We start from the raw sequence: 144,179 nt of genomic DNA on the forward strand, positions 1-144,179 counted from the left end.
CGAGAGAAACAGATAAGAGCTACTGCATGTTGCTTTCAACGTCCTTCCAATGGCAACAAGATCCGTCTTTCAGGAAGCGTGGAAATCTGCCAGAAACAATGGTGATCTGGTCAGGGCAACCAAAACTATTGTTGCAGTGATAGGACTTGCCAACCCAGACCAACTGATCTGGTTTCCCAACTTATCCCCAAGAGAACGTGACAGACCTCTTAGGAAACTAGAATCACTTTGCCAGGACCTGGATTCACAGTGTTCATGTCTAGAACGAAAATGCTCAGCTGATCAGAAGGTCAGCTGAATATTTTCCGATATAGTAAAGAAAGGAAATACAGTCATGTAACGATAATTCCAATACTAACCAGTTCATCTAGTGGTTCATGTTCCCTGCTGCACACTGGGAGCTCTCCTTCATCTCTACATCAAAGAAGAAACATATCTATGCAACCACATTAGAGGAGGGGACGTTTAAAAGACAAGGAGAACATATTTGATTGTCTTTTATTGGGGCTTCAGACTGGTCACCAGGATGTGTTGTGGATCCGTAAATTTCCCCATGAAGTGAAAACAGCTGGAGAGGAAAATACCCGGGCGCTGTGGATGCTACTAGTAAAGCCACACTGTGTATCGGGTTTCTTTTGATATTTCGCTTTTGCATTTGCTGTTGATAGTGTGATACATTTTCAAGTGCGTCAAAACATTTTCTCACCACAACCAAACTAGATAGCCTACACACTGAAATGGACCCCAGTTCACTACAGATGCCACCGTTAAACCAGCCTGATATGTACTAGCTTCCTCTTTTGGGCAATGGCAGATAGAAGTACTTTCAATTTGCATGCATATTATAAAATGACACTTAAAATGTTTTAATTTAAGAACAGTTTACTTTCTATCAAGACCAAGACATGCAGTCTACTACAGCACTCCAATTCAGTGGCATTAAAACTAACCTACCGGTTCACCAAAAAAGTGTTGTTAATGATAATGATTGCATTTATTATAGATTATAGGTGGATATAAATAAGGAGAGATCAATTGTGGTTGTTTAAAGCTATCCCTTGGAACAGAAATTAATATGTTTGAAGCTTTGGTTGCCAAGTGCGCGCCAAGAGCTATTTCAGTGTGTGCACGTTATTGATATTTCAAGTTTCAGAACACAAGCCCCTCAACAGAACAGCTTCCTGAATCGCTAGAAAGATTTTTTATTTTATTTTTTTACCACAGGGAAATATGTGAGAAAAGAACATAAGCTCTTTATCTTTTCATAAGCTCAGCTCATCCTGCACAAAATGCTGCAACTGCAACAAAAAGCTGCTGAAAGAAAAAAAGAACAGACTGTCAAGAATAAAAGCACAGTAAATACTTAATATAATATCTATTGATGTTCAGAAAATTTAGAAAAATAACTTTGGGCTGTTCTAGGCTTTTTAAATGTTTTGGTCTTATGTATGACAAGTTCACATTTGTGGGATGATTGGAATGACCAGAACCAGAAATCTTTGCTCTGTAATCAGGATTTTACCCGCTGCCATTTCTGAACACCCTGCTAATTAGACAACCTGCAATAGAGCCGCAAACATGTTCAACAAACGGCTTTGTTTCCTGACAATGGCAGCGAAACCAGGCTTAAGCAGTTGGGATTTGTTTTCATTGCTAAAGCGAAGGCAGGCTACCATGTTCATGGTGACAAAATCAATATATTAATACATTCAGTCAAGTTTATGAACATACAAGAGTAGATAATTCTTAAAATCAAAAAAAACATTTTGAACTTACACACATTCTCCTTTGAATGAATTATGCCATTATTGGAAATACGTATCAGCTAATTGAACAATATTTGTGCACTACAGAGATGTACTTAACTGCTGCAATTCAGAATATGTTGGTCACATTTCACATTGGATGAAAACAAAGGAGTAATATTACTTTTATTGGAAGTGGGGGACAAGCATCAATGGTTTTGACTAGCTTTGACCCTTAATGCCTGATTTTTAAGGCAAAGGTAATGCAGTGCAAACATATGACCACTAGAGGGACTAGTCTCTCTGCTGAATGGGTTCAGCATCTGTAAGTGAATTTTACATGTCATAGTTAAAGATTTTTAAACACTTCAGATGGTGCGCCGGATACTTAATGTTTATAATTTAAGTCTGTGTCTGAGATGCAATATTTTAATTAACTACGCACTTTGTTTCTCTTTAGGTTTAGAATTGCTTGGAAGACGACGCATAACTGAATATTTCTTGTCAGTCTTCTATAACAACTGAATGAAAATGGTGAGATTTCACGGTTATAATAAAATTAATCGGATGTTTATGTGCTGTGAGAATAGGTTCTCTTACATCTCATACACAACCACAATGCATCCACTACAAGTGTATAGTAATTAAACAAATTAATTGCAATGGAAAAATAACTTCCAACAAGTGAAAATATTTTTAAAAATCTAACACCAAAACGATATCAATATCAAAACTATTCATACTTCTATAACACCATGATAAACTCAAACAGAACTCAATATTAAACTAACTCTGAACACCTACAGGTGAACAGTGTACACATTCAAATAATGGAGCAGTGAAATTGTGTGGGGAAAAAATATATGTAGTTATGTTTGTATATGTGTGTGTGTGTGTGTGTGTGTGTGTGTGTGTGTGTGTGTGTGTGTGTGTGTGTGTGTGTGCGCGCGTGTTACAAACTGCACATGAAACTAACATGGTTTCAGTGTTTATATTTAAGCATAACAAAAATACATTATTTTTCAAGGCAACAGGTTAACAGGAATCAATGCTGTTACAGTACTACCAACAGAAGAACAAAAGAAAATTATGCATTGGTTACAACTTAATACATTCATTCAGAATAATAAACATTTTAATACACTTAAAACCTTGTCTCTCTTGTCTTTGTTAAAATAAATACCAGGATACATGTGGTATAAATCATAGCAATACCTACCATATGCAGATAGTGGCGTTTGCAGTAGCGGTTTTATTAGCATGATATGAGTTTAAATGCATGTAGTTACTGTTCTTTTATACAATCATACTACTGTCAAGCATTTTAATCCCAGTGATAATTAAAAGGATTATGTTGTAACCTGTCAATAAATGTTATTATAATACAGTATTAGCGGGGAAAGCCATCACAATCGGCCACAATGTCTTTGCAATGGGATGTACCGGATGAAGTGAAAAGTGAGCCCGGCGTTAGGATTTGTTAAAAGTATGTATTATGATGTAAATGAACCACAAAAGCAATAATAAATAGTAACACAATGTGCTATTTAAGATACAACTTATAACAAAGATGAAACGTACCTACCAGTATCATCCTGAAATAACAAATTCATGTAGAACCGTGCTTGTTGTGGTTTGTAAAACATTAAAACGAGTTCAATTACTGAATAAGCATGATGAACTGTGGCTGAGAGAAATGCAAACACAAACTAAGTGGCAATGATAAAACAATGCACTCTCTTGGTTCCCCTTGATTGTCAGGACTTCATTTTGTGCCTAAGAATGTCTACAAACATAAAATGTACGTAAAGGAAATGTAGTGGTGCTGAAAATTACACAAACGGAAAAGAAGAGAACAAAGTTAAGCAAATAAAAATCATACATGATTTATTTTTCTTTTTTTAATGTTTTGCTATTTTGAATAACTGGACATCAGTAAACAGATTTAACTTCTGTATTGCTCAGTATTTATAGGATTACATTTCTTAGAACCAGACATTATGTGACTAATTTGCAGTTAGACCCATGTATAGTTTCAATTTAAATCAGAAAACAAAAACAGGAGTGTGGCACTCTGAGAGTGCATATAATACATCATATAGCCAATAATAAATGTGCAAATCACAGAGAATATTAAACTGTAAATAAGGGATATGGTTGCTATAGCTGTATTAAGGTTTCTTGGAGCCTTTTAAAAATGTAATATTATTCAATTTCAAAAGTAAACATTTTCAGGAAAATGATAAAAGCAAACAGAATACAATATCTAACATGAAATGCTGCGTTTTGCAAGAGGTCTGAATGAAAGTTATTTTCTTTTCCACTCAGAACAGATACAAACCCTTGATATAAATACATAGAATACAATCAAAATGTTGTTTGTCATTAACTCTGACAAGACATTTGTCTGTTTGTTAAAGACTTGCCTTTCAAAACGGTTTCAATATCCAACAGAAAATGAAATCACACAAATATAAATCTGTGGCAGACCAGACGCTCTGGGTAATGATTTTCTAGATTATGAGTTTATGTTAAGGAGGTAGAACTTACACAATTTAAGAGGATTCGTGGTGAAATACGATAGCTAACTCGTATTGAAGGGGACATTATTATATTGATTTAAATTTGTAGAAAGTCACTTTACTGTTGCTGGTAATTTAATGAGCTGTGAGAATGTTCCTTCAGATGTTCCCAAAATCCCCAAGTGTACAACAATTTAAGGGTCTCTGCAGCACGAGGAAAACAGGAACTATGGCCAGTATTTCTTGGCTTAAAGCAGAGCATCACTTTTTATTGCAGGCTTGTTGTGCATTCAGAAAGAAAGGGGGAATAACTATCCACACATCAAAAAGAATCATACGACTACAAACACAATTGTAAATGAGTGCACGCAGAATCTTAATTTTGGCCGAATGCACCTAGGGCTAATGTGTTGAACAGGGCCAAACGTGCACTTCTGTAAGGAACAGAATACTGAGCAGGGAAAGGCTTTACAGATCGCTTGTTTTATCAGGGTTATAACCCATGGGATCGGAAACCTGTAGCAATAACAATTTTCTTTTATTTAATAACTTAAGGTGAAAATGTTAAAGCCTGTCTATTCAAACACTACATTTCAGTTGGTTGGTCTCACTGCAGAAATGACAGCATATCTCACCAAAACAACTAATTATTTGCAATTAAACACCTGCGATCAGATAATTAAAAAAATAAACATAAAAACATCTAAATCAGACCCTTATAACTCCAAAAATACAATATGCTTCTGATCTCAATTAAGTCAGGCTGATGTGTCCATTGTTTAATTCCATATATTTGTTTTAATTCTCACATTTTCTGAATTATACCTACCTAACTAACATACATGCCTTCAGAAAAGGGCAAAGGTAAAATGACCAACACAACAGCAATATCGGGGAAAACGGTCTATTTATTTAGTCATGACTTGTATTTCACTCATGGCATTTGCTTTAAGGATTTAATTCATACCTGTAACAATGCCATTATCAGCCAAATTTGGGACTTGTTGCAATCTTTTGAAATTGTACATTGTACATGATTGAATTCCCGACATTTTCAGGTTGTCAAACATTAAGTACAAAATAACCCTTCAAATTAACAACAACAAAAATACTGTCTTTCAAAATTACATTGAATGCCACTAGTGGCTCCATGCAGTACCAAATAAAAGCATCTTCAAGCCATAGTAGATGCAAATTTCAAGGCTTCTTCAGAAATGTAGACAGTGTAAAACTAAATCACAGCCGTTGTTGGTTTATTTATCAAATATATACGTTTGCATTTTTCTTTTTGGGTATGTTTGTAAAACAATGTGTCAAACTAAAACCTAAACCTTAACAATAAATAGAAAAAAAAAAAAAAAAAAAAAAAAGCTTTTCAATACCAGCACAGGAAGTTAAGATTCTTTACACGAGCAAGGCAGTACAACAATGATGGACTGCATGGAAATCTGGCTCCTAAAATTAAAAGTACGGCTTTCAAACTCCGATAAAAGTATAGTTTCAGTAAAATTGCAATTCATTGAACTAATGTCAGAATGGTTCATGTGAAAAACTGTCTCAGAGCAACAGCAGCAGTTTACCCTGTACAGCCTTCATTAAAGTAACTTGGTGCTCAACGCAAGCGAGATAAAATATGCTCGAAGGACTCGGTAGGTCTCCATCAGTTCTTGGTTTTGGGGAGCGAACAATATACAGGAAAAAGGAAAAAAAAACTACACACTTCTCTGCTTGATTTTCTTCATTCTCCATGAATGACTTAGCTGCCGAGTGTAATCGCCTGCATCCGTTTTGCTATGTTGTACACGTAGGTTATGTCCGGTCGCTTCTCTGGATCGGGGTTGATGCACATATCTACTAACTTTCGCAGCTGAAAGAGAGAACCAAAGACAACATTTAATGAGTTTCCGGTGCTGCAAAATAAAAGAAACCAAAGACGAGCACATTCTCCAGCCTGATTTCGATTCACTTTTTTGCAATCGTATATACTGAGATTTGTTCTATATCATAATGACTACCCCACTGACCAAACTGATCTGCACCCCCTCTCCCCATTCTGCCTCACCACTCTCCCCCCCCACCCCCAAAAAAACATTCACACTTAAATTCAGCAAGAGGCTGAGCGGAGCAACCCTGCAGGCAGCCCGACTTCAACGCACTACCAGTGGCACCATCATTAAAACCCCGCGCGAGGGTCCCCATGGCAACCGCCTACCGAGGCCCCTCCGCCAGCGCCAGGCAGCCCCTAATCAGCCGGCATGTGAAATGCAAATTCAGACAGTCTGAAAATTAGTCAAGAAGAAGAGGGGATGCAGATATGTGAAATATTCATGCACTCCGTGGAAGGGTGGGGGGGGGGGACGGTGTAAATGACACAACAAAGAGCGGCGTCTGACATTTTTTGCCATCTCTCTGAATCATTGTTTACACCCCGGCAGAGCGAGCGCAGGCCTCTCGCACGGATGCGCAGACAATCCCCGGCACGGGAGAGGAGCCGCGGCACACAATGGACGGGACGCCCGGGCACCTTTAATTAGCCGCCCAACTGCACTGCTCACTCTCAGGTGTCCACAAGCCGGGTCTCCCTTTTTTTGATTTCCAGTTTTGTGTTCATAGGGCTGGGTTTTGTTTATTTAGGTATTCCTCATGCTTTTAAATAAATAAAAGTATTACATTTAGGAATACACTACAGGCAGAGGAACGTCTTCATATCGGTTTATACATGTAGAGTCTTTTCTAGTATTCATCTATAATTTATTACACAATAACTGCAGCCGAGTGAGACATGAAAGCCACATAAAGCAAACTTTAAAAATGTCTGATCGGGTTATTTTTAGTAAATAGTGAGTAGCACGGAGCAGGATGCGAGCCAGGTCCCTTTAAGCTGTCCTCAATAGGGTTAAAATAGACGGAAATCCCAAGAAAGATGCTGATTTTAACCTTTGCCTTGTGTGTGGATATATCTAACCATGTATGGAAGACAGACTGTACAATTTAGTATTCATATTCATCTGGTAAAAAGTTTAATGTAAGCTTGAGAATGTTTTTTTTTTGACAAACTGGCACATTAACATTACCTCTGATGTGTGAGAGCGTATGTGCAGTTGGGGTAAAGACTAAGATATTAAGGGACAAAACTGACCCAGATATCAGTCCCCACAGTCCAAAGGTAAAGTAAAACATGCATTTGAACTCAGATGGAAGCAAAACATATACTAGACTATGTAGGTTAAAATAAAAACAAACTCTTGTCCTGCAATATGACGCATTTATGTTTCCGGACTGATTTCCCGCCAATTTGCCATGCAAGTATGTGAAATGGGGAAAATGGCAGACTGGGGAGAGAAAAGGCGCAAGATTGAGAAGAAGAGAGTTGGGGTCAAGGTTACAGTTTGTGCTGTTTGGATAGAGAACACGAACAGGTAACCTTGTTCCAGGAATCTATGTGGTCATCAATTCAATCGAAAAAAAAAAAACTAAAAACAAATTTGTATTGATTATTTTAAATCACCCATGACACCACTAGTCTAAACGACGGCTGGTGCATAGACCCAACTCTAAATCGAAAGGAAGACATCATAATTTTGTGTTTTTAAGACGATTGTGACCACCGTGTTCGATTAAGGGGGATTTCAAGAGCAGAAGGGAGGAGAACAGGCTGTGCGAGGGGTACCTCTTCTGAGTAGTGATCGGAGGGAAGAGGAGGATAGTCACACTGTTCAATCTTCTTACACAGGGAGTACAGATTCATCTTGTCTCCATAAAAAGGGCTCTGTAGAGCAGCCATCTGGAACAAAAAAACAACAAAAAACAGATATGAAGAGGGGGAATAAAAAGGAAACAGAGCATTCCAAGCAACAATTAACAGGATGAAGTACCAAAATCATTACCCAGACCTAATCGTAGGAAAACACAGAAAGATAGATAAATACAAACAAATATCGAAATCTTACAAAGATTTAGTCACCAGTGGCTGTCCTGTCAGAATTATGTGGGAGAAAAGGGAATAAGATCTTATCCGTGCTGCAGCACAACAGAAGATAGATGCACGCTCTACTGTTTGTCAATTAATTTGTTATTCCTCTAGCAAGCAGCTCTCTTCCTGATCCATGGCTTAGCTTACTGGCAGCCTATGCTGAATAACAAGTTACTTAATCGCTAGTTTCAAGCAGTCACATTAAATTGTGTGTTCATACAGCAGCTTGGGAAAGGATACTTTTCTGTGAATACATCTACTCAGGCAATATTTTAAACAGACCACAATACTAATTGGGAAAAGATCCAGTGACATATGACAAACAAAACAAAGTAACATTCATCAGGTAGCTACAACATTAAACCCCCCACCCAGGTCTTTACTAAGTGTGAGAACAATCATTTAAAAATACATTTGAAGAGTAAAATCTCACAGATTCATCTCATCTGTAATTTTTCTATAATGCAAAACAAGTTAATCAAGAATAATCACTGCACAATTGTATCCATCAATGTTAATTTTGAACCAGGAATTATAAGAACTTAGGCAGGTAATGAAAAACTCATCCAAACCAACACAGGACTAAATCTTTTTAAGGTGTATTCCAAGCCTGGAATTAAGTAAATAAATAATCACACCCCTCCGATATAAGCGTTAAGGTCTTTTCACACCAAATGCGTTGCGCAAAAGTGTGGACGTTTCATGTTTGTTCATGCATCAAGTTCCTTTCACACTCGATGCGTCAAAGCACTGGAATGCAAAGGGAAGCTCAGCCACTCTCATGAACCAATTAAGTATAAGCTACTGAAACATATTTACAGAGGTAGGAATTAACCTCTGTGTCTATTTCGTTCCAGATGTTCTCCTTCCTCACAGCATCTTTGCAAACTTGTTCGTTTTTTAATCAAGCATCTGAAGCTTTTCTGGCAACCTGATCAATTGGAAAATCCAAATTTATATACAAAGCCATCTAATTAGGGATATCGGTTGACAAGGGAAGAGCTCAGAAAAGAGAAAAAGTGACTAATAATGACTGGTCACAAAGATGCACTGGGTTGAATGAACAGAAGGCAAGCCAGTGTGAGAAACATATCAAACCAAATAGCTGTATTTTGCTGAATATAGATCACTGTTTTTCTTAATAAATAAAATGTCATGACGTTTAAATAAGCACCAGCACTATATCCAAGCACACTTGTAATTACTTGTGGGATATTTGATCTTTATTATAACCAAAGTAACTAGGCTGTGGTGCTGGTCTCGGTATACATTATCACCGGCTCGGTCTGCATAATGTCTGCTGCAGAAAACCAGCATATGATTTCTAGTTGTAAATATATATAATAAAGGCAATACGAGCAACACAGGCAACAGTAATGATATAAATTGACTCTGAAAATTGAAGCCTTTAACTGTTAAAATTGTGGAAACATTATTGGTAGTTTTCCAAAGTTTATTAAATGTCTATATTTCAGGATTCTAAATGATGCAAGAATAAAATGTCTGCTATAAAGTGTATGTTTGAAACAACAAATATTATGATACAGATACTAATGATTTATTATTACAAAATATTGTTTTTTAGATTCAAATACCAGAAGGTCTGAACAAACGTATTATTCTGACAACACACCAGATGTGTTAGTTTCAGATATTCACAGCTTCAAGGCACTTTAACAGTTCAAAGTATTTGCTGCAATACAAAATGCAAGAAAAAGACTCTACTACAGCTTCTTGGATTAACCCCTAAGTGCCTGTCCCAACCTTTTAAAATGAAATGTAAACTTAGTCTTTTCTGTATGACTGCTCTCCGATTAACAATCGAAAAGTTCACCGGTTTTAGAACAAATCTGGTATTGAAAAGAACAACGGATGTCTAAATATAATTCAAACATATTTATTATCTTCTATTATCTAAGTAGCTCTTTGGATTTATTGTCCATTTTCACTTTCAGAGTTGGAGCAGAAACCAACATTGTATTGTTTAATACAAACAATTATAACATTGAAAGTGTGTTAAAATATTTTTCCCCACCGTTAAACACAAGTTTTCTTTACATTTCACCTTGATGTTATTACAGCCACACAAATGAAAAATGAGACAAGATTGTTTAATGAAATTCAAAATTTTCTCAACAAAGCAAAAAGTAAGACATATATAGCGAGTATATTTTGACTTCAGCATCTTCAGGGACATCTAAAATACGATCAGGAATTCTTCTTTCTAGGCAAATGTATATTTACACAAGACTAAACCAAATGTAACAGTAACTAACAATAGTCAATTGTATTTATTTCTATTGCACATTTGAAAGTACGATGATGCATAAAAGTCAAAGAATTGCAAACTTGAACTGTAGGCCTATATATCCAAATGTTTTTCATTATGAGGTTCTGAATAAAAGGCAGGCAACACGGCACACGCGTGACAGACAGAGAAGAAAGTTTAAAAAGGAAAACATCAAATGCATTGTAGGAGGTAGGACGCATGTGACGTAACTGTTAAGAAATGTACACACAAACATGGACTTATCCCCTCAATTACAATCTTTACATTTAATTATCATTAAAACCCAATACACAGAAGTATATAAGGTGTCTCTTGATATTATATATATATTATTTTTATAGTTTATGTTTGTGCTGTTATGCTTATTATGAAAAACACACCAAGTCAAATTCCTTGTCTGTGCAACATACTTGGCCAATAAATGAGATTCTGTTTCTGATTCTATATACTGTGCTTCTGGTGGGGGTCCCCTGTGCAGTCCGAGCTTCCATTACTAGAGCTGTCAATGACCCATTTACCTTCACCAAACCCACTGTTATTAAATACCAAGCCTGGAACGATTTCAAATATCATCATTCTCTATGACCAAAGAGAAAGGGTGACTGGTGTCAGGATGCCAAGTTGAGCTGTCATGCATCTCTATACATTTTTAGAATGTACATTTTAAATTATATTGTGAGGAAAAAGCAATCAAGTTCCAATTGTGCATTTCTTGGTGAAAGGATCAACTTTGCAAAACGATTACAATGCTTGCCGATCTAAACGGCACATATTTTCCAAATCATGACTCTTAAGAGGTTTTTCAACCCTATTCTTAAAGATTTAACTATCTATTAATGGTACCTCCTTGCCAGCATAAGGTCTGATCACAATTTTGAGAAACTAAAAGATTACCCAATTATGACTCCCTGGTTATTAAAAGAAAAATGTGTTTCTCTTTGAGGTTGTTAAGTCTAAAATACAACCATTTATTCATCAATGTTTGGGGATAGGGCCATCAACAGCTAAAAACTGATGCACTGGAACATACAGGTGGAATTTGATACAGTGATCAGCAACATCATTAAAATGTGTAGATCCTGCTCGACGTCAACTTGATGAAGCTGAAGCAAACAAGGCACCCATTTAATTGCAGCTTACAATGCGCTTCTTGGGGACAATAGTATGTGGAACCCAATTAGCTGTGTGCATCTGGCCTAAGACGCTTATTAGAAGTGTACAGTCTTGTGCTGATGATACAGAAAGACAACGTTATAGATGTCACCCATCCGGGCTGCACAGAATCCAACCTTTCAAGTATTAAAAAAGAAAAAAGAAAAAGAAAGCCGCAAACAAACAAAATCAAATGACTGTTACTTAGGAAGGCAACACTTAGGAAACAATAAATAAACAATTATAATAAATTAATTAATTCAAGTTCTCTTATGCCTTTTTGTCCGTGCATTATTATAAACCTGTCAAAGACAAAAGGAGAACAAGAAAGGGGAATGACAGATCCTGGAGACGTAAGAGTTCAGAAGGTGTATCGTGATGCTCTGGAAGAGACAACATTCATAACGTTGACGTAACCTACTCATATTAAGGACATTAATTAATGCACTAAAATCTAAAAGCAGAACTTGGAATAAGATCATATAAAGTTATATTGATCTAATATTTATTTTTATTTAAGAATAGAAATCTACATACAATACAAAATATATTGGTCTACAAATTGTAGCGTTTCATATTAAGGGAGAATGAAATTGAGTTTTATTTAGTCATGTGTCTGTCTTGTGTTTGGCTTCTCTCTTCTCAGATCTCCTGCAGACTGCGTCACTTTCAAACCCATGAACCCAATCTGAAACCTTCCTCACAGGATGCACCCTAATCTTCGTAAAGAGTAGTGAGTAGTGAGTAGTGAGTATCTCCTAACTTTGAAGAAGACGTGTAGATGTGCGTCTGAGTAACAGCCCGACGGTAGGAATCCTGTCCAAGAGCTGCGAAAGCCCTCAGGCACATCAGTGTGAACACTGCACGGCGGGCACTGCTGCCCCAGAGTCACTCACCCTTTTCCACATGTGCTAATAATTCGGATTTTGAAAGGACAATGTGTACAATCCCCAGACAGGCAGAGCGTGTGTGAAACACGCAAGCCCATCCTGCGCTACTCGCCGAGCATCAACAGGGACAGGACAGGCTGAAAATGGCTCTCATCTGTCTGGTGCCGAGGCACTGTTAACTCTTACCTCCCCGACACGAGCCATGCCTCTGAAACAACCTGCCCCCCTCCACCTCCACCGCCCAGTGTGTGTCCAATTTCTTACTTGTGAGCTATATATACACACAAACCTCACATTTATAACCTACATCAACAAAAAATGTTTGTTTTTTGTCATTTATATTTAAGTACAAATACACTGGATTGTCTGTAATGTCTGATCTGAAACATAATTCTCCATGTAAAGAACACAATGTCCTCCTCAGCCCTCTATCCCTGGCTTTTTACATGCAAGTGCAAGGCAAGTGTAATTTAAGTAAACAAAATAGAATATTTGAACACTCTTTCGCATTCGCATTACCAACTTTTCTGAAGACGATGATGATGCGTTGTAGACAATGTCATTCTACAGGAAAAAACAGTTATGCTATATCTGGAATGTAACTCTCTTCATGGACATTTTAGAAATGATCAAAATGAAATTTCAGAACTGTAAAACGTGTCTGATAACGTCAGTAACCACACATGAAACGATAAATTAAAGGTGTTGTACCTGACGGTATTCACCAGAAAAACACATTCACTCTCACACCAACAGCAGGCTTATAAAGCACATTGGCATAAATGATCATCATCAGCAGCTTTGTGAATCAAGTTAAACACACACCGATTTCATTCTTGGTATTTCACATCTGGAGAGATACTCGCTCTTCAGGATTGTGTTGTACACACTGTCCTAAAATCACAAGCTGTTTACTTTGCATCGGTGTGTGTTCACAGACGGAGGCGGGGGTTTGCAAATATTTAAATGTCGAGCGTAGCCAGCAAAGGGTTAAAAAAAAAGGACTATTGTATTTTCATGCATCTTCTGCTTTGACAGATGAAAAATGTCAACTGTCCTGTTTTTATTTTCGAGTTTTTGCACTATTCATCTGGTTCATTAGTGCATCTCGCTTCTGCCCCTGACAGCTGCTCGCCCTCAACTCCCAGCAGCTGAATTTTTCAGGCTAATTTGATCCTCCACAGTGAGACGATCGCTGAAATGATTGACTTGCTCCCTGACCTCCGGGGTCTGACTCTTCCTGATTAGTATTCCTGGGCCGTCCGAGGTACAAGGAGCCTGCCGTCTGTCTGTAGGGCGGGTGGTGGCACTCTTTCTTCTCAACCGTACGCCACCAACCTACAACCGCGTGAGGAGGTAACCGCTGCTCCGAACAATAAAGCCAATGTGTAAAATCTTCCTTCCCTATGTAAAGGTCCCGTGTAGGAGAAAAGATGCAGCCATTAGCTTAATTAATCCTGATCCTCTGTGTTTCTTTCTTTGCATGCCAATTAAAGCTTTTATTTTTTTTTCCCCCACCGCTCTCAAGTTAGTGAAGGTCAGAAGCAAATGGAAAGAAATTGAAATACTTGTAATGTTAAAAAAAAAGAAAGCCTTCATTATTTTATCCTACATGCCTTCTTGTGATGCTTTCATGATATATTTATCAAGGGGTTTCACGGCAGGATTGTAATTAAAAATGCATTCACGTTTGCTGCAACTTATGGATTCTTGTTTGAGGATGTCCTCCGACAAAAAGGGACCAACTTCTGGAAAAGAAAAGAAACTATGTACTTTTCCATTTTTTCCTTTAAAGATAATGAGACGGATGGCATTGCTGGTATTGAGGGAAATGGCAAGGTTTTCACCATTGACAAGACAATTGCTTCGCAGGATACAATGCAATAGATTCACCTTTATTCTTTATTTGAATTGCATCCCAAGGACCATTTACTAAAACACAGAATCACTTTACATTCATAAAATAAACCACACCACAGCTGGAGTATATTGTGCCTACTGGCTTTAACTGAATCATGTATCCTTTTTCAGCACACTCTCATAAATGTACGTTCCCTCTCCTTCCTCACAGATGTAAGTAAAGCTTTATCCTTGAGGTAGATTACTGAACTATATAAATGAACGGCAGAATGTTTTACAAAGTGATGGAAGGGGGAAATGCAGGTATGAAGCTGGAGTTTCAGAAAATACATAAGAAATTACAAACACATGCCGGGATTCTCAAACGCAATAGATTTGACTATTCATAATAAACAATGATGGGATGACAAGAGCCAGGATATACATATACATAAATATATACTTGATACATTTTTAATGTAAATACCTTTTGAGATAAGATTCTTATGGTTAAAAACCTGTTTTGTTGGACCCCAAGCAACCATTATGGATAGAAAAACCTGCAATATTTTTTCACTTTTATTCCTCTATAAGGGTTACTGTAATACTGTACCACTATTTAGATACCGGTTTTCAATTAAAACCGATTATTTAATTGCAGCTAAAACTTGTAGCCAGACTCATGTTTGAGTTCAAGAAAGTCTTTATGAGCCCAAGCAGGATTCCCTGATTTATGCAGATCTAAACCTAAAACTGCCTGGAAGACAGATGCGTGTTGCATGAGGATACACCCCACAAGCGTTTTCAACAAGTACTATTACGAGAATTAAAAGTGACTTCAAAGAACATGTTATCCACATGAATGTGAATATATCGATTTGCCCACTGCCTGTCTTTAATATACATTACAGACAGTACGCTATGAAAGCAGCGCTTGTGAATTGCGCATCACGCTGACTGACATCTGTTTGGCTTACTGGGACCTTTCATTTTGGGATTATAAAACCAACACCAAAACTTCAGATATAGAAATTCCTCTTTGCATGAGTTGAGAGTCCTATCTATCTACTTAACAGCCTTAATACATTCCACAGTACCCTTGTTAAATTGTAAGGGTTTGCACTGTAACATAATAGCAAATCACTGAGAGAACTTTTTAAATTCTAAATATGATAAAGCTGCAGGATTGTGCATTTATTTTTGCCATTCTGCTCCTGTTTCTTTATTCTAATGAGCTTTCAACATCTACACTGAGATTACATGAGGTTATTTTAAATTACAACACAAAATAAACTACTTTCCCATAAAGGAGAGTATAATGCACTACAATTAATGGAAGCTTTCAAGAACACACTATTGTTAAACACAATGAAATGGGGAGCAATCTAATCATAATAATTGAACACATTACAAGAGAGGCAATGTAATAGAATAGATACCTTGCTAAGTAGACATATAGAACCCAATGCTTCTGAACACAAATTGTATATTTAAATGGCAAATGTAATTGTAACAGCCTTATTCCATGCATTACTATCTCCATAACAGCTAAAGCCTCAGGCAGAACATCATGTGATCCTACTCAAACTTTTTTTTTCCCTTTCATAATCCCCACTTCACTAATCACGCATCCTATTAGCAGCACATATCTGGGGGAAAGGAAAGTGAAACCATTAGTGCCTGGGAAATCAGTGGCTTGGAATAAGTAACCTACTGCCCTAGAGACTTTAAGAGTGCAAGAAAATACTTTATTTTACTAGAGCACTTTATTATTTTGATTATGAAGCTGTTCCACCAAGGATACTTAAAGCTGATCGATTATCCTAGAATAAACTCCAACCACACTGTTTTGACCCTACCTGCAGCACTAAGTCTAAAATATAGACAATGGAAATATATATACAGCCGTTTCAGCGAGCACGACACTCCATATTAAAGCATGCCTCCATTTTTAGATGTGATGCAGTCAATAATGCAAACAAAAAGCATGGTGCACGAATCTGGTGCAGTGAAACATATTAACCCTCCATAGTTCGAAGCAGTGCTGACTGGGGTTTTGCACTGTAGAAGGCACTGTCTGAACACCGCACCGGCTGTGGGGAATACCTCAACACATGTAGCCTCCTGTTATCGTATGCCAAAAGCCTTTGGGGTCAGATGAAGTAATTAAGCGTTCCTGAAAGACCTCAATCAAACAGAATACACGATACATATCCACGCATTCAGTGGTAAATTATCAATACCTATTCAAGGCATATGACCTGAGTATCCCCTCGTGGGTTTGTTGAAGTATTTACACAATGCTCAGGCCTCTCTCATTGCACACACCATTTAAAACATGGCTGAATCTATGTACATATTTGTTGATATACACAAAGGAGTACAGATTGTCTCCTGGGAGTACTGGGAGCATTTAAGACTTCTAAATGTTTTCCATACTTGACAGGATGTGACTATAATTGACTATAATTTCCAGGTCTGAGCTACGGCACACAAAAAATAAACCTAAAAACTCCCAAAATTACAGGACATACTGAGACAAGTAGGGTTCCGAAAGTAACAGTATTTCATATTTCTACTAGAAACGTATATGCTCCTTTATGTTTACACATCAAAAGTAAGAACTAATATAAACAGTGAGGGAAAAAAGTATTTGATCCCCTGCTGATTTTGTATGTTTGCCCACTGACTAAGAAATGATCAGTCTATAATTGTAATGGTAGATGTATTTTAACAGTGAGAGACAGAACAACAACAAAAAAATCCAGAAAAACGCATTTCAAAAAAGTTATAAATTGATTTGCATGTTAATGAGGGAAATAAGTATTTGACCCCTTCGACTTAGTACTTGGTGGCAAAACCCTTGTTGGCAATCACAGAGGTCAGACGTTTCTTGTAGTTGGCCACCAGGTTTGCACACATCTCAGGAGGGATTTTGTCCCACTCCTCTTTGCAGATCCTCTCCAAGTCATTAAGGTTTCGAGGCTGACGTTTGGCAACTCGAACCTTCAGCTCCCTCCACAGATTTTCTATGGGATTAAGGTCTGGAGACTGGCTAGGCCACTCCAGGACCTTAATGTGCTTCTTCTTGAGCCACTCCTTTGTTGCCCTGGCTGTGTGTTTTGGGTCATTGTCAAGCTGGAATACCCATCCACAACCCATTTTCAATGCCCTGGATGAGGGAAGGAGGTTCTCACACAAGATTTGATGGTACATGGCCCCGTCCATCGTCCATTTGATGCGGTGCAGTTGTCCTGTCCCCTTAGCAGAAAAACACCCCCAAAGCATAATGTTTCCACCTCCATGTTTGACGGTGGGGATGGTGTTCTTGGGGTCATTCCTCCTCCTCCAAACACGGCGAGTTGAGTTGATGCCAAAGAGCTCGATTTTGGTCTCATCTGACCACAACACTTTCACCCAGTTCTCCTCTGAATCATTCAGATGTTCACTGGCAAACTTCAGACGGGCCTGTACATGTGCTTTCTTGAGCAGGGGGACCTTGCGGGCGCTGCAGGATTTCAGTCCTTCACGGCGTAGTGTGTTACCAGTTGTTTTCTTGGTGACTATGGTCCCAGCTGCCTTGAGATCATTAACAAGATCCTCCCGTGTAGTTCTGGGCTGATTCCTCACCGTTCTCATGATCATTGAAACTCCACGAGGTGAGATCTTGCATGGAGCCCCAGATCGAGGGAGACTGACAGTTATTTTTTGTTTCTTCCATTTGCGAATAATCGCACCAACTGTTGCCACCTTCTCACCAAGCTTCTTGGCGATGGTCTTGTAGCCCATTCCAGCCTTGTGTAGGTCTACAATCTTGTCCCTGACTTACTTGGACAGCTCTTTGGTCTTGGCCATGGTGGAGAGTTTGGAATCTGATTGATTGCTTCTGTGGACAGGTGTCTTTTATACAGGTAATGAGCTGAGATTAGGAGCAGTCCCTTTAAGAGAGTGCTCCCAATCTCAGCTCGTTACCTGTATAAAAGACACCTGGGAGTCAGAAATCTTGCTGATTGATAGGGGATCAAATACTTATTTCCCTCATTAACATGCAAATCAATTTATAACTTTTTTGAAATGTGTTTTTCTGGATTTTTTTGTTGTTATTCTGTCTCTCACTGTTAAAATACACCTACCATTAAAATTATAGACTGATCATTTCTTTGTCAGTGGGCAAACGTACAAAATCAGCAGGGGATCAAATACTTTTTTCCCTCACTGTATATACAGTTAAGTCCATAAATATTTGGACAGTGACACAATTGTCATCATTTTGGCTCTTGAAAGGAAACAATCAATGTGCTTTAAGTGTAGACTTTCATCTTTAACTTGAGGGTAGTTTCATCTTTATTGAATGAATGGTGTAGGAATTACACCCATTTTTATATCTGGTCCCCCCAATTTTAGGGGCTCAAAAGTAATTGGACAAAATAACATAAATCATGAATTAAATTGTGAGTTTCAATACTTGGTTGCAAATCCTTTGCAGTCAATGACTGCCTGAAGTCTGGAAGCCATAGACATCACCAGATGCTGGGTTTCTTCCCTGGTGATGCTCTGCCAGGCCTGCACTGCAGCTGTCTTTAGTTCCTGCTTGCTCTTGGGGCGTTTTGCCTTCAGTTTGCTCATGAGCCAAAGCATACAACCTCATCTGTGAAGCATGTTATGACATGGGCATGTATGGCTGCCAATGGAACTGGTTCTCTTGTATTTATAGATGATGTGACTGCTGACCAAAGCAACAGGATGAATTCTGAAGTGTTTAGGGCTATATCATCTGCTCAGATTCAGCCGAATGCTTCAAAACTCATTGGAAAGCACTTCACAGTGCAGATGGACAATGACCTGAAGCATACTGCGAAAGCAACCCAAGACTATTTTAAGGCGAAGAAGTGGAATGTTCTGAATCCAATTGAGCAGCATTTCACTTGTTGAAGGCAAAACAGAAGGCAAAACACCCCAAGAACAAGCAGGAACTAAAGACAGCTGCAGTGCAGGCCTGGCAGAGCATCACCAGGGAAGAAACCGAGCATCTGGTGGTGTACAGACCCAAATTTATGACAATTGTGTCACTGTTCAAATATTTATGGACCTAACTGTTTATATGTGTCTGTGTATAGAGAGACGGGGGGGTCTGGGGGAGGCCTTCATCCAGCAGTGGATCGATACAGACTGATGGTATATAAACACAAATACACACATACATGAAGTGTTACACAACCTGAGTACAACACAAAGCAGCATGGAAAGATGTCTGCTTGGCATAATAACAAGAGAGAGAAACATAAGAAAAATAAGAATGAAAATGATACAATGGTAGTGGACCAGACACATTTCAAAAATAACAGATGAAAGATGGACAAAGGAAGTTATCCAATACATCCTAAGAGATGAAAATATATTTGAAAATCGGTACACGTTATTCTAAAATAACTTAAATGACTTTAATGGTCTTTTGTGACCTGAAGGACTGAAACTCAGGAACGCATGGCTGTTGGTACAACTATCAGCAGTGGCTGTGTAACTCTATCCCAGATAAGTGCAGAGGTTTTGTTTCAAGTCATGTGATGTGAGAAGAGTGGTGATTCCTGGGATAACAGCAGATCCACCCCCACAGCTCAACGGTGCAGCTGACAGTCCCGTTCAGCCAAGGAGTCCCATGCATGTTGAGAACAACACACACTCGCAACTTCTCAATCTACCCCCTGGCAGGTATTTAAATGACCTGTGTTAACTGACATTCAGGCCTATGTGGAAGTGCTGTATTGTGGGCGACTAATTGATAATGAGAACTACTCACTGTACCGCAGTGGACTTGAAACTGTGTTCAGCTGGAGGCACTCGGGGAGTTGAAGTCACACAAGAGGATTCAAGCGGAACACTGGGAGTATCTTTTTGAGATTCCATATGTTGTCATTCTTTACATTTATTATTTGACAAGAATACTTAGTTTTCAATTGATTTCCCAATCTTTCCACAAGCTTTTATCCTCATTGCTGTGACAAATCAGTATTATAAATATTAAATAATATATATAATATATAGTAATAGTAATATATTATAGCTGCCTTCCATCATCTAACCAGAGAGTTGATGCACTATGAAAATATTCACACCTCAAGTGTATTTTACTAAAAAATAGCAAAATGTGAATTTGCAGCTCTGGCACACAAGCAATACCCATATTAGTTTAGTGAAGGAATTAGAAATGTACTTGTGAAATACAGGTCCAATACTTTTCTGAACCAATGCACAGGTACAAAGCAAAGTATTTGCCAAAACCAAGACAGGGACATTTTTAAGAGCCATTTAACCTTTGACATGTGCAAATCTAGATACACAGGAAACACAGAGGCGGGGAGAAGAGAAAAAAAAAAATCTTCCCTTCCTCAACCTCTAGTTTTATATCTCAGTGGACGTTTTTAAGGAAATGACAGGGGTTGTAGAATGTAATTTCTCCGCAAAACCATATTTGTTATCTGAAACATATGTAAATGTCATTTTAATTTACCTGCAAATCTTAAAATATACTGCAGACGTCCGCTTTATACAGCTTACCTCATAAAAAGAAAACCAAAATCGAAAAACTGTAATTTCATGATAAATACCACAGCTTTGTAAGGGTAGTATTGCATCTCATAAAGTAAGGAAACATCGGTATATCAGGTTGGTAGTGTTTATAGTTTACCTCATACAGCAAGCAGCCTAGTGACCAGATGTCAGATTTGAAGTTATATCCATTTTCATGTATCCTCTCTGGAGACATGTAATAAGGGGTTCCCACTGAAACACAAAGAGAAACAGAAGTCAGTTTGTTAAACTCATAGCAAATGCAGGCTTGTAAAGAAGTTCAGAATACATTATAAACTGAGGTATGAAGAGAAAAATATATCAGGAAACAAAACAATATATATATACCTTTACCTATTTTTAATGGGTTTTTCAGGCGGCAGACTTAATATTGATAATATTTATTGATTGAGTTGAGCATTGACACAGTTCAGCCAAAGGAATTGTGATGTTCTACATTAGCTCCTTTATAAATGTGGTCTGTTGGAGAGAACCTGGACAAGTCGCTCCACACGCTTACAATTAACGGAGAGGTGGAATCAGTTATCATCATCTTTTGCAATCTAAACAGTTGTTGGGTTATGAATGAGGTTCTGGAGATGACATTCAAGAGGCAACCAAGTCATTTCCCCAACAAAAAAAAAAACATTAAGTGCAATTTGTTACACCTCTTACACCCTGTTACAATGGTTTTGCAACACTTTAATCTTCTCTAGAGAAAATCACAAAAGGCCAAGTAGAAGACATTACTTTAAATGTCTGTTTTAACAGTCATACAAATAAGACTATATATTTAATTAGCTAGTTTCCTAATTCTTCCTGCAGTATCCCCTTCCTGCCACAAGAAGGTGCAATGGACTTCCGTGAGTGAACAATTTTACACAACTGTACTGCTGAAATGGTAAGGTGATGGCAACGGGGGAAAATGTATTTAAGTAGCATTTGTATTAACTTTTTCTGAATGAATACCTGCAACATTTCTTTAGTACAGTACATGCAAGTATGTTAGACTTAAAATGTGTTTTCAGCTAATGTATTTTTATGACCTATACTCCTTGATTACTAATTTATTGTTCTACAAAATAAAGAGCATAAACAAGACATGTATTGCATTAAATATTTGTCTCTAAGTCTTTATAGTTTCAATAGTTAGAAGAACAACAACATTTGTTCATTTCTTACAACCAGAGACAGAGAAATCTGTCCAATTATGCGCTCTGTTAATTATGAATGCGGTTTATTTCCGTTTGTTTGTTTTGATGTTCTTAATAACACCCTTGATAATGAAATACAAGACTAATGTCTCTTCCCGGAAGGCAGGAACCATGAGGATAATTCAAATCCATTCGAAACATAACAGACAAAGAAGTAGATGAGTATTTGCTCGTATTATACCTCTTCCAAGGATGGTACATGACACACACAAATGAATTAATATAAACAAGAGAATAATCAACGAAGGAGAGTATTGAGATACAAGCCTCTCCCTAATGTGGTTAATGCACTGGGTTTAAAAGATGATATTCTGGATGAGACACGAGTTAAAGATCCACCCATTTCATTGCCAAAAGATTGAGAGCAAGTAATTGGCAGTGAGTAATGTGCAGGCAGGCAGCTGAGGAAGATCCACAGGGGGCAGGTAAAACACTGAAGTTTGAAGGCTCCTAGTTTACCGAAAGCAAAAGTAATTCCTATCAGCAGCCGAAGGAAGCCTTCAGATACATTGGGGGGTAGGTAAGAGTGTGAAAGATTGATGATAGGAAAAATACAGACAAATGCTCGCAGTTTACAAAGTTTAGCCCTGGTACAACACCTTAAATTCAATACTGACTAAAATCTCCTGTGGCCAGCCAAGTGAAAGAAATTCAAAGGCAAACAGCGCCAGGATATAAAGCACAGCGCAGAACAACAGATATTTCGAAAAATGTAAGTATCCTACGTGTGGTCTGCACATCCAGATCTGTATTTATTTTGATTAAATACCCATTCAATGAGCAGATCTTAAATTAAGGCTATGATTTAAAAAAATATATGAATGAGTCAGCGGATAAGGTAAATTAACTTAATTAGGTGGTTTACAAATGATACATTAAAAATTGTCAGATTCGTGGGCTTAGCTTCAGAAAACAATGGTAAATTGGCTTCTAAGTTATGACTATGATGCATCTGAAGATAAGAAAATGACTGTGGTTCCCTTATCAGTATAATTATTATTTTTGAACATATATATAAAAAACTGTTCCAAGTGGAGAAAAAAAGATATATATATATGTAGTGTGACCTACAATCACAGAAAAAAAACTATAAAATAGCTTATCAACTCTATATTAAACTAATGAGCATTATTTTAATTGGTCATCATGCATAGTTTCTGCAAACAGAAGGGTCTCTTGGTAATGTTTGAAAAAAGTCCCTTAACATCCATTATTGGATGATTAAAAAGAATACTCTTCCCTTATGCAAATAATTGTATAAAAAGCTGAAGCTGAGGCTAAAATATTCTGTATGCGTACCAAATTAAGGCTACATTATTTATTCATGCCAATAAATTGAAAAACATGTTGGGATTGATTTTACTTATTACTAATAACGACAATGATGCATTTTTTTTTTTAGAAAGAAAAACACCAGTCACAGCCCTGTCTCTGTGGGGCGTTGAGATTTAACGACATCATGTGATACAATTAATAGTGTATGATCAATTTATTTATATTGTGTTTTACTACTTGGGAGTATTTTTAGAAAAAGTTACACTTCCACATTTGGAATCGGTAAATCTGTATAGCATCGTTAATATACATATAAGGACAGGAAAGAGATACGATCAATTTCATTCATAGATGACCATCAAACAATAGCACTGCCACCCCAGAATTGTGTATGCAGTGATAGCAGTTGAAAGTAATTAGTACTTTCTTCAAATTTTTGGTGTTAAATGCAAATACATGGGCATGGGATTACTAATGCTTTTTAACTGTGTTTTTTAATCACCATTTCTTCACTGGTATTATTCCAGCTGGCTTTCTTTGTTCTCCCCCCCCCCAACCCCCTCACCCCCCCTAATTTAAAGGGGAAGCAGCCCCTGGCTCAAAATGCTAAGATAAGTAAGATTTTTCTGTTTGTATCTGCAGGCAGCTGAGATACTGAAAGAGAGAGTTAAAAGGGTAAGACTCGGCTTCTAAAGCACAGAATTGACAGGCACATAGCACAGCTTCCTGGACCCCCATACGCCGCACACCCCAGTGTTCGACAGTGGAGGTTTGCCTCATTACAGCTAAAACTGTCAACCCCCCTGCAGAGAGAGGCTTTAGTCTACGCGCCCGAAGGGAAAGGCAGATACAGGGTCTCTATGCCCCTGGGTGAATTTAACCTGCCATGTAGAAACTCATGAATTTCATACCCCTGCACTGCAAAGCTGAGCAGTAACAGAAATAGTGTAGGCTCTCTAGCAAGACAGGCCATCAACATACACTTAATTGTAAGATTTTGGCTAATTCGGTGTGTGCATGCCCATGTTTATCCAAGTTTACCACTTATTTCCATGGATTTAGTCATCGGCACGCATGTTTTATATTGGTAATTCAAAGTCACTTTCATGTTTTCTTCTCTTGTTTCTCAATTCTCATAAAACTGTTGTTGAAGCATTAAGGACAGAGTTTACACAAAATAATTGTTTTTTGTTATAAGTAACATTTTCGTTTAAATTCATAATATACTTTATAGTGATATAAAAAATAAACCGTAGCATAATGCCTGCTTGCTCAAATTGGCAAAACTATGATACACAATTTAAACAGGTTACAAAAATGTTTGGGGAAGCAGGGGTGACCACATTTTAGTGAAATTATAAGCTCATCCTATCTGTCGTGGAACAATTCAGAGTTTATTCAATTTTATTTATTCAAATAAACAGTTTCACGGTTATACGAGTATACGAGTGCGTATAATTAATAAACGTGAAAACTACATTCTACAGATGTATTTTGGCAGCTAAAGAAATACGTTCACAAAGATTGCCTGTAGAGGGCGCTGTATTCTCTACTTTTAATTTAGCATCAATTATTCTAGTCATTAATTTTACCACTAGTTGCAGTGGTGTAAAACAAAACAAGACAAAAAAAAAAAAAAAACAGAATGTTAACACTGTGCCTGAACATAATTAAAAACATTTTACATGTCCATAAACTTGAGATTGAAACAATTAAATATTACTCACAAACACATGATTACTACATTTGCTACCGTTTTTTTTTATTTCTTCATTTGTTGTGTTTGTTTGTCCCCCCTCCCCCAACCACCACACTTACATGCTACCTGGGACACCAAAAGTGAAATAGAGAATAGGATGAGCAAACAGATTTATCATGTAATCTAATGACAAAACAATGCCTGACCCACAACTTCAAGTTTACAATAGTCATAAAAGAAAAAAAATAGCTTTCTAACAAATTGTATTTTTTTTTTAAACAGGTAATTTCAAATGTAAATGATATCAGAATTCCATACACAGATTGCAATACTCTTTACAATGCAATTATCTATATCACCGAAAGTTTATAAACCACAATTTGGAAATATCATGAAATATCGCGAATGTAAAATCCTGAATAACTTAATGTCAAAATAGTTTCCTATTCGTTGAAGGATCAACAGGTCAGCCCAGCATGGGCCTGGATGCGGCAATTCATCATCGTCTGCTGGGTGTTTTATTGCGCTCTGGTGCAATCAGAATTGTACAGCAGTAGCAAGGCCAGACTTGTTACATCCAGACGTCATCTGTGAAAAGGTCGGGGGTCAAGGCAACAGGAAAGCCCTAACTGCTCAATGAAATGGATATAGCCAACGCCGGTTTGGAAGGTTTGCCTAGGGCTACAGGAGGTTTTTATAACGGACACATGGTTCTAGTCTGAGTGATATAATGAAACGCATCCAGCTTGTATAATTAAAATCGGCCTTCTACGCGGCCGTAAGTGAAGGTTTTCTTACCCAAAGAATGTGCTGCTGTCGTTTTGGAACTGAAGAACCTGCCCAGCCCCAGGTCTCCTAATTTTACTACCCCAGTGGCAGTAATGAACACATTAGCTGGTTTTATATCTGCAAAGAAGAAAGAAAAGAAAACACGGTTAGGTGTACAAATTACACATATCAGGTTTCATCCTACAAAGCTAGCCAGGAACAGACAACATACACAGCCAACAGAGAAATTATGCATTTCAAAAATTAAAAACCGTTAGACAATTCGACTGGCATATTGGTGAATAAATAAATGTAAATTTTGACTGTTCTTGTTTTTATTTCTCAAATGAATGACAGGTCTTCTCCACAAGAGGGTTTGACACCAAGTGAACCAATAACTTACTCAATCCCAGACACCCACCTATTGCTATTTCAGTTTAGCCTCCCCGGATTTAAACAGACCTCGTAGCACAGTTGCTTTAATACAATCTGATTAGGACTTGGATGATTCAAGATATAGTACATTGAAAAATTATCTAATACTGTTAGTGGACATTCTCATGCAACCTAGTCTGGCAATGCGACCTGACATTCAGAAATGTAGCTTCTGGGCTGATATTTCACGCCTTGTTAAAGCAATTTTTATATTTAGGTTATATATATATATATATATATATATATATATATATATAAAACACACACACACACACAGAGATGTTACATACATTGGGACTCTACTCAGAAATGGTCCCCACACATTGTCCACAATTTATAATATGTAGGTACCACCCTGTTGATAAAGAATTAAAGGGCAAGAATGGGACTTCATAACGGTTTTGATACAGCTGGAGTTAAAGGAGATTCTCTGAGATCCTGCACATGTCACAGGGGATTTCTGTTTGACAACATCAGCCAGTGCCCCAGTCCATACCTGGTGGAGTGGTGAAGCTCATGTCAAATGGTGAAAAAAGCAGCACAGGCTCTGCAGTCACGACAGATCTCCCAGCCTAGTTTATTAACGGGAGGAGCGCTCTGCACATTGTATGTAAATGCGAGACCAAAGGAGGGATTTTCACTTTTTATTTCACACAATTCATAGGAAAAAAGCACCCTGTGTGTGCGGTATTAAATGGAAAATAAAATGCAGAAAGGTTGCATTTTGCTGCCATTTTATATAAAGTGTTTCTCATCCAAATATGGACTGCTCTACATTGGTAAAACAGTGGCAATCTGTCATCCACTTTGCTTTTTAGTTTAAACCTTCCGTTTACAGGATAGCTGACAATGGTACAGAACACTATTGACACATGTACCAATGCACATGTAATGCTCTTTTAAGTGATATCTATGGTTTACTGTCCATCATAGGTGGTTTTCGTAGTTCATCTCAACAAAGGCTGACAGTTTGTAACAGACAGACATCTTTGCCGCTCCCTTTGATATGAAGATATTTAACATGGAACTGAAATCAGCATAGAGTGTTAATTGGAAATAATTAGCCTTGGACTTCCTATCTTCCCTTTGGGTTGTTTTCCTCTTTTAGCTTCAGACATCTGTTTGCATAGCAGTTATTCCTTCATCAGCTGACTGTGGCCAGTTCATAAAATCATCGCATCAATCATTGACTTGCCCTGCAACATCTCTGAAGGTATACCTTTCTTTGTGAAAGGTAACTATGGATACACAAGCATTATATTTTACCTCCTTTGTTCAACCCATGGAAACGCACCATACAATCCATTAAGAAATCGCAATTTCATAGGAGTAAAATGCCATTTAAACATACAGAAGGTTATATTATTCTCTGAAATTAATAATACACTTTTTGCATTGCTAATGCTTTCAGTAATATTTCCAGGTGACCCAATCACTTCTACTCCCAGCATGTTCATATATATATATATATATATATACATATACATATACATATACTTTGACATTTCTGAAATAGAACACAGCAGTTTTAAACTTCATGAATATATATGCACCCCTCTTAATATGCAAGTGTCAGACTTACATAAATCTAACAAATAAGCAGGGGAAAAAATATACCGTGGACGTACTTTCTTGTTCTCCGTTTTTGTTTGACAGTTAAAATTTTGTTTGTTTAAATGTAAAAAAATTGGATTTGTGAAATATTATTTGTATACAACTTGTCTGTAGTTAATTTGCAATTCTGTGCAACAAGTGTTCTTCCAGTTGCTCAGGAGCATATTAATTTTCAATTTCTACTCAATGTGAAAATATCGGACTGCTTTCAGAAGTGTAAAGTGACTGGCCCAAGGACTAAGAATTTAAAGGTTTCTACCTCTGTGGCAAAGGAAATATTTAAATCAATTTCTGGCGCAAGTAGTTAAGGAGAAATTATTGGACTAAAAGGAAAAGGTCTATCTTTACAGGTCCCACAGTGTATGTAAAATTGATATAATCATGCCCCACATGACAAGTCGAAAACAACCACAGGCAAATGCAGTTGGCTAACAATTATAGGAAAAACAGATTTGAAAATGTAAAAATGCGGTCAGTAATGTCAGCTTGAAGTCGGGGGGAGAGATGTGCTGTGTGTATACAGTGCTCCCCACTATTAAATTACAAATATAATTATTTTTTGTAAAGTTTGTATTGCATTTTGCAGATACACATCCAATACAACCAAAAGCTTCAGAAACCACTTGAGTTGTTGAACCTGACAAGATTTTAAAGTCCAGCTTTTGGCATTTCCCCATGAAACTTAATATTATAGAGCTGCCGTCATAACACTGTACTGTCTTTTACACTGGGGGGAAAAATCACATAATCACATTCATACATTTATTTTCGTTTCGATGTATAAGCAAATTAACTTGAGTTCTTCCTAGGTAGATTAAGAAACTGTTCATCACTTTAGGTCCAGACATTAACATAAATATTAATATTCCTATCATAATGTGAAATGGTCCACTAACAGTGGCTCCCCGTGGTGTTATAATAGGGAGAACACAGTGTACGAAAGTCATCCACATATCACAAGGTCCAGGACACCTCCAGCATATTTCATGGAGAGGAATACCTCTGTGCATGACACGCCGAGAATGCATGTGTTCCAAGGCACTGCACAGCTGAACAAAGTATTTCCACACAGTCCTCTCTGGAATCAGACGCTTCTGTTTCTTGAAATGCTGAAAAGAAAGAAAACGGTCATTGACTGCAGCTTGCTCAGATTCCAAATAAGAGAATAATAAAAAATATTTGTTTTAAAAAAAGTGTTATAATGACAGCATTTTTTTGTTAATTAGTTTAACAGCACCAAGTAATGTTGTGCTGAACATTATACTGCTACTGTGTTAGGCTGCAGGCACAAAGGATTTAAGCTGCAAGACAGCATGTCAACTACAGTGCTAGCATTGCTATAATGAAAATAGAAAAAAAAGAGAGAAAAGAATAGAAAAAAACTAAAGGAAATGTGGAAAACCTGACAGAACAATTTCAAACAATTATGCAATGCTCTTATAAAAAAGCATGCTTGGTATTTATGATCAGGAAGTCTACGCAACATTTCAATGATTTCACACAATAACGGTTTAATTCCAGCTGCTGAAATGTTTCAATTATACTTGATGTAGTGCTGCCAAGGTCTGCTAATGTTTGTGTACTAAATAAACATCTCTAATTTGAGTCCTCCAACACCAGAATGTCTCTCTCCTTTAATTTAACGCAGAACTTTCGCTCTGTGACCTTTATTAAATCCCTACTCGTTTTGAAAACGCTGCAATGGAAAGCACATGAATTCTCAGAAAATCCATTTTGTGGTTATTTTCAAATGCTCACATCTGGTGTATAGCTCTTCAATGCATAAAATAGCCCACACTCTCAAACTTTTCCACTAGATTTTGCTGTAACGAAAATATTCTTTTGGTTCTGGCTTATTTTCCTGCATCTTCAAAGTAGAAAGGAGGCCACTTAAGCTTTACTAAAACAGATCTTACTCAGCAGGATGCTAGAATATAACATCATGTGAAAAGAATGCAAAATAACAGAGTTTATAGAAAAATGATCTCACTGTATTATTTCAATTATCCACAATACAGATGGGTTATCTATTGTACCCTTCCCCCGAAAAAAAGAAATGCAAAAATCTGCAGTGTATAAAATATGCTCTAAATAAGGTAATTGAGATGGAGGCAATTGAATGGATTCCCTATATATGAAAGGTGTGTGTGTGAGGTGTTTTATTTGTCTTTAAAATTCAAGTCAAATATTTTATGGAATCAAACTGGGTTGGTGTTTTAGTCAAATGTGGAAACCAAGATTATAACTTAATAAACCAAGTTAAATCTATAGTGTGTGTGTATGTGTGTATAAATAAATATATTTAACAGACTAATCAAATTTGCATTACAAAGTACTTATCTACCAAATGACTTTTTAAAGATTATTATACATAACGTATCTATAGAAAATGAAAGCACTTAAACTTATTTACATTTTCTAAACAGACACGATTGTATGCCACACAACACATATGCTCAGGTAAATAAGGAAATCAATCTGCTAGTATTTCACTCAGCTTGATTATTTCATTGCGTCTCTTTTTACTTTCTTCATTTGAACCAGTTTTAAGGGATATAATTCAACCGATCCCGAATGCAATATTCAGCATGAGAGCCTTGGCCCGCATCCAAACAAAGCCTGTGGATCTATTCTTCCCAACGCCGCATTTGCATATCAGAGGGTTGTTTGATGTCAACGGGGTGCATATCGGCCCTCTATGCATTTAAAAACAAACACGGCACATGCAATATTCTGTAAGTGCATGCAAATGAAGGACCATTTGATTTAATTTGAATTCTGAAATGGTCAGAAATCAAAAAGAATAAAAATGTTAAATTCATGCATTTACACTGCTGCTTTACATACGGTTCACTCTACCCTCCGTATGAATTTCATATTGTAAAGCTTAATCCCAATTTGTACCTTTACGAGTGTGAGATTTATCCGGAAAAAATAAATAAATAAACCAGGCTGACTCTTTCACCTAAACTCCTTAGTGTAATTGGCTCACCCAGACAGCCAGATTAATACTTGACACAGGTTGAAAATTCATTTGGTCCACAGTGGTTTAGTTTACATATCACATATCTTTATCATTCCTCCTAAAAGGTGGACTTCTATTCATGCTTATTTTCTAATCACGACACGGGTGCCTCTCTGTAATTGTGGTGTAGGAATTATGTTTACAACGCCTAGGCCAGGAGGTCCTTTTTTATGTTTTGTTTATTATTTATTATTTAAAACCTTTTCAATCCTTCAGTAGTCAACTCAGACCTTGAACCTGAGGTGAACCACTGCAGCTAGAAATATGCATATTTATTGTTATGGCCCACTGGTAATAAGAGTTATTTCTCATGGCCTTCTATTGATTATAAATATATAAATACATTAAGAAACGTGAATTCCAAAGAGAATGTGAAAGCACCATTAAAGGGCATACTAGAAAAATAATCAAAGGAATCCAGACTAATTTAGGTGACTAATTTAAAACAAATTCACCAGACATATTGTTTTAACTAGTCATACTAATTTACAATACTGTGGGCCTTCTTTGTAATGTTTCTTGAAGGAGTATTCAATTATTTGTCCACATGTCATTATTATTATTATTATTATTATTATTATTATTATTATTATTATCATTATTATTATTATTAAAACTCAAATGTTATACATTCTGGAAGCAAAATAGATGCATACATGATACATTTACAAAATTAAACTTATTTGGCTTCAATGCAAAACAACTAAGTGAAGGTATAAAATACTGAAGTGGTCTCAAATGAAATTGATTAAAACAGTTTATTGATCTCAACATAAGCATTCATCCAATTATAACCAGAAGATGATTTTAAATAAACTTTAAATAATAGAAACATATAATTTTAAACCTGTACTCCGAGGTGCCTTACTAGTACAGATGAAGTGTAAGCTGCCTACCTTTATCATCCGTGAAAGGTCTCCAGCATCTGCAAGTTCCAGGACTATATTTAGCTCATTCTCTTCAATGAATGACGCATAATATTTAATTACATTTGGGTGGTTCAATTGCTGAAAATGACAATAGAGGAAGTATCACTGTTTAAATATTTAACATGACCGACTTGCTTGGTCTACAGTTTTCAAAATGCGACAGTAAAGATACTCGCAAGCTGCTTATTTATTTATACAAATTGCCATTAGTTTTAGCTTTTTAGAATTGAAAACATAATAATATAATAAAATAAAACTTAACAGCATATTGTTCTGGTTTGTGCGCATTTGATTTATATTCTCCAAAATGAAAATGCTCTCTTTAACCATAATGTAATGGGCTATAAAGTTCTTTGTGGCTACAGCACACATGGATTTTAATGCCCTTTGCATGTTAAAGAATACGATGAAAAGGTCAAATGCTTCTCAAAAATAAACCTCTAATAAGAAAGCTTTGTTTTTCATATGACAGTTGTGTGTGACATTTCAAAGAATAACAAAGGCCTAATGAAAACAGGACAGTCGTATTCGTTGGCTTAGTTTTTTCCTGTTGGCTGGTCAATGATTTGCAACATCCAGTATGAACAAACATATCAATAGAAAACAAACCAGAGAGAAAACTCAGTGTCAGATGTCATAAGCCAAGAAGTAGAAGCCAAGACTTCACATCAGGCATGACATGTCGGAAACATTATTAAAGAAATGTTCATGCTCAAAACTGATGTGAAAAGGAATGCATATATTATACGCCAATTAATGTATTAACTATATTCTTGTATTATAATTGTATTGTGACAATACAGTTTCCTTGTATTTTCGATCCGAAAGATTCATAATTAGGCAAATTAGAAAGAGAGGAAGCCTCTTAAATTAGATCACTTTAATTAAAGCCCCCTTATACGAGATCTGACCCCATTTTCGGACGCATCTCTAGTTTGAGCCACTGGTTTCAATGCAGTTCGGGGGTATTTGTAATACCACAGTGGAAGAAAGTCACTGTGACAAATGTGCTTGTGAATAACAACCCCCCCTTACATATTACTAGCTACTGCAAGGAGGACAAAAATCTGTAACTTCTAGTACAGAAAGATTGTGCGTTTTTTGTGGCATCTACTTTTCACTAAAGGATTAGTCCGTAGTGTTTCAAATGAACAAGATACGCATTAAACTGTGCCGTACCTATCCCAAAACTAGGCAGTGATCAAGAAAAGAAACCGTGAGAACACTTCAAAAAGGAGGCTTAATTAAGGTAACACTGCAGTGCTTTTAATGATACACAGCCTTTAACGCACCATAACTTCAACCTGCCCCTGAGAAATACGCCTATTGATTGAACATGCCACAGACCAAAACAGTAGGAACAATTAAAACAGGCTATTGAAAGACTAGCCACCACATTGTGAAGGCTGAGGGGGAGAAAAAAAACAGCGTCTCATGGACTATAATATAAAGTTATCTTCCCCCTTGCATTTATTATTTTGATTGCAGTTTTAGACCCTGCCCACTGAGGTAGAATGCGCTGCTCAGTGTTTCACACGGCAGCTTGTTAGTTGTGTGAGGTGGGCTGGTACAATGAACAAATTAATTACCAGTCAACTAGAAGTCATTGCAGGAAGAAGGCATCGAGGTGACGGCTGCCTTCTCCTCTCACCCTGGTGAAGGATGCGGCGTGGTTAGGGCCAGCTGACTAAGTGTTGCTTAGCACTGTGACATTGCACCCACCCACTCCCTGACCGGCGCGAAGATGGATATATCAAGTGCCTGCAACTCCTCACCTTCAATCACGTTGGCACACAAAGCCAACCACCCATGCACAATGCCAAGTAAGAACCAAGAGGAACCAATTATGTTCTCCCAGACAAGATACCTTCGTGAGACTCTGCTAAGGGCTAATTTTAATCTGGTCCAGGCATTGGCAGGGATAATCAAGAGCCTAGAAACGAACGGATAGTGATTTGGGTCAGCATAATTAACATGACAGTCAAACACTTTTTTTTTTTTTTCTTTAATAACATCTGATGAAGATGGTACAAAGGAAACCTCTGATCAAGGCACCACCCTGATTTATTGAACTTGTCATTAATTTGTTAGTTAGTCTGTGTACGTGTGTGTAGCGGTTTAAAGAGGGTTTGATAAATGAAAATGCTTGATTTAAAAAACAAAAGGAAAAAAGAAACATCAAAAGATACATAAGGGAGTCTACTAAATTTCCATTACAATGCACCATGCCCCCCTTCTAAATATTACTGAGACAGATAAAAACTATAGTTTTTGGCATTAAAAAAAGAGTCAATCTCAGCCTCAAGGAATGACACATAGAAGCTAGTGATCTGCTCTCGCCTCACAAGAAACTGTACGTCTGGTACAGATCAATTGTTTTTCTCTAGTATTAGGTCTCTGCTGAGGCACCTTTAGAAAACATAATACAACACATGATGCCGCTTTTTCTCTCCTCTAGTTTTTTACCTTAAGGAGATCTATTTCTTTGATGCAATCTTGCCGAGCTTTGGCATCCATCAAGTCGAATATCTATCAAAAGATCAAAGGAAAGGCGGTGTTATGGCATTTCTGAATACACGTTGCACAGGAATCATCACCATACAAAGACACAGCAGTAACTCTGCACACCTGGATCGGGCTTTGCCGACACAGGGTAACACACATCTGCTCCTTGTCAATTTGCTTCAGAGTATGATTTTCAGAATTAACTGAATTCAATCAGAACTTGCCTGTGTATTTATAACAATGTTGTTGTTTTTTTTCTCTTCACAGAACCCCCCCCCATAAAGTCTGACACACTGACAGACAGCACAATATACCCCCTTCTTCCCAGCATGCCATTTGACCACTCTAAGGGAGAATATACATTTTAAATGCATAACGTAGACATTCATACTATGTAATCAAAACAATATACACTGAAATAATGTTGTTAATGAAGCAGAGTTAATCTTTTATTTTATTTTTACTTCTTCTAAGTTTAGATGTTTTTGTTTCAAGACCGACAGAGATAATGGCATTTTATGACAGGCCCCCAGGAACTAAGCGGGGGGGAGTGCTTACAAAACCAGCACCGAATGAAGAAGTCACAGTCACAGTCACATTAAACAGCCTGTAAGATACAGGTGACAGGGTTTGGACACATTCCAGCTCCTACGTTCTTTCACAAATGTGTTTAGTATTTCAATGTTTAGGGCTTAAACTGCTCTGGAAATGGTAAATTAGAAAACAAATCTGCATGTTTTACTCCATTCATTATTACTGTAATCACTATGTTTTGGCAGTAAGTGGTCCATAATCAAAACTAGGTTCATATCAAAGTCACGTTGTTTTGTAATCAAATTATATAACTTGAAAGTCAACCAGAGTGAGAACAATTAATTATACAAGAAATAATTATTATTATTTTGTGTTGAGCACCTTTTGGTGGAAAAAAACATTTTACAACAGTTTAAAATGAGTTCCGTGACAACAGGGCACAATAAATGTAAAAAAGGTATTTACCTCTGAACAAAGTTCATAGAACAGTTGGTAATTATGATTAATAATAATTAGGATGTTTGGTCTAAAAAGTACATGAATTACTAGTTTAATTTTACACATTTTAATAGTTCCATCCAATTATGTAACACATATCATAATACATGCAAATTTGTAGTTTTAATTAAAGTTTGTCAGCTGTAAAAACTCAAAAAAGGATAATTTAAAACTATAGTCTGAAATTATATAATACAGTTTATAATATTTGCTGTCTTTATCTACTAGTTGAAACATGAATACTTGGATACTATGATATGAGAAAAATGATATGATATGACAAAAAAAAATTAATGTCATCAGGAGAAAAGCACACTGGTCTGGGCCAGTCACCAGCATAACTTTGAGTAGGATTATGCAGCCGTCAATAGATACTGGCAGCAATGCACACTTAATTGGGACAAAATCACATGATAATGCATCTTTATTTCATTTTCCTGTCACAACAGCTCATCAATAAAAAAGGAAAAACACACGGACCAAAACAAAATCATGGTGATTTTTTCTAAAGCACAAAGAAATGAATGAGAAACTATACATATTTGTAGTTAGACATATAGGCAGAGATAAACTGTATACGTGTTGATGTGATTTGTTTTGGATTTAGGTGGTTTAAACAAACGCAACTATGTTTGTATTTCGATGTCATTTGTTTACCAGAAGAGGGGAAAAAAAGCCTTTTGCAGACAGCATAATGAAACCCATACTGTGACTTGCAGTCAAAAAAACAGAAACCCTTCAAAATGAGGTATGCATTGTCGGAAACCTCCTAGCATAGTTAAATGCTTGTTATCTGCATGTCATTAGTGGCGTATACCTGGAAACAGTTTCTTCCTGTCAGGGCCATCATTAACAGTAATGAACCCCCAGCGATGACAGCATCAGCCCCTGAGAGCACTGAATAAAGGATTATGTTGCAAACAGCACAAACGCTGCGTGGCTGAAGGAAGCAGCAGTAACTAAGCATTTTTAATCTTTTGGTTGCCAATTATTTTTTATATATCTCTCGTTTACAAATCCATGGGAAACTGCATTGTTTATTTTTTCCAGGAATCCCAATATCTTTCAAACAGAAAGGAATTTGCTGCTAGGGAAAATAATTCTGGTATCTAAGATGCAACAAAAATGAATACAAAAAATTCAGTCTGGGGACAGCAATGGCTTTTGCACTTCTATAGAGCAGAATGATACAGGAAGCACGTTACGGCTTACTTGTAGTACAAAGAAATCAATGTGTACTTGGATACACATTGTGTTTGGGCCAGTCACTTAATTATCCACATAGATGCCTAGTTAATTTAATAAAGCATTTGTAATCCATGGAACATAAAACAAAAGTCCTAGTACAGCACTGTAAAGTATAACTCCCCCCTCCAAACTAATTTTTTTGCAGAGTAATTAACAAGTCTTACATTGATCTTTCTGCATTAACGTAAATTAAAGCAAGGAGTAAATCGAAAACAGCAATAGTTCACGATGTACAATGATACACTGACTATATAGGCTAATTAAATATTGTTGCAGTTGTTTTGCCCATTGCTTATAGATAATGTCCTCAATTGTCATCATGAAGCTAAGCTAACTTTTGTTAAAATGTTATATTTATATGAAGTAAGTCTAAGTTAACATATATATGGCCATTATAGCAGTTTCAATATGTTGAGATTTGTGAAAATCCTTTCGTCATTTTCTGTTTCTATTTCTGTTTTAGGAAAGAGCAGCTGAGAACTGCCTTGTATTCAGCCAGCAAAAACATTGAAAATCAGACCTTGCAATTTAATGCTTTCGATTTTCATAGTAACTATACGCCGACAGTGAAATAAGTGTGACTATATCAAAAAGAGGAAAAAGTTTAAACAAGATATTAAGGATAATGCATAGGACACTAATAATGAGTACAATAATTTAATCTGCCTTTGTTTCTTTTTGTATTTTGTTAAATGCATTGTTTTAGCCCCGATTGCAGAGGCCAATATCAACAATCTGAGCAGCAGGAGACTGAAAAGGAAAAATAATTAATTATTGATGACTAATTTGCACTCGGAGCACCAGGGACTTGTTAACATTACATTAAGTACTGAACACAGAAGCACCATATTTAATAACATTAAATTAACACAAAAATATATAATTAAATCACCTCCTCTTACCTGCACTTTTTTCAAAGCTACTGAGGTATTGTCTAGCAAGTATCTGGCCCGATAGACCTCACTAAATTGTCCTCGTCCGATCTTCTTTTCAATCTGAAAATTAGCTAATGAATTGTGACCCATATCTGGCTGCAAAGGTTTCTGCAATTAAAAAGAAAAACAAGGAAATAAAAGGGGGGGGGACAACATAAGTATTCCACAAAGCCAGGCATAATACAGGTTCCACACAGATCAAAAATACCCCATCATCACTTTTTAATTAGCGATCTCCATAATAAATAAAACATTAGAATGACAGATAATTTGCAGGAATACTTTATTAATATGTGAATGAAGGGTGTAATCTAGTGAAGTCTTGGAAAATGACGTGATGAGCAGCAGATAAATATAATAAAATTAGTATCATTTTCATTTCCATTGTATTCAGCTGCATATCAAAACAGCATGACATCTCTATCTTTGAAGTGACTTATGTTAGACCAGTTAGCAACAAACCCCCCAGAGTGCTTTCAAAAGGGATTGTGTGGCTCTCTGGCACTTGAGATCTAAAATTAAAAGCTAAGCAAAATTCAAAATTAGCCCTTTGGATATATATATATTTTTAAATGACCTTTAGAGGGTTTTTTTTTTTTTTTGTAAACTTTAATTGTATAAAACCTTGAAAACAAAAGGTGACAGATATCAGAAAGTTGCATGTCATGTGTGACAGTGGAGAGAAAGCCACAGGATAGCCTTGAAGGCAACAAACTTTTAGAAAGGTCCACAAAAAACACATTCAGATCCATTCAGTTCTACTATATTCATGGTTAAACAAAGCCAGCATGAAATCAGACCTGGGGGAATACACAGTGTCTGCCATTACACAATCAGTCTTTATCCCATACACGTCTTCTTCCAAAATAGGAACAAAACATCTTTCTGAACTGCATCGGATAATTCAGCGACTGTTTCAGGAAATCAGTTCACTTGTAGGATACAAATCGCTTCATCTGCAGTATTTTCTCCCCCCCCTCAGATGATACAGACCCAGAAATCAGAAAGATTGCACAGAGAGAGGCACAGCGCATCAGTAAGAGACACTGACAGTGAGCTGTATGCAAATTAAATCCTGCAGTGTGCTGTACAACCGCCGGGTTACCATTGGCAGTGGCCAATAAATATGATTTAGGTTTTCGGGGAGGGGGGCCAATTTATGCATTTCATGGTTTTTAAGTTGACAGCTGATAAAAATGATAAACCCCAGAATTGCGTCGTCTAATTAGTACAGTGGAGTTAGTGGCGAACACGGAGGGAGCACATGTATGTGGAGCAGTAATGCGGTGAAAAACACTTTCCGGGATGAAGACCGGGAATTACTTTCACTCACTGCATGGTAAGTTGACAAATGTTAGCATGAGCTTCTAAAGCGCTGTGACAACCGCATGCTGAGAGCAAAGTCTCACTAATGTGTTCTGGCATGCAGGTTTGTAATCACACATTTACATATGCAATGACCTACATTTGCATGTCAGATCGCACACTGTCTTGCTTTATTAACGCCGGGCACCTCCCTGCGCTTGGCGGCCTCAGTGGCGAGAGAAGGCCAGAGGGTGGTGGTTTTTTTGGCAGCCGAGGGACGAGCTGCCAGCGAGGATTAGGCTGATGTGGCCTGAGCATTAGACACTTCATTAGAGGTAATCTGTTTAACAGTGGGCAGTGTATGTAAACTTCACAGCCCATTTGCGGCACCTTTTCGCCCCATGGCCTCCCTTCAAAGGGCAGCACGGCTGAGTGACAGCTTGTCTCATCCGCTGCTTTGTCTTGTCATACAATTTAGAGTGGAGAGCTGACATGAGGAACAGCATAGCTGCACATCCCTAACTACCGCTGGGTCACTCTCTCCGACAACACAATTTGTACAGATTGCAGCTTGTGGAAAACACTAAGCTTGTTTTGCTCTGCAGGACACGGAAACAACATTAACTATCAAGAAAGAAGACAGGTGTGGGACAGGAAGGTAACCATGACCCCGTGGTAGGTTTCAAACAGGGAAACGTCTCTAAGTAGACGTTGCTGTCCAGGCTGTTCACTATTCAGATTGCACACAAACAAAACCATTAGATCAGCGGAAATTAAGCAGAGTTATTGAATCATTTTATTCCTGGTTCCCAAGTGTATCCGCTTCTTCTTTGGGTAATGCTGCACTATATATATTATGCAAAGCTTGCTGGGAATAACTTGAAGGGACAGCACGTCAGGCAGAGATGCACAGAAAGACTGGCGAACCACCGGTGACAGGCCTGTAAATGGAAACGCATGTACCATGGGCAAGAAGACAGAGACGAGGCTGAACGGAGGACACAGAGGATTAGGTGTGATGTGATCATACAACACAGCCAGTGGCAGGAGAGAAGAGGGGGATTTGGGCGATAGGCATAGGTGTATGCATATACTGAACGCTGAAGCAGAACCGAAGAACATCATAGCTAGTGGTACACACAGCATCCAACGATCACAGGGTCAGTTGTCGGCAGCCACAATCCATCAGGTTTAGAGGTCACCCTTTAAAAGACTAGGAACGGTTTCAGTTTTGAGCAATTAAAGATCTGGAACAAAACACAAACTGAAACCCTGCATTCATAAAGTACCTCCAATGAGAACATTCAACATTACATTACATATTACAGCATAGAAATATGACGTAAATAACTAAATAAATATAGTATCAATCATACAGAAGAAAGACTTGTTTTATAATTTTGTCATACAGGTACATGGTGTTCAATTCTGCCTCCATTGGCAGGACTGAATATATACTTTATAAAAGGATGATTATGAAGAATCCCTAATTTCATTAATCAGAATTTCTTTATCAATCACCATTAAACCAATATACGTGATATGGCATATGGATACATACGAACCTAGGATACTGAATGTATGCTTTTGCTGTATTTTAGATTTTAAATTTAATTGTGTATTAAAAAGTAATAATTCAAGGAAATTGTTGAAATTTCAAAAGAAAGCACAATGGATACAATGTACCAATATAGAATATATCAGTCTAACAGGCAGTCTTGTCATATTCCCATATTCCTCCTGTTCTCAAGAATCCTAATGTTTATAAATTAATATCATGTCTGCCATGAAAGGTTGTAAACGACACTGAGGTTAATGACAGGGATTTAACAATTCAATCTTCAGTTCTCTAATATGTTTAACAAGCCACGGTTATTAAAAGAGGAATTACAATCATTCTGTTGAACTGCAATTTCCTCAATGATTCAGTCAGATTACATTTCTGCTGTACACTCATCTGTTTAAAAGCCAGCTGTCTTGATACCTTATACTCCAACATGAATTACCGTGTAATAATTGTTTTGGTGCTCTCTGACATCTGAATTATTTAACTGTACGATGCACGATTCGCGCAGAATCCTGTTTTCATACTTACCCATTAAATACTAAATGAGTATCAAAAGTCAAGATTAACTTGAAATTACAAATATTGTTTATAAACATATAGTAAATAAATGTAAAGTTCTGATCCAGGAAAAAAAAAGATATGCTACATAATGTAGAATTCAAAGTTGATCATTACTATTATAAAAAATGTTTGTTTTTCACCTGTGTGCAGATTTAATTATACTTATTAATTTAGTCTTTCAAAGCTACGGATTCATTTTTGTTCATGGCCTTCTTCCTCCTTTCTGTATGGATCAGTGTTGTCCTGTCCTGCAGGAAATCCATAGCTGGGTGTTGCTGTCTGCTATTAAAATGCTGCAGCGACATGATACGCACATAACAGAGTGAATTTTATTGAACCACATAAACACAGCAGGGAGTCAAGCTGCAAAAGTCTCAATCAACAGAAATAATTATATATTGATGGAAGATTTCATAAATGTACCACTGTTCAGGCAGATACAAAACAGTACGTTAACACTGAGGATATATTCAATGTATTTGTCAATCTTCCATTAAAATCTGCATCAGTTGTCTTTTCAAATTATGGTATTTTTTGTTTTAAAACATAAAGGTAAGTCTTTTTTTTAACATCTGAATGAAATATTCCAGTATCATATTTTGACTTACTAATATGTAGGACAACTTTTTATATATAGATACTGAGCTGAATAATTACTTTCTTCATTCATGTGATCAAATTATTCTGTGGATTTACAATAAAAACACTTCCCTTCTTTCTGAGATATGCTGGATTATTGTGAAATACTTCAAATTCCTCCTTCAGCTGCAGGTTTCCCCAAATCCCTGTAATATAGTGCTAAACTGTCAACTACCATAGATGATTGTGTATAAGCCCATTTGCGCATAAGACGATCACCCAAATTCATGGCCAAAAGCTTTAAAAACATCATCCCCTGCACATTGATATGCACAATTGATAGTACATTATTACACATTTATTCTTCAACACCATAGACCTATTAAAATCTTCAAGATGGCGGAAATGACTGCACAGCTTCCGTGACATCATCAGCATACACCAAAGCTGTATAGGGTGAATGAAATTGGCGCTTCCTCCGTGCAGAACCCCGAATTGTGCATTTTGGGGAACCAATTTCTCTGCAATTTCATAATTATATATGGTAATATACATGAAGTTGCCTAAAGGAGGTTTTAAATTACTGTCCTCCACTTTTAAATTGGTCAACCCAATTGTACTATTGTTATATACCATGACGTAACACAATAAATAAATAAATAAAATAAAAGTTGTTCCGTATTTTCCAGTCAATATGTTTTAGTCTGGCATGTTTACATCCCCTGCTGTTAAATCTTCTAAAACAGAACCATCTATCAGGATAATCTGCTACTGTGTGAAGAACAAAGCTCAAAGAATAAACTATGAATACATTAATTGGAGAAACTATATATACTGAGAATCAGTAATTCATCTGACAGTGGTTTCACTGCATTGTTGTTGTTGTTGTTGTTTGTTTTAGTTTTTATCCACCTTAAGGTTCTACAGGTGAATACAAACCATACAGAAAACTTCAAATCACCACAACATTAAGAACAGCAATGCTGTCAGGTGTATCCAATTATCACCTCTTGCTCCACACATGGAAAATAATGTGGGGGGGGGGAATAGAGTATATATAAAACATAGCATAAGCTTCTCACTAGATTTTCCATTGTGAATCCACCTGCCAACATGTATAATGAGTTGGTAGTGTATAGTGCATGCATCTTTCAATACAAGTGCTGAAGAGTTAAGTTGATCCTGCAGACACAGTCCCAGAGGCAGAGAGACTAACTAAGAAATGTCAAAGCATGAGTAGATAAGCCAGGTGAAACCTGCACAATTGTGGAAAGTGGTGAGAAACTGAAAGAGGGTAGGAGTGCAAATAAAGGAAAGTTTACAATCTGCCAAGATACAGTCAATCCAAACTCAACGCCATTTGTGATTTCAGTTACCAACTCATAACATGTCTTCTTACTAAACCAAGTCAGCCTTGGCATTTAAATAGTCCTAGACTGCTGTAGTGTTTTCTCAGCTTGTCACAATACCTGTGGCTGAAATAGAGGAACCGCAGCCTGCTGGCCTTGAGGTTGAGCATCCATGGTGACAGGTGTCAAGTCCCTTTCACCTCTGTTAAAATGGAAAAAGGATCTTAAGTGAGCGGACAGTGTGTGCAAGCAAATGTTGCAGAGCTGCAAAAATATATAAGCATTTATGTGACTCAAATATTGCAAAAATATCATAAAATCAAATTTGTTTAACCTTCTACAATGCTACAGCAATGAGCAAAAGCAGTACGTAGAATTCCCTGTCGAGTTGCACAGATTAATCAGCTGTAGGATCACTAGACTGCAAAGGTTATGGCAACGTCGTTTTGGGTTACTGTAGTCCTCTTCCTTCAAACTTAATGCTTTTCATTGTGTTAATGGGACAATGGCTGACAAAGCTGCACCGATCTGTTGTGTTGCGTAATAGACCTTCATATTCAAGGTATAGTGAAAAACCAATGGGGATACACTGGTGATAGTGACACTAGAATGCTAGAATGCAAAAACAAAAAAAATGTTACCACGCCAAATTTAGATCCACTTTAAAAAATAACGGAATATTTTATGGTTAATTACCCCATGAACCCATCGAGTTTGACTAGTAGGCTATGACAGTGTAACAAACAAAATGCATGATGCATTTTCTACATCTAGCATCAGTTATACAGGCATCAGAATTTTAATGATTCTGTCAGCTGCTTATACTGGGGCTCTCACAGTGGAACTGCACAAAGTAGTAAACTGCACAGCACTAAACACTGAACTGCAGGCAAGAGGAATTCCCATTTGTAAGGGATACTTACTGTGTAGTTTTCTAAATTATTAAGTGTCCACCTCAGCAGCATTGCCCATTGAGAATGTATGTCTAATTAAAATCCTTAGAGCAGAAATGCGTCCGACACATAGAACCAGTCACCAAGGCAAAATAATTAAATGCATTATTAATTTCCTAAAGGTTAATATCACTAATTAAACTGGATATTTCGACTGAAACCAGGCTTTTGAGTGATAGGTTTCAGTCCTTTTCTGGATTTCTCCTCAGAATGCACTCGAATGAGAAGACAAATACTAAAAAAATAAATAAAAAGCACACTCTCTCTAGGGATCTTGTGTATTGGGAGTTTTTATAAAATGAAATCACACAAAAATCTCTTTCAATGCAGTTTAACATGTTTAAAAAAAAAGAACACTTGCAAAGAAGGCAAATAACAAATATAATGTACTTACTGCTTTAGGGGAATGAAGTGTAAAAGACTGTGTTAGTCCTAAAGCCCTATTTGAAACGGTAAGAGGCTCTCTCTGCAGTATATTATATCTGGATAGGTTTACATACATGCATTTATGACCACATATTGTGTTCTTTATATTGATAGCATGAAATATTTCTGCAATGCGTCTCAGAATAACCCAGCAAGATACTTTATCAGATCCCAACATAACGGGTGCTAATATTGAGATTCTGAGAAAAAATTATCTTGACATGGCCAATATAATTGTCTTTGAATGTTTTTTTTTGTTTTTTACAATGATGGGCTGTAGGAGCCAGTGTAAATATTGATGGATTTCAGTCACATTAGAGTATTTGATAACCAGTCATCAACAGAGCAAAAATACAGCAGCTTTAACAACAGCAGAAGTGAAAACAAAATTAAAGAGCTAAAAATAAATCCTCAAATTTGACGAAAACGAAAACGGTTTCCAAGAACACTGGTAATCTATCAGGGAAAGATTGGTTGTTAATCATAATGTACGACCCATTCAACCTCACAACATCAATGAGCCTGAATATGGCATTTCATTACAGCTTCATGGGGTGAAAGCCCTCACTAACAGTTATCTACACTTCACTTTCAACCATTTTATATTAGTGCTGGCATTATCAGCTCTCTTCTTGACCTATCTGTGTGTCAAAAGAACTGCAGGGCATTGGATTTACATCTACAACTCATCAAGTTTCTTTACACCCTCATTAACAGAATCAATTAAGGATGCCAGGATGCATCAATGGCAGTGTGGGAATGAAGTCTGTGCCACAGTAATGGAGACAAAAGTTTGTAAAAGTCAAAAAGGACTCATTTTTAGATTTGGATTGCAGATTTACCCACAAATATATAATCTGAAGAAGCTGGTGCATTTGAATGTTGACATAAAATGCAAATTAGCACAGGGTGGAATAAACAGGAACTTACTGTTGTATGTGAGACACACAAGCAAATGTTTGAAGGATGTTTTAAGTTTACAAATATTTTGGACTTGACAAACTGCCTTTCTTTTACTTAGAAGTGAAATTCTGGCACAGAGGAGAAGATTTTCAGATATGGAAGCACATTTAAACTAAAATTGTATTTAGGGTTTCAGATTTTTCCACATTGATAACTTTAGGCCTTTTTTTAATACATGTAACTTTTGAGAAGTGATTGCAGTCTTGAAAACAGTAGTTTGAAGCTGCTTGGGCCTTAAATTAACCAGCTCTTACGATGGCGTGCCCATGAAAAATGTCACTATTCATACAGATTAGGCAGTGATGGCTGGCAAAATTCCGCTGCATGCATGTCACCAATGCCTTTATATTACTTATTGCTACATACAACTTAAGTGTTTGATCAGAATGTCAAAGTGAAGTGGTTCCAATAATTCCAAGACCGACTCATCCCATCAGTGGTGCTGGCTTCGGTTCAGACAGCAGGAAATATAAAATGAATAATTTTCTTACATATACAGGTGAGATTACCATACAGTATCAACAGCTATATTTAATACAATAAGGATCATTACAGGAAAACAAATTATGGTAGTTTTGAAATCTGGTGTGAGCCTTCTTAATTAATAAGGGATTGGGTTTTTTTTTTTTTATAATTTTCGTATTGTTTCTCATCAAATGTCAAAATTATTCATTTAATTTCAAATGCAGGAGAAAGTGACCAGATCTGTACTTGAGAATAAAATGATCTGTACTGATCTGTACTGGAGAATAAAATGCCTATTACCATATTCTCTACAATAAAAAAAAAGGTCATAGGTCTGGAGGAGAAACAAAGACAAGATCTGAAGATTTTCCAACCACTCAGTGTAAACAGACTAATATGCTACAGATCCCATCCTGGGACACTGCCAAGACGTACTTTCCCTGTTACACACAATCACAATAGTGGTTTTCTGTAAATAAGGTAAAGCTGTCAGTACATTTTAATTTTAGAGGGAGATTGTGTCTACAGAGTGCATGTAACTACAACAAACGGCAGCAGCGGCCAAGTCCCAAATTCACAGCAGCAACCAACGTAGAACAGGGCTTCACCCTCAAACTCCCACCTATGGCAAAATTCATTATCAATCTCCTACTAACTAATTCATGGACCATATCTCGGCACTAGTCTCTAAGATTGAAGGCCAACTGACAGAGGTGCTTTATGCTAACTTGACTCAAATTCTTCCATGTTATATACATCATTTTTTTTAAACATCAGGAGAAAAAGTTAATCAAGACTTAAAACCTAAAAGTGCTTTTGCATCACTGTCAGAGCGGTAAACTGTAAACCAGTGCTTTGACACTGGCATTTGGGAACAATAAATATCATCCCAGTGAAATAAGCTGCAGCGCATGCCAGCGCAGGGCTACAGCAGCAGGGCCTTTTAAAGCCGTTGTGAGAATAAGACTTTGTTTAAGTTGTGGTATAAGACTCCACAAATCAAAAGCACCTTTGAGCTTCAATATACAGCATAGCAGTGTGTCCATGATTACAAGAACGGGATAAACCTTTGAGTTTTAATGAAAGACAGAGAGCCATCTGATCATTTCATCTCACTCATCTTTGAATAGCAAAAATCCTAATGAGGGCAGGGAATGCACACGCTGAAATTAGGATAAATACATTGAAAGGACTGCATTCACCAATTTATTTTAATTATTATTAAAATCATTAGACTAGTCTTCTGCATTTGCCTTGATCTGCCCCAGAAATCACAGAGGAATGCCAATTACACTCAGGAGAAAAAAAACTATTTTATGATACAATGATTTAGAAATTCAAGGATTTCTGCCCGTCTGGATGTTGAATGCCAGCGTCTCTGTTTGCTCATCACCAATAGCCCAAGCGTCAATGAATGTGACCAAATTCCTCTTCGAATTTCATTAAGGATTTACATTTACTTACAAATGATATAGGTAAATAGAATAATTCCACCCCATTCCTACTACCCGACTAGTTATATACCTTGGAAAAACATAACCCTGCTGGAGTCTAAATGTCAGGTAGCTTACTAATTACATGATTTACTCTATTATGCAAAACCTACACCCAATCAACAATGAAGTGAACAAAACAGTCCTGATATAGGTTACAGCCTTGCTATCATTTTTAAAATGAAATGCAAATTAATGGACAATAAGATAGGACACCGAATGGTTTTGATCCACATAACAAATGGCTGGAAAACTATTCCCACAACTGAGTCTAACTGCTGGAGTGAAGGATTTATTGTTATTTTTAATAGCAATTGCACCCCACAAAATGGGATTCCACCATCGTGTTCTAAACTACTCTAAACAGAATTTGATTTTCTTGAAAGATTTTACATTTAGTACTGTATCAGCTTTCTATGCGTCTAATTGCATCAACAATAACAACAACCAAAACGGTTCAATGAAATGTTTCTATGCATAACCCATATAAGGTTTCAGCCACTGCATATTTTTATTACAGATTTACCTTTTTCTAGTGCTTTAAAAAAAAAAAAGACGAACATACTGGGAGCCTGAACGGTGGATCTTTACTCCCGATTAGGCAACTTTATTCACCAATTGGTTTTGTTGGTTGGAGTCCTATCTATTTGTATAAAGAAAAGTATACAGCACAGATCACTGGCTACATTCAAAGACAACATGCATAAAGTAGCTTTTTAAGATTGGATATAGCACAATTTGTAAAACAATATCGTTGCATCTGTTCCCACTGTTCCAGATCCAGACTTGAAATCAACGGACCACTTAGCTGAGCACACTATAAAACTAGCCTTGGGTATCCCTCATACAGTCTGCTTATCTTAATGTGAAAGGCTGGTTGGTAGTGGAGGAGGGTGTAAACGTACCCCCCGTTTCTGTTTTCTGCTCTTATTCCGCAGTCCCTATTTCCTTCTCACTGAAGCATCCCACACAAATGTCTTCTGTTTAGCAAATACTCAAGTGCATGCAGCTGTCACTTTATTTCTCGTATCTACTCTTTTGAGAAGAGTCTGCTTAGAAGACTTGGCATTCTGCTAAAGGGCCATCAAATTATCTGTAGTGCGCAACATTTAAAGAGCTTCGGTGTTTGTGTTTTGTTTTTTTAATATAATTCATTGTATTCCAGTTGGGATCTTTTGTTTTATTGTTGTTAATTCTACAGGTGCTTTACAGTAAAAGCTTGAACAAAACCAGTTGATTAATCTTGAATTAGTCCCATCATGCATAATGCTATTTAATATACAGGAGGCCTATTTCAATCAAGTAGCTATCTAAGTGAGACACAAACATCCTGTGAATTGTCTCATACCAAGAGCTACCACTTGCCATTGTCGAGATAATGTCTAATTTAATTAATATAATATAGAATTCATATACAATTCAGAAGGAGCATACCTGTGCTAGCATCCAAGCTCAACCATTGTTAATGTCCCTATTTTACCTCTGTAGATTCATTTTAATCAGGTCATAACCATATGTTCTTTTCCAACATTGTAAAAGCATTAGGCCTATCTTTCAGTGAATAAATCACTTCATATTGAGGAGAAATCTCACCAGAATTATATCCCAGAGATCAGACGAAATCTAATTTGTTATAGTGTGACACAAGAAACATTATTTAATGTTAAAAAAAAACAGGATTCAAAAGCGCTTTGAAATTAAATTCAGGGATTTGAGGCCTAATCCATATATTTTGCTAGCATTAACAGGAAAGATGTAAGGCAACAATGGAAGTACATGTTTTTAGAAGATCTAATATTAGCATTTAAGTCCCTTTTAACATCAGTGTGGGATATTAGACTATTTTGCAACTGTAAAATCAAGTTTTACATTAACATTTTAAAATATACATAAGCACTCCTGGATATATTTACACATGACGATATCAGATGTTTTCATGATTATTCTACCATGTATTTAAGGGGGAAAAAAATGGATATCAATGTTTTGAAGGAATGAAGTCTGCTGTAGCACATACCTATAAATCAATTTAGTGTTGTGGTTGGGTGCGGGCTTGAGTGCTCTGCCGTAAGAAAGGACTTTAACTGTGCTGACGGATTACTGCATTTGCTATCCATTGCAGACATCAAGTGGCAGAATAAATTGTGCACACTGGGTGCACAGCAAGACTGTTGCACAGTGCTGTCATGATATCCTCCAAGCATGGAAAGCCGCTCCATTTCTCTGAAAGAAGTGTCTAGCTACAGTTCAGATGAAGCCCAAAACAGTTTGGGTTGGGGGGAGGGGTATTTCAATAGTTAACCAAAATGAAAAGGGGACACGGATTCTACTGTATATTCAAACCGTTACTACTGCCTAGCTGCTGAAGAGTTTAATAGTAAACCGCAATCAGAAACATTATTAACCTGCAGCAAAATCTGGATTCAGAATGAGAAAATGGTCAAGGGCTTAAATGATTAAACATGAAAGTGACAGACTTTCGACAGCATGTTGTGATACAGCGTGTAGGCGCTCCTTTACACAAGATCCTCAAATTCGGGAACCTGTCACCTTATACAGGTAGGCAAACCAGACATAATTAATGCATCAATGAGGGGAAGCTTGAAACACAACCTATTCAACAAAGTAACTGAAAAGCATTGAAAATAAACCTGAGTAAGTTTCAATGAGCTTCCAAATTAGTGAGTTTTTTCCAAAGGAGAGTATAAAGTTTCTGTACCCATCTCAAACAATACAACTGCCTAAAATATGGCAGTCAGTTGTTCTTTAATTCCCTCGTCAACTGTAGTTTACTGTACGCCACAATTTCAGCCATCTCCCCTTTTCAACAGAAGCATCCCTCTTCAAGTCCCCTTCGTGCCGCAGAGCTGCTGCAGGCAGTTGTCTTTAGTGGTACACGCTGAATTCAGCCCGGCCACGGAGGATGTTTGCCATCACACTCATTTACATGCCTCCTAATGAAGACTGTTTGTTAGTAACGTCAGTGACCGCCAGTTTGCTTTATGGCCTACAACCACAATGGACTCTGACAATACACACAATGTGGCTGAGTTAATTTATTCTCATCTTGCTTGAAGAACAAGCCAAGGGCAGCTCTCTCAGCTATAAGACAATGCAGAAGAAGTGCAGGTTTCCGAGAGAGCTGCAACAAACATCTCCATAACTGTCAATCACTGAGAAATCAATCGCCAGGCAAGATACTAACTGTACACATCGGTTATCTATTTTTGAATCATTTATTAAAAGAGCAGGGAGTTCAGTTGTTTTACCACATTATTTAAATAATCCAAAAGATAAAGAATATAAAGGATTGTTGTTTTCTTAACCAGCAGCTATCTTATGGTTTCCAGGGGTTGTTTTATTTCAGTCAGCAATATGCTTTTATTTTTGTATTGTATATATTACAGTTCTTCTTATATTTAGAGATCCTATGACACTGAGAAGATCACATTTTCATCCTACTTGTCTGGATCACAGTGCCCCTGAAGGGAAACATCTATCCCTCGAATGCCTTCAGGGAGTTCACTTTTAACTCCGCAGAAAATAAATGTTGGTATCACATCACAAAAATGAGGATTCGGTTTAATGATTAGCTCACACCTACCACAGTTTATAATGTTGTCTTTTCAGCTTCTACTTCCCTTTCCCACTGTCACAGTTTAATGCCAGAAAGGCTTCATTTCTTTCTTCGTAAAATCCAAACTACATCTGAATATTAAATACATGTATTCATTTTCTAAGATTTAAGAACATCATTGTTGGTTGTTCTATATATTATTGCAATACCCATAACAACAATGTAATTTCTATTAAGTGTGTCATTCAATACAACTGTGCGTTAAAAATAAAATACTTTTGTCTTCAATGCATGTAACATGACAAATTGTATTTTCCCTATTCCCTTCACTGGATAAAACACATATTTAATAAATTAAACCATATGATCAAAACCCCGAAGAGAGCATGTACACACACACACACACAGCAGGCCAGACATTTTCATCCCACACTACAAACCAAAAGAGCCACTGAAACACTTTTTAAACTGTCTATAAAAAAGAAAACCTAGTATCTATTGAAAGGTTACAGTTAGATTAAAAAAGTAGATAAAGATGAGTTGAAACATTCATAATCATGCTATTATTACACATTTTCCCCCAGTAACTAGGACGAATACTGCCGAGCCGACACTAATACTGGACACTGCAGCAGAAGTGGGCGTGTCTTCAAGGTCAGGCCGGGCTCTGAAGCTCAGGCATGAGTCATATCTCCAACAATCCCCGGCACCGGCTCTGAAACTCGGAGAGCCCCCTCTGCTGCATTAGGGTCACATCTCCTCTCTACTGTGGGCAAGAAAGCCTTCCAAACACAGTCAACCTTCATAAATTCAAGTTCAACAAATTGAACAAACCCTCACCCTTAAACTGAACCAGCTTTTCTTTCAATGTAAAACGTCATCTCTACCTACAACAAATAGGCCCAACTGAAGTGCGATTTTATTTATTTATTTATTTATTTAAGTCTACTGCAGCTCTGGTTCATGTCCTTAATTCATTATTTGTGCTTCAAAAAGACAGTCACAATCTTCCAATGAACAGGAATGGAAATGCCATAGACAAAGTTTTTCATTACTTTCTTTTTAATTAAGAGTGCTGACAGGGAAACTGATCATCTAAAGTGCCTTCTGAACAATAAAGTGTCCATAATAAAACGTTGGGCGACATCGGAACCAAAATATTTTAAATTCAAATTATAGTAATGCAATCTGAAGAATTAACGTTCGTGTCTGTTGTCTGATGTTGTTCTTAATGCAAAAACATGTAAATAGTTCGATTTCAAGACGACACGAAGACAAACCTTGATAATCCGCAATGGGCTTTACGTGATTTAAAATCCACGTACAAGGAGACGTACCCCCTTTCATCTGCGTTTTTATAGAGATATCAGACTCGTGTATTCTGCCATTTCCTAACGTGCAGCTTTCAGATGCAGTTTTTACAAGCTTCGCAAATGCAGTAAATAGGGTTTATGGTACTCACCCTGTTTACAATGTGCAGCATTCCAGGATAGCACATGCTGTAAAATATTCACTGTTAAACTGTCAATGAGGCTGGCTCCTACCCAGCGTGCATGCCAGCATGGTCGGCACCGGCACGTTACACTGCACTCGCTTGCCGAAAACCTAAATCAATCCTCCTCAAGACCTTAAAGAACAGCAGAATATCCTGCTGGCTTCCCAGTCCAGCTTTCGACATCTGTAAAATATTTTTATACACTGCCCACAACCACACTGGTAAAAGTCTTTGAGTCCAACTTGGCATGACTTCTGAAACAACATGGTGCTTCCTGCAGCTTCCAACAGCCCGTTTGTTTCCCAGTGATTAAGGATACCAAGGGCCTCCAACTGGGCCATCCATGCCAGTGGATTCTTGCGGTTCACTCCAGGCTCAGCCAGGCCACTGGCCAAATGGACTAAAATTCAATACTATAGCACGGGGATTCAAAATTGTACAAACCTTGGCTCTTGAAAGTAAAACTAAGGATTAAAACGAAGAGTTAAAAAACAACAGGCTCTTTTTTATTTTCCGTTTAGGTCCTGTAAAACTCAGACATTCACACGAGGCACTGCAGTAACAATTAAACACCAACAGCATTCAGTTTCAGACTTCCCGTTTATTGGGTGGAAATGAATTTTGCTTTGGTTGAATTTACTGGCAGACACATGTGGTTGTTTTTAATCGCAAATGCATATTGTACTTATTTCAGGAAAGTGAACTTTTATCTTACTTGAAATACGCCTTGCATTTATTATCAAAATATATTATAGATTAGCTAACGGGAAGCAACTCTTCATACAAAAAGGATTGTGTGAAATGTATGCATTTTTATTCTGAAAAGCTTGGCTTAAGAGACTAGATCAATTGGTTTGTTTTGATAACTAGATTACCAGATAACTACTAGGTGAAGATGGTTCCTAATCCTTCTCTGGGGCGTTTTTCTGTATCAGGGGATTGTGTTTAAAAGCTGTCATTCACTTATTTCTCGGAAGCTGACAATGTAATACCACAAACATGAAAATTTCACTCTTGACGTTTGATATTTAAAGCCACCCTCTTTCCCTGGCCTTTTTACGATGATAAATGTCAAGCTTTTTTCTAATCACGTTTTCTTGAAAGAATAATGAGGGGTTAATTAAGAGTCATATTTGAACACTACTGGTACTGCAAAACATATTGTGATGTTGCATAAATAGTTTATTTTAGCATGCCAATAAAACTGCCACTAAAGCCCGATCACAGCATCCACACGGGAACAATGAAACGCAACAATACTGCACACTTCCAAACCTTCAAACAGGTACACGTCCTCATCCATCTCAAATGTTTAGCTGTGTATGGTTAGAAAATACAAAACATTTTGAGGTCAACAAGCATCACACGTTGAAAGATCTGTGCAAAAACAGAGAGCCTATGGTGCTTTTAAGAGTCGAAAATCTGACATGTTGCCAAGGGCTGTCTGCAAAACCATTCATGACATATATCCTCCGATTCCTTCAACTATCTACAATATCATTTTAGGTGACAGATGATTTTTGAGACTCGTAACAGGCCATTCGAATATGCTAGGAATTAACTTTTGGCTGCTACTCGTTGAATATCAAATTCCCGTCACGTTAGTATAATTCCAAAGAGAGAGAATTGAAAATGAGAATTGAATGGGCTCTTATGCAATATCCTGTGCTACTGTACGGCATTTACAAGTTTAGACTTGTCCTGGGAAGATATCTTTACATTGACACGGTTTAACAATGCTTAACGAATCTTCAGCTAAATAGCACGCCGTGTCACATTTTAACATACAATTATACAGCAGTATTCATAACAATTAGGCCTATTTATTGCATTAACACATTGAATAAAATAAATATGGGTTAAATTAAAGGGTGATTAAAGAAACAGAAGGATAAATAATTGAGGTAAGACTTTAATTGCTCTGTGTTTGAGCTGACTGGCTGTCAAAAAACACACTGAACTGGAGCTCCAGGCCGGCCTGTGAAACTGATCTATATTTCTGGCAAGAAGAGACTGCTAAGGGTTCCACCGATTTGACTCTCGCCAAGGCCTTCTGTTCAGGTTCACTAGCAAAGCAATTATTGAAGAGGTTATGGTATGAAAACAGACACTTGTATTTTTCTCCCATAAATTTGCAGCAGTATAATCATAATATATATGTGTGTGTGTGTATATATACATACCAGGGTTTCCCGCAACTAAATTAAGGCTAAAAGTCGGTGCTGCCTGGCCAAACAAATGCGTTAATGCCAAAAAATATATATATATTTTTAAAGTGCAAATTTTATTTAAAAAAAATAAAATAATACTATTTAAAAATAAAATGAAAACTCACTTGCAGTACGAAGAGTACAGGTAAAGCAACAATAAAATATAAACAAATGTATGACAATTTATACCTATGGTGAGTTTGATAATCAAAGAATGATCAACAGAGCTGTATAAATAAATTCCAGTGCTGTCTGTGCTTTACTTGTATTTTGTTGCCCTTGTAAAGAAGCTTAAAACACAATATAATGTACATAATTAAATTTACAATGACTGAAACACTAGGAAAAGTGTGTCTGAAAATGTGCAAGAAAAAACATAGCTACAGGTAATCAAGAAGAATTGATGGGTTAGTTGCTTTAACCACTTATACATCTTGATTCTTTGTAGAACTTTCTCAAAAAACAGCTGTGTAAATATTTTTCAAACATCATCGCTTTCTTTATTGCACGGCACCACTGGGGAAAACAAAATACTTGGTTTTTGTAAACAAGACAAAAATTGTGGGAAGATTTTTTTAATGGATCCCACTTCCTACATCCTACATGTTGCATCCCACTTGCATAGTAATAAGGTCGTTTTAAGCTATGAACAGTTATATTTAAATGAATAGTATGTGTTATTTTTTACCCAAACGCTAAGTTGTTAAAAGTACACAGTGAAACAGAAAATCATCAGACTGTGGTTTCAAAACCAGACTAAAATTCTCAAGGGTAGCAAATAATTAGCAACCAGGTTTGGGTTTTGCAGAGGCTGGGACAGTTTCTTAACTGATATACATGTGGCCAGACTACCTCAAAGTGTGGGACCACATAGCACTGCGTCATATTACAGTTTACACTAAACAGTCAGCTGCTTGCATTGTGTTCCTGTTCTACAAAAGAAGTGAACAGTTTACAAATTGATCTCTCGCAGATCTTCATGGTGTTGCCCTGATGTCTCCCATGCCAAGGTGGCAGACTTACTTTGTGAATAGTGAGAAATGTGCTATCCCAAATTGAACGGCAAGAACGGGTGGGGGAGGGAAATCTGATGACTGTAAATGAAAAATAAAACACATTTTGGCTACGTTGCACAGAGACAGATCTTACGGAAAACATACAGCGGTCTATTATCTACCATTGTCATCAGTCCAATCCTGCAACCCACACACCAATTTGCTAATCAACAACTCGTGACACTGTGACATCGTGACATTCGTTCTCATTGTGAAGAAGTGTGGTCTTTACGAGGAAAGACAGTAAAAAAAAACAGGAAATACCCAATTAGATGCCACAATGGTGTTTGCTTTAAACTGCACTACTATTGTGTTTCTACAGAAACATCGGTGCACTCACTTTGTCAGCATCACAATAGCACTGTCCTGAAGACAACACCAGCCCCTACAGGCTTCTTGTACAGCATTTTATATGATCAACTGTATTACATTTTTCAAAACAAAGACTGCTTCTACTAACACACACTTCCATGTATGACCTCAGGCAGTGAAGCCTTAAATCAAAGGTTCAAAGGCCGAATGTCAAGAAGGTAGAGTGAAGTGTGGAGGGGGGACTTTCCTACTATTTCCTCTTCCATAGTGTCACACATGACCCGTTTCAATGAATCCCATGCTGCTTATCTTATGCTTCTGCCAACAAGGCCACCACATCAATTTATGTCAATTTAAAAACTACAGTGAAGTGTAATGTAATATATTCCACAGAGACCTTTACAGCAATAACAGGCACAAAATGCTTTTTGTTCACTTTGGTGAAAGACTGACATTTGAAATCACAGGATTAAATGGAAAATTATAGAACTCCCCACAATCTATACCAAACCCAGATGTCATGTTTGTGTTATTTACTGAACTCTAGATTTATAGAAGCTTTAAGACACTGCAACCTTGTATTATCTACAAGAAAAGGGGAAACACTACTCATCTGCTCTGCAGGTGCCAATACAAATGCGGCACTGGTGTCTAATTCTGTGCACTCGGTGTGTATCACTTATCCAAAAGCAGGCAGGAGCACTTTCAATAAGATTTAACCCAAAAGAAAACTGTAATGCAAATCTCACTTACACAAGATCATTTACTGGAAAATCATAGTAAACCGCTGAAATAAGCAAATGTGTGCATGAGTCATGGCCCTGCATTGAACCTGTTCCAACACAGGTCTGTTAGATCTGGAATCATAATAATCACAACCATAAAGTAACTTTAAACATATATATCAGAAATACTAATTACACACACTATATAGATATATGGGGGGGGGGGGGGGGGTGAGTGTACACACACACACGTGTTTATCATTATGACATGTTATTAGTATGACAGATAGAGATACACAGACTGACAGATCATATAAGTACAAGTTAATTATGTGATTGCATGGAAATCAACAATATTGGAGCCGCCAAAGCTATTCCGTGTTGCTACACAAGTCCAACTACCTTGCACGGTGTTTCGGCCCGTAACACATCACAGTTGCTGTGATTACAAAAGCACCGTCTGCGTCCAAAGTAGTCAAATCAATAAACCAATTGTATTTAAATACGTGGGGGGGGGGGGCTTTGCAAACACGCAATACGGACTTAATTGAGGGGGTGGGACTTCATTAATTAAAGCAGTCTGAGTCTGCAAATCAAGCACGATACCTGGCGGTCAGTTCCTCTTGGTTACAGTGGAGTCCATGACAGTCAACTACAGAAACTTTCAGGCTTCAGGAAAAAGTGGCCGAAGTCGGGTTTCTAACTTCCTCGACACTGTGGATCAAAACTAACTCCTTCCCCCCCCCCAGTCCCGGACTAAAAACGAGCCATTTCCCAGCGAGGGTGAGCTGCAGCCGAGCACGCCGCGCACGGTGCACTTTCTCGGGGTTTCTTACCAGGAAGTGATGCGATGTTTTCAGTGCAGGGACTTCTGATGGCGGTTGTCTTTTCGTGTACTTGTCTTTCCTCTCTCTCTCTCTCACGGGCTGCAGTCGAGTTCGTGGGCCCTCCTGCGTGCCAGCCTACCATCCGGGCTGGAAACGGGACCGTGTGGACTGGCTCTAGCGAGTGGGGGGGAAAAAGTGTGGTTTTGCGTGGAGGGATGGTGGCTCAGCTGCTCCCCATTCCTGCTCGGTGCCAGTCATGTAAACATCCCAGCATTCCCGGAGGAAAGGGGCGGGGCGCAGGTCACGGCTGGGACTGTGCGAGGTCGCGTTCGTGTGGCGCAGACGGTCGCGGTTTCTGCGCAGATCTGCCGGGTTCCGCCGCTGCCATTGGTGGAGCCGCGCAGGTGTGCAGACGTCTGCGCTACACGGACGGGAGTTGTGCACTTTGCGCCGCGCTACGGATACTGCTGGGATTCTCGAAGCTTTTTACTCCAGTTCGAACGGGTTCACTTTTCTTACCTGTTGCGTTTTTAATTATGCGGTTTTTTTCTGGCCTAGGATGACTCCAGCAACGTACATTTTCTTCCATTTTAGTCTCTGAATTGAGACCATAAAATTACAGTGTGGGAAAAAAAAAAAAAAAAAAAGTGCTTTTTGACTAATTTAAAGCTTTTTAGTTTTATGCCCAGACATGAGTCAGGAATATGGAGCTGTTGTGTTCCAAGGATAACATTTACTTGCTTATAATAAGCCTTTAGTAAGAGGGACAGACAAAATAAGTAAAACAATAGAAATAATAAAGGAACATAAAATGTGATTTGTATGTATTTTTCCTCTTAATTAAAGGTGCTGTGTCAAATTGTATTTAGTGAAGCTGTTATGAACCACATCTCAAGCTCCATGTTGTCTACGAAGAGTTTAATTAAGATACATATTTCTGTTTTAGTTTGCTGGTTTCAGGTCTACAGCTAGTAGTAATGTTGCATTTATGACCCAGGAAGCCGTCAACCAGGGGAGCAACTGCTACACAAGTGTGTCTGTAAGTGTGTCCGCTTTAAGATATTATGGCCTGTTTTTGGTGACACGTGAATGCTGGGTGTAAACCTATCAGGGCAGATCCTGTGTATTAAAGAGTAATCGACTGCTGCACTCTGCTTCCAAGGAGAGAGTCTAGGCATGATGGCAGCCTGGAAGACGCTTTGGTGTGCATTGAACTGTCCCGACAGTTCGTCATGGAGTTATGGAGCTACCAGTACCAGTGCATGTTGGGACACAGTGTATTGGCGGCATTAGGTTTGCGTTATGAAAAAGATTTGTACATCGTCTTAACACAATAAGAAATATGGCACACAGCTGAGAGTGTAACAGCAGTTCAAAGATAATAGTTTTGAGAACAGGTCATGGCCTGCTCAGAATCCCCACCTCAATACCATATGAAAACATTTACAAAAATCTAGGCACTAAGCAACATTTTAACAATCTCTCACTTTTTTGTCTTCTTTTAGTTGCTCCAGAATCCTAATTTCATGTGTCCATAACACAAGATTATGTCAATGATATTTTACCCAAATCAGTACCAAGTTGACTTGACTTGACCCTTGGACCGTTGGAAAAAAGTGTGTATTGTCTTTTGGCTGCTTTCTTCTTTCTGCCTTAGCATTTTTTACATACCTACCTGGTTTTCATGTATCTGTTGAATAAAGTCTGCACTTCAACATGTAAAATATTGATTTTGGTTGCCATTTACCTTACATAATATAATTTCCTGTTGAGGAAAACTCAATACATGAGCATTTAATTTTACTTCCTTTTTAGAAGCCATGTTAACTTACTACATAGGTGATAAATATGTCTGCAAAATTAACAATAATAATAATAATAATATAAATACATATTTCCATAAAATTTCCAAATATATTTAATTAAATTAATCTATCTGGTATATTAGTATTTTTAAATTAAATTTATGTGGTTGGGTAATTTTATACACATAAAGAAATAGTCATAATAGTCTACACATGCTCTAACTCAACAAAGGAACACTGAAAAAAGCTATATTTAATTTCGATTTAATTTGCATTGTATGTTCTAATGAAGTCAGTCAGATTCTTTGTTCTACTGAGGCCAGCTGCTCCCTAGTTAACTCAAATTAACATCTACAAGTTTTAAATGTGATTGTGACATTAATTTACTTGTTAATTGCATCTCTGTTAGCATTCCATCTTAAATGTGGGTAATGTTTCTGTAAAATGTCCCAACTGTGGATTCAAATATTAATTAGTTACATGAATAGTAATCTAGCCATTATGTAAGAGTTATTCATTCTGTATTTTACCACCGGTTTGTTTATTTTTTAATTAAAGTTTAAGGTAGTTAAGAAGGAAAGAGAAAACACCATTTTCATCATAGAGTTTTACGGAAAACTGACAAAAGATCTTTGTACAATTCCCACACATTTCATTTAAATTAAATATTCGGATTTTTTTTTTCTTTTTTCTTTGTCAATTTATGTTTACCCTTTGACGTCTGGAAAATACAAAATACCAGAAAATACAATATATGCTTCCCATTAACAAGGGGGTTTATCATCTGCATAATATTAAAGAGTCTTTTATAAATGTGTAGATTGTATATAACAATGTATGGCGTTTAATGGCTTCAGTTATATCGTATGCTTTTCTTTTCTTTTTTTCAATTCTTTCAGTAAGATCAATGCTGCACAGTGGAAGATGGGAACTGTCTGGTTTCTGAGGGAATAATTACAACGCTAGATGAAAACTCATAAAACAGTGTGAAAGATCTATCAAGAAATCCTGTGGATTAACATATAATATAAAAGTTTCCATGGCTTTCTAAAAGTATTCTGTTTAATGATACTATTTTATGTCTAGCGATTCTAAAATAAACTTAACCCAGTCATATACAATGCCAGTCTTGTTCTCTTTTTATTAGTTTACAGTTTCATTTGAGGGTTTCAAATTTGCTGAATCTCATCCTTCATGTCCTCTCACAGCCCCCATTTCTACCGTTTCCACTTTATTGAACTAGAAGCCGTTTGTATTTCTTCATATACATAAATGATACAATCAACTTTCACGTGGATAAACCCAAAACAGAGGGGTTTCAAAGAGAAGATGATTTAAAATGGCTGAAATACAGCACTACAAATGAAGGCATAGCAAAGAGAGTCATACAAGAGATATGTTTTCTGCCCACTCGCGCTACAGTGAGTTTAGAAACCTGAAATGTAGGGAAAATTCCAGAGAGAGGCAGAATTATATTGATCACGGTGGCTGCAATAGACCTGATGAGATTCCCCAGAGTACCAATTAATTGTCTTTAACCAAGAGGAAAAAAGTATACAACCCAACGCAGCTATCCGATAAGGTTATTTTTGTGTGTGAAGGGGGTGGCAGGATTGTGTGTGTGAGGGAGGGGTAGGGGGGGGCACAGTAATATAGCTATGAATTTCATAATGTGGATATGTGTCAGACAAGATGTGTGGTGTAGCATGATGTGGAAGCAGAGCTATCTTGGCACAGAAACGTATTACTAATCCTTTGCTTCTGCTCCAGCTGTTCACTCCTGCGTCTCAGGCACTCACTGCTGGGATTCCTGGACATGTGACCAGTGTGGATTTTGTATTTATTTAAAATGTTTATTAATGTTTCCATATACATTCCAAGGCACATAGTAGTGCTTTTTCTTTAGCGTGGCATTAACACATCTGTCCTTTAACTTAACTCTTACGTTGTGTTGTTATCTTGTCTTTGCTTTCCCTAGTAAAGACATGTAACATCTCTATGGTGTCATTATAGACTAGAGTTGGGGTTCTGTCTGTTGTTAGGGCTCATACATGTGTCGGTATCTTAATCCTTACAAAAACTCAAATCTCCCACCAAAGAAAGAAAGGTTTAATATGCTTTGCCACCTTTATCTCAAAATCTATTCCCCTCTTATTTATGTTTGTTAGTTTGTTTGTTTGTTTGTTTATTAGCAGATGCTTTTCCCAGGAGCATCATTTCTTAAATGAAACATGACACCGTTCTCCTATATGAACTTAACTCTGACTTCTAACATGAAACCTGACCCCATGTCAGTCCTTATCCTTCGGTCTGGTGAAGGGCTTAAGTTGAAGGTTTACAGTAGGTTTAAGTATTAATTAGGGGTTAATTATTAGTTTTAATTATGGGTGTTAATTAGGCATAATATAGAGGAAGATTACAGTCTTACAGTTAAACTATAGGGATGAGGTTATAATTGCTAGTAAACTTGTCTCATTTAAATGTAAATATTTTACAACAGTTGTGATGTGTTTTGGGTCCACATAAGCAATCCAATCAGTACAATAGGCTAAATCATCTAGGACTTCATAACTGGGGATCTACAAAGATCTCTTGCATGATATGTACCATTTGACATTGCAATAAACCTTCTTCCGTTGGGTGCGTGAATCCGGTGTCCATAGCTTGAATTCACCCAAAAACATCTTCTCTAATCAATTATGACCATATTTTCTGTTACATTACACTTAAGCTGTGGATATGCAGAAAAGCAGTATATCTGGCACAAAGAAAGATCAGTTTGTGTCAATTAAAAAATGTTATCCACACTATGTATGAAACACGGTGGCAGAGATTTTTGCTCTGGGGTCGCTTTTCATTCATCAGTGCCACGTAGCTGATTGGGTTTGAAGGATGGATGGCATCCAAAATCCAAAAACCATCCACGTGTTGGAAACCATACGTCCTGGAGGAGATGGCTGGGGTATAAATAAATCTGAATATGATTTGACATGATATGACATTCGATATTTACAATATTACTTGTCATCAAATTATTTACTTTTATTATTGAATTTTAGTTGTTGTGTCCAATAATATTCTCAATTGTTTTTCTAATTCAACTTTTAGTAATACTTCATAGAGGATATTCATACATTTGGAGGCTGCTGTATATTTTTTTATTGGCAGACGCCCTTATCCAATGAAAATGGATCAATTTGTACTCATTAACACCAGGTTTTTGACTCAACATCATGAGAGAAGTAGCATGCACTGTTCAGGCTAGCTAAAAAAGCAACAACTATACAACAACAGTAAAAATACATGCCATGAGGGACTGAAGTAACAATGCTCATTGATATTGCATGAGTTAGACACAGAGACACAGACAAGCCGTGAACCATCAAATTGAAGCAAAATATGTATTTATTTTCCCATTTTCAGCGAGGTTCCTGTCTCTGTTCCCCAACTTTCAAGTGATTCCCAAAATCAAAGGTCTGTGTGTTATAGGACTTGCCTGTCGCATGGCAGCTTACAAGCCGTCCCTTCAAACAGAAGCTTTAAACCAGGACACCGTGCTTCCCGGGGAAAGATCTTTATTGACTTAATACAGCGAAGGCTTCTTCATCTTCCTGAGCATACAGATAAAATAAGTTCTTACCAGCTGTTTTTAGCTTCTGGCAAAATGGTCATGAAAATCCCAATTACAAAGCAGCACACTTTCACCCTGATAGCTGCATGTATTTCTCCTTGTTAGTACTTTACGGAAAAAATCCCATTCCACCCAAGAGTTTAAAGGTAAATGAACAATGGTGGGATTGTGTATTCTGGGCTGATCGTGTGTCAAGCATGTATTTACATCATTAGCAAATACTACTTCTACTGCAGTGTTTTGTCGCTTTTATTCTGCTTGGTTTTCTGTCTCAGGTCTGTGGCGGTTCTTCTACATGCCTTATTCACACATTCGACAACAGCACTGATTATGAACGAACACCAAAGCAAATATGTTACTTATGTAACTAGTCATTTTTACATATAAAACTGTAGTATATATATAATTATTCATGCATTTCGATCATATTTTCAGAGGAATGTCTCGATTGATGGTTCTTCCTTCTATTTTTATCTGTGTTTAGAGAATACAGGGTGTGCTGAAATGTCCAAGAAAGCTTGAGGTCAGTTTAGACAAAAGAGCAGCTATCTGATTAATGATTACTGTGCTCTCTGCGGATTGCATGCTACCCTTTAAACCACTGCTAAGAGATTCCTTTTATATATTTTTTATTCGTTTTCACATCTGAAAAGCTTACTATTAAGTTCAAATAACATGAAGGAAATAAACCGCCACACTGGTTTGCACTGAAAGCAAACAGATGTCTGACACACCAACTGCGAGAGACTGAAGGAATTAAGGAATTGAAGACAATCGGAAAACAGATTACCTGTAAGAGGAATTCATAAGTAATAAATACAAATATTTCGTTTTAAAAATACATTAAAAATGTCAACATCCTGTAAAATATACTCACACACATTTTAACTGTGGGGTATCTGAATGAATCATTGAGAGGCAATGCAGACTAAAAGAGGCAAACACATGAATTATAAATCACATCTTCAGTAGATTCTTTGATGAAGGTTTACATTATTTTAAAAAATATATATAAAATGTAAATGTATGTATGTTTGTATGAATGTATGTATGTATGTATATATGTTATCTCTTAGTCAGTATTTCAATGTTGAAAATGTTTCTTCCATTCTTTATTAACTCTAAATAAATATAATTTCTTACTATGTAGTTATGTTTTATGACTGTAAATTTGTATTTGAATTAGAAAAAACATGTACATTTTAAAATAATCCCTGCTTTCATACATAAACAAGTCTTCAATGTTGCTATCAGTGTATCAGTTTGTATCGTTTAATCAAGTAGCACAACTACATTCATTAAAATGACTTTTAGAAATTAATTTTGACTTTTTAATTTCATATTTTGAAAACACCTGCAATTAACACAATGCCAGAACAAAGCCCAGCAGAGCTACGTCCACAATAGGAAACACAAACAACAATATGCCTCTAATCGCAGAATGTCATTAAATGTAAATTAAAAAAATACCAACAGAAAGCGCTGTCAAAATGCATGAAGGAAACTTTCGGATGCGCGTGCCTTAGGGTACTAGAGAGCAGTATATTCTGAAATGATGATTTACGAAACAACACTGGCTGCAACATATGACTGTATCACAAAATAAAGAAAATGTAAACAAAGCTGATGAAGGATCGCTTAATGTTGACACATATAATCACCAGGGTTTGTCCTTAGATAATGTGTATTATTATATATGACAATGTGATATCTCTGTGCATACAATGTATTTTTTCCTATCTATACGTGTGTGTATGTATGTGAAAAAGGGTCCAGTCATAATAATCGTCTCACAAGCATATTTTTTCTTTGTATCATACCGTGCACATGATAACAAGTTATTTCCCTGAAGTGAAGAGAATGTGCATGAAAGTATTAGTTGCCAAATACTTGAACATTTGGGAGACAAATACACATTTTTTAAGCTTTCGTCTTTGTCTGGCATTATCTCAGCCCAGGGGCTCAGTGGGTAAAGAAAATACTTACGCTGGAGCAGAGTAATCTGGAACCTGGAAACCCCCTCCCCCAAAATGCAATCCACCTAGATGGGGTGCTGTGTGGTTATTCATGACTTTTACAGTGTGTTTTTCAGTTCTGAATTGTGCATTTTCTGCCACCCTTTTATCAACCTGTGCAATCCACTTTGCTCCATTCGTTCGATCAAGGCTGGCTCTATCTCTGTGGCACCTCCGCTTCTTAGTAAGAGTCATAATAGTAGCTAATGAAGGCTATGAAAGGCTATGCTACTCATTTTTAAATAGTATTTTTTTATTTCTTTAATTTTACTCATCAAAAAAGCTAGTAAAAAGAGATTACTTTAAACTGTGGATACATGGGAGGGTTGATGACTGTACAAGAATCTGAATTAAAGATTTAAAAACACAATTATTATGTCAGTATTGTATTAATTTCAAACACTGCAAGAGTTGGAAGTCCTTTACTGTAGTAGACAATAGGTAGTTTATCATTAAACAATAGTTGCTTTCAAAAGTGTAATCCAAATGGGGTTTTTGTGTTGATTTTATTGATAATTATTATGTCTAAAATATTTATTATATTTTACGCAGGACTCTGTATAGCAGCTTTAATGCCAAAACTAGTGCCTGGATTAGATTTAAACATGGACCCACCCTCAATGAGTTGATGACACCATATTGTTCCCTTTGCTTCCCTCAACAGAAACCCAAAATAAGTATTACAATTGGAGGGCAGTCACACGATTTCATTTAATCCAGGCCTAGGTTAATATATTTTTCTTTCTGGTGGATAGTCTTAACTGTAAATCATTATTTTCACCCACTATAATTTACTGGCATCGAGGAAGCAATTTCAGATGAAGATTTATTTTACAGTTGACATCAAAAAAGAGTGCATCAAACAGAAATGTACACATCTTAGGAAATGTTAACAGGATGTAAAAGTGCATGCAAAATGTGAGTCTTCTTTATCTATTGAACTTTCTTTCTTGAGTACAGCCAGATGCCAAATCACAAACTCAGTCGTCTTGATCAGCTCATGTTCGAAGGACATTCTGCCACTGACTTTCAAGGAGGCCATGTCTTACAAAAATGACATTTATGACAAATACTTTAAGCAGGCTGATGGAATAAATGCATATGGCTTTATACAAGTATTTGTGTCAGTTTATTATTGTGCTGTTTTACTGAATATTCACTTTGAATAGGGCAGTTACCCCAGCTGGCAAAACCAGGTTGCTCTGTGATATTTATGTTTATACAATTTCTCCAATGATATGAACTTCATTCCAATACAAAGAAAAAAATGTGATGCCTCGTTTTACAGTTATATAAGAACAGTTCAAATACAGTTGTTCTCCTCCGTGGGTTCAAACATTCAGGAAATTAATTTAAAGTCTGTTTTACATTTTTGGCTCAAAGATTTTTAATATGCAATTATTGTATCCTAATATTGTCTTTGTCTTCAATGGTGAGGAATTCCGATCAAAGTTTTCCCCCTTCTTTTAATACTTTAGGGAATTTTCAAACGCCGGGAAGTGTGGCTGTAATGCCCCAAGATTTGTTCTCCCTGAAAGAAATCATAGAGTAACAATTTATTAAACTACAGAGCAACCTGGGTTTTAGGGGTCTGCATTTAGTTTACTAAACTTTATATGTATACACATATATACATATGCATATATATACATATATATATATATATATATATATATATATATACATATGCTTTCCACCATTTATTTGGTAAAACTTCATGCATTAAAACACCTACAGATATATTTTGGTATTGATCTGCTACAGGGTGTTATTTGCAAATCCATGGAGCATTACTTTGCCATAATAAATAAAAATAATAATAATGAAAGTAAATTAAATAAAGAATAGAAAAAAATGTAGAAAACAATTTTCATTGTGAATTGGTCACTGAATTATATTCAATCTGTTGATGTCACTGAAAGGAAATGTTGTAAAAAGTATATTTCATTCCTGAATAAATGTAGAAACAAACACATTCAATTTTAATATAATAAAATAAAACTCATTTAAAGCAAAGTATTTTATTCACACAAATTTAATAAGATATATAACAACCGTTTGGTCCATAAATATTTAAGGGGAAATAGTTTCTATACACCATCTTTTCAAGAAACAAAGAAACATGGACAATCTTGTTAGACCACTTACTGTACTATAAACACGAAGATCAATATATAAGATTCTTGGATTTACCAACTATATCTGAAAGAGTGCACAACTGCTTTCTATGACATCTCTGTCCCCTTTAAACAGGATACACCATAAAAAGATCTTCAGAAATAAGATGTAAAAGATGTAAGATGATAAAAGGATGTGAATCAGTTAACAAACAACACATATATCCTGAATTTCACAAACTTTCTCCCAAGTAATAGCATAAGGCACATAGTAGAACTGAGTTAGGCATCTACTTCATAAAGTAGATCTATAGTACCATTTTTGTTCTGTTAAAGAACAAATTTTGACACTTACAATGAAATGTTCTTTATACCAGCAAGGACTTTCCTTAGCTTTCAGCCAGAAGAAACATGTTTTTGGTCTGTTCAGTGGCAAATGTCCATAAAGAAATAAAAACAATGATGTTCAAAAAGATGTGTATGACATTTTTCAACTGGCTCCTACGAAATGTTATAGATCTGAAACGTCTTTCTGATACCCGTTCAGCTCTACAACCTACATCTGTGTAGCGAATCTACATTTACGTTTTGTTTTTACAAGTTGTATACTAACACCCTGAGCAACAAATATAATAATGCACTTTCTATTGGGCAGTATATTGTCACTGTGCAATCATACTTAAGACTAATACTACTGGAAATCTAAACTTAGATTTTCCCATTACATTTTTAGTTAGGTACTGAGGCCTGAAGTTTGGTAAAAGTGCTCTATTATTAAAAACAATCAGCTAAAACACTCCCCACCTCTTGCCTGTTCAGATTCAGAAATATACATTTCTGATCCAAATTTGTCAGTGTGTGTAACTAAAACACATCTCATTCAATGTATCTGGTTTGTTGGTTGAACAATTACCACTGTACAGATCTCAAGATTTCTGTTAGCTTCCTGCTACAGTTAGGTTGTATGCCAAAACAAAAAATAGACTGAGGTCAGCATCCACCTGGCTTTGAGTTTCGGAGCATCTGAAATTGAAGTCTTATTTTTTCATTTACGTTTTAAATACTTTTAAGATACAGGGGGGATGTGTATGATGTTACACTTTACATTTACCTATTGCTACCTTTTACAGTTCTGTATTATTCTTATTGTTATTATACATAAATAATTAGGTAATATGTCAATAATTCAATTTTCTAGAAAGGCTCTTTGATTGTTACAGTGAAATGACCGGAGAGAATCCAATCAAACTCAATAAAAATAAGAATAGATAAAAACAGAAAGAAACACAGTTTTGCAATGAAAGTCAATTTTTTGAATATTTTTTTACTAAACATCTGACAGGTAAATATTGACACATTTCCAAAGTGGAAATGTTCTTTTTTTTTTTTTTTTTTTGAAAAAGACAATTATAATATGGTACATACACAGTGAAATTTTAGTGGATAAGTTGAAATATAAATTACGTAATGTTAAGAATGAAAAATAAATATTAACATTTCCATCTAAGGAAATGTGTAAAATTTAAATGTTAAAGATTTATATTTCGCCCAAATTCATATTTAAAATGTAATCCGTCATTAAAATAAAAAACACAAATTGAATATTTAATTGGATTTCAACAGAATTTTCTATTTGTTTTTCTTCAAAAAGCCACAAGTGAATTTATGATTCTTTTACATAGTTACCTAGGATGTAAAACTTTTCGAATCCATTAAGACAAACAAATTGCTGAATACATTAACTACAAACTCAGCTGCCAAGTGGTTGCAAATGCTACACACCAAGATTTGTGTTTGTTTGTTTGTTTGCTCTCCCAAGATCTGTCTCTGGTCATTTAAATGTCTTGTAAAAAGTGTTAGAAAAGGTTTGTTAAGGTAGTTTGTGAGGGGCTCCCAGATTCGTGGCTGTCCAGACTAGAAGTCACTGAAGTCACTACAGTGATTGAGGGATTGGTCAGGTCTGTTAGTGTGGTCGCAGTGCTGGGTGGAGTTAGTGCGCCGCTGTCTGACGAGGGTGGAGGCGGAAGTGACGTGCCATCAGCTTTATCAACACCCCCATTCTCCTGTCGCAAAACGTTTCTTCTGAATTTGGCTCTTGCGTTTTGGAACCAAACCTGCAAACCAATCCCAATTGATTTCTTTACTTTTCTTTTCTACTTGCTTTATTTTAATTGTTTTGTACGTAATTAACACCACAGTTTATGGCTACAGATTGCAATATAGGTAAAAGAGTAGACGACATCATCAGTTACATTAAAGAACTGGGGTGCTGATTTTGACACTAATAAAAGCTCTTCTTTTAGCTCTAACAAGAAAGAACCAAATAGAAATAAAGACCACCTGGAAGCAGAATGTTGCATCCACCAAATCATATATGTATGTGTGTTGAAATGTATATATACATATACATCTATATATAGAGAAGTAAATCAAACACATATAGTCACAGTTTAATCTGTGATTGAATTATTCCACATTTTGAACTTCATTTACTTTATATTACTGGCATAATGTTTTTAAGTATATGAGTTACTTATGGTTTGGCCAAACCAAGTTGTATTTTACCTCTCACTTCACTGACACTTTGGGGACAAGCAGTGGATGAAACATGCCTACAGAGTTTCTCATTTAGTGCTTGCATTCTCCTGGCTGCATAAACTGTAGTCCGAAAACCAGTAAAATGAGTTCTGATATAAAACCAAAAAATAAATAAACCATCAAATAAAAGATGAAGTAAAAAATAAAATTAACAGCTAAACAGAAAGAACTAATCAAGGACAACTATTAGAAATGAAGTGTATGCTTACCTGGAGAACTCTTTTGGTGAGCCCAGTTTTCTGGGCAAGTTGCTTTAAGTCTTTAGCATCAGGGTTATGGTTGATGGCAAAGTATGACTTCATGGTGCGGAGCTGGTGGTGCTTGAAAGATGTGCGCATGCGCTTGGTCTTCTGAGACGGAGGGTACGACTGCTGGTCTCGGTCCAGATGATCAGCCTCGTTCTCATTACAACCTGAACACAAAACAGCAGGGACAACTTAGTAATAACAAGGCAATGAAATAACAGTTCATTAATGGCTGATACTCCTGAATACCTGTAGACTAACTAATAGGTCAGTGTGTTCAGACCTGATTCAAATTAAAAGTAGAAGTACACTTTGTAAGAGAAATACATTGAATAATTTTGGTTTCCCTTCCCTGCATTTCTGCTATAGCACATTTCCAGGGGAATCATTAAATTCCCACATACAAACACATTATATATAGTGTTCATTTTCATGTAGTTTTTATAAACAAATGTCATAAAATGCAACACAAACAAATCCAGAACTACACATAAAAAGTACATAACAATGGTAAAGCCCAAATGCCAACACAAATGACATATATTGTGTGTGTAAGAACATGCTGAAGAGCTGCTGATGTGGAAAGGATGGCAGTGATTTTTTAACCAAGCGTTCAGAATGGTTTGAATACTTTCAAAGCAGAGACATCGTGATAAAACATTATTTACATAACAAAAGCTTTATATACATATAGCATGAAGTATTAAAAACATGTATCTATCTATCTATAGATAGAGAGAGAGAGAGAGAGAAAAAAAAGTGTGTGAAATGACTGAAATATTTAAAATGTTAAAATGGCAGTGGGCCAGACACATTGCAAGAAGAACAGACCAAAGATGGACAAAGAAGTGATGGAATGGATCCTAAGAGATGAAAAAGAGCTAGAAGACGTCCACATAAAAGAAGGGAAGATGAAATAAGTAGCTTGACTGGCATGACCTGGAATAAAGACGCTGTGCATCGAAACAAATGGAAATATCTTGGGGAGGCCCTCATCCAGCAGTGGTCAGTAGGCTGCTGATGATGATGATATATGCACGAACTAAAAGCATTTTGGTGAGGCATTAACCATTGCACGGCATTACTTTATTTCCAGTTCTATGTTTCACTCAGCTCTGTTTTTCCCTAACAAAATCCCCTCCACAACTAAAGTATTGCAATCTTTCATATCGTCAGTACTGTGTTTATCGCCGGTTTTAGTAACACGAGTAAATTACTTCCATGGGAGGATTTTGCTCGGCGATGCAATCAAATTTCAATCCTTCCGACTGAGCTAAACGCTATGATACCTGACGATAAATGCAATATGTGGAATTTTGTATTCCAAGTTGTCATGCATCTGCAGTTAAGCGTCATTCGTGTGATAATCAGTCTAAAAGCTCCGTGAATAGACTTCTTCATCGTCACAGATATGTTGAGACAAAAACTTGTAGAATTCATAGAGCTACTTAGAGGTTTATTCAGAGACGAAGGCCAAGATCAAGGGCCAGATTAAATCAAAACTGTGACCCACTCGGTAACCGCAATCTACAAACCTGTACAGCTCAGCTGTTACATTTGTGAGGATAAGAAAGTAGCAATTTATTTTAAAAATGAAGCCGCCCCTGACTGCAGGTTTGTATCAGCGGTTGTGACAAAGCTTTGATTTAACCCCAGCCCAAGTCAAAACTTTGACCTACTGGTGAATCGTAAATCGAAAACCTGTAATCAATTGCGGTATATGTATGGAACAGCAGTAGGATATCAGTTTGTAATACACTGTAAAATAAATAAACAGATACATACATAAATACATAAACACAGACATATAACTGCCAGTTAATGAATTACTCAAATAGTTGTAGGCCTAAATTGTCACGGCCGACTGCAGTAAATAGCTGCAGCGTTACTATTCCTATGTCCAGAAAATTATGCAAATATGATAACTCTTCTTATTTTATTCTTCTTCTGATATTATTATTATTATTATTATTATTATTATTATTATTATTATTATTATTATTATTAATAATAATAATAATTTTACTTAAAGGGGTTAAACAAGTGTGTACACTGCACAAAATCCAGAAACATTGTCTACCTACTGTCAGGCCTGTTTTAGGACTGTGAAATCAGTCGTGTATTTAAGGGGGTCTCCTTTAAAATCATAATTGTATTGTTGCAAAAAATGATTAATGAAAGTATTCAGTCAGATCTTCAGTTAAAGTGGTAGTCTAAGCTCTACAAGTTTATACAGTTTAATGTTTTTTTAATGAACAGCATTTTATTAAACCACAAACTAATCGATGTTTAATTGTTGTTTTCAATATATATTTGATTAATTGCAATCAAACGAATGGAGGAAGCCCATGTTTTCAGGTGACTGTGAAGCTGTCACAATGGCTAGGGCTTTAAATTCCTGACATAAACTGAAAATGAAGAGGGTGCAGCAATCTGTTTTACAATCGAATGAACGTGTATTTGTCCGTTTCAGATTTGTAGACTATCTCCTAAGATGTGTTTTAGACCTTAATTTGTCCTAATAGTCACTGTGTACTTATTCTGCTTAAACAGGTTGAGCACAATTGGTCTTTTCTCTCTCCTTTTGTGCAACTGTGCCCAATCACTCCAGCTGCCTTTGTTATGTGAAATCTCATTCCGGAAATGGCCACCAGGGGTCTCTGCTGCTCCTCCCTTTAACAATGAGGCCTCGCCACTAAATGTCTGTTAACACGAAAGCCAAGCATATTATATTTCATACTCTTGAAGGCAGAATATGTTTTTTTAAACTTATGTGCCATGCAATAAAGTTAAATGTTTATTTAACTGTGATGGCGTCTAATAAATTACAAGCTTGCGAAATATGTTTTAAATTTGACGTTTGTAGTTTTGTGCATTTTGTATGCTCGTTTTGTTATACTGTAATACTTCTATAACTAAGAGATACAGTAGGTCATAAAGGGACACTTTTTTTACTCTGCACTTTTGCAAATGAAATGTGTATATGTGTGCATCTGTATGTATCCTATAATCTCACACACATTGTGAAAATGGGGTTTGACGTTTTTTAATCCAAATGGCACTGCAAATAGATTTTTCAAATTATAAAAGAACGACACACTGGGACTTTAAAATCAAATGCCGTTAATTTAAGATGTTTTCTTCATATTAAAAAAAAATCACAAAAATGCACAAGGTAATTACTACAAAAGCTACATATATATATATATATATATATATATATATATATATATATATATATATATATATATCTGTTTTATATATTTGGATTATTGGCATTATTATATGAAATTAAACATCCATATTTAAACATATGAATTATATAAATAATATAGCTAATAGAATTCACTCGTTAATTCACACATGGTCCTATATAGTCTCGCAAATAAATAAAACTATCCTATAAGAATATGCAGGGCGCTGTGCGCTCCTGGTGTCTGAATATCGCTGTTATTCTGCAGAACCGCAGTGACCTTCCAAGGGTGATTAAAAACTGGCTGGGAGCCAGGGATTCCTACGTCACCTCCAATTAACACAGAACAATTAACACGCAGATTACCCTTCTTTCCCTCCATTCACGGAGAACAGCAGAAGTCTGGCACACAAAGCCCAACTTTCTCAACCAAACGGTAATTGCCAAAACGGTGACAAAAGAAACTCGCTGGGGCTGAATAACTGGGACTTCAAAGATGCGTGGATCCCAACACACAATAATAATCACAATAATAATAATAATAATAATAATAATAATAATAATAATAATAATAATAATATGATTATTAATATGTTTTTAAAACAATCCAGAAACCAATTGTGGGTTATTTGATTAATTTAAAACCTGATGTAACTAAAGCGGAGAAAGTTCTAGTTTTAACAGATAACTAAATATCGATAATCCCGAATATAAACCGCCAAACCAATGAAGTAACCGAGTGCAGCCGATTGAATTGTATTGCATTGAAATTCCTAGCGTTTTGTTTGTGTCTGAAATGCCTAATTCTCTGTACTTTCCAAGACGACACCTTCGTGGCGGCGCATAGCAGTCAGTTCATGAAATGGCCTACAATGAGGTTAATTCATGTTGCTGGCTTTTCGTTTTATACCAAAGTGAAAGGGTATTAACTTCTGCGAGACAATGCCATGCACACGTTGTGTCAGTGATCATACAGACGATCGTGCACATGGCTCTCTGTGCGGCTCACCTGAGTTGTAACTGGCCATGTCCACCCCCATGGCCGGGCTCTTCCTCTTCCGAGGCCTGCCTTTCTGCACCGCGCCAGTGCCGTTGAAGTAGGGCAGTGCCAGCCCCCCGCCCTTGGCCGCCAGCTCGGGGTAGGTGAGCTGGGGGGGGTACTCGCCCTGCAGCAGGCTCTCGAAGTGCGCCCGGCAGTACACCAGGCTGTCCTTCATGCCGAAGTGGTCCCCGGTGCTCAGGGTCTTGCTGCAGGTGGAGCAGGTGAAGCAGCTCAGGTGGTACACGGCGTCCCGGGCGCGCATCACCATCTCCGAGGCCGAGATGCCCAGGTGGCAGCGTGCGCACCTCTGCACGGAGAACCTTCTGGAACAGCACAGGCGCTTTAACAGCCGGGCAGGGAGGGCACAGGGGGCACAGGGGGCACAGGGGGCAGTGCATGTGCTGGGGCCTGCGCGTCGGGTTCGTGCGCCCAGTTCTTGAATGCATTTTACTCATTCATCAATTGCCTCATTGTAAAAGATAAGGCATATAGGCCCTTATGCTATACATGCTTGGGTCCGGCTAGTGTCCAAAAAAGGGGACACAATCACGCATATATATATATATACAGCTCTGGAAAAAATCAAGAGACCACTCCAAGTTCAGAAATCATTCTCTGTTCATTTTTTCCTGAGCTGTATATGTATACAAAACTGTTCAAATTGAGATTGCACCCGTGTCCTGAAACAGCTCGCGTTTGATTTAGATTTCAAACTCCTTCCCACTGTGGGAATACAGATTTGTATCATTTGCACATGCACTGAAGTCCAATGAATTACACGTGTAGGCTACCATGAGTCGTTTTGCTAAATGTGTAGGGTGCTTTTACAGACAAAACAACGGTGTGTTTGGCTATAGTGTGTGCGAGACAGAGAGAGACACACATCTGAATAGCTCCTGTACAAGAGGAAATGTGTGCATGGGGAAAAATAACTTTACTGGCACGCCAGACATGAAGGTATTGTTTCGATTCTGTGCCGTTTTTTTGCTGAAAGACTGTGTCTGCAGCGGCCTGGTTCACACAGTATGCGCTGCTTACCTGTAGTAATCCTCTTTGCAGTAAATGCTGCCATCCTTTGCGAAACAGGTGAGTTCAGATTCGAGGGCAAGTTTACATTCACAGCATTTAAGACACCTGAGGTGCCACTGCTTATCCACTGCCAGTAAGTAGTATCTGTCCGAGATTTTGCCCCCACAGCCGGCGCACAAGGCAGGCTTCTCCGGGCTCATGGAGGGCATGGTCTGCGAAGAGGGTGGCATGGGAAAGGATTAGGATAATCTCATTTAAAGGGTCCATTTCTGCATTGCAAATTAGAATTGTTATGTGCATAGTTTGCTATTAACATGTGATAAGTACTGCATGTGTTATTAAATATCAAACCATAGTATGATAATCATAATTTGTGCAGGCTTTTTATCACGTCTGTGGCGTGATTTTCTCAATGATTGTATTTATTCCAAATAAGTATGTCCGTATTATTATTAAGACAATCTTATATTATTATTATTATTATTATTATTATTATTATTATTATTATTATTATTATTATAAACAGATAATTCAAACTGTGAAATCCATAACTGGATATTAAAAATATGTATCCTATTTAAAAAAAAAAGAAATGCACATCTAGATTCAGATTTTTCCAAATTTGACTGAAAATAATTAAACCGAAAAAAGCTTATTAATCAAACTTTCAAACTTTCATCTATTTTCTGCATTTCGGGAAAAATATAGTTAGCCTTCAAACCACTTTTATTTAGTATCTGAAGCGTAAAATATAATACACGTATAATTGACGCTAAAGTCCTCAAACATATATCTATGTAATTCCTATTATTATGTTTATTTGGATTGTATAAAATTGGTGACGCGTTTTTAAATAGAAAATGATCGAAACGTGTCACAGGATTAGTCACTTGAGACTAATTAAAACTTGAAGACTTGAATTCCCAGAATATTCATATTTGTATAATTTGTCTGACACATACATGTACATTTATTCTGCACTCTGTTTTCTTGTATATTGCCCTTGTTTGGTTAAATTATATTTAACGATGCCTAGACCATTTTATATGTGTGTATTTATATATACGTATATATAACCATTTAAAGCGTTAGACCGAAACTATCTTTCTTTACGCAAAGCTGCCTTTAAATGTAAAAAGTACATTTTCTCAGTTGATAATACATATTTCCATATTTGCTTGAATCATTCATTGCTATACCTGCAAAAGTAAATATCTTTCCGAGTTCACTTATGGTGATCATGGGATTGTATGTGTGTAAATGGTCACACATGCATATATTTATGTATACATGTACAGTTTCTATATCATTTTCAATGACAATAGATGCTAAATCAGAAATAAAACACATTAGGCCTATTTTGGATGTGGAGAAAGAGAAAAGTGCGTAAAAGAGTGGGTTGACAAGCTATAGGCCCGAGTGACAGAGAGCACTGGCGTGAATCTACATGCACAATGAAGTTCATTTTCCTTACCGTCTCCCTCCCGTTCATTTGGACGCCTTTGGCCAGACGAGACTCCGTTTTAGATCTCCTTTCCATCTCCTCCATGATCCCTTGAATGTGATCCCCGGAGATCCCGTGGAAAAGCATGGCTGATGGACGGACTGTGCAAGTGTTTTCTTCAGCCTTGCACCCCACAACTTCCATATACAAGCCCCAGAGTCCTAGATCATCCACAAGATCTGCAGCGAGAGATGCACACAGATGCGCCGCTTCACTCCCTTGCAAAGTCACAGAACAACTCAAACCAATATTAAAAGATGCAGGAGGGGGTGCAGGGGAGGGGGGGGACAGAGCTGCAGTGATTGACTTCCCACTCTCTGAGAAAGGCTCTGCGCAAAGTGTAGTCCAGATAATAAGGCAAGCAAAGTAAAAGCTGGTGGCAAGCAATGGTAATAATAAAAGCTGCTATTTTGTGTGTTTTTCTGCAGTCCCTGGTTTCCTTTTGGGTTCCAGATGCTTGAAGGTCAGATTGGGACTGCCTGCATTGGAGAGCTGGGTCCTATTTGTGAAGAGAGCAAAAAGCCTGCCCAGTTTTGGATAATTTGGTAGGAGGAGTTCTCCCTCTCTGGATTGCCACAGATTTCTATTCACCAACAAAGACCTGTCACTCTCTTCTCAAACCCTGGTGATGGGCAGAAAAACAACATGCTATTGACTTTGTTTTAAGCGCAAATATCATTAATTTGGAAAAATGTTTTAAAAAAAAGTTTTTCTATTAGATTTTTTTTAGTTATTGAATATAGTTGATAACTTTAAACTGTGGCTTAGTGTTTCCGCAGGACTATACACACTCAAAGTACTTCTGGCTTCATTTGAACAATCAGCCTTGATTTCATGTTCTTTTGTTAATGCTGTGAACGATAGTCCTGATGCGGGAAAATTACATCGTGAAACTACCCTCATATAGACTATTTATTGAGCAGAAAACGCCTTTCCTTTAACATGCAATGTATAATGGATACCTATAATTGAATCTCTATTAATATCTGCGCATTGCACTGTTCATAGACAAACTGCACAGCGGATATATTTGTTCCTTAGATTAACTACATATATTTAATGCACTTACACTGTATAGATACTCCAGCTGTTCCCATCCCAACATTACTGTTATTATTAAAGCTTAATGTCAAATTGTAGGCCTATGTGTTTCCAGTTATGTTATAAAATACTGGTGTTCAAACCAGCAAGACTTTCTAGTATACTGTACTTTTTCCATCTTTTACACATTATGTTCTCAATACTGTATAAAAGGAACAGATTTAGACCTACATTTATTTTTTACAACGAATGAAGAAAAATAGGAGCCGCATCATTTGAAATATTCTGTCATCTACTTATCAGAAGATTAAAATACGCGTGAATTATAGGCCTATATGATTTATTGTGCATTTTTGTACATTTCAGCCTCAGTCAGGGCGTCGCTGCCCTTTTCTTGGACAGATCTGCATTATCCGAAACTGAAGCAGCAAAATGTCCAAACCTGACTATGGTCATTATGATTACAAATTGACCAAATGAATCTACAAACCAGGGTTTTAATTGCATCTAACTGTTTTGTACACACCCTGTTTTATTTAATACATCCCCAGAATGATAAATCGCATCACATATCTCCATACCCAGATAGCTGTAATTTAGTCCATAAGGCAGAACTGCATGTGTAAATTATCCCAATCAAGTGAAATAAACTGTGATTTGCTATTTTGTTGGCATGCTGTAATCTGACAGCAGGGCTTCTATTTACTGTAAGTAATGTAATTAGTCGTTTTAAGGGGGAAAAAATCAATGCCCTTTAAATAAAACAGTGATCTATCTTAGACTCAATGGGACTCCCAATTATCCGAGGCACTGTTTTCAATGACAATATGACACGCCTAATAATTTGTGTTTACATCCAGTTTTGTGCCTCGATTGAGGCTTGAGCAGCTTAACATGTCAATGAAAGACACAATTGGCGGTTGACAAAGGTGGAACAATATCACTTTTCCAATTTATTGTATTCCTTTTTTGTATTTAATAAAATACATACTTACATTATTATTATTATTATTATTATTAATATTATTATTATTATTATTATTATTATTATTATTATTATTATTAGACTATGTAATAACATCTGCACAATATATCCGTGTAAGTGGCTTCAACTGAAAAGCATACCTCGACATGTATTTTATAGCCATTTTTCCATTCATCTTTAATTTCCATTTAAGACAGCCCTGTAAAACCGGACGAACTTCCACCTTTTCCTGTGCTATCTGTGGATTCGTGTATTTTATCTTTTTCATTTCCTAATAAAATACTTCCTCCAGTTAAATGGAAATGTGCAGGTGTTGGAGATGCCCTTGCCAATACGGATCATTTAAAGAAGGGTTATATTTCCATCTCCAGCTCAGCTCAGTGGCACTATCAGATATAATTGGGCAGCTCCAGTAGCACCCCTCAAAAATGGCTTTACTCTGGGCAAACTGGATTTACTGTTAATGACTGAGCCCTTTCTTTTCTCTCTGTCAGCCCCTGTTAACTGTGTACTAACTGATGGAAAAGACCCTGGCGACGCATTTCAGTTGCGCTTTGGAGAAAATGCATATTGCTTGGCTCAGTTGTGAATTATAGTAACTTTATTTGGGAAATGGAGATAAATAAATGGGTGTTTATGCACAATTTCTGGATAGTTACATTTTGAAAGCGTGTGTATACAGATTTATTTTCGGTCAACAATCAGATTTCTAATTAAGAAAGTCTCATTGTATAGATTTTTTTTAATCGTATGACTGCAAATTGGAATATAATTGGATGCAGGAAGAAAACCGTGCCAATTTTGCGAACATTTTGGCGATATTCACGTCGATTGCATTTACAATAAACCTCAATAAAACTATCGTATGTTATTACTATAGGTCTATTATTTTCTTTTTTTATATAATCAGATTTTTGGTTAATTGGTGCTAAGCTTCCAGAAATCTCTTACATGCTATTGGGTTTACAGACCTTAAAATACTCGGCCATGGGCTTAAAAAAAGTATATTTACGCCTCAATAATGTTGATATTAAATAATCAAGATCCATTGCGGGATGGCTGGTACAAACTACACAGCCAAACAATTTTAAGCAATTAAACAATTAAACACAATGATTTTCAAATATGCATATATAAGTTTATTACCTTACTATAATGGTGAGGAATACGAAAATGTATTTCTGTGGACACTGTATTGTTTCTCTGAATCATTCAGTTATTAAAAACATAATCCAATTTTCAAACTTTTTTACATTTTTTATTACTGCAGGTGTTTTATCCACATTTGTGCATTTGCATAAAATGGACCAATACTTTAAAAGGAGAACAAAAAGTTTCCTTTTGCATGGTGCAATACTGAGCACAATATCAGAACAGGCGCAGTGCTTCCTGCAAATGATGTGTACTGCTGCTGCGGCTTGAACGTCCATCATCAGCACTGTTTTGTAGCATCCGCACGAAAAAAAAAAAAACTAAAACAAAAAACATTTAAACAGTTTTGAAAATATGTGTTTTAAAGATAATTATCAGGCATATTTGCAAAGCGCTGCGCAAAGCAGATAACGGTGATCTACTACAGGGCTCAGTGCAGTGAATACACTGTCTCTATTTGATTATTTTCAATGACAGAACTTTAAATCGCACAAGAAGCACATTGTACAGCGTATGCAATATTGCCCGACACCTTTAAAACATATACATGGCTAATCTGTCCTTGGTGACCATTCTCATCACAATATCTACTGCTTTAGCAATCCAGTCTTGCGTTTTGAGCAAATCGACGAGCATTTTCCTACTTCTTGTCAGGCCATGTAATATATACCTTTATATTCCATGTATAATACATTTTCTAAACGCTCTAAGAGAAAAGCAGCTTGATCTTACCTGAGATTTCAGACGCTTTCCACTGTGAAAGTGTGCCCCGGTGGGTGACTGAGGGGTGGTTTTCTGATGGAGAGGAGATGGCAGGGATCCTGCCAGTAGATGGGGGCTGTTCCTTGTTTCTTGCAGTCCCTGTGTTAATTCAAATAACCCAGCTGCTTGGTGGATAGAGAAAGACTTTGCTTCATTCTTCAAAACCTCAGATATGCAAGGAGCAATCCCTTACCCGATACACGCATATAGCCCAGATTGGGTATTTTGGAAAACAGATTATATATTTTTTGTATTCTAGATTTGTAACGTTATATACATTATAAAAAAAAATGTATGATTAATTTTCAACTTTCCATTAAAAATAAATAATGCTCTTAATACTATTTATTTTAAAAGCATATGTACGTTTTACTTGAAATTGCCCTGAACAAATGTGTCATTCTAAGAGTAAAATTAAAGACTAAATTCCAAATATTGCAATGCAACACAAAATAAATACAATATAAAAATCTTAATTCACGAAAAGAAAACAACAGAAAACCATAAAACATTTAGACACACAATGCATAGATTACAATAATCCTTTTACAGCAGAGAGAAAATGTAACATTTGCTCTTTTCGTTTATGTTATGCTTATGAAGCGGGGGTGGAACAACTGATTGCAATGTAAGGAACAGGGACACATTGAACCCTTCTGAAATCACTGGGAAAAAAACTGTCCCGAACCATGAGAAATATTTGTAAAAAACACCAGGACTGAGAACAGACTATAATGTTGTACTTTATTACAGAAACACATGTTAACGTCTGTTTAGCATTTCGAGATGACTTAAGTAGACATTTAGCAATCTAATTTCGATATAAATAGACAACCATATATACACAACTGTCTTTAAATGCTGCATAATGACATACTATATATATATATATATATATATATATATATATATATATATATATATATATATATAAAGTTTTTAATGTCCACTGTGTCAATCTTGGGGCACATTTAACACCTTGTGAACCCAATTAAGGGATGTCATAACATAACAGCCCTGGGGCAAAATGATACATGACTGGAGCAGTTTGATATTTTTAAAGGTGCAACTTATGATTTTCCACAGAGCACGGCGAGACATCACAGTTAGCAAAACTTAATTTGTACCAGTTTTGACGCAAAAGAGATGCAATTGCACATCACCAGGATGCTCTGTGTGGGAACCAGACACCGCTCCTAATTGGACAGGATAGGCATAGGTATGACAATGTAATCGATTTAATTCATTGTTTTTCTTGCTTTTTGTAATCATTATTAAACCGGTCGTTTTAGTTATTTCAATAAGCAATTTGACATCAGTTGTGTTGTAACAGTTTTAGTTCATGTGTATTTTGAATAAATATGGAGTCATCTGTGAGTTACCTTTACGGTGGGCCTATTTATTGTTACATTAGTTCTGACGGCAGAAAGTAAATAACTAAGATCAAATGTATCCTCTGTTGATTCCTATTATGTCTGATAATCATCTAGGTCTTCTGCAATTTTGTTACAATTCAGCTTGTTTAATACCCCTCTTCTTCTTCTTCTTGCTATTATTATTTCTAATAGTAATAATAATACATTCTTACATTGTTCAATCTGGGGCTATTTGGTAAGGGCCACAGGTTAAATGATATGTATCTACTATTTAATTTAATCTTGTTCGCCACTTGATTTCTAATTTACAATGACATCTTTAACACCGTAACCGTTTTATTTTATTTTTATTTTAACACAACTTTGCTTACTTCATTTAATTACTCAAAAGGATATAATCACAATTAACAGACACAGAAAAGATGTCAGGAAAGCATAAAACAATCCTAATTTTATTGTACTGCTCACACAGAAAACACACACATTTTATTGCCCTTAATCAAATCAAATTCCTTGACATGATGCGGCCCATGTCTTATATTTTTCAGAGCCGGTAACTCAATTAAGAATTCATTATTGGTGTGCTGTTTCTATGGTAACAGCATCCCAATGATCCCGCTGTCGGAGCGGATTGGATGCTGCAGACAGGTGGCTCCATTGCCAGTTTATGTTAAACGGTTGTAAGTGTTAATTAAATAGTATAGTCCATATTATTCATGTGGAGGAAGCTGGTTTTCAATGCAACGTTTGCTACTGTAAATTGTCACTATATATTTCTACATATGAAAAAAATTATCGTAAACCGTACTGTATTTTTTGTTGTTGTTTATTTTTAGCAACAGGACATTTTATTGAAGTCATATTCAAATATAAAAAGTTGACAGAACATAACTGACGCTATCCCATCAACCTGCTTTCACCCATGGCAAGTCAACCAACCAATCAATCAATCAATCAGCCAATCAATCAACAATTATTCGTTACAGTAGGCCTACAGAACATTAGGGGAATGTATATTTATTATTTATTATCCGTAAGACTTAAAACACAAAATTAACTAACCGATTTAAGCAGACATAAAATTGTGTCTTCGAATATCTCATATTTTTTATTAAAAGAATAATAATAATAATAATAATAATAATAATAATAATAATAATAATAATAATAATAATAATAATAATAATGGTGATGTCCAGATACACTGCCCCAACATGGTGTACCATAGACTATAACCTATATATATATATATATATATATATATATATATATATATATACCGTCCTAAATATTTTCATTGATATCAGTCGATTAGCCTAAATCAAATAAAAATAAAAATATTACAAACTTTTTTAAAGACGTAATTTTCTCAGTAGTAATTGCAAAAACTTTACTTTACTTTTGCTGTACTTTTCCTTCTGGGTTCCTGACAATAAAGGAAACCTTTATTAAAGTGCTTATGTCTCCTGCCAACACTTGAAATGTCCTGAATCAAACCAAGAAGAGAGGGAAATGAGTCTGAAAGTACGAACATCGAAATTAACTGAAGGATTAACAGGTTCAAATGTATGCACTAAATGTAAATGAATATTTAGGTTAAATAAATCTAATTACTGTTTTAATATTTCCAATGCTATATATTGTGAACTAGGCCCAATCTTAGAAATATACTCGTTATATACGTTTTCATTGCATCTATGTGGACCATTTATGATGTTGTCATTAAGAGTCTATCACAGTAAACGCTGTTACTTGGGTCACCACAAAGTGGCACACGTTTTCAAAAACAGCTTTTTAATGCTGCAGCGTTAATCCCGAAATATTGAACAGCATTTATTGCCATGTCACGAAGTGGAAAAAGTGGAAATTGTTTTTTAATGCCAAGCAACATTCCAGATTTAAATACGTTTTTATATATTTTAAATTAATAGGTTATTTCTTCATGAAAGTGTAGCAGGGGTTGTCAACCCCAAGAAACGAAACTTTCCATGTTAAAGAATGAAATCTATTGTATAAATGTTTCTAATATTGATGGATATACAGTATGCACTATCACTATCTATCTATCTATCTATCTATCTATCTATCTATATGTTCACACACAACGGAAATATGTATGCCACTTGCAATATAACACTGATTTGGTCAATTACCATTCAAATATATAAATAATCAAAGATCTCTGAATATAGATTGTATTCATCATGCCCAAATATCAGGCATAAATAGACAACTATATCTGGGAATTAGAAAAACAGAATGATCAATAATTGCTTGTAAAAAATATACAACAGCCTCACAGAAATAACCTCCAAAGTCAGAGAACTCTCTGCAGCCCATCCAGCCTCAGCAGGTCTGGTCCGACCCATACTGCCCCTGGCTCATACATGGATGTGTGATCAGAATCCCTCATCACACGCAGGTCAGCATGTGTGCCGCAATCCAAGTGGGGGCCAGTTGCATGCTGCTCTCAGTTGTGGTAATGGTCTGGTTGCATTTAACTGTGACCATTGCACATAACTGTGGTTGGATCACCTTCCCCCTTCTGCTGGACATCCCACCTGAACTTTGCTGCCCCCTGCTGCTGGAGCTCAGCCCATAGCCTCCCATTCCTCACAAGCAGCTGGAGTTCTGTTAGCACCTTGCATTGAGATGTTAGCACCCATTTGCTGCTGGAGCTCAGGTTCAAGCTTAGTAGGGTGAATCCATCGCCCGAATTCTGGTTCATGTTCTCTGCTGCTCAACCGGTTGCAGGTGCCAGGTACTGGTGCTTCTCAGCTGCTCCTTTGCATTGTCAGACCTCCCAGGCTTAGAGAAGGTATGTGGCATCAGTCTGGCTTGTCTCGCACTGGGTTGTCTGAGCCTTGAGCAGTACCACTCTAGTGCCGATGCTTTATGACCATTGGATGATCTGAAGACATTAATCAACTTTGGGTAGCTGCTGCATTGATTTGCTCAACCTGACAACTACTCAGATACTCTTTCAGCCCATTGTTGACCTACTGAGCCACTGGCACTGGTGGTGTATCTGACCACAACTGAGCTGCCATTCATCAGTTGCTGAACCCTTGCCTGAGGCTCGCTGGCATTGTCTCCTTGTCTCAGGAGCACTTGATTAGTGAGCAACACTCGGATGCTGTCTGAGTCAAGCTTTGATTTCAAAATGTCTTTCTGCAAGAAAGTGGAGCTGATGGCCTTCTTGGCCATTACTCAAAAGTTCCTGGACCCGTTTTCTTGACTCTGTGTCCCCCTATGCTGCTAGCAATCCAACTCAAACCTGTCATTGTCTTCACACAACTGTTGAGGTGTGCTGCCAGTGTGGATTTTGCTAAAATAACAACTCTGTTCCCCTCAGCTACTGAAACTGCGGTTTATTACTACTTGTCCTCAACGTTTTCTGAAGCTGGATACCGAAGGAGTCCTCCTGCTCTTCTTTCAATATGCAGGATACATCTTTGTACAGTTGCTCTGTTGAAGCATGTCTGAACCCCATGACAGTCCAGCATAGTCACCAGCAGCACATCAAGCTGACATTATTCCCAATCCAATTGTGGACAGTTTTAGCAGGATACATAAAATAAAATGAGTTCTGTTATAAATTATCATCCACAACAACAATCTTTAGCAACAATAATCAGGTTATGACTACAGTAATTATAGAGAAGTATCAGAAACGTGATTGTCGCAGAGGTAAAGCTAAAAGGCCTTTAGACTTAGAAACATGACCCAAAGCAGATTAAAAGCTTTACATTTTCAATGGACAAACTCCATGTAGCAAAATATATTAAATTCTACATATTTAGCAGCTATACCCTCTAGAAGCATTGTCTATTTAGATCTAAGAAAGTAAGTAAGGCTGGACCTGGTCAGTATTTGGACAGTGGACCTCTAAGGGAAGTCAACATGCAGTTGGAATTGGAGTTGATGGACACTAGGCTGCAATCTGTGAAGCTGCAATCCTATACCAGTGCAATAGTTTGGTGACAAGGGTTGCTGTGCTCTGGACAGGGCCATCTTCTGAAGGAGATGTGAATCAATGTTTCTGTATGAACACTGTGGACCTAAAACATCTGATGGTGCTTTTTGCAAGCTCTGTGGTGTTCAGTCTAGTCTTATAATCAAAGTCAACCATGAGATAACCTTAAGCCCCATCACTTTAATGAGGATTAAAGGCTATTTTGTTTCCAGACCCGTGATGTAAATAATAAATAATGTAATGGACTATGTCAGTAGATTAGTCTAAGCAGTTGTAGTACAATTTAGGTTAGGAGTACAATTTAGTTTAGGAGTATTATCCATAAGTGGTCATATGTGATAGTAACTAGGTTAGTAGCAGTAGTATAAAAGTGTCCAAGATTGTATCTGTGACACTTTACAAGACCTGTATGAAAATTGATGTATGTGTATGACATTTCTTGGTCACATATGACACTATTAAATCTTCTATGGCATTTTTTTACACCCATATGCTATTTTGTGGTCACGTATGATACTTTTTGATTGCGTATCCCAATTTTGCAGCTTACTCATTGGGCTTGTATGTAAATATTAAGGGATGTAAATGGCTTATTTAACCTTGTGGACTATTTTCACTGTATGATCAGTTATTATGATAGTTTATATTGATAATAAGAATCTGGCTAAAAAGCACATGAAACCCATTTGGTATAAGTTAGAATCACTCTGCAGAGTTTGGTATGTCTAGTGGTGGGAGGACTTAGTGATTGTGGGAATGGAATAATATTAATAAGCAGAGTAAGCAGAAGACTTGCAGTTTATAAGCATGGCAGATGGCAGATTTGATTAAACCAAATGCAAAGGACAAAAATACATGGTCTTTATTTTTTTTCATCTTGTGACTTAATGACTATGAAATGAAGACTACTATTCATTGTATGGTAGTATTAAGTAGTAGCATTTGCAAGAGTCTCTGTCAGATCTGATAAACTCTGGTCTGAATGCTCTGGTTTTTGTAATTCATAAAGTGTCAGAGCCAGCTCAGACTTGGAGTGATACTGCAGATACCGAAGTGATTACTGATACATCCCTGGAGGAATTGAGGGCATGCAGAAATGCACATTTGAAGAAGGTGGCTACAAAGTATTTTTGCCTCTTGGCATTGATACAGCTGAAGAAGAGCACAATGTATAAAGATGGACATTTGTGGATGCCAGGGATCACATTTAATGTATCGCAGGTTGAGTGAGTTCTCCCTAAGTAAAACATACAGCATAACACAGTAAAAGTACAGAATCGTGTACAAAATAAAATAATGTGAGAAATTGTCATGTGAGAGTGGGTCCTTCACCATGTTTAGTAATTATTCGTGGTGATTCATGAACATGTGCATCGAGATGATGGTGCAAGCAGCAGTCATCTTGGTGTTGAACAGGTAATCAATATGGCCCCTGCACTTTCAAATGTGTGCTGATGACCTGATCTAAAGTAAAGAATTTGCTGTCCCTCAAATCAAATCAGCTGCGTAACGTGCTGGAAAACTGCCTCATGTAAGAGCAGTCTCAAGCAGTTTTGTAGCAGTTTATCTTTTTTTTTTTTTGGTTCATCATCCATTCCTTGGTAGTATAGTGAGGTAAATATGTTTTGCAAAGTAAAACAATATTTTGATAATTTGCAAAATTTCTCTTATTAATCCTTTTAATACAAACCCTTGTGTGTATTGTTGTAATATTTGAAATTATATCAAATAAAAAGAAAGTCTTTCTAATTTCAATAAATTGCTGACTATGTTTTCATTAATTAATGCATAATATACATGAGACTGAAGATCAGTGTGTATATCTATCTATCTATATATCTATGTATAGATAGATGATAGTAAGAATGATAATTTGGTAGACATCAAGTGTGGGTGCAGAGATAAATAAAGGATACATGTTTGCAGATAGTTGGTGACTGACAGCTTGCAATGTTTCATTAAAACAATGCTCTGTATCACACATACAGTATATATATATATATATATATATATATATATATATATATATGTATAATTAGAAATTGGTTTGTAACACTATACTATTTCCTGCCATTTCAGTTTGAGACTCTGGGCAGTTGTTTTTTAAATTGTATCATTCCTTCATGAAATGCTTTGAAACAGAAAATATATGCATTTACATTTATGCTTATCCAATTAAATGTTAGAATGCGTAGACTATCGACAACAAGGGATACCGAGAGGACACCTTTTATTTCTTAGCGACTGGTCTTATGCAATGTGTTTTGCCAAGACCTGGCTGTTGTGCAGTGTTTGAATTTAAAAGTCATCAACTGCTGAAAATATTCAGACTACTCCAGGGCTGGAATATAAGCTGTAGAGATGAGTTGGCCTATTTCATGGTCAACTGAAAGAAGGGAGGCAATGAATGGCAATGCATCTAGTTAATGTGACAGATAAGTCCCTAGGCAAAAAGAACACCCCTCGCTAGTAGACCAGGTATTTGATGAGTATGACACCTTCGCCCATTCCTGTAGAATGTTGTTCCTGCATGCTCTGTTGCTCCGATTCACAATTCAAGACAATAAATTCACTTTTCATCTGTACTGGCTATGCATCCCAGAAACCTGTCCTCTTCAGCTCTCTGGTGATCATGAATATTCCTGCAGATGTTTACAAGTGTTCGCTACTGATCAGCAAGCAATTGCCTTGGGACCCACCTGACATTGAATTGTGACCAGGCCAGTAGGCAGCAGTGACAGTGTTCTGCCACAAACACATTCACTCATTCAGCCAGCATAGACTGCTACACAGGATATATCACTGTACGTGTGGCAGGTTCGGAGGAATAACCCAAGGGCATAGTCCTGTGCCCTTTTCAGTACATATTCAGTTTTATACATTTATAACTAACAGACACTGAATTTTAAACTACAGGTATTATTACAATATATGCACATGTTAGGACTATTTGAAGTCTTTACTCCTCTATAAAGCTCTAGATTACCTGAAATAAATGCTGGCAAATACCATGAGGGGTGGCGGTGGGGTGGCAGGTCAGAGACACAGCTTTGTTATGAATAGAGAAAGTGAGCTAAACAGATACCCCTTAGGGATAAAAACAGTATTACTGCTTTGTCAGTAGGTTATAGTAAAACACATTGTATTGAAACTCTCCTTTTGGTGAAAGGGGGTATCCTGAGAAGACTAGCCTTGTGAGTAATGATGACAGGCTGGGTGAGGAATGTTATCTTTGCTGAATAAGCAACAGAAGTTAGAAGGCATTCCAAGAGATTATTACAGAGTTTTTTTCTCCCTAATCATAAATTTGATGGGATTGCAATAGCCGAGACAGCAATAAGATAGGTCTCCCCATATGGTTTGTGTTCGGTTGATGGGTTCGTTTATGTTTAAGTCATAAAAAAAGAGTACTACAAAATTATTATATTGTATTTTCTATAGGAGGTAAAAAATATAAAAGTTTACAACTGGAATGGAAGCATGACATTTGGATATTAAAAAAAAACCTCACGGATGCACATGATTTTTGGAATACATGTCTTTTTATTTTTTCAAGATTGTAAACTTCTTTTTTGCAAAGCACTTGTACTAAGAAAATATATGATTATACAATAAATCTGTCAGTTTACAATACACGTGAGTAATACATTTGATATTGAAACTGCATTTTTCAAAACAGCAGGAGCACAATATACACTAGCTTACAGTTTTATAATGTCTAGTACTGATGGGATATATTCTGGAGTTTCTTCTTTCGAAAATTACATAGCTTAACTACTACACATAAAATACAGAATTAAATGTTTTCCTTTGAACTGGGTCCTTGACGTTGACTTGGCCATATGGACACTTAAAAGAAATGAAAAAAAAACAAGTTAACAAAAAAAACAAAACAATGTCACATCAAAAACATGAACATGAAAAAGATACATCCAGGTGATAAAATACAAACACTGTTCATACAGTTGTTACATTGTTTTAGTACAAGATTCTGGTTAATAAATTACACATATATATCCATGTCTACATTAACACAAGTTTTACATTTAAAGTAGTTATTGGACATGAGTTTCCTTGTTAAAACTTTGTTGTGCGAACACAGCATTAAATAGTATTTTCTGAAAAGCAGGAAAATTAAAAGTTGGTTGCAAAATTATTTCTAAGAACACAAATTAGGATTTCATTTAAATGTAAGTCCCATTTTGCCTGGAGGGATCTTTTCACACTTTGCTAATATGCAGCAGGTAAACTGTTGTGAAGAATGGATGTATAGCCAAGCTCAAAATGGTGGAAAGACCTAGTCATCATAGTGTTTAATCACAACTAGTTGGTGGAATGCATGTGCAGATCAAGACTATTACTCAAAGGTATTTGTGAGGTCAATTAAACCAATTAAACAGTCATTAATATAAAAGGGGATGATAGGTTACATTTTTCTATTGCTACATGTATGTCCAGAGCAGGTGGGGTATCGTGCAGTAACATCTGCCCACTTACATGTCTGCAGGCACTGCCACAACACTTCCCTCTCTGAAGATGAGCGTATTTGGTAAATACCACATAGCCGGTAACAGGGTCTATATATGTTTGTTGGCTTGCCTAGAAACACAGACATATTAAAATAAATACAAGCTTATTTTACAATGGTTAGTATACATGTTAAATCAATTTAACATTAATTATATATAAACATTTAAGGAGTTTGAAATGTTACATTATTTTTCAACTGATTTCATATAGGCTACTTCACAGTTTTTAATGATATTCATTGTCCATCTAATAGTTGTATGATTGATACAAAGGATGCATGCATTGAAATGTCCTTAAAATAAGTTGTGTGATTTGCTTTACAATAATTGTTATGCTCATCTTTTCAGTGCCCTTTTGATAATATGAATGGAATGAGACTCCTATATAAAGCTGCCATGAAGGTTATCGCTTTTTTCAAAGCTCAGATCTCAATTTGGACTAATAGGACTTGTAAATGTAGTGTGAGATTAAACCAGAACCACAAACATGTATACAATATTACCTGATAATGTGAATTATGCCAGAACATGATTTGGTTTTAATTATCAATTTTTAATTAATAACATTGCAGCTCAAACTTGAAACTAAAAATTTAAAATTTAAAAACTGGTACAAATAAAGTGTTTATAATCTTTGATGTAGAATATTTCCTTTTCATTTAAATAAATCTACAAAGAAATAAAGCCAATACTCCTATCATGTAATTCAATATGAACAATCTGATCTTGATTGATATGTTTCTACAGAATAGCATGTGTATTTTGACAGATTTCATTCAGATAAGTATGTGGCTCAAAACAGATGGGTTCTAATATGCCTTTAAATATATATTGAGGTCCATTAGTGGCATCAATGCTTTCTGGCAACACAGTCTGTATTTTTGTATTTGCCTGGCAGAAAAACTAAAATGGACAAGGAAATCCTGGCATGTAAGCATTGCTTTTGGTTGGCTATTTTACAGGTGTCTTGAAGGGTTAAGCCGACACCTACTAAGATACGGTTGGCACTTAGGTTTAGACATAAGTGGTGTTTGTTTTACATGTGGTCAAATTGAACATTTCAGAGCTCATACTTTGGTAGACATTTAAGAGCCTTTGGTTAAAAGAAACACCAGTTTCTGATCTGACAAACTAGAATGGAAGAAAGGCCTGGGGCTTTTCTGTGGCATGCCTTGTCATTTCAGATAGGCTTTCCATAGTGAAGCTGGCACTGTCTGTGCATTGTGCCTCTTCCACCGTGCTACACTACATTTCTGAAGTCTTTCAGTAGACTTGCTATATAACTGCAATACGCTGTAACAAGATAAATCATTACTGTGGAAAGCCCTTAGGCACTTTGAAATGATGCGGCGTTGTCTCAAAGTACTAAACGCTTTTGAAAAGCTTACCCTGCGTGGATTGAGGTGGTGTATTCATCTGTGGAACCGCAGCGGTAGTGTCATGCATTACAATTAAAATACATAAATGCATCAATAAAGTGTGTTTAACTAACATCAGAACCACAATGTCAATCATTATTTTTGAAAATCAGTTTGACTACTATATTTGATCAGTAATCACTTCATAAAGCACATGAACAGAAGAGAGAGCCTGCGCTTCAGTGGTGCTGTGCCGCGCACCGGCCCCAGTGTGCCGGGCTGCAGGCTCCGCCCGTCCCCTAAACACGGTGACACAACGCGGAAGCGCCTCGTACCTCGCAGGCCTGCTGGTGCGCTCTTGCGATCCTCTCCTCGGTGTCTGGTAAAGATGTTTCCGAAAGACGTCCGCCGCTGCTGACAGCTGCATTTGTGTCGCTGCCCTCATTTCTCCGAGAACCGCTTTCTGGTGCTGGTTCTTCTGAACACTTCTTCGTGCTGCAGTGTCGGGCAGATGCACGCAGTGATGTCATATTGAAAGATTTGCACACTAATGCATGCATGCTGCTGTATTGGCAGACGATTGGTCTCATTGATTTTAACATCACGTATGCACGTTTGCTGTGCAATGCATGTAGGCTGTATGTCCCCGGTTATATGCATGCACAGCACCCTACAATGCTTGTATGGTCCAGTTACATTTTAACTATTTAGAAATCCATAGCTAGTAACTAATGCAATCACACCTCTTTTTGAATCACTTATTTAGTTTCCCGTCTAACTCCCGGACAAACTTCCAGTCCTGTGTGACTGCAGTGTAGTTGTGTGCCCTGGTGTTCAGGAGCGGTATTGCACCCCGGCGTTACTATATATCTTTGTTGAAGTACATGCAGTCAATGTAGCAAGAGATTGGAAATAAATAAGACTGTCAGTAATATATTCAAAAAATAATAATAATTAGTCATACATATATTTATAATTACAAAAAATCCAAACACCAATTTCATTTTTTTTAATAAATACACAATCTAAAAATATTCATACCCTGTGCATGTTTAAGTGTAACCCCCTCCACCAACATGTTATTTTATTTTTGTCATGGTATCACAGAATGTCTGGATGAAATCTGGCGAGAACCTAAATTATATATAGAAATAATTATAAAAAAAGAAATAAAAATCCTGCAGGGGAATAGGACTCATGCAGAGTCACATGCAGACTAATACGACTCCCTGATAGGCAGTGGGTAAGTCTATCGGGCAGTCAGGCAGCGAGTGTATCAGTCAGCCAGTCAGTGTATCAGTCAGTCAGGCACAAAAGTGTCTTTGGGGACCAAATTGTGTTGTAGGGGACAACAATGTCACAGCCTCATCATAATGGCCTGTAGACTGTAGTACTGCATCACTGCTCTATGTGTATGTGTCTGTCAGTTTCTCTGTTTGTCAATCAGTGTGTGTGTGTGTGTGTGTGTGTGTGTGCACCAGTTACTGTTTTGCGAATACACAAGCTTAGACCACCTTGCAAGAGAATACAGAATACAGTGAGCGTAGTGGGTGAGAGCAGGGCTTAGTCGGTATTATAGTAGCTTTATATCCAGGACTCTCGTTTAATCTGTTGCAAAAGCCCGCACTGTAGCAGCAGACGGAGTGGAGTGTAAGCATTACATTACAGGGAATGGACAGGTGCTGTATGTGACCATTATGTCATTTTATTTTAAGATAAAGGCATTTGAGATAATGAACTTTGTTTTGATGCAGAATAATGTCAATACAAACTAGGTTGGTTAGTATGGAAGCTTAAACAAAGGTATAGAATTTGAACTATAACATGATTTGCAAGTGGTAGGAATTGATAAGTCTTGTTAATTTAAAGTAATAAGATTGGAATATGTTGTATGGGACAAAGGACATGACTTTTATCATCACTGCTTCCAATCAAAATCATTTTTTTTAATGTGAAATGTGAAACATTGACTTCTCTCACAATTCTTACTTTATTTTAGATAATGTAAACTGTTTACATGTCTATATTTATTTTACTTTATTGTATTTATGTGCTGTTTTATTTTGCTGTACATTTGTTGTATGTTTACCATGCTGTAAAGCACTCTGTGGCTACCCTGCGAAGGGCGCTATACAAATAAAACTTGATTGATTGATTGAATTCCCTTCACACGAAAGCATTCATTTTTAATTGTGTGCAGTCTTTGTGCATACAAGGGAAAGTAAAATATCGACCTATATTTATTTATGTTCACACCTAAATCATTTATAATTTAACAATATTAATAATTTGGCTTGGATCTTCATATATACACACGTTCATTACTGTATTTGTGTAGTCTACACTATCATACATTACTGAGCTTACTGAGAAAAGCAACAACTACATATATAGATTAGATTATTAATACTTGGTCTACAAAATTACAATCAAATCCATTAAATTGGTTGACTAAAGATCAGGCTGCATTTCATTTTAAGAAATAGCAGCAAAACTATTTTATTGTATATTACTATTATTTTCCCCTTACACAGATCCAGGAACAATTGCAATTAATTTTATTCTTTCAAGGGTAACTATGGCTCTAAGCAGTCTTTGCTTATGTTGTTATGATTAATAGAAGCTGACAGATTTTTTTTTTTTTTAAATAGAGCTGTATCAGAATTGAAGTTGAAGTACTATACAGTGCACTGCAATATACTTTTACTATATGCAAAAAGAAGACAAGGTATATTAAAACATGAACATATCAAATGTATGGCTGTGTGTTTTATATTGTGCCCATTACGCTTGCTTCAGTTCAGTTTTTAAATTTTACATTTTGTGTTGCTTGTGTTTTTGCTATATTTTTCCTGTGATTTTATCCAATGATTTGTTGCCTTTTGCCAACACAAAATCAATTCTCATTGGAAGCCCAGGAAATTAAGAACTTACTCTAAACAATAGTTTTCACCTTTATTGGGGTCAAGCTAGAGGTTATGGTCATGTTTATGTCTATGGACTTTAAACTATTGAGAATTCAGCCTGAGAAACACTCAGAAAACTATGAATTGCTTCCTACGTAGTTGTTGTAATACCTGTGTAGTTCCTCTATTCTCAAATATACAAAGAACCTCACTTACTGAAGTCTCAACATTTCAGATAAGTGCTGCTAAATAAAAACCATCAGATCAAATATTATGTTAGCTATTTTTGGGTAATATAACCCAAACAATGGCTGGACACGTGTACCACTCTCAATAAAATAATTAATGACTAACTGTTTAAAAAAGAGGAGAAAAAAATATTGTTGGCAAAAGAGTTAGGATTCCCGTTTCATGTAAATACTAGCAACAGCATGTCCCAGTTTGCAGCCACTTAATTACCTTCCAGTCTGCCTATAGGAAATTGGCTAATGGCCAGTTAGACTCTCGTGAGACAAGAAAAACCACAGCTTTGCACAAGGCAAACACAGCTATGGGGTTTTACTGTAGTAGTGACAAAGGCACTGAAACTAAAGCAGTCCTTTGTTGTTATTTTTTGCATCACAGAAATCTGTACATTTGATTTATTTCTGTAGTTGTCCATGCCAAGGTAAATCTGTTTTAACAAATGCTCCTGTAAGAACACTTAGAACCCATACTTTAACGTGGAATTTGAAACTTGTATGCATCTTTTCTATGCAAATTATAATAAAAACATTTAAATATTCTTTCCCCCCCCCACAATAATAAAAAAAGATTTGTGAATATTGTGTTGTTAATTTTCTCAACAAAAGGACATTTCCCAGGAACATCATAGATTCATATGCGGACATTATAACATACTGTAGTGCCAATTTAAGTTTCACACACACTTCAGATTAAAGTTAGAAGATGATGATGTTATACTTGATATGTGTAGGTGGTTGGATAACCCATATATTCAGAACTTCAGATTAAAGGTCACTATTTACTAAATACTATACTGTTTGTGTTCATTCCTGAAAATACAGTAATTTATAGCTGTTTGACATTGAGTTGACCTATTCAGTGGACCTATTTGAATCCCAAATGTAAACCTTTCTCTAATAAAAAAATCCATACATGCCCTTGATGGTTGCTTATTGTTTGCCCAAGGCTCCTTGTATCCACAACTATAGTGTTTGAAATGTGCGTTCAGTAGGACGGTTCAATTTTTGATCAAATGGCCTGAGCAAAGGTCAAGAATTTGAATTAATTTCACACACAAAAGTGAAAGAATGTCTGTTATTAAATGCAATGCCTTTTTCATCCATAGATATAGATCTCTATGTAGTAACAATGTTCGGAGGAATACATTTCTACTTCTCAGTCTCCACTATTGTCTACTCTATACCCTTAAAAAAAGTAATTGAGTTAATGTTAAGTGTACATAAATATGATTATATATATATATATATATATATATATATATATATATACACACACAAATCAGCCATAACATTATGACCACTGACAGGTGAAGTGAATAACAATGATAATCTCGTTATCATGGCACCTGTCAGTGGGTGGGATATATTAGGCAGCAAATGAACATTTTGTCCTCAAAGTTGATGTGTTAGAAGCGGGAAAAATGGGCAGCGTAAGGATCTGAGCGACTTTGACAAGGGCCAAATTGTGATGGCTAGACGACTGGGTCAGAGCATCTCCAAAACTGCAGCTCTTGTGGGGTGTTCCCGGTCTGCAGTGGTCAGTACCCATCAAAAGTGGTCCAAGGAAGGAAAAGCGGTGAACCGGCGACAGGGTCATGGGCGGCCAAGGCTCACTGATGCATGTGGGGAGCGAAGGCTGGCCCATGTGGTCCGAACCAACAGACGAGCTACTGTGGCTCAAATTGCTGAAAAAGTGAATGCTGGTTCTGATAGAAAGGTGTCAGAACACACAGTGCATCGCAGTTTGTTGCGTATGGGGCTGCGTAGTCGCAGACCAGTCAGGGTGCCCATGCTGACCCCTGTCTGCTGCCGAAAGCGCCTACAATGGGCACGTGAGCATCAGAACTGGACCACAGAGCAATGGAAGAAGGTGGCCTGGTCTGATGAATCACGAGTTCAAGGTGTTGACTTGGCCTCCAAATTCCCCAGATCTCAATCCAATCGAGCATCTGTGGGATGTGCTGGCCAAACAAGTCCGATCCATGGAGGATTGCAACTTCCAGGACTTAAAGGATCTGCTGCTAACATCTTGGTGCCAGATACCACAGCACACCTTCAGAGGTCTAGTGGAGTCCATGCCTCGATGGGTCAGGGCTGTTTTGGCAAAGGGGGACCTACACAATATTAGGCAGGTGGTCATAATGTTATGGCTGATCGATGTATATACACTCACCTAAAGGATTATTAGGAACACCATACTAATACTATGTTTGACCCCCTTTCGCCTTTAGAACTGCCTTAATTCTACGTGGCATTGATTCAACAAGGTGCTGAAAGCATTCTTTAGAAATGTTGGCCCATATTGATAGGATAGCATCTTGCAGTTGATGGAGATTTGAGGGATGCACATCCAGGGCACGAAGCTCCCGTTCCACCACATCCCAAAGATGCTCTATTGGGTTGAGATCTGGTGACTGTGGGGGCCAGTTTAGTACAGTGAACTCATTGTCATGTTCAAGAAACCAATTTGAAATGATTCGACCTTTGTGACATGGTGCATTATCCTGCTGGAAGTAGCCATCAGAGGATGGGTACATGGTGGTCATAAAGGGATGGACATGGTCAGAAACAATGCTCAGGTAGGCCGTGGCATTTAAACGATGCCCAATTGGCACTAAGGGGCCTAAAGTGTGCCAAGAAAACATCCCCCACACCATTACACCACCACCACCAGCCTGCACAGTGGTAACAAGGCATGATGGATCCATGTTCTCATTCTGTTTACACCAAATTCTGACTCTACCATCTGAATGTCTCAACAGAAATCGAGACTCATCAGACCAGGCAACATTTTTCCAGTCTTCAACTGTCCAATTTTGGTGAGCTTGTGCAAGTTGTAGCCTCTTTTTCCTATTTGTAGTGGAGATGAGTGGTACCCGGTGGGGTCTTCTGCTGTTGTAGCCCATCCGCCTCAAGGTTGTACGTGTTGTGGCTTCACAAATGCTTTGCTGCATACCTCTGTTGTAACGAGTGGTTATTTCAGTCAAAGTTGCTCTTCTATCAGCTTGAATCAGTCAGCCCATTCTCCTCTGACCTCTAGCATCAACAAGGCATTTTCGCCCACAGGACTGCCGCATACTGGATGTTTTTCCCTTTTCACACCATTCTTTGTAAACCCTAGAAATGGTTGTGCGTGAAAATCCCAGTAACTGAGCAGATTGTGAAATACTCAGACCGGCCCGTCTGGCACCAACAACCATGCCACGCTCAAAATTGCTTAAATCACCTTTCTTTCCCATTCAGACATTCAGTTTGGAGTTCAGGAGATTGTCTTGTCCAGGACCACACCCCTAAATGCATTGAAGCAACTGCCATGTGATTGGTTGGTTAGATAATTGCATTAATGAGAAATTGAACAGGTGTTCCTAATAATCCTTTAGGTGAGTGTATATATATATATATATATATATATATATATATATATATATATATATACATATATACACAATACCTTTGGCTACAATGTAGTGCGAGATCAGGGCATTCGTTTAGATTGATGTGTGTACAATGTGTGTTACAGTAATGGGGAGCACTTTTGTTGGGGGAAAATAAATAAACTCCATAAATGAAATAGAAATGAATGAGAAAAACATCCCCACCCTTTTATCCATATGCAGTCTTTCTTAAGCATGCATTGTATATGTTTTAATAAGTGCTTATTTAATCATTTGCTCTGTGCTGGTACAGGTGATTCATGGGGACGGGATGAGTCAAACCCCGCCGGCGGTGACGAGCGCGTCGCGACGTCAGGTGCTGCTTTGGCGATGACGTCACCGCGGCAGCTTGTGCACTTCCTGGTTCTGGGGGCAGCGGTGCAGTGTGTGGAAGCGAAACAGGGATTTAGCAGAACAGAGAGAGAAAAACCACCACCGAAAACAGCCCGAAATGCTGTCCTTGCACGGAGAATAAAAGAGACGAGACCCTGGAGCCGAAGCGGCAGCGAGGCGGAGCATTCACGGCGACTCCGACAGCCATAACCCCAGCCGGTGTCTAGCTGTCGAGATGTTGTAACCATGGACAGCAGAATAAAGTAAGTCCTGAGTTGTGCTGTGCGATGCTACTACTGGGTTTCTCCGGCAATAATATCAATCACGGTCAATGTATACGTCTGTGCTCTTTGAAATCTGGCCGTCTTGTTGTAGACGTACAAGGAAGTGCCTCTATTTCTTCAAAGCAGCACTAGCAAAAAGCGCAAATGCATGACTTTTCTTTCATGTGTGTGTGTGTGTGTGTCTGTGTATGTGATGTAGGCCCAAAGCCTATAAATAACCTTGCTAGTTGATTTATGAATGAAGCGTTTTGCATGCCAGGCATACATCACTCCTGCTGCCTGTTCATTTGTAGCCAGAACTCATGCGATTACAAAGGATAGAGACTTTATGAGGAGCAGCAGGGAAACGTCATGCTTTGCTTTTGGATCCATGGAAAGTCTCCTTCCAGGCTGGAGATTGGATGGGTGAAATAAGCCAATGCTGCTTAAATGTTTGTTTTTTATGTTCCAACACCCCAGACACATGCCTTTATTAGTAACTGGATTTTTAAATTATTATTGTATTTTGACAGCGAGAATCCAGAAAGAACATTTGATCTGGTACTACAGGTGCAATGTCCTGCTTCTGAAAATGAAGGTATGTCTCACTCTTGCATGAGAAACATTTGTTTATGATTCCTTGAAAATTGTGTCAAGGCTGTTTATACATTTATTCATTCCATTTTTATATTATTCTATACATACTGTCATGAATCATGTGTTCTGCAGACCGTTGCATTATAGACCATGATTACCACAAAGTACTTCAGCATTTAATTGGACCCAAGACCGCATTAGTTAAGCAACTTGCACTGTGGTGTTATTGTGAATGAAAGCACAAGAAGTGACAAACAGGCATCAGAAAGTTCAAATGTGAAGTAAGTGCTTGACTTCTGATCAGCTACAAGTGAATTCAGTCTGTGCACAGTTCAAATATAAGTGTTTAGGGACAAACACTTGAATCACGTTGCTCTACAGACTGGCTAGAAATGGCTGTGCTGTCTGTTTTGAAACTCATACCAAGTCCTAAACGTGTCGTGAACGATTCTCGTAGTAAGAATATGTGGCACTCTTGTGATTGACTCTTTCATGCTTAGCACAGGGTTGGTCTCTCAGGAAGGAACATATCTCCAGCATCTGTATATTGATTTTAATCAGCATCTTACCGGAAGGTTGTTAACTGCTATGTTCAGTGCAGTAATACTATACATTTTGTTCATTTGCAGAGGATAACTTGATAATTTGATAAATAAATCCTGTGACAAAAATGCATAACAGAAAAACTATACCCTGTATGGACATACAAAGTTTTGTAACCAGAGTAGTTGATTTGAACATTTTATCAACAATCTTGTGGTACAGTAAGAAACTAGTCAAAAAACATTTTTTTCTCACTTCCTTGTTAGATTCTCTCTAAGTCCGTTCTCGACTCCATTTCTCGCTTTCTGTTCTACAGTCAAGTTTTTGGTTTTAACTGTATTTTAGCCATAATTTTACATCTGGTATGGCTACTATTAAAGGTCGTAAGATATGGTACGCACACTTTTAGACTTTGGTTGTTCTGAGTTATGTCTGTGTCAGACTGGAGTGGTTAAGGCTGCAAGGGACAGAGATGATGGACTTCTTTAAAATGAAACAAAAATGGTGAAGGCTCACTGTTCTGTATGTTCCTAAGCCTCCATGCTTCTGACCAGTCTGCTTTACTACAATAGTTTTTTCTTCATTGGTTCTCAAATATTCATATTCTACTAATCATCTGCAATTAAAAGGTATGCATTCCTCTGTAATACAGTGAATAATGTAGATCTGCCAGAGGTGACTTAAAAGGGACTTTTGGAGACAAAACGCTACATATGAGGTGTGGCTATTGTAAAGGTCTAGCCTACATTGTTTTCTGTTCTTAATCTGGTGTGAGCTTGTGGTTGTGAAATGTAAAAAAAAACTAAACAAAAACAAATCAATTTCCTGTTTCTACTTGTATATTAGTAATACAAACTAAAATAGATTAGTAGAAATGGTTAAACAAACAGTATAAGCTGTATCTGGAAGATGTTATTTTACTTCCATTTACTGAGAAGTTACGTTAACACTAGCAATTCATAAAGTTTGGAACAGTTGATTCTGAACTGAACAATCCGAAGATCCTTGATAAATGAGCTGATCGTGTTTTTTCTAGTTGGTACATATTGCACATATTGAGGTGACACTATAATTTCCTTCATGAACCAAGACCCATAATTGTCTCAGTTTGTGACTCATGGCTTTTAACAAGTAACAATGTGTGTTGAACTTGGAAGTGACAAATGTATTGCTACTCTATACCAGAAAAGTCTTGCAGATTGCCATCTTCATTTTATTAACAGCGATTTGTCGTTTGTTGTGATTGTAAATCCTATCGTATTTATGTTGTCCCTATATATCTTCTTGGCGAGATACAGGCTGTGTTGTAATGCTGTAGACATGATGGCTATATTTTGTTGTTGTTTTCTTTGTGCATAAAGATTAAAGAAGAACAAAAATGGAAGAACCCCAGCATGTGCAGATAAATTTAAAACTTCCTGAAATTGTGCTTGTAACTGCACTGCAAAAGGAGTGGGGTGGCTCTTAATTAGAGAGCTTACGACTTAAAAGATGTGTGCGTGTCTGTGTAGGCTGAATGTCAGCATGGCAGTAATTTGGTGTCTGCGATTTAAATATCCCTTGGTTACGCCTTGCTCTGTTTGAATCGGATATTTACCTTTAGCACACGAAAACTGGCGAGTGTTGTTTAAAATGTCCACTTACGCATGTTATTCTGCCGAAATAACATGTTATACAAATTATACAGCCTATTCCCATTGTGTTTTCACTTCACTGTAAAGTTTTATGAGAACGAGATTGTTTTAATTGTAATGAATTATCCAGTATTTACGGGAGGCTTTTAAAAGCTGAATGCTTTACTGTTTCCAAGTGCTGCTGCTGATAATAATAGCCTAATAATATTAGTTATAAAAAGTTAAGAGCAAGACTTAACAGCTATATTATGATAACATACTTCCCCTTTAAACTTGCAGTACCAATTCTCATTTCCTGATGTTTCCTCCCAGAGTCATTTTGTTTGAATAACTTCAGATCTGCTCACGCTAGGTTGTTTTGTGCTGCCCACTCTTCTCCTATAAACATTGCTCTGGACAGGAAGTAATTTTAATATGTCCTCATATTAGCTGTCCCATAGGACTCGAGATCGAGAACTATTGGAGATGGAAATCCTTCAGATGCAGCCAGAAAATAAAAAAACTTGGGTTTTACATGCATTCACAAAGGATTCATTCTTCGACAGTGTATAGACTGCAATGCACGGAAGATAACCAGTCAATTTACTTAATGGTTATCTGAACATAGTAATGCAGCATTTGTGAACCTGTTAAGGGTTAGATTGTCTCTCTTCTCTGGAAGGTAAAGAAGGAGAACTGCTCCCCTGACATGATTAATCACATTACGGGAAGTAAATGCTGCTCATGCACAGTATTAGTGTGTTGTGTAGGCTAGTCATTCATTGTGTACGACTTTGAGTTTCAAAATGGAGACGGTGAAAACTAATTCACAAAGGCTATGCCATTAAATATCTTCATTGGGCTTCACACCGTTTACTCACTCACAGCAAGTCAAAATAAAATCATTCTGTATTTCTTCTCGTACGTTCCAAAACTACTTGTATTTTAAGAGAGATTTGACACTGTAATTGTGGTTTTGTATAATGTTTTAAAAGCTGTCTGTCTCTGATGGATAAAACTTTAATTAGATCTGATGAACATATTTTACAACCTAAAGTTGCAATTCAGGGGTATTTAAAATACTGTATAGTGTAAATAATATCTGTAGAAATGCACTGTAACTGTAGGTAACTGCACATAATGTATGTGATATGTATATGCTAAATGTGCATGTTAAATCTTATTTAAGACTGTTTTCTGCTTGTTTGTTTTTCTTGGAAGGGTGTGAAAAAGCATAAACGACGTCCTGTAGATTCTGAGAGGAAACCGGTTACTCCACTACACTCTTGTTCATTATAGTGCCGTTTCCATTTATGAGTAACTAAAAGAAGCCAAAATGTCTTTGAGCTTGAAAGTGTTGAATTTCAATTTATAAGTTGCAAGTGACCCATAAAATTAAAATTAGCAATAAAACACCTTTTCAGTGGTCTCCATTGACAAGATGGCTGAAGTCTTATTATTGGCTGTGCGCATAACACGGAGTGGGTGATATGTGTATTTATAATTATACACAGGCTGATCCTGAAATATAAATGTGTTCGGCTATATCAGTTGTAAAACTAATCCCCACATTTCCTTCATACCAGCCCCTTTTAAACTTTTGCTAAGAGACATTTTTTTGTATTTGTTTTTATACCGTTCAGTGCAGAGAACGAATAATAACTTGTGATCTAGGGTGATAATAACTGGAGTGTGGCATTGCATTTTCATGTCACAGGCAAACAGCAGGTTTTATCAGCAAATAGTGCTCTTATTTTAATCTACACCAGTACTGCCCCAGTTTACCAACAGTTTATTTTTATGAGCAGATTTCATACACTGTGATGTTGTAGTACTTCCTGAATCGAATAGGGAAATGCTATATCAGATGTCCTGTATTTCAATTTACTTTAGGCATTGACAGCTTCTTTCTCTTGCACAGCCCTGCACTTGCACTTATCTTGTAAGTTAGACCTTTGAAGGGATATTTACTACTCTTTCTGTCACCCAGTTCACATGTACTTTGGACTAGTCACATAGATATCCCAGAGTAGATGACATATTTCCTTTTTAAGAAGTGTTTTCAGTACTATAAAATACTGGAGCATGTTTTTTTTTTCTTTTTATAGACCAAACTGCCTCTTCAGTGTGCATTGGCAGTGATGCAAGTGCCTTCTCAAAGTGACTTGCGACATCAGTGTACAGACCAAGATGCTTATGTTGACGTTTTCACAGTCTGAGACAACTTTTGCACTGTATTGTCAATCTTCATATATACTCAGTGGACGCACAAACTGTGCTCACAAGTTGGAGCAATGTAAAAGTGTCCACAAAAATGGCAAATCCTACGATTTAAAATGACCCATCCATCCGCTGTATTTTAGCAATCCAAAGGGAGTTGGTTGACCATACGCACAGCAGAGATTTTGCATATTACCTCAACTCTGCAGCTCATATCAGTGATTAAATACCTAATCCACAGTTTTTTAACTGAACCCATTGTTTCAATAGCCATGGGATGTGGCCTGTCAGGTGCAACTATCACATTTCTGTTTTCCTGGTACAAATCCTTGTTGGTACATGGTAATTGACTGCCATGTTTGCTGCTTTGTTACAATCTGGAGCATGTTAAGAAGAAATCTAATCACTTTCTTTAGATTTTCATTTTCATTGTTGTAGGTTTCAGCCTGCCTGCTCACCTGCCCTTTGTGTAGAGAAGTACACAGACGAAGGCTATAGCACCTCCAGGAAATGTGCATATTCTTCAGCTCGATGTGATCACTTTTATAAAGATAGGACTTGTGACAACTTGGGTTTCTCTGAAAGAAGAAAAAACAGATGCATTGTCATGATGTGGTGGACTAGTCATGTTTTCCAATAGCCTGTTAACCTGTCACTGCTATTAAATCAAGAACTTTCCAGAAGATAATATATATATATATATATATATTTTTGTAGTAGGTGCTTAAAGGTTCTAAAAATAATTATTTTGTAACTGCAGTTAATTGTTTAATGTCAATTTTAGTGTTTCAGATAATAAGTGCTGTGAGTTACTCTCTTCTGCTTTCTTTTAGGACAGAAATAAATGTCATCTGATGATATGCATAAAAATGTGATTTTATTTTTAAAGAATCTCATTTTCCGAAAATTCAATTTGTATGTGGCGCACATTGAGTCTGAGTTACAAGCTTGGGCATTGCCGTATCGAGACAGATTTCTTCAGACCTTTGCCAAACCAGCTAAATAGTGTTAAATCTGCCAAGGAAGCAGATGTTACCTGTCTCTGTACTCTCCTGGGCCACATTCCTGTCAGTCATAAACTACATGGATTAAAATATCCGCTTTAACTGTCAATTTAATGTCTAACTGATTGTTTATGTGAGTTATTGTATAATGAATGGTATATTTTGGTTCAAGTTTATAGCTTAAATATTACAGCTAAAATGTTAGTCCTGATGTGTTGGTAGTTTCCAGCATACCATGGCTGGCTGCTTAACCATTAGGTGGGTGCCATGCAACATATTGTGCTGTGAAATCCTGTAGGTTTTGTATTTTTGACTTTCAGAATTGGCTCCTCTACATCTTGGTACTTTTTAATTGAGGTTGTGATATTCTTTTGTCTTCAGAAATCAAAGAGCAAAGTTTTTTGTGCAAAGTCTGCTCAGAGAAAGACTTCAGGTCAGGTGTTGAAATGATTTACCCAAGTCTGTCATAACATTCTCCTATATGATTTCCATCTTCCGATTTTTTTGCATGATCTTATGGTCGTCTTTACGTTTAAGCTTTACGTGGAGGTCAGACCTGGCTTCAACGTTGATGCAATGATTCTGAAGGACACCAGATGCTACAGAGAACGAGAGTGCTCTGATCATGCAAGAAGCATGTTTATTGAAGACGTGTTCTCATCCCAGACAGGCAGATCTATCTATTCATACTCTTAAAGCATTTAACTGAGATACAGGCAAGGCTGACTATAAACTGGCTGAAATTAAATTCAGACAAAACTGACTATCTGTTAATTGGTTTTAAAATTGGACTGGCATGATGGGGCCCGTTTATGCTATGGTTGGTGGAAGCTCAATTGTATCATAAACTAGATAAAACCATTTAAAAACATAATAATTACCCTGGACTTGGCAGTTTTTTGTGTTGTATGTTTGTTTTGTATGTACAGGTTGCATACACTGGCTTGATTATCGCAATGACGTATTTGCTAGTGTTTTCACTATCAAGGCCAGAAGGTTCAAATTGCAATGGCATGACAACTTTCCCATGCAAGTTATTCTTTACCTTACTGCATGCGGTGACGTTTACAGTCAGTTGCTCAGATTTGCGTTTGCATTTCTCGGGGGCTTTTTGGTAGTACAACACAGTTTGCATAATGCAGTTCTCCTTGTAAATACAGTTTAATTCTGCCCGTCGCTGTCAGTCACGAGGGCTTCGTTTCCCAGGACTCAGCGACCCACCCTGTCACCAAAATGAGAGAGGCCTCTGCGGGGAGTGTTTGGGATGCGGGATCGTGCTGCCGCGCCTTTGTGAATTGGAACGGCAAACCGACGACGGGCAAGGATTCCGGCTGGCAGCCTTCTCCGCCTCAGCTCTGCAGTTCACTTGTTTGTTGACCCGTTATGACGGATGTTTTCCAGTTCTGCTTGAAGCTCACAAGTTCTGACGGGAACGGACAGCTCCTGCAGGGATGAGATCTTCTCAGGTGGTCAGCATGTGAGGTTCAAGTATGCGATAGGATGCTATTGATTGCAACTTAGAAGAGATGTGCTGATTGCAGGAGTCTGGAAGGAACCCTACTGTTGGGATCATAGCTATTGTGTGCGGCATAAGAGGTCTCGCATTTTAACTGTTCATTAACTGCATTAGGTTAATTTGAAAGCAATTCTTATTGTTCAGGATGTGCAGTAATGACAGGGTTTACTTTTTTCTCAGTAATAATAATTTAATGTAACTTTACAGGGACCATAATATTGTGACATTTACTGCACTTTTAGCTTGTTTACCCCCTTGTTTTTTGATATCTCTGTAACACAGCCCCACAACCACAAATTGTTTTGCCAAAACAATCAGATATCAGACATTTTAGTCTGGTTGGGGTTTGGCTTCGAGTCCCCAGTAAACTCAGGCTTTTGTTTCTTTTCTATGGTCTTAACTGGATTGAGTGTAGATTATTATGGGTCTAGCTTTGGATGTTACTTGTGGGGTTCAGGCGGTTCTCCTTTTCATGTCTTGTTTTGTTTTTCCCTGCCTAATGTGAAGATATTAATGTTTAAGTTGAAGGAGACACTGTATAGCTAGAAATATTTTGTTACTGACGCTAATATAGGCCACCACATCCATTTTATCATGAAAGTACATGATAGCTGAAGTCTACAGATTTAGTTGTTTGGAAAAGGATTAACTGAAGTAACCCTGATGTCTAAACTGATATTCCACAATGTCCACCTCATCATAAAAATATCAATCAATTACTTTAATTGCCCTGTAGTCATTAAGTTTTAACCAAGCCATAAAAATCTTTCAAAGGTGCAGCTGTTCAAATTGCAAATACCTTTGGTGACTGGAAAATACTACTAAATAAAGTCTGCATTAAATAACAGCTGTACGTCAAAGACCAGTGTTTATGCCAGCAATAGCAGATAACTGCGTTTGGGCTATAAATGTGTGACTATTTCACATCAATAAAAAAAAATTGCCTGAATGCGGGTTCTTTAAAACAAAATTTTAGTGAAATCACTTAGTATAGATAATTGAGTTTTTACTGTGACTGTGAAATTTAGCTTTTCTATGAAGCAGGTGGTGACAACATATGGTTAGAAACCTGTGAGTACCTGAAGCAGGTCTTTTTCATCTGAAACTGAAATTCGCACTGGCCTTCAAGATTGAAATTCTTAATCGAATGCTCAGGAGCACACGTTTGCATTAGGATGATTCCATGAAAAGGTGGACATTTGTGCCAACATTTTTAAAACATGCTTTGGCCAGGTGGTTATTTTGTTTCTCTAATAAATAGAATGACTGAATCTATCATTATTTTCAGGCAAGTTTATTTATTTTGTTTTATTTTGTGGGCCATTATTCAGAAGAAAAGACTTGCACTATTTGCAGTAGCCTACATGGTTGTACTATTAAAATATAAAAATAGGAAAAATGTGACCTTTGTGTGTATTTTAATATAAAATCCTACACACTCAATTTTCTTCCCGTTATGATTGGTAAAGGTTGGGTCATCCTAGGAGTGTACAGTCATGTTATACAGACATCACAAATTAAAGACAATTTTATATCAGATTGTGTGATATGTTGTTTATATCGAGACTAGACCCGAGTTAATTTGTTATTTTTTGGGGGTCTTTGGATGTAATCTTAAATGTAGTGTCAGCATTTATAATCTTCAGTCCATCACTATTGGAACAGAAGTCATTTTCTTCAATTTATTTCTCCCCCTCCACTCTTAAATATACATGGTACATGCCAAACAACTCAAATCTTCATAGTATGATAATAATTAACCTGTTTTATTATAAATGGACATGTTACAATTGAGGCTAGTTTAAAATATTAAAAGAGAATGTTAGCTGTGTGCCATATTTAATAAGAAGGTAAAACACATTTTATCCCTGAGGAATTAACCGTTTATATTGTTACTGCAGAAAAACTAATCTTGTCTGTAGCAGAATACTTTTCTTGCAGTTTCTTTCCTTAAAAGGAAGGTCTGGAAGTTTCCCAAAAATAATGTTCCTGTTGGAAATGTTTTAGGTTTTAAGTGTGCCAGTTCTCTGTCTGGCTGGCAGGAAGAAGGCATTTCAGACCCCTTTTTATGTTGTTGAAAAAAGTAATGATTGAAGCAGTGTGCCACAATTTGTGAAAAAACTATATTAATCAGATTTCCATACTTTCTAGCAGCTCCTCGATACTTTTCAGGAGAGAAACTTAGCTTAGTTGAAAACGTGATGGTGTCTTAACACTGGTACACTGTCTAGTAAATTGTTTTAATGTGTGAATTTGGTTGTCTTGCTGTAATTAAGTTATTAAAATAGATGGGTTGAAGGAAAAAAAAAACACTGGGAAAACTTCTCAATCTAGGATCTCACCTCATCGTTCCACTTCACTGATGCTTTTTTAACAGTCAGGTGGTAAACCCCCAAATCAAAAGCGTTTATATATTCCCATATGTATTTCCATGTCTTGATATGAGCAAAAATTTGCTTGATTAATTTTGAGGTGATAAACACATAACGTATGTGTTATCATAGGGCTATAGAGACATGGGTCAGGTTAACTCTGTTGTTAAGATCTTACATTTTGCCCTTTCTTTAGCTTTATTCATGATTCCTTTCTTTCTACCTCCTATAAGATCGGCGTCTTTGGCGTGTCGTTATGTGCTGCAGGATTGTTTGCCCAGGTGGTTGCAGTCTTAATTAGCCTCCTGAAGTAACACTGTGCCTCGGCTATTTGCCTAAATTCATTGCTTCACAATGAGACCACTCCTTAACACTGTGCAAAAAACATTGCATTCCTGAGCAAAAACAATTGAGCTTCATGCCAAATAAATCCCGAAAATTGCATTAAATGTATTTTACCTCTGAGTTGAAGTTTATACAAGTATGAAAATTGGACCCCAATATAGAACAATACTAATGTAATATTACATTTATCAGACCTTATCAGACCTAGAAATGTGTGTGTGTGTGTGTATATGTGTATATGTGTATATATGTGTGTGTATCTATATATATATACACACTCATCTAAAGGATTATTAGGAACACCTGTTCAATTTCTCATTAATGCAATTATCTAACCAACCAATCACATGGCAGTTGCTTCAATGCATTTAGGGGTGTGGTCCTGGTCAACACAATCTCCTGAACTCCAAACTGAATGTCTGAATGGGAAAGAAAGGTGATTTAAGCAATTTTGAGCGTGGCATGGTTGTTGGTGCCAGACGGGCCGGTCTGAGTATTTCACAATCTGCTCAGTTACTGGGATTTTCACGCACAACCATTTCTAGGGTTTACAAAGAATGGTGTGAAAAGGGAAAAACATCCAGTATGCGGCAGTCCTGTGGGCGAAAATGCCTTGTTGATGCTAGAGGTCAGAGGAGAATGGGCCGACTGATTCAAGCAGATAGAAAAGCAACTTTGACTGAAATAACCACTCGTTACAACCGAGGTATGCAGCAAAGCATTTGTGAAGCCACAACACGTACAACCTTGAGGCGGATGGGCTACAACAGCAGAAGACCCCACCGGGTACCACTCATCTCCACTACAAATAGGAAAAAGAGGCTACAATTTGCACAAGCTCACCAAAATTGGACAGTTGAAGACTGGAAAAATGTTGCCTGGTCTGATGAGTCTCGATTTCTGTTGAGACATTCAGATGGTAGAGTCAGAATTTGGTGTAAACAGAATGAGAACATGGATCCATCATGCCTTGTTACCACTGTGCAGGCTGGTGGTGGTGGTGTAATGGTGTGGGGGATGTTTTCTTGGCACACTTTAGGCCCCTTAGTGCCAATTGGGCATCGTTTAAATGCCACGGCCTACCTGAGCATTGTTTCTGACCATGTCCATCCCTTTATGACCACCATGTACCCATCCTCTGATGGCTACTTCCAGCAGGATAATGCACCATGTCACAAAGGTCGAATCATTTCAAATTGGTTTCTTGAACATGACAATGAGTTCACTGTATTAAACTGGCCCCCACAGTCACCAGATCTCAACCCAATAGAGCATCTTTGGGATGTGGTGGAACGGGAGCTTCGTGCCCTGGATGTGCATCCCTCAAATCTCCATCAACTGCAAGATGCTATCCTATCAATATGGGCCAACATTTCTAAAGAATGCTTTCAGCACCTTGTTGAATCAATGCCACGTAGAATTAAGGCAGTTCTGAAGGCGAAAGGGGGTCAAACACAGTATTAGTATGGTGTTCCTAATAATCCTTTAGGTGAGTGTATATACATCGATCAGCCATAACATTATGACCACCTGCCTAATATTGTGTAGGTCCCCCTTTGCCAAAACAGCCCTGACCCATCGAGTTCTACAGTCACCAGCTATTGGCATCTTTGATAAAGATTTATTCCAAAAAATATGGAAACTATATTCTTCAGTAGTATTAGTAATTGTTGCATTTCCCCCCCCCCCCCCCCCGTGAAAGATAGGTGTCAACATTGCACCCCTACAGATTCTTATTAATACAATAAAATAACCAAATAAAATCTGCATTAGCATTCTACATTTTTAAGTACATCTCAGTCTTATGTGTTGTGGCTTTCCATGGCTTCCTGTTTGCTTGGGGTGTAAACATTAGGTTACACCCATGTAAAATACATTTGTCATCCATCACCTTGGGGAACTGCAAAGGACTCACAAATGAAGAGACTGAAAAGTGTGGTTGTTGACCTTCATAAATGTAGGCAGTGGCTACACAAAAATAGCTAAAAACCTAATTATACAATGTACCACTATAAGTGCAATAATTAAGAAGTTCAAACCAGTGGAACAGTGGTAAACCTGCCTGGTAGAGGATGTAAGTGTAACTTGTCCCCATCCACATTGAGGAAGATGTTTCAGGAGGCAAAGAAGAATCCAAGGGCCAGATTTGGAGAATTACAGAACTTGGTTGCATCTTGGGGTCACCAAGTCTCCAAATCTACAATTAGATGCCACCTCCATGCCAATAGCCTTTTTGGAAGGCTTCCTGGAAAAAAGTATTTATTGACCGCATCCAGCAAATGTAAGCGCCTGGAGTTTGCTAAATGGCATTGGCACTTGAATTGGAACCGGGTGCTATGGTCAGATGAGACAAAAATAAAGCCCTTTGGTCACACACCAGCGGCGTTTGGCATCAAAGCAAGGATGCGTACGCAGAAAAGAACCTCATACCTACTGTAATATATGGTGGTGGATCTCTGATGTCATGGGGCTGTTTTGTTTCCTGGATCTTTCGGCAAGACAATGACCCCAAGCACACACGAAAATCCACAAAGACATGGTTAATTGACCACAAAATCAACATTTTGCAATGGCCATCACAATCCCATTGAGCCCACAGGTTTTCATTTGAAGAGGGCAGTTTATAAGCACAAACCGAAGGATATCAAGGATTTGGAAAGATTCTGTATGGAGGAATAGGAGGGGTCCCTTCCAACGTGTTCTCCAATCTCATACAAAATCAAAGGAAAAGTGCTGTTATCTTTGCAAGGGGAGGGTGCACAATGTACTGAAAACGGGTTTATTTATAATAATTATTTTTGGGAAACTAATGTATAATGTAAGAAATGTGTAATTTTTATTCCCTTTAATTATAATAAAGTACAATATATTCCACATGTTGGAACAGTAAATCAGTAGATGGTACAAGATGTCCAGATCTGATCATGAGTATAACGAATGGGAAGAATACATTGAACTTAAAACACAAACCCGTAACATATATGTGTTTGTGATTGTGAGTATGTACGGTTAAGGCCAAATGATTAACATCAGCAGCAATCCTAGGGTGATGCAAAAGCTTTGACTAAATTTGCATTTTTTAAGTACTTACTTCATACTTAGAGAGAACTGAGATTGTGTAGAGTTGAAAAGCTGTCATTGATCAATAAATAAGGCCTATTTATTAAACTAAATTAATTCCTGAATACAACCATTTTACAAATGCTTTCAGCTAAGCACACACACACATACACACTACGCTCAATTTGGCATCATTCAGTACGATACAGTTTAAAGATCTTACTAGAAAAGAGATGTTTTTTTGTGTGTGCTTTTTGTTATACCTAAATTAGCATGAAATGTAATGCCATTTGTAGCATGCAATTGGAAAAACATTTTTAAACGACCCAGAGTCCCGATTTGAGCTTGAAAGATGCATGCTAATCTGCTTACCCCTTTAATTGAGAGTGCTGGGGGTGGAGCTCCTCGCAGCTAGAATAAACCTACTGATCCAGAAGTAAAGCGATGACCACAGTTATTCCATGCTTTCGGCTCACAAATCCTCTCCCTCCCCTTTTTTTTGGTGGGTGGGGGGGGAGGTCAGCGTCTTGTTCAACAATAGAAATTTCTGCCGTATGTTCAGTTGACATCTTCATCAGGTTCACAGCGGGTTACCTTAGTTAACTTTCACTTGACTGCTTGATAGGATTTTCTCCTGTTCCTTGACTAGCTGGGTGAAAGTCTAGACACCAAGAAGCAGGCCTTCTACTACAAACACACAATACCATTATTGTGAATGTTAAGTAGCTGCAGCTTCCTCTTACGGCCAGGCTTCTTACATGGACCGCTGGTACAAAGACACGGGCTTTGTTCTTCCAGAGAGGGGCTAATCCAGACCACTACATACTGTGAAATAAATCTTTCATAGATAAAAAAAAAAAAAAAAAGAGAGAAAGAAATCATTGCCAAGGAGGTTGGAGTTCAGCAGTTTAACCTTTGACCGAGAAGAAGAAGAAAAAATGAAAAAAAATGCCAAAAAAGAGGAGAACAGGGACAAGCGAGTTCCACAATGCTCCTCATACTCTCAAGAGAAAGACTCGCATGAATGGTGACGAGTCCCAGTTCCACGTCCGCAGTCCTCCTCACACACATCTGGTTCTTCTCACGCACGTTCAAGCGTTGTGGTGCTGCATCAAGTTACAAAATCTTAGAATACACTTCGCTTTTCTAAAACTCTTTAAAAATGTGTTTGTTCATTTTGCAGTCTGCTGATAAAATAAGTAGGTCAATTCTAAATGCCTGCACTTATTTTTGACCATCATGTGATTAAGCTACCATTAGTTTCCTTGTTGTTAAGATAACAGTGGGATATCCCACTATACCCACCTCCATAGCAGGGTTGTATCAGTTCTCTTGACACACCATTAAGCAAAGCAAATACAGAAGTCCTTCCTTTTTAGTATTTATTTTAACTCTAAAATGAAATAATGTAATTGACGGTGTACAGTATATTATACTATGGTCTCCAGAAAACACTCATGGTTTCCTTTCACACTGCTCAACTGAGGAGACACAAAACATATGAAACTAAAGAACTTCAAAATGATCAGCAACACTATTTTTAGATTGTTTTTCCTTGCATTTGCTTAAATGAACATCAGTCTATTAAAGAAGGGGACTTATCATATCAGTAGAGCAGTGGGGGGTGAGACAGTTGGCAGAATGCAGTTTTATATCTTTTTTAAAAATGTTAAACCAATTTATTTGTAAATCGAACGTGGATATATGTATTTTGAAGTTCCCAACATCCCATTTCAGTTTCTTATGTAGTACAGTAACGCACAGGTAGATCAGATTTTGTGCTGTGGGTACACACACAATTTATTTACTTGGCTTTTATTTTTTTGACCCTGCTTTCTTCCTCCCATTATATCTCGAGATGGAAGTGGTGAAAAGTTATACCAGCTGTTAAAGAAACATGGATCTCACCAGCGGCAACCTATTAACCTATTCCTCCCGCTCTCGTCTTATCAAAGCTGGGGTGTTGACTTTTAAAGACAGGCATCCGAGGAACGTCAAAACATTGCGGCTGACCTGTGCGTTTATGCCTACTATGGCCAAATCAAACCACAACATCTGCCACGTAGCCATGTTCCTGCTGAAGGTTAGTTGCACTCGGAGCCCCGGGGAATAATGGTCCCTCAGCACTGATGCTTCTATTACAGCGATTGCCCACAGCTTCATATGGGTGCGAAGAAAAGAAATTACTTACTCCATCTAGGTGATTTCAATTCAATTCTCACCCATTAGCCCTGTTTGCTTTACTCTGAAATTACTCTAGCCGACAGAATATGCTATTTTCCTTCCTTTTCTGTGTTGCACAATGGAACCTGCTTCACATAGAAATGCTGGTACTGACCCATCTCGGAGACCGACAATACAAAATCCATACACGGAAAGAATTGTGCTTTATGCTACTCTGATATCGTTGTAACCCATTCACATAGCCATATAGAGACTAGAAAGCCTTATGGCAGTCAACATTGTTCTTTTTCCAATGGAAACCCCTGCACAGAAATACTCCCACCCCTACAATTAATTATATACACAAGGATTCTATCATGCTTTTTTGCACTGCACTGGTTCAACGTCTTTGTGTAGCAAAATCGCAAAACTAGGATTCGATGCCTTTTTCCAAAGTTAAAGTTCACGGTTTAATATAGTTTGGTGTGTGCAGTGTATCTTGATAAGTTTGGAGAACCCTTCTGGATTTTCTTCTTTATACGCATGTTTTCTTGAACATTTGCTGCACAAATGATTGATTTGGATACTCTAGACCATATGTTTAAGAAGGTGGCAAAGGTTGAAATATATCACACAGAAACAAGCTATATGGATGTCTCCTCTCCTTGTGGGAAGACTTGTATGCACTACCTGTTGCACACATAAATGTTCCTTTTCTGTCTGGCCTGTTTCCACAGAAAATGAGTTTCTCATAATTAATCCGTGAAATGAATTGGAGTATAATACATTCTCATTTCATTGTTGCACTGTGGAAAGTTCATGTTTTTATAAGGGTTGATTTTAATTTGTTTTAGATGAACAAATTGCACTTCCACTTTGAATGAAGACGTGTATTTTGTTATACGTGCAAATGTTTCATTAGCTGCAGATGGATTCCAATGAACAGCTTTTTTGTGTGTATGTGCGTGTGTGTGTATAATATAAAGTTGTGTAAAAATATTGGTCCAGGAATATAGCACATGTGATATCAATGTTGACATGTAAACCATGATATTTTCCTAAAACATTATTTAATTTCAAAGGGTATTGGAAGTGAAGCTTCTTAACATATTGAAAGAAAAAAAACAAGCATATCTTTAGTAGGCCAAATTGTTGATGGGCATAATCACGAGTATTCATATGGACATTTTTTCTTTGCAACATACAAATAAGGTGTAACGACACTAAATACTCACAACCATTAAATCAATTCACAACCCAAGGCAAGGATTGTTAAAGAGATTAGTTTATTTGCATTTTACTATGTTACAAAAATAGACAATGTGAATTTTCAATACAAAAACCTTGTTGATACAATCTCAACTGTGCACAAAGCTAAGGGGTATTCACTTCATATTCTGTTAAATCAGTGGCGTTATTCTGTATTATGGATACTTTGCGTTTTCTTTACTGTTTCCGGAAGTAGGCCTAGATTGTATCCTAAAGTTGAAGAACGTTGAGCGGGCATGGTTAAAAATAGTTTCCAATAGAATATATGGATTGGCATTGTTAATTTTGATTATTATTTTTATAATTATATTGTTCTTTCGAGTTTGTGTAGTACTCTCTGAACGAATGAGCCTTGCAACCTCCTTCTGTGATCTCCCTCGTAAGTCCATGTCAACAAGATCTCAATGGAGTTTTTGTCCATGTTAAATCTTCCCAACAATTCAATAAAACATTTTTTTAAATCTGCCCACCTGACTTCAAGGATTCTGAATCAGTAGATATTCAATTAAAAGTTTTGTTGCCAAAAAAGTCATGGAATGAAGTAGTGAAGTCCGATGATTAATTTTATTGAGAAAGATACCCATATGTTTACATTTGAAAAACATGTGTATTCTGCCAGGTATTCACTATTGAGTGCAATACGCCACAATCTGAGACATTCATGAAAATACCTCTGCACATAATATTTACTAGTTTTTTTATCAGTGATATCACTGCCTGACATTTATAAAGATTCTAACATTGTTTGAATTTGCATGTCTGTGAGAAAAACTCACAATAATATGAAGTGTGTGGATGCAATAGTTTCACTTTTCCCCATCTTAATTACCCATTTTCATTTCATTTTACAGATACAAATAGTTTAAAAAATATTCTCCAAATCGAACGCGTTCATGCAATCCTATTACCTTCAAGTGGACATGATCAATCAAACATGGTTGCAGTGATGAGATAAGATGGGTGCGTTGCATCTGCACAGTAGCTCATTTCACATCGCGACATGCTATGTGGTTATGAGCATCATGCTGGTTTTTAACAAGGTTTAAAATGAAAGTGCGTTTAACTGCATCTATAGCAAAGTGTCATGATCCTGTGATACAGGCCTCCTATGTATGAATAAACTAAATAAGTAGAGTAAGTAGAAAAAGGTGAATTCTGCTATTAAGATGGGTTTTTGTTAAAGGAGGTGCTACCTTTTTGACCCGGGCTTGATTCCAAAGAAAAGACCAAGGTGTCTGAATAATTCTCGCAGCTGTGTGCGTCTCATGTGCACCAGTACGTTTCACAGACCTGCTGAGAATAGGCACAGACCCAGCAGGCGCCTCTCAGGAGGGGAAAGGACCAGGAGCGTGCAGGGCGAGGGGATTAACCAGGCCCAGGTTTGTCATGGTGACATTTTTCTCCTCTAGCTGAACAGCAGGGGTTGAGTTTACCCTCATAACCTTCAACTTTCATCCTTAACCCATTAATCCCCATTGTATCTCTGGATCACATTTGTTGTTTTAGTATTCAGGATATTGCAGAAGACATCATATCTATTTATGTGTGTGTGTGTAAATATGTATGTGTATGAATATAAATGTGTATTTATTTGCAAACACGTGTATGTATATAGATCTAAATAAATACCTCTCTCTCTATATATATATGTTTGTATGTATAGTTTTATCTGCAAGTATAAGTTTTAGGCAAACCTTTTATTTTAATGTTTTGGCTTTGAAATAAATTTTGAACATTTATGACTGTAATAGTCGACATCATGGTACTGAACTCCTTTAAAACACTTGACAATATAAACTAGCATGTATCTGAAAAGAAGAAAATGTAAAGAGCAAAATATTTCAAACCAAACCAGAAACAAATGCTTTGGGCCAGTTAATGTTATTTATGAGATCATTGTATAATACTTAAAATTCAATGCGTTCACCAGCGCCTGGGCGACCATTCTGAGAATTGCTGCAGAATTCAAACTCACACTTTACTAATTAGTAGTTTTATCTGCCTTCGAGGGGAATGTAGCTCCTTTAATATACAGGAAAAGAGCATGTACATAAAAACGCTGCCATTTCCCAGGCCTGTTATTTAGCACAGTTTTTTTTTTTCTCCCCTCTTCTGATATTCGTACTTTACCAAACCAATTTGCAATATGTTCTTTACTCTGTGAAGAACCATACCTTGGATCTCGCATTACTTGTAAGTGCTAGTTTCATTTCATCATCTAGATATTAAGAGGTGTAATCATTTTTCTCTGTCGATTTTGATTTGCATCCGTTTCACATTTTGTAGTTCCTTTGAGGGAATAAGTGAATGTTTACACCTCATCCCAGAACGAACACTATCTCCACTCTCCGCTCTACCAAGGTGTGATGCATATACAACTCCCTCCAAGATATTAAAAGGCATGCTCTTCAAACTGAATAAAGTAGGACACAAAAGAAAATAAATCTAAATTTGTGCTTTCCATATGAATCCTTTAAAAGAAAAAAAAATTCCCACAGGGTTTGCTATTTGCAAGTTCTCCTTCTTCATATGAATAAGCATGTGTCCTGAGGTATGTTTGTATAGTTTAGCTTTTAATACGCAGCCTTATGAGAGAGAGAGAGAGAGAGAGAAAAAAAAAGTCGACAGAACAGAGTGCTCTAGGTACTGCGTCTATGGTCGCGGCTCTTTCTGGCAGTAATTCTCATCCTCTCACCCATAAAATCAGCATAAAATTGACCTAACACTGACAGATCAGATGGGGCATCTGGGAAATAATCCCTAAGGAAAAGAAAATTCAGTCTTTGTAAATCTTTTAAGATGAAGTGCGTGAAATCATGGAATCGGATTATGTAATGTGTCTTTGATTCTGTCTGCTCTGTCCTTTAGTGAGTTTGTCCTTTTTTTCTTTTTTTTTTTTTTTTAAGCAGTAAATACAGCACTCCATTTGTGTTTGTTTTTTGTGAAACCAAACAATTAAGGCCTTGTTCGTTGAAATAGCCATCAAACGTACGTATTAAGTGATTCTATTTATTACTGATGTGACAATAGTTTGGATTGATGTAGCAAGTTTTTTCACTGTATACCTACTATATCATGCGTGTATTAAGTATCCTGGTGAGTTCAGTTTTTCTTTTTTCTGTCCTCATAAGGTTAAAATGACACCCCAGAGCTGCTGAAAACATGTTTATAGCATGCTGTTGTGGAGAACGTGACTTTAGTAACATGTTGAACTCTCAACCTAAACTTATTGTTAACGCCTTAGATCATCTGCTTCTTGTAATGAGCAAAAGAAACGGAGGCACGTCTTGGATCTCTAAACCTTCAATAATAATACAGTATATATTTAGATTATATTAAGAAGTCCCCCTGGTCCATTTCATTAATTTGCAATCGAGTGATCTTAAATACATAAATAGATTAACAGCATGTTGGACAATTATGCTACCTTATATTTACAAACGGAGATTATTATTGTGGTTAACCCTTTGTGATTGTTTTGTCCCTATTAGCTACAATGAGTGACAGTTAGTTTAGTTTCCTAAGAACAAAAAGTGGGTGGTAGAGAGACTGTAAATAGTAGAATATAATCAGATGTTGTTCTTAGGCTGTTTTGAGGTAATTGTTGATAGTTACCACAAACAAGGAACCGTTCAGTGCTGTTCCCTTTGGCTCTTAAAATTGCACAGCCAGGATATTTTAGCCTGTATGCGGCACAGACACTTTAAGTCTTTTAAGCCATAATGTTTTTATTTCTTCCAAGAGTGCCTTAAAGTATTGTACTGTAGGTACAGTGAGGGGAAAAAAGTATTTGATCCCCTGCTGATTTTGTACGTTTGCCCACTGACAAAGAAATGATCAGTCTATAATTTTAATGGTAGGTTTATTTTAACAGTGAGAGACAGAATAACAACAAAAAAATCCAGAAAAACACATTTCAAAAAAGTTATACATTGATTTGCATGTTAATGAGTGAAATAAGTATTTGACCCCTTCGACTTAGTACTTTGTGGCAAAACCCTCGTTGGCAGAAGAACAGACGTTGAAGGTCAGACGTTTCTTGTAGTTGGCCACCAGGTTTGCACACATCTCAGGAGGGATTTTGTCCCACTCCTCTTTGCAGATCCTCTCCAAGTCATTAAGGTTGCGAGGCTGACGTTTGGCAACTCGAACCTTCAGCTCCCTCCACAGATTTTCTATGGGATTAAGGTCTGGACACTGGCTAGGCCACTCCAGGACCTTAATGTGCTTCTTCCTGAGCCACTCCTTTGTTGCCTTGGCTGTGTGTTTTGGGTCATTGTCATGCTGGAATACCCATCCACGACCCATTTTCAATGCCCTGGCTGAGGGAAGGAGGTTCTCACCCAAGATTTGACGGTACATGTCCCCGTCCATCATCCCTTTGATGCGGTGCAGTTGTCCTGTCCCCTTAGCACAAAAACACCCCCAAAGCATAATGTTTCCACCTCCATGTTTGACGGTGGGGATGGTGTTCTTGGGGTCATTCCTCCTCCTCCAAACACGGCGAGTTGAGTTGATGCCAAAGAGCTCGATTTTTGTCTCATCTGACCACAACACTTTCACCCAGTTCTCCTCTGAATCATTCAGATGTTCATTGGCAAACTTCAGACGGGCCTGTACAAGTGCTTTCTTAAGCAGGGGGACCTTGCGGGTGCTGCAGGATTTCAGTCCTTCACGGCGTAGTGTGTTACCAATTGTTTTCTTGGTGACTATGGTCCCAGCTGCCTTGAGATCATTAACAAGATCCTCCCGTGTAGTTCTGGGCTGATTCCTCACCGTTCTCATAATCATTGAAACTCCACGAGGTGAGATCTTGCATGGAGCCCCAGACCGAGGCAGACTGACAGTTATTTTTTGTTTCTTCCATTTGCGAATAATCGCACCAACTGTTGTCACCTTCTCACAAAGCTGCTTGGCAATGGTCTTGTAGCCCATTCCAGCCTTGTGTAGGTCTACAATCTTGTCCCTGACATCCTTGGACAGCTCTTTGGTCTTGACCATGGTGGAGAGTTTGGAATCTGATTGATTGATTGCTTCTGTGGACAGGTGTCTTTTATACAGGTAACGAGCTGAGATTAGGAGCACTCCCTTTAAGAGAGTGCTCCTAATCTCAGCTCGTTACCTGTATAAAAGACACCTGGGAGCCAGAAATCTTGCTGATTGATAGGGGATCAAATACTTATTTCCCTCATTAACATGCAAATCAATTTATAACTTTTTTGAAATGCGTTTTTCTGGATTTTTTGGTTATTCTGTCTCTCACTGTTAAAATATACCTACCATTAAAATTATAGACTGATCATTTCCTTGTCAGTGGGCAAACGTACAAAATCAGCAGGGGATCAAATACTTTTTTCCCTCACTGTACATCCATGCAGAGTTTAGCTCTACTACTATTTCATGTTAATATCTGCTGATCAGATGTTTAAATTATTTTTTAAGGGAAATAAATCATAACAGAATGTGTGTAATTGCAAAGCTTTCATTTTGAAACGTAAATGTAATGTAACTCTGGGTGAGTCCTCCATATGCCAAAGGGAATTTTTTAAAAGGCAGTGTTTAGATAGGTACGCATTTTGATCAATTGATAACAACCCAAGATGTAATTCCGTTGTCGATCAGTAAGGTTCAGATCTACAGACACCTTCAACTGCATTTGAGAGGTGTTTAAAATTGACCACTCTGCAGTCACTAAACCGATGCATTCAAAGAAAGGAGCATTGCTATTGCATTGATTTCAATTAAGCAAGACAGGCCAAATGACCTTCTCCATTTAAATTCACTTGCACCATTTTTATGGAGACAAGAAAACATACTATAAATGCAAATCATTTAGATCTAGGTGTTGTATAGAAGTTCACGTCTTGGTAAGAATATTTTAATTTATATCTTAGTTCACTTTATATGCTCAAAAGGATTAATATACTACACATTTTGATGTATTATATTTTTCCCCCACTGAACCCCTGTTTTACTTTCATTCTTTGTGCCTGTCTATGAAAGTCGATTGTACTTGGGAACTGCTGTGCAATTGTAGAAATGTCATGTATACATTACATTTTATATATGTAATAGCAATAATCTGTTTGATTTACTGTTTAATCTGGAGAATGTGATATCCACACACTTAATACCTAATTTACCATGCTTTTAAAAACAGTTTTGTTTAAGTCTGTATATTTGAATTATTGAACTGATTAAATTCAGTATGAAAATTGTATGTAACTCTTTGATTGGAATGACTTCTATTATATTCATATCAGAAACAAACTGAAAATATTCAGACTGTTTACTGCAAAGAGTTTGAAGCATTTTGAGAATGTCTGAAACATTAGCTGACACAGCCGGTTACTTCCTGTTTGAAGAAAGACAAAATTGGGAATGAATGATATCTTTATTTGTCTTCCTCTTGAAGCAATTTTTGAAATATAATCACTTTTCATCAGTACGGCACATTTTAAAACTTATTTTAACTTTTTCTTTTTTTTTTAAACGCTGGACTTTCATATAAAGATCTCCAATACATATAGTCTACATATAGTATTCAGAGGTTTTCATATGCTCTTGAGTTTCTCTTATAACACATGTACTGTATTACACAGCATTTGCTATATAACAGTGAGCTGTATTAGTCACCAAAGCCTGATAGTAACTCTAATTAGCAGAATTTTTTAATTGCAATGTTGTATCAAGTTGCTTACTGCAGTGTTTCTTAAAGTGTAGTTTTAAGACTACACTTATACAACTTGCAGTAAGCTCAAATAAAGTACACCGTTACATAAGATAAGGAAACCTGTCGTCAGATGGTGTTGTGATTATGTTAAAGCACTTAAGGCTTCGTGATTCTGAAGTTTCATACAAATAATGAACGGCAAATAATTCATATTGAGAATGTGAGCTAATCAGCATGGTCACTTTATTTTTCCACAGCATAAACAAAAACAAGATCTACAATTTAAGTACTTTTTAAAGGATGTGTATGATTAGTAACATAAAGCACTGAGAAAATCTTCATACACCATTTGAGTCAATGGAGTTCAAATAACTTAATTCAAAAGACAAAATAACAGCATTTGTGCAGTTCCCTCTTCACACAGCACACACCATATACACAGGACAGCAGCGATATCTTACACCTTGTCTCACACCTTGAGCTTGGAGGGACCCGGCAGCTTAGTGTGTGGGTAGTGAGAATGAAAAGTCATACAGTGGCCTCTCTGCTGATGATGGCCGAGTTTTTAAATAGCCATTTCTGTCTGTAGCTTCATCAGTGGCCAATTGTGTAGGTATCTCAGCCTTTCTTTTGAAGATGTTTGACCTCTATGATCAAATGTAAAATACTCAATATAGTCAATATTAGTTTATAGAAAGTTTATTTTTATATCTTATATTGCACTCCCAAAATAAGCATTGAAAATGTGCATCTTTGACTGTTAACTATGCAGGCTTATTTGCATATAATGTAACGCTCCCTATTGGGATTATTTTTGGTATGTCTTGATGACTGACACAGAAAAAACACAACTCTGCGTCCCTGTACCGGCTCAATGGGATCTCGGTCCACACACTGCCGGAAACAGGCCATCAGCACGCACATTGCAGCAGGCTACGGCTCCGACTGGAAGCCTTGACACAAATTGGATAACTGTTTTTGACAAACGGCAACCTTTAAAAGAAAGACCTGAGGTGTCTCGATAATTTTGAAGGCCACAGTATGTTGAGAAAGAAACACCATATTTATGAGAAGTAAACAGTCCCGGGGGATGAAGACTTGGAGATGAATGATTTGATAAATCCTATTTTTGTTTAGTGCACCTATTCTGAATAGAAGATAAAATGCACAACGGAGGGATTTTAATAAAGGACAGGGGAAAATAAAACGACAACTATAAAAAAACATGGTGAATATCCCATACCTTTCTATGGTTTGAGCTGCAGTTTACAGACTCATGCAAGAAGCTACCCCCCTACCCCCCACTTTAATATTTATGCGATCTGAATGTTATGTTCTGTTCTTCAGCTACTGATTAATGCTGTCTGTCAATTATTTACAGATCCAGCGGTGTTGTGGAAGTTCCCGGAGGACTTTGGAGACCAGGTTGGAAACATAAAATGAACTTTTTTTTATGTTAAAATAAAAATCCTCTCCTAGTCAGCCGTGGAGAGGCAGCCGGTAATGAAAAGCAGTGAGCAGGTCTTCAATAACTGACGTATCAGTAATTATTATGCAGTCGTGACAGGAATACATACTGGCTCTCAATAAGACTTCAGCTTCCTGATGGTTTGTGTTTGTTTAAAGTAGCTCTGAATTTGTGAATCTGTTTCCCTCACATCTGACAAGGGCGGTGGATGGTATTATTTTAGAGTGTATGCAGTTGGATAATTAAGTCTTAATTATTATCTTTCTTTTTTTTGTACAGAATAAATTAATAGAACTGGGAACCACTTTGGAACAAATTACAATGACCTTTACAAAATGTATGATTGGTTTTTTAAATTAATTTAAGCCAAGGATTGGGAGATTCATAAATAGATTTTATCAGACATTGTAAATCAGGGATGACTCTATACAAAGTCAAAATGTAGGCTACTACATGTTTTACTACATTAACTTTTTTTCTTATTTCTTTCAACTAATAAACAATATACTAACTTTCTTCTGACCAAATATATTTTTATTCAATACTTGTTACTTCAAGTATCCTTATTCTTTTTTCTCTTTCTTTTATACATGGTTAAATATATATTGGGTCATGTTGAAAGGGTAAACAATGACTTTAAAGGACATTTTAAATGGGATTCAGAAAGCCACAGCAGAAACCAGGAACCAAAACAGTAACAGTTTTGCACCATGTCAGAACCACAAACCGATAATGTACTGCTGTGACTTAACATGGACATCCATGTCTTCAATATCTAGTTCTTTAGAAACAATCCCATACTGGAAACGTCACTCAGACCAAAGCGATGCACCTCATGTGGCAAACATTTAAAGATTTCTTATATTTTTACGTATGGGTCTTCACAAAGGACATGTACCTAATTTAATCAAACTTACATTCCTCAATTCGTGGGTATATATAATCTATAGTGTGTGTGTGATTCTTGGTTGTTTATGAACTCATAATATTAGTAGAAAACCGATAAAAGTGTAAGGCATGCCCTTCATGGTTAAATTTAAATGGATATGCATTCCAGTATCAATCATTATCCTTTTCAGTAGCATAACATTGTAGTTTGTGCTATATACTTTCTGTGGTTTCACAACTTTCTGTGGATTCTGTAGAGGCCTATAAATGGATGAAGGTCTATCACCACAAAAGAAGGTGGGCTGTTGCAAAAAGAAACAAAGATGACGATGCGTAGGCTATTTTGTCTTTTGCAGTGTTTAAACTCCCATTTCTTTTCTAAAGCATATTGAGATCAGAAGATTTGCAGAAAGAAGTGATGTGTTTGTGTTTGTATGTGTATAAATATAAAAACTTTAAAGCATTGTCATTATGGCCCCGCAATATACAGTATCACAGACCCAAATGATAATACACTTTTAGAAGTTACATTATCCTTTGCAGAAGATGGCAGTGTAAAACCTATAATTACAGTACTTTTGATAAGATTGTTTGTGGATATGATTACTGCTCCCTGTGTGTGTACAGATGGATTGGCCTTTTCCACATAAACATAAAGGACTCATTCACTTGGCTCATTATTGGGATTATGCTTCTCTCGTTTTTGTTGTGCTGCTGCTTCAGTAGTGAGATTTTTTTTTTTTTTTTTTTAAGTTAGCCAGCATATGGCAGCAACAGACCCAAACTCTACAGGGCCCTTTTGTTTATCTTGTTATTGTTGCTGAACGTAATGACAGTTGTAGGCCGTAGATCGGGGTGCAGGGGTTAGTGTACCCTGGGGAAGAGAGAGAGAGGGAGACAGACAGAAGTGTGGATTATGGAAATATGAATTGATTTTTTTTTTTTTTTTTTTTTTTTTTTAAGAAGCACTGCCTGCTCCGGTAGAATAGGACTCAAAGGAGAACAGACTGGAAGCTGGCACATAGGCTGTGAAATATGAAGTGAAAAATGATCAGTTGAGCACTCTGAAGTCTTGGTCATCCCCAGCTGCTGTGTGTAGCAGCAAAGGCATACATTTGAATCGTAAGAAGATGATTTGCAAATGAAGCCGACAGATGGAAATCAATCTCGTCCTTCTTAGATTCCTTCCCCAACTTCTGAGAAACCAGAAACACAATCCTGGTTTCCTGTTGTCAGTCACAAGTTTCCTTCTTGAACTTTTAATTGTACTGTACTTTATTCCTGGGGTTAGAAATATTCTGATCTTGCGTATTTATATATTAAAAATATGTATGAATAATTACAGCGCATTATTGTTTTTGTTTTGGAACAATACGGGGATTGAAATCCATCGACGTACTCCAGCTATGTGTGTTTGGTACAGTTGTGTGTATGCCTGTGAAATATACTAGTGTTGCTGAAGTAGTCAGTCTTTATTTATGATACACTTTTGAAATCTCCTCTTCGATACTGGAATAAAGTGCCAGCACACTGATTTCGACTATAACCAGGCTTTGTCACCCATTCCATCAGATAATGGTCTTTGCAGTGCACCATTGGGTGTGCTTAAACTGCAAGGTTGCTACATTTCATTTGTAGCAGGGCCATACTTCAAGCTGTGCACAATTAGATATAGTGACAGATGAAAAAAGATACCTGCTGTAGTCTGGCTAAGTAAAGAAAATGCAAGTATTCAACAAGCATATAATTGTCCCTTAGCTGGAGAAAAGGAAGTAGGGTCTCTAATCTCTCACTGGGAAGTTTTCGCAGCTCATGACCTCATGGTCATTATAATCTGTTTCATGCTCACAGTAAAATGCATTTCATGGAACTATAATAAGGCAGTTTGTTCTCTCTGGAGCTAATTTTAAGGTGTAAATCTTAAATCTTGTGTCCCTTTTCAATGTGGAAAAGAGGAGATGGATTATTTTCATCAATCTCCTCTATTCAAATTATACATATATAACTATAACAAAATAACAGAAGTGTATCTATTGAAGTAGAGGAATTTCTGTAGTTGATTTTTTTTTTTTAAGATGACTCAGATCAATTGTTAGCAGTGTGCATTATCTTATTGACACTGGTGCACTTCAGAAACACACCATGGAAAAACATGTTGTATGCTTGTAAGGGTTTTGTTTTCCCTGTTGATTATAAAATTGAAGGCCATTGAATTTAACACTGTGGGGGTGGAGGTTAGTCGAGTTCTTTTAGCATTTGTTATTTCTTTATTATCCAAGTGAAATGATTTGTTCTGGGAGGCTGCTCTAACATATAAGGAAGCTCGGTTGTATCCCAAGGGTCCGAAAAACAAATATTTGTACTCTCTGACACCATGTTCCATCAAAAGGTCTAAACTGACACTTCATGATTGGTTGCCTCTCCTTTCCTTGCCTGCTGTAGGATATAGCGCACCACCCAGGGGATGCAGGGAAAATGATCCGAACAATATGGAGTGTCAATGCTAAGATGGCCATCTTTTTAAGACTTTAACATGTGGCGCCCTCTACAAAGGGTGTTTGGGGGTGGGGAGATGAGAGGGAAGGTCGGGGTGGTGGTGGGGGTGGGTTTTTTCCCCTTCAGTGCTTGCTGACAGCAGGGATGGATGTGGGGTTGTCTGTATGTTTTTTTTTTTGTGTTTTTTATTTTTTACCACAGGCTTCTGGGGGGTGTTAAATCTCAGGGTAATCAGCAGTCCCACCCTGGTGTGCTGGCCTTTATGCCAAAGCATGTTGAGCTCCTCCTGAAGTCTATTGTTGTTTATGGGTCTTGATTATAATGACCCCTGGGTTAGCTTCCTGGGAGTCGGTGAATATCTTTGGTCCTAACTCAGTTTCTGAACTGGAAAAAAAATGCCAATAACATGTCAGAAAGCAACGCAGCAGGTGTCGATTTCACAGTCATTTTACAGATTCTGTTCTTTAAAAAAGAGAGAACAGGTGACCATGTCGGTTAGTAAACACTTGAGTCAGTGTTCCTAATAAGGAATCTGGAAGAAAAATGTAGCTCCGAGACCAATCTTTCATAGTTCCTTCAGAGCTTTTTTGTTTCACTATGTGTGTGTTTTCCTGTGAAATCAATCAAATCATTCAAAGAATGTCAACCAAGCCTCATTTGTATAAAAATTATGATTCGTAATTAATAATCCTAATCCTAATCCTTAATATTTTTTCTTATAGATTTGCCATTAGAGATTTAAGAATAGCCTTTGATTTCATTCCAGATATTAGCACAAAGGTTTACTTGAAAATATATCTTCTACACTGCCCAATGTGAAATGCTAGTCAAACTACTGTGGAATACGCAGAGTGCATTTTCCTAACATTTGTGTTCATATCTTTAAAAACAAACTTTTATTGTCATTTTTTTATATTGAAACAAAGCATTTCTCAGTCAGATGTTCCCTGCCAATTTATTTTTCTGTGTATGTGGCAACATGCGCTGCGTGCTGATTGTAAAAAGCATAAAGTCTCATATTTTATTGAAACAACATTAAAAAATGATAGGACCTGAGCAGATATTGCACAGCTTTTTCGCAAACTGCTGAAAATTAAATTAATTTGACAAAGAATACATGCATTTATTCTGGCATGTTTAGGATTTGACAGGCAAGGGTTTGTTGTTCTCTTCTGTTCGACCATGGAGCGCTTGTAGCAGATCCACACAGCAGCACACAGCAGGGTAGTACAAGGCTGTACAGTCCAATGGGAGATGAAAGCTTAAATGGGTAATACCCCTGAGGCCAGTTGGCACTCAGTTAATGATGTTTCTGGCTTAGCATTTCAGGCGTATGCAACAAAAATCTCCAGTTTGCCCAGAGGAATATTAGTTTGTCTTCTTCAGAACAAAACTGTTCTCCATCAGAACCTAGTATATTCAATTCAGATGATCGTTGAACTTATTATTATTTTTTTTTAAATTAAGATACAATATCTTGGCATGCTGATTTTTAATTAGAAATCTATAGCAGCAAAACTTTTTTTGTTTTCCTTAATAGGATGTTTATGGAGACAAATGACAAATCAACTGCAAAAGATGCCTCTCCCAGTTCTGCACGGCGACACTTATGTTTGTTTTTAGTATCGAAACAGATTTATTTTTAATTTCTCTTTTGGAGTTTCGTAATCTCAGCCTTTTCGTCGACTGACATAGAGGTTTTTTTTTTTTTTTTTTTTTTTTTGTTTTGTTCAAATTCTCCACTGAATGTCGAGATCAAGTTTTGGTTCACTGCGAAAGTGTTAGCAAATAAGATTCTTAGTCAGTAAGGATACTTTTTTAGCAAATCTGTGGACCATTATGCCTGGTTTACACTTTGTCTCTGTGAACAAGCTGCAGACCTTCTGAAATCCCCCCCATTTGTTTCCCTGAGCCCCAAAGGAAAGCGCTCTCTGTACCAGTTGAGTTACAGTAGATAGTGACACGTATATTGAATGACACGTATATTAACACATTTTCACTCCCTTTAAGCTAAAGATTGTTTTAAAGCATTCTCAGTTGCAAAGACCGATTTATTTTACAATCTTTTAGCTGTCGGCCCTTTGACCTTTGCTGCAAACTTACCATACCTGTTGGACTGTCTATAAATAAAGCAAAGCTACTGCAACCACATTGAAAAGGGGAAGTGAGCGTGTCGGTTCATAATCTGTATCGGTTTCAGATTGAAGCTTTACATTTGTACTTTTGGAGGCCAGAGTTGAAAATAGAAATGGATTCCTTCCCTTTACAACCTGCATACATTTTGTGTAAGAACACAGGAAGCAACTTCCCAATCATACATGTGCTGCTAGTGGTTTAACTGGCGTGACACAATTAGGTGATACATTCGTTGTATAGAAAAATGCAGCAAGTGAAAGGAAAGCAAGTATTGATCCTCCCGGCAGACTGACAATGAAGAAGTGTCAAGACATGCGTGCTACGTGCCGGCCTTCCAAATCGGACAGTAAACGGAGGGAATAAAATTGAAAAGTAAATCTGTTAAGAGCCAAATGAGCATTTTACATGGCTACCGAAGTGTCGAGCTGACTGTTTGCATTTATTTATTTTTTATTGTTAATAGCTTCTTCCATAATGTATTTTAGTGGTGCCTTTTTATGTCGAGACACATTGTTATGTAAAATATGGTTTGCATAAATACATACTGTATCTGTGCCTTTTGTAAAATGCTTTGAGAGGTGTCTAATTGGGGAAGGAGGCTGGGTACAAGTTCCATCATTGATCTGTGCAAACCCAGCCGGCTCCGTCAGGGGAGATGCAGCCATCAGCTGAGCAGCTTTGCCACTGACATAAGCTCAGGAAGGATTTTTTTGTCTATACTGTTTATACAGCAGTCTATAGACCTGCTGGCTGGTTGAATTTTAAAGAGAGTTGAGGTTTAAAGACACAGCCCCCCGGGGGAGGCTTCTGCCAGTAGGGAGGGAGGTGGGAACTGAGGCTATTTTTTCCCTTTTTTTTTTTTTTTTCCTTTCTCCGCGACCAAGCAAAGAACTGAATACCAGTTACACGAGGTTTACATCTAAAATGTATTTCTTGACCAAGGAATCCAAGGCCTGGGCCAATTCCTCCACGAGAAGTTGAACGACAAATTCAGTTTTGTCTCTAATGCGATCATTTATCCCAAATCATTTTATTTCTATTACTTTCTGCTGCACGTTATTGGAGCAGGAATCACACCTTCTATTGTGCTTAAAATGTTCATCTGTAGCAGCAATCATCCCACCGGTTTCATAAACATGCTTCCCACATTAAAAATGATTGTGCGCAGAGTGATCTGTAGCCAGCTACTCACTATGAGCTGTTGTGTCTCCAGAGATCTTTCCTGATGAAATCTTTAAAATAAATAAATAAATAAATACATACATACATTTGTGATTGCAGCCTGCTGCTGTGGGACCCTGCGAGAATGAGACTGCTGTCTCACTGAGTGATATCCCTGCCTCAACAGTAAATAAATAATAGAATCTCAGAGTTTGTCCGCTGCCTCCAGTGACTTGTAAATGTATTATCTACTTTATATTCTTTTGTCATGGGAAAACAGTTAAAACAAAAACGCTTTCCCGATTGTCTCCTCTTGCAGCTCACTTTAGTGCAGGCCCTATATAACCTGGATGAATCTGTAACAAGTGGAGAAAGAAAATACAGTGAAACGGCTTGTAGGTATTAATGCTTTGGAGAAAATGGGAGGAATAATTCATTGGATTCGATGATAAAAGGGCAGCTTTTCAGCTATGCACTGTTCTGTGTTTAATTAAATTTATTTTATTCTCTTATTTAAAAAATGCCTGTTTGACAAGAATGTGTTTTGTTCCATTTCATACTTCCCTTTGTGCTTGTTTGGGATGTACCTCATGTTACCAATGCAACAAGCACGAAAGGGTAAAAGTTTCAAGCTGTCATTTATATTAAAAAGGTGCTTTTCTTTGTTGCTGCTTTTGTTCAGTGAAAAATTACTCTGGACATTTACACAAAATGCATGGACCTCCAGCACTTGTTTTTTAAATGCTGCTTCTACTGATGATGTTAATTTACCCAGGTGTGGTAATGCTGTGGATCTAAAATAAATGGGAATTGCCTTCTGTGTCAATAACACTGAATGCAAATTAGACATTTGATTGGATAAAAGCTATTTATGTAGGCAATATTGTTGAGAATACAGTTTTACAAAAGTGGTGGGGGGCGCGCATGTCAAACTTGTTCCTGTAATAAAATGATTGTTTTATTTTTTATTTTGCAAGGAAACGGAGTGAAATGCATTGCAGCCAGTGCTTGTGTGTACATAATAGTTAATAATAGCACTGAAAGCATTTGAAGCATCCAACTCGAAGGTGTGTGACATCCTTACGGCCATACAGTAATTTAAATATGCCACAGCTATGTGCATCTCTCGAGACGCATGACAACTTGGTCTTTGAGTTGTTCAGTTTTGTATTTTTTCCTGCCTTCATCCTCCTCAGCTTGCTTTTTTAATTGTTGCAGCGCTCGTATTTTTCTGAGCAGGGATCAGTCGCACTTCCCCATGGCTAGGCTGTGGTACAAGTATAGGCAGACATGGCTTACCCATATGGTGCGGTGCTCCTTGTAAAAATCCATATGCTGCTGGTGAAGGGGGTCCCACTGGGGAGGTGTGGGGTGTTAATACCCTTTAGGCCAGGCCTCTTACTCCTGGTGCTACTTAGCCATTGTCACTGCAATCTGCCAAAGCATACATTTAATTCTCCTATTATAATCAATGGACGTAATCGCGGCTAATTACTTAAGCCTACAATCACCCTTCGCTAACCTCTTATTTTTAATTCTGTTAAATTTCTCTCTACAGTCTGGCTAGGTTTTGGCAGCTAGTTCCTCATTACTCGGTTTTGAATTCAACGCTTTGGTGAATCTTTAATGTGTGTGTGTTTTTTTTTTTTAATACTTTCTATAAAAATGTTGTCTCTGCTTTCACAGGAAGTGTTGCAGACAGTCCCGAAGTTCTGCTTCCCGTTTGACATTGAAAGGTACGGTGCAATACTCTCTCATGAAGATAATACACCAAGCCAACAAATTCAGCATCGCCATTTAGAGTCCTAACTAACTGCATACAAATGTATAGGTATACAAATAGGTCTTTTTAACCAGTAACCAACAATTTAATAATTGAATTGGGATTTTTTGTTGGTTTCCCACAGACGTATTTATCATGATTTCAGGAACAGGACCTCTTCAGTGTTTACTCCCCACATTTTTCTTTTCTTCACCATGGAAAACAACATAAAGTCCCATTGTATAGCTTTCTGATTGGGGGGTTGGGAAATATTGAACGTGAGAACCTTTGCTTAAGCACTCCTGCTGCCATCTAGTGGGGGAATGATATTGTAATGATCAAGCGTAGCACATTGTTAGATAATGTATTGTTTATTTATCTCCATCCTGTTGACTTTGAGTAAACAAGGCTGGTTGTTGTAACCATAACAATAAATCACAGGTGTTCCTCATATTAGCATGAGGACAATGAGACAATCTAGTATTTAGCAAAGGTTTAAGGTTGTAATATTTGAGGTCTGCCAGAGAGCAACATTATTCTTTGCTTGCAGATGCACACAGTTTATTTAACACCCTTGCAAATAAAACGCACGCATTTCAATAAGCATACTATATTCCTGCTTTTTACTTCATGGTTGAAAGCTTTTTCTTATTTTAGTAGTTATCACACAGTCTCTTTGTGCTAGTTAGGAGACTGTTCATCTGCTTTATATCTCTTGGTTATATAAGAAAGTGTGCATTAAAGATAGAGCAAAGTGCCTTTGTGCCCATTAAGATACAAATAGCCCAGGCGTACAGTGCCTTGCTTTATAATGTGTGATATTCTTAATTATTAAAATCTAGTAGTGGTTTTATTTGAGTTTCGTTAACCTTTTTCTTTATTTCTTAGAGTTTCACAGAACCAGGTGGGCCAGCACTTTACTTTTGTGCTGACAGACATTGAAAGCAAGCAGAGGTTTGGGTTCTGTCGGCTAACGTCAGGATGCAAAGTTTGCATCTGTGTCCTCAGGTACGTGAGTATAACATTTATTTAATGCCTTGTACTTCTCTGTATAATGTCTTGTACTTTTCTGTATTTTTGCACTTATGTTGTAAGTCGCCCTGGATAAGGGAGTCTGCCAAGAAATAAAAATAATAAAAAAATAATAATATTTCTACTTAAAATGAATGTAGTGAGTTAAGGCAGTCACCTAGAAGTACAAACGCATTTGTGTTTTTGTCTTGAAGAAAATGTAGCAAAGTCACTCCTAACAGTAAAGTTTGACGGTTCATTTTCTTTGTTTAAATGATTGGCTTTATTTTATCTTGTTGAAATTCAATGCAGACCATCCTTATGTATGGTAAGACATTAATACCAGTGAAGTTATCGTTTAGTGAGTTATTTTTTTAACAGCTCCTTGTTAAGTCTCATCTGTTTTGCTGTTTTTTCCGTTAATTGCTGCTGAACTTGTAGTTTATTTAACATTTGCCCTAATGCTGTTGGAGGATTTGGATTTAATATTGACTTGATAAACTGTTGTATAAACCACTTTTGCAGCCACAGCCAAGACTGTCTTTGTTTTTCCTTGTTGTGCGGCTACTGGCACAGAAGTATGGCAGAGACAGTTCAGCGATAATTATGCATAGTCCCCGCGCCAATTAGCAGAAGGCTCCCCTGTCCTTCTCATTGAGCATTACATTGTAATTCAGTTGACATATGATGTATAAAATGCATTATGCATTCTGAGTAGTTTGCATGGCTTGGTTCATTCATAATATGAAACATACAGTAGGGGGAAACTTATTGGCTGAGGAGAGTGAATGTTTTATGGGGATTTAAAGGTCACTGTTTTTGTGTTTATTACCGCTGTGCAGACATCAGTAATTAATGACAAACTAGTCTAGAAAAAATAACGATAACTTTTTCTACTATTGAAAAATAATAAAGAAATACAAAACTGAATTGAATGTCCAAAACAGCATCCATGCTTTGTTTACCATGTATTTATTTAAATAGAGGAAAGTGTGATGGATCTCATGAACACAATGTTTCTGGAATAATACCTAACATTTTACTGCTGTTTAAGTATATGTTTATAAAAACTGACCTACTGTTTTCAGGAAGTTTAATAATTGAGGGTATTTTTTTTTTTTTTTTTTTTTAATCAAACTAAAACCTTAATGTTCCATCACATGATAAATTATTCATAATACGTGTATGATATGCATTAAAAGATTGTGCCCACCATATCCACACTATATCTTTTGTTCTCTGCAATACAAAACACAAAGTCGTTAAAACAGTTTGCCTCCGTTTGATTGTTGAAGTGTTGGGACTATAAAATTGTCACCTATGCTTACACGAGGAAACGCTCTAATGAGAGGGACAGTTAAATACGGATAACCCTTTGTAGTAATACAGCATGAGAGCCAGCTGAGCGTCCTGGTTCGCTCTAGGCGAAACCACTTTAAACGCCGAATGTTTCCATTTTACACATTTTTTTTGTCCTTCTTCTGCCCCTGGACATCTGAAGTTTCAGGATGGAAAAGGCGGTTTCCTCTCTTTTATTTGATTGCTCGGAGTAAGATTCCTGCTGGAGGCTCGCTTCTGTTAGTGGTCACTTAGCTGTTTGACAGAAAACATTTCCTTTCCTTTACTTAACCTTTGACCCCGAAAGGTAACGCTTTAATCAGATCTTAAACAGGATTGGCAACAAGGTGTAAGCCGAGTGCTAGTAATGCCCTTGAACATCAGCCGTGATTTAGGACCTATTAAAGAGGGAAAGGGGAGGTGGGGGGGTAATATCTAATATATAAAACATCATCAGACAGGTAAAGCTTATTAGCCAAATATAATGTTAAATACCTATTAAGGCTACTCAAAATGTATCATTTTAGAAAAAGGCTAAACAAGTTTATGATATATAAACCTATAAATGACCACAGTTCTAATTTATTGGTCAACATTTATTAGTTATTATTTTACTCCAAGTGCAACAATTGTGAATCATTACTTCAATTCAAAACAAACAGACAAAAACTAAAGAAAGTCTTTCAAGCAATGCATGTTGAACTCAGTACATTAAAACAAAATGACAAATATTGTGAATGTTATGCATATTTTACACACTTTTTAGACGCTTGTGTGTGAGCATAGCATGAATACTGGTTCAGTTCCTCTGGGCTCGACAGGAGCAGACAGGTGGGCTGCTGGCTGGAGTAGGAGTGTCAGAATTTGTGTTAAGTTGTATTAAAAATCCAAAATATTTATGTTCTGAAATATTTGATAAAAAAAGACCGTTCATGGCAAGTGTCTCTCCCTTCATATCTTGATGAGTAAAGATTCAATGCTTATAAACCAATGATTTATCTTTTTTTTTTTTTTCTCCTCCAACATGATTTACAATGTACTCAATTATATTGGTGTACGAGTGAAGCCTGGAAGCCCTGTCTAGCTTCTCTGACAAGGAAGACTCATGTTTATAAAACCTTTCAGAAATGAAAAATGAAGGATTAAAAGTCAAGAGCCTCGCGTTTTAAACATCACTGTTGTATAGAGAAACACAGATAATGGCTTAGATTTATAGTTTTCTAAGCCTGCAGTGCTGAGGATTTTGATATTGCAAAACATTAACTAGTCATGTGTAAGAAATGGCTGACTCCGATTTATTGTTAATATATATATAATGTGTGTATAAATTTAATCATTGTCATCTTCAGACTTTGTCAGTCCATTGCTGCATAAAGGCCCTACAAGATCTTTGTTTTGTTAGTGTACACAATCTAGTTGCAATGTACTTTTTAATTATTTGTGTGTGACCTTATAATCTTGTGTCAGAATATTGAAATGTCAAAAACATACGTCACTCAGTATTTTAAATATCACGAGTTGTAGTATTCTTATTGGGATGACATGCCTTTGGCCAAATGCACATGTTTAAGTGCTATGAACATTTTCATTAAAAACATTTTCTCATAGTATATTAATTCCAGTCTACAAAGTACCTATTGACCTATATTAGACTCTCAGGATCTACTGTTTCAAAAAATCAAATGAATGTTTGTTTTGGTGAAGCATAAATTATTACCTATAATATGAGATTACTTTTTAGTCTTGAATTTGCGGTTTTAAACATTCCATACAATATTGGAAACCAATTAATGAATCTTGACTTTCTAAACACTCTTTGATACATATTTTTTTTTACAACTTTTTACAAAGTGTGTGGTCCCTGGGCCTGTAGTGGAAATGATTATTAGCAGGCTATATGCATAATATTACTGCTGTTCTTTTATTAATAGGCTGTATTGTGTAATACACATTCTACTTGAAACATATGGGCAAAATGCATTTCAGTTCATCCAAACCATATCGTTTTATGTGTGATGCGTATCATTCCAATGCTATCAGAGTTTTAGGATTTAATTATTGATTGATTTATTAAAGTGGTTGAATAAAATATGTATTTGCTACTTTGCATTTCCATAAGATTCATATAGAGGCAGTGGATAAACTGGATATTATCATTTACCCTGAAAATGTACTTTTATGTAGGTAAACACAAAAGCAACACGCAACACCATATTGTATGTTCTTTCAGTGTATGAAATATCTTGTTTTCACTGTCTGCCTACATTCCTAAACAAAGTATTTGCAATCAAATTGGTTCAGCCAAGAATACGTCAACATTGACAAAAACAGCACTCTTAAGTATTTGGGACCTCCACTGAGCATTTAAACTCCTTTGTACTATCAGTTACAGATTTGTAAACATCACTTTTACATGTTGGAACTATAATACCTAATAGACAATAAAATGGCATTAAGAAACATGATTTAAATGGTATCTAAATCTGAAGATTTCTGACTTTAAATCCCTTTTATGAATAGACTGTGACAGTACATATGGAATTAGTAGAAAATTAGTTAGCTCTGTTAGTTGTTATTGAATAGAGTGGTCAGGGTTTATTTTGTCAAAGGATTTTTTTTTTGAGGCAGAGATTTTTTAAATATCAAGGTGTGACTAAAATTGCATTTATCTGGAGGAGTTTTCTGCAAAATCTCTGGAATTACTCTGGGTGCAAAGCCAAATGATTAAGTAAGAGACAGTCGGACTGGTGCAGAAGAGAAAGTAAGCAATTGAGCAAACAATTCCCATTATCTATTTATATAGTAAGTAAAAGCACAATTGCTATAGCAAATTAGTGACCAAACAGAAAGCAAATTAGACTGTAGTAGTGCAAAAGCATTTTGAATATTCTCTACATTTAAAAAAACTGAAGTTTACTTGTTCAAAGCATCAAATACAGTGGAATATGGCATGACAATAATAAGAAATTAATATTCTTTTCATGTATTGTTTATCCAGTTTTGTAATGACACATTTCCTTCTCCTTTTTCAGTTATCTCCCATGGTTTGAGATTTATTATAAGCTGCTTAATACTCTGGCAGACTACTTAGCAAAACACCAGGTAAGCTTTTGGACATTTTTACACTATCTCTGCCGATAAAAGGGACAAAGCTTTTGACAATCATATTTAACCTGTGAGAGCTGCATGTCTAAATCCTAAATACACTTAAGGCCCATTCACACTGGACAAGATACGGTCAATTGACTGAAAAAGCGATATGTTTGCTGTGACAGCCGTTATGGGAACATGCAAAAGTGCTCAGACTAATAGTATTTCTCACACACACATGCACACACATACATGCATATTCTGGTATTTCTAGTCTCCTGGGTATTTTCTCCTGCATATGTACCTTCACAGCTGATTTATAATGACACAATGTCCTCATAGCAAAAATACACGTGGCGAGTGCCATTGTAAATATGACAAAACATTCAGTTGTCTCTAGCTGTGCATAAACCTTTGTGTGGAAACCATTTTATTACAATATGAAATTTAAGTTTTATTTCCATTCTCAAATACTCAAAATCTGTAGTTGATCGTTTTAAGTCAACCTTTTTCTTCATTATCCTTTTTCTGATGGTGATATGTTGTAGTAGTTAATTACTTTACTGAACAAATAGACTTTGTATAAAAACACGTGCCCTTCTAATCAAAATGAATAAGAGTATGAGCAACACATTTCAGATTTGACACCTATAAATCCACATAGACTGATAGATTTAAGTTACTGGAAATAATGTTGTGAGATCTCGAGGAGGTATGCTGGGATCTGTATCATAATGACCTCACTCAGGAAATGAGCGAGTGCAAAGCTGCTCCAAACAGTCAGTACGGTTAATCAGTGTTAAAACTAGTCGTGATCTGTGAAAAGTGACCGTGTTCATCACAGAAGTTAACTGTAATTAACCGACATCCCTTGATAGTCCCATTTCACTCTTTATTATTTCTGTCAAAACGCTGAGCTATATTATCTGAGTCTTGTTTTGATCTGGAAAGCATACAATCAAATCATATTGAAAACTATATTTCCCTGACTTCTTTGCCTGTGCTTCACTGTGGTTGTAGCAGTGACACAAACTACATATTAATGTGGATGTAAAGGATTCTTTCTTGCTGAAAAATATAGTAAAAGTTTTGAAAATGGTCATGAGCAACTTATCTAAAATGAAATACTGACTTGATGAGCCAGCATTTATCTTCCCCTGAAAGAAAAAGTCTGAAAGCTCAGCTCGTGCTATCAGGGGGCTGTCATGTAGCAATGTTAAAAAGCTGCTGTGAACACAGTGCAGGGGTGTGTGATTCCTTGTACAAACAAATCACAGGCTAAGTATGTTTAGAGTTTGAGGGCACAGGAAATGCTGAATGACATGCTGAGGCTTTAACTATTTACTGCAGCATTGCTGTGTGAGCAAAGCAGTTGTGAACCTCCTTGAAGACACTTTCTAAAGATGTAATTTCAGCAAGACATACATATCACCTGCCATGTATTCTTTTTACACTTGTAAAAGTATAAAGTAACGCATACATTTATTTTTCTGAAATAAATATACATAGATATTTTAATATCGGGTAGCTTTATTATATACCATCTCTTCTGTCCTGTATCAAAATGTGTGAAATGTATTTACAGTGTATGTGTTTAGTTGTTTAACACACTGCAGACATGTTGACAGATGAACAACACAAATAATAATACTACTGAAGTTTTGGGACAGGTGCTTGTATCTTTATTTCTAGAGTTCTAGAACTTTTCATGAATTCCTACCACTGCAGCTACAGTATAACTCAAAGAAACAATGTATTCTATAGCTTGTTAAAATGTGGTCTTTAATCTTAGGCTTGTTTTGCGGCAAACAGATTTTAAAATTCATAAATGCATTTGGTTAATTACAAACAACAATTGTACCCTATAAATCATCATAAGAATAATAAACTTATGAAGCAACATGGCTTGCAGTTTTGAACCTCAGAATAGCTTGTTAAATGTGTTGTGGATTTTCTTTTTTTCCCTCTCCTTGGAAACATGTTTGTGCCTATTGCATGTCTATTTAAAATGTTAATAAGAATAAAATACAGTTTGAGTACAGACTTATTTTTTTCTCCCCTCTCCTTGAATTGTTTGCAATGTAAAGTGTTGCCACACACTCACATTGTTGTTTGTCTTTCCTACAGGAAAACGACTTGAATGATATGTTAAAATCATTGTACAGCCACCCGGTGCCAAAGCCAAACACTCCTGTCAATCTCAGCGTGGTAGGTATTAACAGAGCAGGCGAAACCTGACATTTTGTTTTGAAACAGAAGTGGTTTTAATAGCTTGAGTACCAGATAAGCAGTAACTGGACATTGTTATCCTAATGGGCACTTTCACAACTCATCGTGCTTCATTGTAATCGTAAACTGACATGTTTTCATAGCTGTCTGTCTGTCAGACTAAATGTACATATTTTTGAAGTTCAACCTTTTACTCCGCAGTCAGAATGGCCTTTGAACAAAATGAACTGTTCAAGAAAATAGCCGTAAGTTGTTATGAAATACAGTGATGATTCTGTTATGAGGACAGAATTAATCAACTTTAAGAGGGTAATAAATTCAAAACAATATGGGGTTGGTTCCAGGATAATAACAGGATTATATCAGAATTGAGCTTTAGTGAAGAGGGGAAAAACATGTCTGTATTAAATTCTTTGCAACATTTTCTGTACTGGAACTTCACAAAAGTTAGGAAGTAATTGAGGAATGAATCCTTATTTTAATAACGACTTTCACTGTTTGAAACTGATGGCTGATGAAGCTTTTCGACTATAGATGTTGTTAGTGCTGCCATGATTTACTCACTAATGAAAAGGAAACAAAAAGCATGTTTAGAAAGAGGATACAAATGTATTTTCAAACATCATTTTCTGAAGCAATAATATGAATGTGTTATCCAAGTCATCTTTGGCACAGATTCAGCTTTAGATGCCAAGAGAGAGACCTGGTGGAAGAAAATGATCTCGCTGGTTGCATCATTAGATTTAGTTGATTCCTAATTCAGATAGCACAAATTAAAGTTACTAAGCTTGGCTAAAATATGTGATTTGTAAAACATGAGGGATCTGAATGTCATAACTTCCCAGGCCTGGCTCCTATGGATTTTGGCAGTGGCCACATTTCTAAATGCTTTGGGATCCTAATGTATCAATAACATCAATTAATTTGTTTGGGTTTCCTACTTTTTTGGTGTCTTTAATACGGTGCATGAGGAGAAGCTGGTCGGATTCCTTCTTTGGTACTTGCTCTTCACAACACTTTTCAGACTAGTGTGTTTTTCCAAACCATGTGTTTCTTAAATGACCAAATCACACCTGATTTGAATTGTTTATGATTGGTTACTGAAAATAATCAATTCTGTAGATGGCTAAATGCTTTAAAGATCTAACTTTTATAAACATTGAAATGAATTTCACATTTGTCCCAATACTTTTAGTATTATAGAGTAGCTTTCTGTACTGTAATTAATCGGTATAAATTGAATAAAGTATTGTTTTGTTCCTTATTAATTCTTACTGCTTAAAGTGTAAAAAAAAAATCCTTATTTTAAAATCTGACATAAAAATCAACAATATCTGCAATGCCCTGGTTAGAAGTAATTATAATACTTATATACTACTTATATAATATTATAATATAGTTTATTATATTTTGGATGCATATATGCAGAGTACACCGTGGAATTTCCTCAGATGATCATCAGAATGATGAAGAGGAAACAGACTAAATATTTAATTGATAAAGGAGAATATTCGCCAAATATCATAACAGTTGCTCGCAAATGATAATTCTCTCTTTCAAGTGTGATCTTTGTTTTACTTTCTTCCTCACTGTGCAAGAATGAACAGTTGCACATTGCCACTGGGCAAGTTGTGAAAGATCAACAAAGCCAGCAGCCGGTGAGTGGAAAGAGAAAAGACCAAATCTGAAATCTTTAATCAAAGTACTAATCTCTGGGGAGTGGAAGGTTTACAATTTTACCCAATAACCTTTTTCTTTAAAAAAAAAAATATATATATATAACAAAAAAGCTCTTCTGGTCCTTGGTGTCTGTTTTTTCGTCTTTGGAAAACAATCAGGCTTTGTAAATGATTAATGATGTACTGCACTACTGTATTCTCAGTTTTCAAACAAGAATATATATAAATATATATGTGTATGTATACACTAAGGCTACGCTACTTACAATAACCTCTTTATTACATTTCACACTAACCTTTATTTATTTATTTATGTATGTATGTATTTATATCTTAATAAAGCATTAAAAAAATCGCTTTGATTAACAAACCACAGGTACCATAAGTACAGGGATGACGTAGGTTCTAATGTTGGGGATATTAACTTTTCTTAATTTTACAGGCAATTTGTAATTCTCAAATAAATGAGTGCATCTAAATAAAGTTCATACCTCACCCAGCCTTATATCATCTTGCATTTATGAAAGAAGATGCAGTTTGAGCTCCAGTAAAGCAGTAATGTCGGTAATCATACAGGGGTGCTCTGGTAGTAAACTCCTGTTTTCATTTTTCTGGGTAGTGTGATCTGTAAACATCCGTCCTTTGATTTCAGTCTTGCCTACCCCTTTGTAAATTTTAATCGGTGGTGGGTTTACTTCTCCTTTTTTCTGGTCTAGCGCTTACTGCGCAGTAATAACTTTAAAAAAAGACAATGTTGCATTCTGTCTGAACTCAGGTTCAAGCACAAGAAGAAGTTAACGACCACATTTAGCACTTAGATGAAAACCTCGACTTCTACAGGAAATTTCTTCTTCTCCTTTGCAAATGTCATTATAATTACCATTCTTTGCAGCGAACAGTATCCACACTTTATTCAGGTTAAAATGTATAGATGCACTCTACTATTGCAGTTTAAACTTGACAGATGCACCAAGGAACTTTTTATTGATTTATTAACAGCCGGAAATGACAGTGACAGTTTTAGCTACTCACTTTATTTTGCAGTAAACTTTTTTCCTTTCCTCATTAGGATGTCTTGCAATCAACAAGTGTACGGTACAATGACTATTCTAGTAAAAGAATAAAAACAACAACCTAAAACTGATAAGAAACTCTAACCAGTAATGCCCTTAGTGAGCTTTTTCTTTAGTTTGCTCCTGCAGACAGGCATGATTGAAGCACAACGAAATTAGGATTTGCCTGAGGAGAAACCGTGAGTTATTGGATATGCAGGGATTCAAACCTTCATTCGCTTTGTTTTTAGTCCTTTGATCTAAACATTGGTCCATGCTGCTTTAAAAGTGAGAATTCCTTCTGATCCTGTTAGTACAGACTACTTTAATCCTAATAAAGGCTTCATTTTACACCGCACAACCGCTCTGCTTGTTTGTTGTATGTAGCAACTCAGCATTATTATACAATTTCTTGTGGTGTTACGAGAGGCAGGTAAGAAACACAAACAACAATCCAGTAGTTTCAAATCACATTACTTGTATTTCCAGTTATTTCTCAAACCCATTTTTGTTTGTTTTACAGCATTCATACTTCATAACTCCTGATATAAATGGACTTCCTACCATTCCAGAAAGTGTAAGTTTTCTTTTGCTTTAGAAAGAAAATAATAAATGTTATGTATACACACACACACACACACACACACACACATAAAATAACAAAATTTTAAATCCAGATGTTGAGACATTTAAACCTGGTTAGCTATTATTAATACTTTTCTGATGTGTAGTGAATGTATTGGTAACCAAAAACAAATTGAAACGTATTTTACAACAGAGAAACCTGACGGAGTACTTTGTTGCGGTCGATGTGAACAACATGTTGCAACTTTATGCCAGTATGCTGCACGAACGGCGCATCATCATTACCTCAAGCAAGCTTAGCACTGTAAGTATCTTCATTTCACTTCCTCAGCTGCTTGACATGTTTAACCCATCTGCACACGGTGCTCAAAAGCTCTGTTCAAATACAAAGATAGTTCGATGATTGTTTTGTGGATGAAATATCGATTAAGATTAGAGTTCTTCCACTTTTTCTTAGATTTGAATTTAATGTACAGAGAGAGCTATCTATCTATATATCGATCAATCGACCAATTGATAGATTTTTTCTAGGGAAATATAGGGGAATAGGATTTTTTTTTGGCTCTTTTAACTTGTTGAAATGACATTTATATATACATATACAAATGCACTTTGTATGTTTTTGTAGACGTGTTACATTTATTTTACTTTTACAAAGAATCATACTTGCCTACTGTAGCATTACTTTCAGGCAATATTAGTCTTAGACATTCCCACAGTATATTGTTGGACTGCTGTGGGGGGAAAAAATGTTAATTGGCGATCAGCTACAGAGGCAGCGATCTTATGTTTTCTTTAATCACTTTCCTATTAAAATGCACGGCTCATTACATAACTTTACCAAAATTAAA

The 144,179-nt window shown here is 36.9% G+C and overlaps 4 protein-coding genes across 8 annotated transcripts in view; 1 reads left to right on the forward strand and 3 right to left on the reverse strand.

The window, feature by feature from the left end:
* Positions 1 to 2,721: 2,721 nt before the first annotated feature.
* On the reverse strand, positions 2,722 to 57,792 carry nek7 (NIMA-related kinase 7). Of its 2 annotated transcripts, XM_066691792.1 has the most exons (10): positions 57,529 to 57,792; positions 43,139 to 43,220; positions 37,625 to 37,765; positions 34,404 to 34,466; positions 31,905 to 32,015; positions 28,984 to 29,092; positions 25,965 to 26,072; positions 21,097 to 21,191; positions 7,938 to 8,051; positions 2,722 to 6,134 (listed from the first exon to the last, which is right to left on the reverse strand). In XM_066691792.1, the coding sequence occupies exons 2-10, from the start codon at positions 43,190 to 43,192 to the stop codon at positions 6,024 to 6,026; spliced, it is 906 nt and encodes a 301-aa protein (XP_066547889.1). In that variant the 5' UTR covers positions 43,193 to 43,220; positions 57,529 to 57,792; the 3' UTR covers positions 2,722 to 6,023. The 2 variants fall into 2 exon arrangements, with proteins under 2 accessions (XP_066547889.1, XP_066547890.1); XM_066691793.1 differs by lacking the exon at positions 43,139 to 43,220.
* A 7,990-nt stretch (positions 57,793 to 65,782) lies between these two features.
* On the reverse strand, positions 65,783 to 77,208 carry lhx9 (LIM homeobox 9). 3 transcript variants are annotated; one of them, XM_066692184.1, is made up of 5 exons: positions 76,669 to 77,205; positions 75,204 to 75,406; positions 74,133 to 74,488; positions 69,895 to 70,097; positions 65,783 to 66,501 (listed from the first exon to the last, which is right to left on the reverse strand). In XM_066692184.1, the coding sequence occupies exons 1-5, from the start codon at positions 76,840 to 76,842 to the stop codon at positions 66,445 to 66,447; spliced, it is 993 nt and encodes a 330-aa protein (XP_066548281.1). In that variant the 5' UTR covers positions 76,843 to 77,205; the 3' UTR covers positions 65,783 to 66,444. The 3 variants fall into 3 exon arrangements, with proteins under 3 accessions (XP_066548281.1, XP_066548280.1, XP_066548279.1); XM_066692183.1 differs by lacking the exon at positions 65,783 to 66,501 and adding an exon at positions 66,990 to 69,201 and having other exon boundaries at positions 74,133 to 74,485; positions 76,669 to 77,208; XM_066692182.1 differs by lacking the exon at positions 65,783 to 66,501 and adding an exon at positions 66,990 to 69,201 and having other exon boundaries at positions 76,669 to 77,206.
* A 12,311-nt stretch (positions 77,209 to 89,519) lies between these two features.
* On the reverse strand, positions 89,520 to 92,713 carry c19h1orf53 (chromosome 19 C1orf53 homolog). Its single transcript, XM_066692339.1, has 3 exons — positions 92,213 to 92,713; positions 90,488 to 90,589; positions 89,520 to 89,839 (listed from the first exon to the last, which is right to left on the reverse strand). The coding sequence occupies exons 1-3, from the start codon at positions 92,477 to 92,479 to the stop codon at positions 89,768 to 89,770; spliced, it is 441 nt and encodes a 146-aa protein (XP_066548436.1). The 5' UTR covers positions 92,480 to 92,713; the 3' UTR covers positions 89,520 to 89,767.
* A 6,095-nt stretch (positions 92,714 to 98,808) lies between these two features.
* The window catches only part of dennd1b (DENN/MADD domain containing 1B), a 90,118-nt gene continuing 44,747 nt past the window's right edge, over positions 98,809 to 144,179 (forward strand). Inside the window, exons 1-10 of one of the 2 annotated variants that reach the window (XM_066692506.1) lie at positions 98,809 to 99,058; positions 99,592 to 99,656; positions 123,815 to 123,858; positions 132,269 to 132,318; positions 133,233 to 133,352; positions 137,726 to 137,795; positions 139,911 to 139,991; positions 141,611 to 141,670; positions 143,267 to 143,320; positions 143,522 to 143,632. In XM_066692506.1, the coding sequence (XP_066548603.1) occupies positions 99,042 to 99,058; positions 99,592 to 99,656; positions 123,815 to 123,858; positions 132,269 to 132,318; positions 133,233 to 133,352; positions 137,726 to 137,795; positions 139,911 to 139,991; positions 141,611 to 141,670; positions 143,267 to 143,320; positions 143,522 to 143,632 (672 nt within the window). In that variant the 5' untranslated portion in view covers positions 98,809 to 99,041. The remainder of the gene's footprint in view (positions 99,059 to 99,591; positions 99,657 to 123,814; positions 123,859 to 132,268; positions 132,319 to 133,232; positions 133,353 to 137,725; positions 137,796 to 139,910; positions 139,992 to 141,610; positions 141,671 to 143,266; positions 143,321 to 143,521; positions 143,633 to 144,179) is intronic. The other variant, XM_066692507.1, reaches the window with a different exon arrangement.

The sequence above is a fragment of the Amia ocellicauda genome, chromosome 19, assembly GCF_036373705.1.
Source record: "Amia ocellicauda isolate fAmiCal2 chromosome 19, fAmiCal2.hap1, whole genome shotgun sequence".
NCBI classification, from domain to species: Eukaryota; Metazoa; Chordata; class Actinopteri; order Amiiformes; family Amiidae; genus Amia; species Amia ocellicauda.

Bases quoted from the DNA above. Each gene is read 5' to 3' on its own strand.
- c19h1orf53 (XM_066692339.1), bottom strand. From the start codon at position 92,479: ATGTTAAAATCAATGAGACCAATCGTCTGCCAATACAGCAGCATGCAT. The intron at 90,590-92,212 runs GTACGAGGCGCT...CTGTGTTTCTAG, and splicing joins CGCACCAGCAGGCCTGCGAG to GCAAGCCAACAAACATATAT. The intron at 89,840-90,487 runs GTAAGTGGGCAG...ATTTCTTTTAAG, and splicing joins GTGGCAGTGCCTGCAGACAT to TGTCCATATGGCCAAGTCAA.
- nek7 (XM_066691792.1), bottom strand. From the start codon at position 43,192: ATGGATGCTCAACCTCAAGGCCAGCAGGCTGCGGTTCCTCTATTTCAG. The intron at 21,192-25,964 runs GTAAGAAAACCT...TTTGTGTTTCAG, and splicing joins GACAGCAGCACATTCTTTGG to TGGGAACCCCTTATTACATG. The intron at 6,135-7,937 runs GTACCCCTCGCA...TCTCTCTTTCAG, and splicing joins CCGATCACTACTCAGAAGAG to CTGCGAAAGTTAGTAGATAT.
- lhx9 (XM_066692182.1), bottom strand. From the start codon at position 76,842: ATGGAAGTTGTGGGGTGCAAGGCTGAAGAAAACACTTGCACAGTCCGT. The intron at 75,407-76,668 runs GTAAGGAAAATG...CCCTCTTCGCAG, and splicing joins AAATGAACGGGAGGGAGACG to ACCATGCCCTCCATGAGCCC. The intron at 70,098-74,132 runs GTGAGCCGCACA...TTTTGTGTTCAG, and splicing joins CATGGCCAGTTACAACTCAG to GTTGTAATGAGAACGAGGCT.